General features: G+C 38.7%; 2 protein-coding genes and 1 long non-coding RNA gene across 5 annotated transcripts; 2 read left to right on the top strand and 1 right to left on the bottom strand.

Moving 5' to 3' along the window:
- Window positions 1-43,592: 43,592 nt before the first annotated feature.
- Window positions 43,593-104,005, top strand: STX18 (syntaxin 18). Of its 2 annotated transcripts, XM_066548614.1 has the most exons (11): window positions 43,593-43,773; window positions 77,350-77,417; window positions 86,956-87,071; window positions 88,226-88,303; window positions 88,406-88,472; window positions 91,818-91,933; window positions 96,328-96,416; window positions 99,523-99,581; window positions 100,313-100,382; window positions 100,964-101,044; window positions 102,286-104,005. In XM_066548614.1, the coding sequence occupies exons 1-11, from the start codon at window positions 43,609-43,611 to the stop codon at window positions 102,379-102,381; spliced, it is 1,005 nt and encodes a 334-aa protein (XP_066404711.1). In that variant the 5' UTR covers window positions 43,593-43,608; the 3' UTR covers window positions 102,382-104,005. The 2 variants fall into 2 exon arrangements, with proteins under 2 accessions (XP_066404711.1, XP_066404712.1); XM_066548615.1 differs by lacking the exons at window positions 43,593-43,773; window positions 77,350-77,417 and adding an exon at window positions 83,272-83,357.
- Window positions 100,841-125,824, bottom strand: NSG1 (neuronal vesicle trafficking associated 1). 2 transcript variants are annotated; one of them, XM_066548618.1, is made up of 5 exons: window positions 125,651-125,824; window positions 125,118-125,272; window positions 121,318-121,434; window positions 110,643-110,753; window positions 100,841-105,400 (listed from the first exon to the last, which is right to left on the bottom strand). In XM_066548618.1, exons 2-5 carry the CDS (start codon window positions 125,244-125,246, stop codon window positions 105,200-105,202), a joined length of 558 nt encoding a protein of 185 aa, XP_066404715.1. In that variant the 5' UTR covers window positions 125,247-125,272; window positions 125,651-125,824; the 3' UTR covers window positions 100,841-105,199. The 2 variants fall into 2 exon arrangements, with proteins under 2 accessions (XP_066404715.1, XP_066404714.1); XM_066548617.1 differs by having other exon boundaries at window positions 125,118-125,269; window positions 125,651-125,823.
- Window positions 125,825-126,139: 315 nt separating this feature from the next.
- On the top strand, window positions 126,140-126,836 carry LOC136555701 (uncharacterized). The gene is made up of 2 exons (XR_010783529.1): window positions 126,140-126,467; window positions 126,555-126,836. It is a non-coding gene; the product is annotated as an uncharacterized lncRNA (long non-coding RNA).
- Window positions 126,837-144,179: the final 17,343 nt, after the last annotated feature.

The following is a 144,179-nucleotide window of genomic DNA, read 5'->3' as shown; positions in this document are numbered from 1 at the left end:
ATCCTAACCACATACTCTGCCCACTCAGGTCACTGGGATTTCACTCCATTCACTGCATTTGGCTCTTCTCAGACCTCCCACAGTTCCTTGTTCAATAGTTCTCTCAACACATCTCTCTCTCTCTCTAACTGGTCCAAACATTTATCACAGGGATTTCTTCTCAAAGATCTGTGATTTTTTTTTCTTTTTTAGTAGATTGCCTCGTTTTCTGTCCACATCTCCCAGCAGTTACATGCATTGGCAGCCTGGTCCTTCTCCACAATCGCCTCAAGCTAAACATTATCTTCAGAGAAAAGCAACAACTGTTTAACTCTGTACTGACTGAACATTTTCCATCATCAAAATGTTGCTGAGTATTCTTGGAATTTGTAGGTGAAATGCTTGATTTGGTAACTATCTTTAGAAATTATGAGTTCAGTGGTTTTGATTAAACCACTGTATTTATGAGGTTTTACTAATGTCTCATTAATATCTATTAAATGTTTTTATGACTGTTTTATTTTTCTCTGTCACCTAAACAATAAAGTTTCCAAATGCAATTTCTGACTTTGTTCCAAGTATCTAGCATGAATTACATATGCATTACCATGTGTACTTATCTTCCCACAGCTATTGTTGTTTTTCCTGTTGCTGACCACCAAGTTACACAATTCTAATATTGCATATTTATTGCAGATTAGCATGGAGTTTTCCCATACAAACAATAATTTTATGACATTTTACCCATATTTACATTTTTTGGAAATCAAATCCTCTAGTATTTGATTCCATGGCAGAGAGGGAACATAATATGCTATAAAATTAGCCTTAAATCATGTAAATATCCCCTAATTCCTTTACCTCCAGGCAAAAGATGGTATCTCTGAGAGAAGAGATTTTTAAAGCTTAAGGACTCCTATTTTGCATCCAAGCAATAAAAGCCCCTGAAGTATTGCTGTTACCTTTGTATCACTATTTGTAAAGAACAAAGGCCTTTTTAAGCAGTGAAAAGCATATTGGTGCAATTAAAGTCTGCTAATAACAACTGAAATTATTTTCATAAGTCAGTGCAAACTGGGGTTTTAATCTTCGGTGAAAAGTTTAAATCAGGAATTTCTATAACACTGTAATTACTGTAAAAACTGCCAACTGGTAAGGAGTTAGAAAGAGATTTTATCTTGTGTTCCTCTGTCCATATTTTTTCTATTTTATATTGCCTTGTAAGCTCCCTCTTTATCCATAGCTTTAATTTCATTCTCACACTGCTTTTAGTCTTTGGCAGAATGGAGTACGAGCACAACTTCTGTCAAGTTTTAAAACTAATTGGGCTATAAGGAAATGCTGTTTGGAAGTGCATTGCATTTTAAATGAAAGTGCAAAACAAAAGCATGAATCCAGAAAGAAACAAAATGAGATACAGAGTATAACGCAATGAGAGCGCAGGGAGGCTGGATATCACTTCAGCAGGGTTTTGTGGAAGCTGACGGGGGAGGAAGTTATTCTCTCTGCTATACATTTTGCCAATGGAACAGTCCCTGGCATTTGGGAAAGAGCCAGCAGCATGCAATAATGCCAACAGACTCAGTTAAAATAATTTATAAATACTGGTATTAAGGAACTGCTTTTCTTGCAGATGTTTGAATGACTGCAAAGCCCTCATATTGCAGCTTGCTGGGGAGGTATCACACAGACTTCTTTCTTTACATAGGCAGCCAGAGGCTTGCCCACAGAAAGCTTGGTCTTGCAGAAAGTGCTTCCCGTGCCATTCTGGCCTAGTTTAATGTTGCTAAACTGCCCTTCACACCAGCAGCCATGCTGAATTCATATAGGCCATGAAGCCAAAGGACACCGGGAAGCACTGGGGCAGAGGAATCCTGGAGGCTTCCCTGCATGAAGGGCTGATGGGAATTGAAATAAATAGGGCAAGATATCTTTCTCCTTTTTAATGCCTTTATTAAAAATCAGCTCGGGTGGGAAGAACCAACGGGTCACGCTCACGCCACCACTGCTCCCGGGAGTGACTCAGAGGAGGAGGAGGAGTGCAGCTTTGTCCACTGGTCTGTGAGCAGAACTGGGGGTTCTGTCATCAGGAGAGCATCAGGAGATCCCCAGTTTATCAGTTTGACATTCGGGGTCCTCTGTCCACCCATCTTTTAGGTTAGGGTGAGGGGTAAAAAGGGTCTTAGCGGATACTGGATTCTTTTCCTCATGTCTAGACATCACTTTGATCCCTTAATCCATGTTGGCTTGTTGTTTTTAGGGGTTTTTGCTAGGTTTGGTGAGGGGTTTCCTCATTTGAATGCCAACTTCGTTGTCCCGTTCTCTTCACCGTCTGGGAGCCATCCTCCAGGAAGCAGCAGGGTGTTACTCGACAAAAAGGGGAATTTCTAACCATCAACAACAGGTAGTTAACGAAAAACTATTAACAACAGGTGATTACAACAACAAACAGTTAGAACTCCACCCTCAGCAACCAGCCCGTGAACTCTTCAATCTTTTAAAAAATGGGCAACTTTTCTATTCATAACAGGAATCCTCCCTTTACCCTGCATTTTTTTAGTTATTCTGTGTAGAACATACGACCTCTAGACAAAGGAGTGTCTCTGCTCACAGGCCTAGCCTAGAGTCCCTGAAGCAGGCAGAGACATTTTGGTGATCCTCAGCTCCCTGCATTCCCCCTGTGTGTGTCCATGTGCAGGAGCTCAGCCAGGCTGATGCTGTTTCCCCTGCAGAGGAGTTACCTGTGCCTCTGCCACAAGGGCTCGGTTACTGTGAGCACAAAGCAGAGAGAGGATTATCCAGCAAATCCACCCTGTACTTACAGAACAATTCTGGAGCACAAGGTCAGACTTTTTAAGCCTTCTGGTGAATCCATTTTCTTAATTTAGACGTAATTTGTTTAAAACTGGTTGGTCCTCCAAGAAATTTAGTATCGGTGTCAGTGTTTTCTTTGAGTCTGGTTACACATAATGGTAATCCAAACATATTAAGATTAGGGCAGTCTGGCACCTAACTTTAACTCTGCCCTTCCCTGATACCACAAGTAGTAAAAACATAGGATTGGAGAATCTCATCTCCTTTTAAAAATTAATTATAAATATGAAACACTTTCATTATATTAATATAATTACCACAGAGTTAAAAATGTGTGAGAGCCTTAATCTCTGTCGAGCACCTTAATGAGTGTATATCTTTTAAGTTTAATCATGCTTTCCAACTTTGAATTTGATGCAATTGAAACAAATCTGAAAAATATTTTTCCTTGAATTAATTGTTTTCTTGGGTCTAATGCCATCTTAATTTAGTTTTTTATGAGGGTATACCAAGTAATTAATTTATAAAATTAGTAGCTATCAGCCTACATCAATGGAAAAACTCATTTATCAAGAGATTTATACAGCATGTCGAAAAATACTTTGCTTTAATTGAATTTAATACACTGGCAGTAGGAAACACAAGGAAATTTATTAACTTTATAGCTCAGTAGTTATATCTTCATGTATAATATGAATATTTGCTTTTAAATAAAAATCTCAACAGTTTTTCACATTATTTAATTTTTGTACACGTTTCCTAGTATTGCAATGTTATTGGAATTTGATAACAGGGTGTATTTCACTAGGCACAGTTCTTAAAGCAGAACACAAAAGCGTTATAGCAGAACACAAAAAGTAAGTTCTAGTAGGCAACATTGCACTTTATATGTCTTTATCTTGGAATTACCTTGTCTCTGGTGTAAATAGGTTCGTTTTCCATATGTTGCTACAAATTGGTCTGTCAATAAATTCCTTTGATCAATATCTAGGGAGAAGCACCACCCTTTGATTGTGATATCTATTTCTTCAAGCCACTCAGTAGTAAATGCTGATAAGAACAGAGATAAAAGTTACCAACAGCCTGAGGTTTGGAATGTGGTTGAAAGCTAAGATACCCACAAATCAGTGGGGTGCTGTTTAAAGAATGGGATCACCCACAAGAAACACTAAGAGTGAGTGTTTTGCATGTTACAATCATGAATGCTATCCTTGCTTGCTATTGATGCTGAATGACCAAGCACTGCACTTTGAAAAGGCAGAAATTAAAGGTGGAAATTTTAGGAGAAATCATTTATGCATAAAACTGTTGTAGATAAACTTTTGTTTTCGTACCAAAACCTGGCAATCTAGACATGTTGGGCAGCGGCAATACCTGCATTTGTGGAGTCACAGTCAATGCAGGAAAACACGAAAACCTAAGGTTTAACTCACTCAGTGCCCCAGGTCATGCTGCAGCCAAGAGGGGTGATGGCAGCCCTGCAGTCAGACCTGCGAGGTGAGCTGTGGTAGCAGTTGATACAACAGAACACTGCCTCCCTTTGAAGAAAATGAAGATGAAAATGACAACCACTAGCAAGAACATTTATACAGGTTTCCTTTTTGTCATAATCTCTTTCAATGCAGTTGGCAATGCAGTATGGTTCAGTCCGTGCCACCTGGTGATAATGGCACCTTACTCTCTGTGCTCCCATTGCTTGGAAAGGTGAAATTCAACCTCAATCCATTGAAATTTAGACAAATGGCACCATCTACATCCTGATATGAAGTTGATTGTGATGCCTGCTTTAATGCTTTGCTGAATGAGGACTAAACAAAAAAGAAAGCCAAGCAGGATCTCAGTATTATAGGGGGGATGGGAAAAATCAGTCAAGCTCTAAATAAGGAAACACAGTTCACTGCACTATATAGGAAATACCTAATTTTGGCAGAAGCATGTTACAAGCAATTGCATAATATGAAGAGCAATGACTATATGAGTAACAATCTGCTCTGTTTGTGGTGCTCATTTTCTCTTCCCTTCAGCTCTTTTTGACAAATAAAAATATTTGAAACCTTTCTTTTCTGATTATGTAAACATAGTTTACATAAACTAGGATATGATCTACACCTGAAGTTTCTGCAAGTCTTCCATGATGTGTTTATTGCTTCCTCTGACAGGACACTGGGCATCAGTTTTTGGGGCATTTTTTATTGAATGCCCACAGAGGCACACAATATGGTTGAAAAAGTGATTATACCCAAAACCTGAACCTATTCAATACTCTATGCTGCAACAAAGCGCTGTCTGAGATCAAGATTGGCCCTGCCTTCTGGCAGTTTCTAGTCCATTCAGGATAATTATTCAGACATTCACAAAAGTGTACTAAAATTAATACTTTGTTTATAAATACATATTTTCCATGAAGCTCACAATTACTTCTAGTCACTGGGAAAGCTCTCAGAGTGATAGTAAAGCTGTATATCCCTAGAAGGCAAGAATATGCATATTAAAGTTAAGCTAAGAAGCAGACAGTAATACAATAACTTTTCTGAAGTGGTGGCTGAGCTTGTTTTACTTACTAGCTACATAGTTCTTAGCTATTTTACACATATAACTATCATTTAGTTACTATGCAGTACAGACTGAAGTAGTCATTGAATAATTATGTTTGTTTTATTTAGTTGAAGCTCATGGACTCAGCAGCTTTCCTTCTCACTTCAAAAGGGCTGAGTTTACCCCCAGCTTAGCAACCTCACTCAGCTCCCTGGAGGAAGTGAGGAACTGCAGATGGGATTTATCTTACCTAAATATAGCTGCCTTAAGGTGAGGAGTCTAGTCTGCCCCAATTACCCAGACTTCCTGCATGGCCAGAGAAAAACTACAGTCATTTTATGCAATACATTCCATCTGCCTTGGATGCTTTATTACAGTTCCAGCTGCACCACTATGAATCCATAGCTATGCTCTCCTAACACACCATGGAGGATGGGCTGTTCCTTCCAGCTTCTCTCAGCCTGCAGAACACTTCACTCCAGGGCGCTCCTGGAGTGCTGTGTCTGTGAGGTCAGCTCTGCATGGCCTGTCCTACCTGGCTTTTCTTTTCAACAAATGCTCTGACTTCAGAGCAACCCTGTTGATGTTCTTTGCTACCAGATGCAGGCTATGAGATGATTAAGCTAGAGACACAGAAAATGCTGAGGTGGGCAAGGACAGGCTGCAGGCAGAATGCTGATCTCATGAGGCTGCAGCAGCTCCAGTAGCAGTGGAGCAGAGCCATGGCCCAGGCGTTTGGGAGCCGAGATTTTGTGTAAGACCAAACTGCTGAGAGGTCACACACAAGAGTTTCCTTCTTCATCTCTCCACTGTAGCTAAGACTGTATGGATAATTTATCCTATTTCAAATAACAAATGGGTAAGTTTAAAGCTTCCTCCCTAGCAGAGACTTCAACTGACCTCTTGATTTGATTTTGTCTTAAACAGCCTGGTAGACACCACAGAACATGCTAAATTTCTCAGCTGAGCAGCTACTATCTGAAAATTGGCATCTCTTAAACCATTTTTTGTATGAAGATTGTGTTTTCAAAGCCAAGTCAAACTTGACAGGTTAAATTGCTCTTATAACTTAAGGTAATATCAGATTAAGCAAGTACTTTAAGAATATGTTCCTGTCTGCTTTCAGTAGTGAATTACCACTTCTCAGATAAGACTGAGCAACCAATACATATGTATATGAGGACTTACCTGGTGAACACCAAATGGGAAAACCAATGTGACAGATTAGCATAATCCAGTTTGGGGATTAGAATATAGTTGATTTTTTTAATACTAGTTAAAATCTTTCTCTTTATAAAGACATTATCCCTGATCGACTGAAGCTCTTCTGCAGAAAAATTCTTCCACAGAAAACTTTTCTTCCCCAAAGCATGCTGTTTTCATCTTCTGCTCCTTGTAGATTAGTAAATGGTTTGTAGTCTCTCTACCTCATGTAATGAGGACTCACAGCTTTTGCAAACATGTTTTGAGAAGAAGAAAAGACTTGAAAGACTGCAGTCTTAAGGGACCATATAATCTGCTGTTTTACTCAATCTTATCTTCATGGTAAACTCCATAAACTGCCTACTCATGCAGCATCTAGCCTGTTTCCTTGATTGGAGTTTCCAGTTGCTGTTGTAAAGAAAAGAAATCAGGAATTCTCAGTGGTAACAACTCTCATATTTAACAGTAATTACTGCAATATAAACCTAGGGATGGGTGGTAGAATCATCAGGGATTTATTTGAATGTGTTCTACTATTTCAACATTATCTGGAAGAAATAATTTGAGTAAGATGTTTGTCTAAATTGGCAGGAAGCAACTACATAAGGCTGAAATTAAAGGACATGTACTTATTCACTGTGAGTTGAAAGAGAGTTTGATTATTCTTGTGTAGTTTGAAGTTACATCTAATGTCATGAAATTGCACTTACAACCCTCAAATGGGGTTGGTTGTTCTAATCTTGCAGTGGTTCATTCATATGCTCCCTGCTGTGCCACTTGCTTGGACCTAACAACCAAGTGACCTATGTGTGAGTTAGCAGAGTGTTAGTTAAAATGCTGTTCCAGTGGAAAAGTAACCCACCAAAATAAAAAAAAAAATCCTCTTGTGTCAGTTCACTGGACCATTTTGTACTCTGCTAGAGTTGTCACAAAGAAGGGGAAAAAAGCAAACATTCAGGAAGGGAATGTAACCAGTCATTCCAGAGGATGCAGAGCTTTGAGTACAACAAACCTCAGATCTCAGTCTTGTAAATGCTTTCATTTCATCTGATAGGAGATGCTGCCAAAAAGCCCAGCAGCAATCTCCATGCTGCTGATAATATGTTCTCACATGGTCCCATGTGCTGACATTGCATTTAAGTATACCTGGGCCAGGCACCTCATGTACAGCAAAAGGATTTTGCAGCACCAGCAAAGCCAGCCACTGGACTACACCACTTCACTTTTTGGAATTCTTATAAGTAAATTGAAATTCAGGTGTGTCAGTTCCCTGGTCTAGATCATTGGATAGTTATCTAATTGCTGGACCTGGCACAGGAGGAAATGTCAAGTTCTGAGCAGAAAAAGTTCCCTTTGATAGTTTATTTCTACATCTTCTCAAAGCAAACATGTGAGACTACACCCAGGCCACAATGGATATCAGGTGTATTTCTGAAACACAAAGGATGAAACACCATCTGTACATGCAATACCATTTGCTGTAATTTTGTTACATCTTTTTGGGAATGTTGCCTTTTTATGCTTTTAGGGTTCATCCTCTCTGCAGCAGCTGCTTTGGCTGCCCCATCCCTGGCAGTGTTCAAGGCCAGGCTGGATGGGGCTCTGAGCAACCTGGGAAAATGGGAACTCTCCCTGCCCATGGCAGAAGGTTGGAACTATTTGATATTAAAGTCTCTTCCAACCCAAATGATTTTACAATTCAAGGATTCTGTTTTTCTAAGACCATCTTCATCAAATGTTTTCTATACTGCTATAGTCATTATTCTGAATATCAATAAATATTACACAACATTCTGAATATTATTTCTGGTTTTGATCTGTTGATTCAAATAAAATGTGTCTTTCATTAACTTCTGAAAGGAAATATTATATGTGTTGGGTAAAAAAATTACCATTTTTATCAACCTAGACAGACTCTGCTCTGCTAAAAAAATGCTGTGCATAAATCTACAGTATAACATAAATACTCAAGGGACTCAGCTGCACACAAAATATGGATTACAGGCCAACAGCTCCATTATATATTTTTGTGTTTATTTTGTATCATTGATTTTTACACCATGTATTTCTTCCTTCTTTCATGAGGCATAGGTATGGGAGCCCCTTAGTGTAAAAGTTTTATTTTTTCTTATTTTGCACCTTCTCAGGACTTTCCTGCTAGTCATCTATGTCATATCTTGCAACTTCCACCTCTCCAGGGGACAGAGAGACTTCACCTTCCAGTCTGTTACACCTTCCTCACTTCTGGTTGTTGCTTGCAGATAAAACAGATCTCTAATTTTCAGCCAAATATCTGCCTTCCACAACCTGAAACTTAAGTCCATCTAGTAAATATAATAATCATCATTTGGCATTTTAAAGGGGAATCCTTGCATACAGTTCTCTTAATACTTCTTTCTTTTTGCTTCCTGTGACAACCTGTTGTGAAAAAAAGCATATGGCAGTACTGAAAAAAAACCCTGCATTTTTTAAAAATATGAAAATGCTTTCCAAGGGTAAATAACAAGTACAGTAGTTGTTTCATTATATAATTGTTCAGAAAATAGAGCAGGAAATCATTAAATGTTGTGAACCAAAAAATAAGATAAAGAAATGTCTTAGTGGAAAAAAATGTCTAAGATGAAATCCTGACTCCTAAAGCATGTTTCCCATTGATTCCTACAAGGTGAGGATTTTATCACTAGCATTTTTACTAATTGTGCTTACTATTAACTCCTTCATCTTCCCCATGAGACAGAAATCTCTGATTTTCTTTTTTCTGTCTTAGAGCAACCTGGAATGTGCAGTGTTCACTCTCACAGCTTTCAGCAGAATCCAGGCCAGGGGTCAGCATCATGTCAGTGATGTGGTCACATTCTAAAAAATGCATGGTCTCAAGTTATTCTGTCTATTTTCTACAGCAGCTGGAGAGAAGGGTAAGATACAACACTTGGAGTTTACCTGCAGATTCTCTACTGCATAAGCCATGGAAAGGTACTTGATGCAATGAGCTACTTTTAGCTTCAAGTAGCTGAGCTTCCCATTTTTTACAAATGAAACAACAATGTTGAGGGTCTTTCATCTTCGTGAGCTTTCATGGTTTTCATTGTGAAACAGTTCTTGTGAAAACATGGAGCTTGAAAGTGGTTAACGAGGTTGCCCTGGTGCCATTAATTTAACAGAGAAGCACAGAAGATGACTGTCCATAGTAACCACAGAAAAGATGCAAGATACTACTCAGCCTCTTTCATCTTCTGAGAAAACACCTTAAAATAGATCTCAAATACAAAAAGTGGAGAAAAATTAGGAGCAACTTGGGTATTCATACCTCTTCATCTGCAGTGCAATGTAACACCCAGAGAATTAACATTATATTTCTTAATTTTTACATAGTTCTATTACTACTCTCCATTGACTCTGCTGAGTCCTCAGAGTACAGAGGATTGACAAATATTTGAGTATCCATTCTTTTTACAATGAAAACTACAGAATTATCGCTGTGTTGGTGAACCAAACTCAAGCCCAGGCTGCAGATCTATGTGATCATCCATGATGTTAAACTTTTAGCACAATCCATAGGACAATTTTAGTCTGTGCCAAAAAAAACCCCCTAATCTCCCAAACTGCATCTGGGGCAATGAAAATTATCAACACAGAGCCTGGATTTGGCTTCCTGATACCAAGAAACTTCAACCATGAAGATGTGAGCTGTGTTGCAACACTTAATTATGGGGCCTGTTTCATTTATTGCTATAGATATAATCTAAGTGTGTCAAAGAAGAGGAACTATATTTTCTGATGCAGCTAAAGAAACCAAGAAGACTGATACTACCACATTCTTACATATTGCAGCTACAATTACACACCATTCCATAAAAATTAAGTCATGTAAAAATACACTTTAATGTATCTTAATGTCATGTTGACATGTTTTATTATTTTCATTGTTAAAATCTCATCATAATATCATTGTTTTTGATAAAAATATATGCTGGATGTAGCTTAAAGAGCTAAAAATTTTATCTTCTGACTTGCATAATCAATAGAATCTTGTCTAGTATGTTCATCACACTCATCAAAAATTTAAATGTGGTTTGTTTAAAAATGTTTGTGATCAGCAAATTCTTGCCCTTGAGCATTAGCAGCATCCTACCTCAATGGAAATAAGAAGTCTGTGTAGATGTTCAGAAAGAGAACAAACCAGAGGATTCTGGTATTCACATCTCTTGTCATTTGGTATGATGTAAAAGCTACAGGTTATTCCAATACCAAAGTGGGAAGAAAATAAATCAAAAGTTATAAATTAGCCAAGATTTAGTAGCACTATAGAGAAATCAATGCAGTTACCAGACACTCTGTGTTTTACATGAATTCCAGCCTGTTAAAACTAATGTAATTTGCTTTTTTAAAATAAATAATAACATCCAAGCATCCATGTTTATCTCTTTTGAAAAGATAAGTGTTCCATCTGCCAGTAGTCTCTGCCTACAAGGCTGGGGTTTATCTTATTGTATATTTTCCATATCTAATGACCAACAGTGATCTCTGCCATGTGGAACTGCTTTGGCATTTGATCATTTTAATCTTATTTTCATTTAGCACTTTAACATATGATCCATAAAAAGCAAAATTACGTTGCCAGTGCCTGGGTCTTAACCATCATTTTTGTTATGTCTGCTTTCCTGCTTTCTAATAGTGCATATAAATCACTGGAATTTAATACCAGTAATTGCCTGAGCATTTCCCTCTTTTTACCCTTCAGCTCTCGTGATGGTGAGAATTATGCTGCATTCTTCATTGCAGAAGGTGAGAGAAATCTGGCAGTAAGTTTATGCAGTTATAATGCTGCTCAGACTGGAAGCACCAATGCATGATGTGCATATGTGATAACCCTTCTGAGAAGAAATATGATCAGAAAAATCATTATACAAGCTGTGGTTTCGTTTAACCTTTTTAGTCCATGAACATGTTTGATGTTTTCTTAGAGAAAATTTAATTATTTCAAACATCCTTAGACTTTCTGGCCACCACTGTCCTTTGCTGGCATGTAGATCTCTGAAACTTGAATATCTGGAGGTAACTTACACAGTCTGTTCATGCTACCTTTGCTACTTACACTTTAATCCAGTATAAAGCAAATAAACTTTCATCTTCTAAGCACTTAAGCTAATTACATTTAGACAGAATCTCAAGTACTGGAATCAGTTCTATATACAGCCATTAAAAAGACAAACATCATAAAATCCAGATGCAAAAAACATGGCAACTTAGTCTAACAAATTTTCTTTGGCGTGAAATATAAACAAAATTGTATCAGCCACTGCGGGCCTTCAGATGTTCAACTGTTAATCAGTGTTTTCAAATAAAAACTTCTTTTACTATGATGGTTATACACATGTACATTTTTACTAAAATGTACTTTGATTCAAATACCAGTGGATATTAGCTTAACTTGTAGAATCTTTGAAAGTATTTTTGAAGAATAGTAATCATGAGTTATAGAATAAATTTAATTTTAATTTGATACTGTCCATTATTTTTTCCATTTAAGCCCCAATTATTCTATGAAATTTATAGGTTCTATAGTGTACCATTTAAGATAGCTTGGGAGTTTTATATTTTATTAATTCATAGAAGCTTGTTTACCACTGGGTTAATTTAGTAGAAGGTACACTGTGAATGAGTGTGAAGTCCAGTTCCTTTTATGTTACAAAAGTAATTTAAAAAATTATCATCTGGCAACATCCTGAAGGCAGCCTATGAGCTAGTCTGCTTTTGAGTCATGAATCCTCAGTGCCTCTGAAGTAAAGGTGACAACTGCAGTTCATCAGGGATTTCCTGTCATGTAATTTTCATCAATGTCAATCAAAATGAAAACTTCTCAGTGGGATATTCACACCAGTTCTAATGAAGGTGGGATTCTTGTCCACAATAAGGAGGAGAGTAACCCACATCAGATTAGTCAGTATCAGGGATATGAGAGAAAAGAGTTCAGGATTTATATCTAGTAACTTTATTTTTTAAAGCAGCTCCTATAAAAAGGCTGAGAAGATGTACCTCAAAAGAAGCAGATGGAGCCATTCATGTGGGATTCAGGAGCCTGAGGCAGGCACAGTTACAGCAGGACATGCTGAACTCTTACTACTTCTTTTTGGCTGGAAATTACTTCCGCAGAGCTCTGCTGGAGGAAAGAATCATGTTCCTTTTACTTTAGAAAGAGTTAAGTTAAATTAAACTGTGAGTGTGGGTGTTTTGGTGTAGTTTGGTACAGGCTAAAGAGTGCTTTTGTTATTCTTCCCCCATCTTGCTGCTGGCAAAGAGAGATGAGATAATGCACAGTAGGTGTGGCTTGAGCTGGAGGAACCATCTCCACTGCCTCAGATTCCAGTCCTCTGCCTCTCACACCGTCCATGATGAAGGTTTCTCCTAACACAGGTTTAGGTCCTAACTGCTGTTTGTCTCATTTTCTTCTGCTGTGAGATAGGAAATGTTGTTCCTTATTGCTCTTCCTGGGAACCATTACATCCCAGAAGCTGGCAGTGAAAGGCTTGAAGAGCAGAAAGGTGCAATATTCCAGGCTTCAATCCTTCCCATGGCTGCTGCACTGCAAAATGCTTAAAATTTGACTAAAAGCTGCCTAAGTAAAACTTCTAAGCGTATTCCATTATTTGGCACCAAATACTGAACTAAATGGCAAGCCTAACTTGGTCAATCCTCTAAGCTCAATAAATTTCTGGAGCTCATTAAACTAACTAACTTTCACTGTAACACATTTGTTTACACCTTTAAAAAAGGACTGATCAGGATTTGTCATTGTTGCTGTCGTTATGTTACTGCTGGCATCCCCAGCAGTAAAAAACTGAAACATGATCATTTCAAAGGACAAAACCCTTTAAAAAGAGAACAATAATTCTTGTGCTTTGAAAGGAGCCAGTACTACACAGGTCACACTCCAACTTCTTCACAGGGGACTGCCAAATTTTTTTTAGTGCTTAGGGGCACTCCTTCCTTCACCTAAATAAGCAATAAACCAGCAATACAATGTTTATAACTCAGTTCTAACAACTCATGTTATTCCTTTTCCCCAGGAATGCTACAGCCCCTGAGCTTCCTCACAACCTTCCTGTGAGATCAACTTAAGGCATTTTGCACAGGGAAATGCTAAATATGCTTCATTTACACACTGCCTTGTTAGCACATCTCACACATTAGTCTACATTAAATCAAAATATTTTATTTTTTGACTCTCCTTATGCTCTAATTCATACACTGTGCCTCCACAGAGGTTATACTTGCAGGGAAGCTGTCCATATTATCCACATCAGAGCAAGCATGATTTATAAGCTTCTTCAGATATACCACCTATTTGTGTCTGACGAAATCCCAATTTAAGTGGATTTGAGTAAGGATAATGCCTTACCTATATCAGAAATTAACGAAATATTTTTTAATTAATGACAATATTTAAACATTTATGTAGTTGCATTGGTGCAAACCTTTACTAGAATAAACTTATTTATCATAAATAATTTAGGAGAGCAGGTCTGACATTTCTCAGGTCAATACAGACTTTTGCACAATGAGGGTTAGAATTAGATTAAGTATGTAGGGCAATCTCAGAGCAAATTTTAATAACTGATGACACCATAGATCTTCAAATGCATGGGTAGTGGGTAGCACTGGATTACTTTCCACCAAAAGCCAACATCAGTTGGATGAATAGTTTCCATGGAGTTCTCTCCCTGTGCAATTTATTTCTCATAGCCATTGTATTTACAAATACATTTTAAAGCAAAATAAAAGTCATTTTTCTTTCGCACATTGCTCATAGACTTACAGCTTGATTTCCCCCATGGAGAAAAGTGGTCTACAGGGAAAGATAAGGCCAGTGACCAGTGTGCAATCACTGTAGAATTAAGAATCTGGTCTAATCTAAGTATTTGATCATATCTGAAGTACAATGAGCCATTCAATGTTTTTATACAAAATGCTGTTGGAGCAATATACAGACACCTAGAAGGTTTTTTCTAGCCATATATTTTATTTTGGGATCAATTTGATGTTAGCATACATTTGCCATAATGCTTCAGTAGGGTTAAAATTCAGAGGCCTTTTTCTCCTGTGAAGTTGGATCCCTGATGTAGCAAGGTCACATCTCCTTTCTGGCTGCTGCGCAAGAGGGACTGTCTGACACAGGGCATTCAAGGACATTTATAATGGATGTTCAGCCAGTGAAGGAGTACCAGGCTTCAGTCACTCAAGCTACAATTCCCATGAGGCAGCTGAAGGATTCCTAGGGCAGCATGCCAAGGCTGGGCACTTGGGCTTGTGTCTGTAAAAATGCCTCAGCTTTAATTTTCTCGGCATTAGTGACATTGCATTCCAAAGAAAGACCTATTTCTTCAGATGCCTGCCCTAATAAATGTGTTGCTTGAAAATACATTTTCCAATACAAAGCTAAAGAGCAAAATTCTTAAGGTACTAATGAGCCAGCCATGTGCTTTGCTTCTTTAACCAGAATGACAGGAAAAGTAACTGTCAGCATTTTCTTAGACACTCACACATTCAGCTTTTCCAAATGACATGGATATCCCATTGCAATATTTGAACTCTGTTAAGAACAGCAGTTCCTTCTAAGGATGGGGGTGAACTTTCGTAACTACTTTTCCTTTTCTTTGTTTTTCCCCCCAAAATACATAGTTTTAGTGAGGGTCCAGTGGGCCATTAAGGACTGTCTTTATTTTGGCTTTCCTTTTGACTGAGCCCTTTATAAGAGATGTTGTGTGGTTTCCCTTTAGAAGAAGAGGAGTTTTGTGAGTAGTTAAGGGCAAAAAATTGAATTTGTTAGTGGTGCATTCCACACTTTTATGACTAAGCCCATAGCACATGTCTGTGTAACTGGTACATAACATGATACTAAATCAGCCTGCATAACTAAATTGCAACATACCATTGATTTTAGTCACTAATAAAACACATACATGTGTTTCAAGTGGTTTTAATTATCTGTTTATTATTAAAGCATGTTTGCTTTGCTGTGCTTTTATAAAGTTTTGATGTAAGAAAGAATTTTTCTTCCAAATTTAAGCTCGACTGTAATACTTGATACATTTTTGGACCAGGCAAACAGTGTCAAATGGCTGTTTACCAAACTATTGTTCTTTAACTTTGACCTCCTAAGGGTGGCACATGCCTGGGACTTGGTGTTCAGGGAAAGATAATTAAAGGTCTGATGGATTGCATTGATAGGACTTTGTCATTAACTGCACAGAAATAAACCACTTCTTGAGCTGAGGCCAGAACAATCTGTAAACCTGATTAGCAAACTCACAGCTCTCTGCTCACAGTTTGATCCCTTCTCTCTCTATCTGATAACTCCTGCCTCTGTTATTCCCTGTCTTCCACTCTTCATTTCGTTTTTATCCCTTCCCTGACAGCAGAACTCTAACTCACTCTCACTGCTCTTTCCCTCTCTTCCTGATTTTGCACAGCCCAGTGTGACTTGGGGCTTTGGAAGCTTTCCTGTGTCATAGATGTGTTTTCTCTCCCAGTTTTGCCTTTTTCCTAAGTAACACTGTTCAGAGCAAATCTACTTAATTACAGCAATTTTTTCCACATCTCTGACTTACTCCTTAAGCTCCCCATCTTCCTGTATCCACTTATCTCTCCACTCAGGTGGCATCTCATTAAAATCTTTGGAGAGGAAATCAGCAAAGGCTTCTGCTTTGTCTTGCTTTCTCTTCTCCACAACTTCCCTTTACTTTGAGGCAGAGATGCTGTAGCACTTCTCAGAGCTCTGCTTTCCTCAGCAGTCCCACCCCTTCATTTCACTCTTCCATTTTATCCTTTACTCTTCTTATGGCTTTTGGCACTTTCCCCTTTCAGTACAGTCCTGCTTCACTTTATCCCACAGTCACCTCCCTGCCCTTGTCTCTGCAGCCAGTGCCCTATTTACCTCCTGCTTTACAGGTTCACTGAATGAAAAATTGAGCTTCTCTCCTCTGGTTCCAGCCAAGGCCAAATTCTACCAAAACATTGATTGACAAGGTATTTTTAAACTTTTGGATGATTTATCCTCATCCTGCTTAGTATCTCTCCCTCAGTTTCCATTATTGGCTCACAGATATTAACAGAAACATAATGGTGCTCTCAGCAGCTTATACTCACTAATTCTAAAACAAGGATCTACATTCCTCTTCCAGCTTTGTTTGTTGTGTTTGGGAGGAGCTATTGACAAACATTGACAGGATGTTGTTTCTTTACAGTCAGAATCCTCTTTCCTTGATCTCTGGGGATGATTAGGCAAATGCTAAATTACTGGCCTGCAGAGACCTTTATCACCACTTTTGATAAAATAATTTGATATTGCCAAGTTTCCCTGAACTCATTTGTCTGTATCTGCTCCTTTGTCTTATCCTTAGATGATTTTTGAGGCAGGACTGTGGGGTTTGTCCAAAATTTGCAGAACTCTTCCCACAGTGGAGTTTCAGTCCATGACTAAGGCACCACTTGATTTTGTTAGTAACAGCCATCATTTAAAGGCTTAACTGAATTTTAGCTGTACCTAAAAGCACATAATTGTCAATAAACCAGCTCTTATTTTTATTGCAATTGTTTAAATTTAAGGCCTTTTTCAGTAATTTAGTCTTCTTTGTAATTAGCAATAGTGAGAAACATATGGTTACTCTTTTTGATCTGAGCAACTAACTATATTTTGAGATCTCATAGGTTAGTCCCAGGGGATTGAGAAATTGATGGGGTAAATATTCTTTGATGTTTATTTTTCTTTATTTCTGAAAAGGTTTATTTCTGAGAAATAAATTACTTTTTTCTTGAAAATATCAGGATTTAAGCTGCTAGAAATAATGCATTTCCAAGTCAGTACCCAAGCAATAATACACTCTGTGGACTTTTCCTAAGGCATACATGAGCATTAATTCTTTTTATGTCTTCAGTTATTACTGAGCTTTGCTCCACTTCTTAATTTGAAGTCTCTTCTACATACACGTATTTTCATGCATGTTCCAAGCTAAGCAAAACTGCTTCACTATTTTTATTTGGATTTCTGTTTTGAATCTGGAAACTCCTGCTTGCCTGCATGGAGGGCTTGAATAACCTCTTACAAATATTATAAATAAGCATCAAGTTCATCTCTATGAAAATAATGCATCAATTAAACTGAGGTTTCTTTCAATAATTACATGCAGATGCTTTTACGATGGATTTTTGCTTCATGGTCTGCAAAATCCCAACATATAATAAAACTAGGTTTGTATTTTGGCTTTGTAAATATCTAGAAAAACTGTTTCACTCAAAAACATAAAGGATTTTTCACAGATGACTGGAAATGCAACATTTACATTGAGACATTGAGCTATCTTCATTTTAAAGCTGTAAGAGAAATATTTTTTATGCAGTAAGAGGAGCAAAAGTAGTAGAAGTCTTTTACTAGCACTCACTGAGCTCCATTTCAGAACCTGTCAGAAACCCAGGCAGAACCTTTGCATGTAGCTTTAGGCTTTGCTGTTTGTGTGCATTTGGAAGAATCACTTGTGGCTATCTGGTTATGTCATGTGATTTTGTGGTGTTGTGAATAAAAGGCACGTCACAGAATTTATTATAAACTGTGAATAATGTAGTACAGCCCTTGCCAAACCATGTGTAAGAGCTCTGTTAGTTTCACTCACACATCCCATAATAGTATTTTGCTGTCACTTTTTTATTAGCACATTTTAACTAAAAGCTATCTTGTAAAGTCTAATATATTGTGATATGCTAAAGAATGCATAATGTATTTCTGTCAGGAAGAATCCTCTTCCATTGCCTTAGTTATTCCTTTGTCCTTTCAATTCTAAATTTGTATAATCTTCTGTACATACCCTGCATGCAATTAATGTCTCCCAGTAGCTGTGGGGTAAAAAAGCTAATTTGGGATTTGTATCAATACTTCGTGTAATTTCCTTAGATCTCAGTTCATGTTGAGACACCCTTTGCTGCGTTAAGAACCCTAATTAGCACTGTAATTTTGGCTTTTTTATTCATCTAAAAGTTTTACACCTCTGCTAGCTCTGACAAATAAGGGTCAGTTCTACCAATGCTGAGTTCCACTGGTACAGGAAGATAGGAATTTGCCTTCACAGACCCAACAGACAGGAGTGTGCCCTGCCCTGCTTCAGGGATGGGCTCCTCCAGGCCTGCTCTAGTCAGAGATGGTTTGTGTCAGCGCCTCGTGGTGTCTCAGCAGTCACAAGAGAGTTTTGGAGCAGGGGTCCCCAATGCAGTGGTGTGGCTCCCACTGGATTGTGCCCACCAAGCTCATGGCAGCTTGTCTAGGCAGAATCACAGTTAACATTTTGTGGTTTTTATTCTGTGTTCCTCACCTGGCAGTGTTCAGATCACTGGGGCATTGTCTCCATCCAGCCTTACACAGGGGCAAACACAGAAAGTTGGGTGACACCTGCTACAGCTCTATATATACATCCTCAAATTATATGTGCAAATTTCTACAGGCCCATGAAAAAGTTCTTTTTCAGCCTTATTTATAGTATAACAAAGTAGTTGTTATAAACTGTAACCTTTCAACACTGATCTTGATGAGTATGCAGCAAAAAGATAAGGGTTTTGAGAAAAGCAATTGCAATGATCTAACTATAATAATACCTAGCTCTTGTACTGTCCTTTTCATCAACTGATCTCAGAGCACATTAGAAAGGAGATCAGTATCATTATCCCCATTTTACTCATTGGCTTCATTTTCTTACAGTGCATTGTCCTGATTTGCAAAATGTATACAAAACTCTTTATATCCATCTTTCAGATCCAATGTGAAGTGGGAGTTATACTCACTCTGGCATGAGAGGGTGCTTTTTGCCTTTCACATCCTCCAACCCCTACGCACAGAGACCCTTCTATTTTTTCCTGAGTGGTTTTGCAGAGCAGAGATCAAAAGGAAATTTATCAGTATCTGTCTCCCTTCAGGCCATTGAAGCCAGACTTCTGACAACAGTGTAGCAGCCTTAAAGCTGAAAGAAGCATCAAGAACAGGGAAAGAAAAGAAAGAAAAAGTCCCATGGCTACACTGTCATTGTCAGATTATGGAGGAGGAAATTGCAGTGTGAGAGCACCACAGATGCTTTGAAGGTAGGGAGGCAGGGAATGGGGGACTCTGGCCTCCCTAGATTGTTGGCTTGTCCAACCCAAAAAACTCCAGACCCTCCAGTCCCCAAAGACTCCTGAGCCCTGAAGTTGAAACAGCATCCTTGTGCATTATACAGTTGTGGTTAATGGTGATCTAAACTGCTTCAAACACATAAAGTTCATCAGAAAGTACCAAGTGTGTCATTTAAACATAGTCCTTCCTTCATCTAGCTCCTAAAACTGGAGCAATAGGATTCAGAATTTCCTTTGCTAGAAAAACTCTTGTGTATAAATGCTGAAGCCTGGGGGAAAAACTTATTAGCCTGAACTTTTCAAGACTCCAAGGGATTCAGATGAGGGATTGTCTGAATCTCCTTGCCTAAATACTTGGCCAAGACTGCTGAGGTGATATTAGACAGCACAGACTGTTCAGCTAAACCAGAGGAAAAGCCAGTGGCTCCTTTTATGTCAGATGTGCTCAGAACCCCTTTAACAGTATCCTCTATCCACTGTATTCCAAGTGACTTCACTGAAGCACTGGGGAGTGTTCTGCTTCTGCATAACTTGAAATAATCATGTTAGTTATGTGATTCACTGATGAAAGAGGAGCAGATAAATCCCTGAGCTCTGAACTTGGATAGCAGAAAGAAATGATGGATGAACCTTCTGCATTGGCAATTCAATTGGGTTCAGATAATGAATCAAATGTTTAGCTGCTTACCCAGACCATATCCCCCCAAACTCTCCAAACAGTTCTATCTGACACTGGGATTTCATCCAGCTCCCTTTGAAATCAATTAGCAGATTCTCATGACTTCAGCTGGGAGGCCATCAGGCCCTGGGGCTCAAACAGGTTTGCTCTCGCGTGACTTACAGATTGTTTGGCATTGTGGCTGAGATGGGGACAAGGTTGACAGAACACTAGTCAAAAGACAAATCTCCAGTCAGGGAGAAATGGGACAAGTGAAAATTCAAAGGACTTTAAAAGTCCTCTAAGAAAACCTCTGGTGGCGAACCATTATCATGTATTTACTTTCTTTAGAAAATAGTTGATTCAGTTTGGCTTCGTGGAAAAAGAAAACCAAAATCTACACCAGACATTCTTATTTGGACTATTCTGGTCACCCACATCAGTAAAATGCATTACACCTTATTGTCAATAGATAATTATTTGGAACTTTATGACTGGGAGATGCAATTTAGTAATGAGTAGGACCTGAAAGAACCTTTTCAAAAAATATTCAGAATTACATTTGAATTAAATAACAGGAGCATATCTAGCAAATTCTCCACTCATGGTCAGGCAAGACTTTAGATGTTCTGTACGGCAACCTGCACCAAACAAAGGGAACCTGGCCAAAGAGGTAAATTAATTGGGACACATTATCTCAAAGTTTTGCACAGTGTCATTACTACCCAGAGATATTGAACAGGATGTGGTTGCATTTCATCTTCTTGGCATTTTAAAAATGTGTCAGAGCCTGCATTGTTGAACCATTTTCAGATTTAAGAGCTCTCAGCCCCAATACTTTTGTGCGACAGTGTAAATAAGAGAAGGATAAATGTTTATAGGGAGGTTGTCAACACAGTATTCATGTATTCACAGAGGAAAAAAATCTATACATTACTAGGCACTAGCCACAGAATTGTTTTTTCAAGAAATAACACTGGGTTTAATTTTTTTTTCCTAAAGAATATGTAAAACATTTCTAATTGAAATATAAAAAACTTTAAATCAACCATTTTCTCATTAAAAAATACCAGACTGATCAAAAAATGTCACTTTCTGATAAGAAGAAACTTTGTGGTAAGAAAATGAGCCAGTTCTATTAATAAATCCTTGTATCTTCATAACTATTTGACACATATTTCTAGACTCCATGGTTTTCCTTCCAAATTAACCTTCTTAATTTGGAGGGGAAAACACAGATGTGTTTTGTCTCTGTGCAGCCGTTGGGTCACAGTTGCAGATCCTTTTTATCAATCTCTTTGTCTGTAGACACCCAAAAAGGAGTTTGAAAGGCCTCAAAGAATTAAGGTTCCAGGTGTAAATGTGCTGGTATCGTTTTAGGCCACCTCTGTGAGAGCACTGAGCTCACAGGAGCAGCTGTAGGGACAACCTTCTACCCAGTGTGGCCATGCACACTAACGTGGAAAGATTCTAATGTAAAAGACTCTAATATAAAAAGGCTACATAGAGCTGAGACAAACCAGACCATACACACCCTAAAGTGCATATTTCTGACCCTAGTCTGCTGCCTGAGACTTGTTTCATGAGCTTCTGTAGGGCGGCTGTGGTCCGTGAAGATTTTGAGGAAGGTACAATTTAGTGTATGCCTGTACAAGGAGCCCAAATGCCAAAAGTGAGACCAAAATGTTTTTTAATCCAATTTTCTTATTATTATCTTCCACTTGAGTTAGAGGAAAATAGAAAACAGAGACATCCACATTACTTTTTTTTATAGCTGTTCTCTGGCTGATTCATAGTCTGGTTCTCAGGAACTCACAGAGGGTTAGCTGGGCTCACAGCACTGAAAGAGAATGTTCAAATGCAAAACATTTCCCTTTATAGTGAGCAGAGGTCATGGCAATATTTCTATTCCTATTGTCTTTCAAAAACCAACTTCATGAAATGTAATTTGAGGCCTCAAACTGCTTGACATAGTCCTGATAGAGATAAAAAAAATAATCTAAAAAAAAAAAAAGCTGTTTTGCCTACATGTTACTATTTCTGAAAGTTATCCCATATTTTTAATTTCCATTCAGTTGTGGATAATGAAAGTTCTTTTCTTGAGGAAAAAGACCTTATACTGGTTCTGATAAGCTGGCTTCACTGCAACTGATGCAGGAAAAAAAAATTAATCAGGACTTGAAGTATGTTTCTTATGACTCTTCTTCTGTCTTCTCTGAAAGTAATTTAATACTGGTCTTATCAGTAGCAGTTACCTCTCCTGTCTGGATCTGTCACTTGTGGTACAATGTACACAGGGCTGTAGAAGACAAAGCATGCCTGATGTGTCACAACAAGACCACAGGAATGTCATAAGATTTCTTCCTTAGTCTACCTCTGTCTGAAGGAATTGCCCATGAATCCCAGTGCCCTGAGTGTGCTCATCCAAACATGGGCACTGTGAGGTGCAGGCTGGCAGATTCTGTATCACACTGGTGTCCAAAGGCTGTTCCAGAAACATCTCCCAAAAGTGAGCACAAAGATTAAATGTTTTCTTCAGGGAGATAAACAGTGAGAACCTGAGGAAAAGGAATCCTAATTCACAGGAAAGACTGAGTTGTTTGCACTGTCAGTAACATAACAACACAAGGCAAAGATGATAGTCTGTTTAGAACAGTTTATTATGAATGTCCAGATTCAAAAATCACCAAAAAATTCTTCATTCTCTTGTGGTGTTTGTTGCAACATAATGAAAGTCTCTTTAAAACTGTTTTGGGCAAGATGTGCTCGTAGAAAACCCTTTTGTGTTGTGGGTAAACTCACGACAGAATATGTTCTTCCACTGAAAGTATTGGAAGAGTAACTTCAGATATACATCATCCTGCTGGAGATCAGGTTATTTGGGAAGACTGTGTGGACATTGTACTTTCAAACCTGATGTCACCAATTCTCAGAAACATTTACTTTTTTTTGTCTAGTATGTGTATATGAACAAATTACAGTGCAATTTTGCTGATGGAGATTGTTTTCTGAACTTCTCACACATGTATTTCTGAAGAAATTCAAATGTAGCATAGAAACTCTGTTCTTTAGAGCAATTAATTAATTTGTTATAGAAAAATGTTGTTTTACAAGACAGTAAACAGTAACTAGAACCACTGGGACATTTCTTTGTCCTGAATGTCTCAAGTGATATAATTCCTAATTGTCAGGTCAAATCACACATTTGTAAGTTTAACTGCTCCCTGAAAATGCATCCATGACTGAGTAGCAATTGAATTGAAAACTGGAAAAGCAAAACTGGATAGAAGAATGGCAAAATTATGTATAAGGTTCTTCTATGTACTGCCTTTAGCAAGCCATATGCTGAAGTCCTTACTCAATCCTTACTATCCTAGCTAAGCAAAAATGTCATTCAAGTCAAAAAGTAATAATTAAATTATTAATCAGCAAAGGAGGTGGATTTGGGGATGGAGGGAATAAATAGTAAGATTGATATTTTCACTATTGCATGCATTAGAACTGCCACATTTTTAAGGACATGACAAAGCAAACCAAATTTTTGAAAACTGGAATCCACACAGGAAATCGTCTTTTCTCAGTTGGAAAAATTCCTTTTTCTTTTCTCTTATTGTCTGCAGAACTCTTCTCTCTTCTCCTTTCTTCTTTGGCATTCTTTGCTTATTACTATATTCATCATGATTGTGGTGTGTTTGAAGAAAGAGTATGTGTTGATAAACCTCCTCATTCATTATGGACCCAAAATACAATTACAGCAATTACATATAATAGTGGCAATATATTTTTTAAAAGCCTTGCTGAGACAGCTTTGAGACAATAATGAACACCCGTGATTTAAATCACTTGTGCCTGAGATTAGCTCTTTTGTCTTACTTATTTCCTAGAAAGGTTATGGAAAGTACTTAAAACAGAACAGCACAGAGTTGTCATTAAAGTTTTGTGGTAAAACATGCAAAAAGAATACATAAAAACAGAGATGACAGTCACTGACTGCATTGCTCTAATTTCTTAAGAGCTTATTCCCTTATGCAGAATTGAGGCTCTTAGGAAGTGTTTTAGGAAGACATGAATTCTTTCTGTGCCAAAATAAGTGCCTGATCTTCAAGGATTCAGCACCACTTAACAGAAAATCCCTCCCCATAAGCTCTACTCTGGGATCTGCTGTGTGCCAAGAACATTTGAAATGTAAGTCTCACTTACCTGGTAGGTAAACATTCCTTCTAGGTGGGTGCTGAGTTTATCTGAAATGCTGGTTCACTGCTATTCCAATGATGAACTCTAGGAAAATGAAAAAGTTACAAATGTCTGTTTCCTGTGGTTTAGACTACAGCATACTTTCAGGAAAAAATCCTGGTGTTTATCTCCTAAAAACACATTTAACTCTTACTTGGGCTAAAGAACTATCTGCTCACTCCTTACTAATGTCCATCAATCAAATAAGTTTTCATCTTCCTTCATGTCAATTGATGGACATTTTATCAGACAGATTTTTCTGCAGAGTGGGAGCATACAATCAGCATAGAGACACAGTCTCTGCATTTCTCTGGGCCCATATTGCCTGACTAACTATATTTTTAGTGATCATCGCCTCATATTTTTAGAAATTTTATAATTAGCACTTTACAATGCCTGGAGAAGTCTGGAAAACTTGGATGATACTAGGCTATCACAATCTGACAAAGTTTGCACATCCTTTACTCTGCCCAACCCAGTGTCATGGCAGAAGGCATGTGCTCTAGGCATGTATTGATTTGTATATTGATTTGTGTACAGTTACAATGACGGCAGCATATGCTGATGGGGAGGCTTTTTCCATAAATAGGGAATTTTACTCCATAAGTGGCACTCAGGTAGAATTAGCAACATTCTATCTCACCCATTCTTAACCTGTAATCACCAGATAATAAACTGCATCTTTCTTCCCCTCTCATTGGGTTTTTCTCTTTTAAACCCCATTTTAAGTTATTTAACTTTTGCATTGCACGGGAAGCTTTGCAGTATTAAGTTCTCCAGGTTATTTCAGAAGACAGATAACAAAATGTTAGCAGTACTTAGCATTATGACTACAGTTCTTATGAGACACAGCTCCTGAAGTTTGGTAGGGGAAGCTTTCAGAGGAAGAGCAGGTAAAGCCAGATAAAAGAACACAGTTGAACAGTAGTGTTTAAACCACAAAATTTTAGTCATGAAAAATACATTAGCATGTAACAGGTGATTTATATTCCCATGTAATTCAAATGCATTTGCACATGAGGAGGAGGGCATTGGAGATCAAGCTGGGATCAGTAAGTATCTTGCAAGATTAGACTCATGTGATGTTTTCCTTAGGATTACTTTTTTACTCACCACTAATCACATCTACTGCCTTTTCTTTCCTAGTCACTTTATTTGTTTCAAGGGGACTGGTAAGGCCCTTAAGGCAGTCCCATAATGATACTAATTAATTAATAATTGGTAGCAATTTGGGTGTGTTGAAGAGCTGACCTCAGATAATTCATGCATTGTGACATGATGTACTTGACAGTGCCAGCAGCAGAAACAGCAGGAGTGCCATCCTCCAGCTGCCAGAACTAATTATAAGCAGTTTGTCTTTTCCCTTAATGGCAGATTCTGTTTGTTTCACAACAGCCAATTTAAAAGTCACTTTTAATATCATCATCAACAAAAGAATACCTGGAAAAAAATGTGTTCACTTTTGACCGAGAAACTGCAGAATGAGTTGGATTTCTATGGTCACTTTTGCTAATTCAAACACTGAACAGAAGATAAAAAGCAGATGGAAAGTTTCTCACAGGAAAACATAAGAAGTGCTCTTTCTTTTGCGTAGTTGATGTGGTGTTGATGAGTTAATACAGCAACTTAAACAACATGGAGCCCCCTCCTGAAGCTCTTATATTATGTGATCAAGCTTATGACAAAGGACCATGGGTTACATTTTCCATGAAAACTAATTCTATGTAAGTCTTAGCAGGGATAAGGTGCTGAGAAAGTCATGTAGTCTTATAGATCTATCCACTGTCAGTTGAAGGTAATTCACTGTTATGAATTCTCATCCTTCCTATTACTTTGTAGGCTCACACCATTAAAATCCTGTCTTAAAATTTCATCCTTCTTCTATAGTAAGGTGAAAAGGTTAATTCCCAAGGGACTAATCCTGTGAGGTGCTGGGCTCTCTCAGCTCCCACTGACTTCAAAGCTAAATATTTGCTTCACATGAAAGCCTCTTTAATTCCCCATTACTGTAAGGTATACTTGTATACAACAGTGGGAGCAGTTGTCATTATAAATCAGACAGTTTATCAGGGGAGCTATTCTCCAGGGCAGAGCAGATTCTAACGCACCACGACATACTTTATTTGTTAGCCTTAGTTCCACAGGAATTTTATTCAGGCAGACACCTCAAGGCATGCATCTTTTCAAAGTGTTTAGGCAGGAAGCGAGATTCAAATTAGATACACTTACGATGCAAATGCATTATTATTTAGCTCAAAACGACTGAGGCTGGGGGTTGTAAATCCTGCCATAAAGAGATCTTTCAATTACCTTCTGTTCAGTGAATCAGAGAAGAGGAACCCTTTCCCTGGCTTTTTCATGCAGAACAAATTTGACTCCCAAACAAATATCAATCACCATAATACTCTATATTTTAGCCTATATAGAGACCTAACTCCTAGCTGTTTTATATGGGCTTTTCTTTTAAGATGGTATCAAACCAAAACCTTGTATCTTTAGTGTGACTGAATCTGAATCCAGTCTTTAATGGCTCCTCCCTTTGTAAGCTCAGCAAAACTCCAGAGGATGTGTGAAACCTGGAGCCAGATCTAGATCTGATTTAGGAATTTTTTCTTTCCTTTGGAATTTCATTTCTTCCTCAGCTCATCCCTGTCCTTTGTTCCAAAATTCCAAACTACAGATAAGATATATTACTGCTTGACCTGTAATAGTTCCACAGCGTGACTTTTTCTGATGGCTCAGATTTCCTTTCACCTCCTCCTTATGTTTGACTTTTCTAACTTTCAGTTGATTCTCTTCTCTTCCTTTCCTGTCCCCATCTTTTAAACCTGCCTGTTTTAAACATGACTGTTATAGTCTTTACCTTACATAGAATTTATTTTTTAGATTCTCTCATTCCACTGCACTGCATTCACACCTTATTCCCCTCAGAATACCTTAAACTTTTCCTTGCCTCTCTGCTTTTGTGTTATATTGATATAACACAATATATTGATATAACAATTTGCTGCTCCCCAGCAGCCAAATTTCACCTTTCCATCCCTGAGTTTTGTGGCACAAAACATTGGGAAAGTTTTACTTTTGCTTCTGCTTTGATCTTCTGAGGAGGCAAAAGAGCAGACAAGCACAACATCACTTTTCATAGATCTTTAAATACCGTGTAAACACCTGTGTCCACACACAGTGCCTTGCCACAGACTGTTCACTGGCAGGCAGCATAAGGCTTCAATAGTTCTAGGCATGTATAGCCTCTCTTTAGATTGTCTGTAGGTAAATTCAGCTTTCTCATTGCACAGTGATAATTGCAGAAGTGGTGGTTTAAAGCTTCTGTATGACACAAACTAAAGGAAAGAAACAATTCCTCAGATACACAAAGCCATCCCAATAAAACTTTACAAAAAGCCTATTTCTCTGATGTGGAGAACCTGCAGGCTCAAGTTTGAAGTTGCTCATATTTTTAAAAAAAAATCCTTAGATCCATATTAAAATATCATTTGAGGACATATTTATAACAAAACATATATTCCAGCAACACTTTTTGCAAATACATATTGTATATATGTTAGAACAACATTCAAATACATCTTAGCAAAACCTGCTAGTGAAGCTCATATTCAGCAAACTAAATATTTGTTTCTTTCATCTAGTTAAATAATTGGTTGTATTCTAACTGTATATATGTATTGTCTCACAGAATAAATGAATAATTACAGTTTTCAATGTATTTTAAATGAGACCATGGTTTCCCAAAGCGAGACTGACTGCAGTGCAGGTGAAAAGTGCCAAAGAAATGTCTGCAGAGCCTGCAGTTTCCCGTGGGTTTCATCTAGAGACTATTACTTGCCATGACAATTGCAGAAGGTACAGGTCCTGTGCTTAGGGCATAGAGGCTGTGTCAGGAGGTCAGGGTTCCATTCCCCACCCTGCAGGACCTGCTGCTTCACCTCAGGCCACTCACCTGAGCTCTTTGGAACTCAGTTTGCCCATCCATGAGGGGAGCTTAATCTTTCCTGCCTACTCCACAGGGCAGTTATGAAGCTTATTTTGCTAATGTTCATGAAGTGCTTTGAAATATTTGATTCAAAAGAAAGTAAAGCTTTTTTCCTATGGTCTTGGTTTTTTCCATAGAATTGCTACTACATTTATAGTCATAGCACCAGCTTTCCAACACCACTAATAAAACTGAGTCCCAATGAGAAGAGTGGTTTTTATACTGTAACGTTTTGGGGGATTTTTTCTTTCTGTTTCCTCTTGTCCTGTCAGTTTAGGTGACGATTTCTATGGTTCTTTTAGGGGGGGCGAGGGGGGGAGTCATTGGTCCTTTTGCTTTGCTTTTTCCAAACTAAAGCCACAAAGACTCAAAAGCAAATAATAAATCTTTCTCTCTACCAAAAGAAAAAAAAAAGTTTGGACTGTGTACATTTCCAATTATTTTTAAATTAGCCTTCATGAGCAAGTAAGTGCAACCACAGTGCCACAGCTTCAAAGATAATATCACTGCTTCTTGAGTTTATGCAGGCCTGCTTAGGTCTTTATCTGTGATCCCACTATCTAAACAAAAGCTTAGCTTTCTTTTTCTGTCCTTATCTTGTTCGTCAGTTGATTGTTTGCTAAGTATCTCAGTGAACAAGACCCGAATGAAAATGACTGTTCCTGTTCGTGTATAATTTGTTTGGATCAGATTAAATTGGAAAGAAGGTAAAAGTGAGAGAGAAAGTAGAACGCACTAACAAATGAGTAGTGAAGGTCAAAATGAATTGCCAAACATCATGCTTGAAGCTTTCTCTTCCTCTTGTCTGATTTTTCTGTGCACTTTGTGGAAAAGGGTAGCTAAAACAGCATGTCCAAAGGAAATTCCTTAGATTATGTGAAATTTGAAATGTCTCAGTATTGTAATAAGAAAATATCTTGTGAAGAATAAAATAATCTAACACAATTAAAGCTAACATAGTCAGTTCCTTTGTCACGCTGTTGCCTGCTGACAATTCTTCTGCCTGCTATTACTTTCAGTTCTACTCTGCATTTCTCAGCTGATTAATTTTAATTGCTGTAGCAGTGCAAGTCTTTCAAATTGATCCTAAATTTTTTGCAAGAAGACTCAGAAACGTGACTGGCATGTGATTTGGAAGTGAGACACTAACCACGTTAAAGTTCTCTGGATTTGTTCTCTTTTTGTATTGCAATAAAACCTGTTTGTGAGAGTTCAACTGTTTATTTCAGAAGCAGCACTCTTACGACTTCATTTCAAGTAGATAAGATAATCACAGGATGCCTGGGGAATTAAAATCCTTGCAAGACATCATGACTTGCCAAAGGCACAGCAGGCCAGCAGCATCAGGGCCAGGATTCCAGAGATCTGTCGTGCTTCAGCAGAATCTGCAAGCTGCTATAAATGCATCTTTCCAGTTCTCACTCCCTCCTCAGCTCCTAGTTACTTCATTCACATAAAAAATAAATGCTGAGGGGAAAACAGTTATCTAGTCAATGCCCCTTCATCATCCTACAAGCTGGATAATTTTATAGTGGCACCCTTCTACCATTCCCTCTGGCCTATTTCTTAATTATTATAGACTTGTTGATTTAAAACCAAAACCCAAGACACATCACCCCTATGTAACCTTGCACTCTTGTGCAATGTCTTTCAATGGTACATTTTTTAAAATGTATGATTTTTTTTTTCTGGATTTGGACGCTTTCAGTTTCCAGATGTTGATTCTTGTTAAGTATTTGTCTGAGATATTAAAATATCTCAACTAAATTGATGACTTTGAATGGTATTAAGCTTCTTTTAGATAAATAATTAGGATTTTTTGTCATTCACACATCTTTATAGCTGTTTTGTATAGCTGGCTACCAGCTATTTTCCTTTGGCAAAGGGAGTATCCAAACTTAGTACAATATTCTCTTCCTGCAGCAGTTTCAGAAAGACGATGTACAGTTGCAATATTTTGCTCGTGTTTGCCTAATCCTCTGCTGACACATCTAGAGATCTTCCAGCCATACCATATTCAGCTCATTATTTACCATGATGACAAAAAGTAGATAACCTGTACATGCCTCTGTCCACACAGATTGCTTGTCTCCCACTGCCACAAGTTACAGATGCTGCTTGAAGATTTGACCACCCCATTCAACTGAATCCTCCATCAAGTTACCTTCCCTCCCATGCCCAACCTCACAACTCCCTATGTCCTAATCCTTTCCTTGCCTGGGCCTTCCCTGAACCCTACAAACTCCACAGATATTTTTTCTTCCCTGCTGTGAGCATGTCCAACAAGATATGATCAGTGCTATCTGTTGGGAAATCATTCACATCAGAGACAGCCCAAATGAGAAGCCCCGGCTATCATTGCTATGTGTCCCCAAAGCCTTACTCTGTAGAAAGGAAAGGTCAATGGGAAGTTAACAGAAGACAAGAGGAAAGAAAAACATGTAGCAGTGTTCTTTCAACAAGCTACTTCATCTTCATTTATATGCTGTATATGCATATACCTTTTAAAATCTGTGGGGCTGTCATGTTTCCTTTTTTTGCCCATCTCATGGAGACATTCTTAGGCTTATTTAGTCTGACATATCCTTTGTGGTTCTCAGTTGACAAAAAACCATAAAGCATTACTTATGCATTGACAATTTATACAGTATTAAAACAGAAGTCCCCATACTCGCAGGGTGATGAAATCACAAGTAATATTACATAGCCTTCAGTCCAAAAATTGCCACCCTAAAGACTGAAAGGATCTACTCTGGCATTTCCAACACCATGATCGTCTCAATACCTACCACAGGGCTCGTTTCAGTAATTGCTCTCTCCTTAACACCTCCAGGCGGAAAGCGACAGAGTATATCCTTTTCCAAAACAATATGGGTCAAACTCAAACATAAATTGGACATTTTCTTCCTTGTTGACTGTGATCCTCATGCAGAAGATTTCAAAATGATGCCAGAACATTGCATGGTGGGAGAGTGAATTCATGGAGAATAGTTTATTGTGTTGCACCAGAGGACCAGTGATTCAGACCCTAGATTGCCTTGGTGGTAATCAACAGAAGGCTTGTTCTGACAGGTTTGTGCCACTGTGTAAACAGGAATGTTTATAACTGTGCTGGAAAAGTGAAGAGTTTGTTAGTGGGACAACATGACACATGAATGCCAGCCAGGGTGAATCAAGGTTTGCCAATACAATTCTTCATGCAGTCCAGGCTCTGGCCCTTTTGTGCCAGTCTGACTTTCCCAGCAGTGGTTTCGTTAATCTGATTTATGTCCCACAGCCCCGGCCCCAGTTCCATCCTCAGCTCCATCCCCAGCCCCAGCTCCAGCACTTCCTCAGCCCCACCTCAGCCCCAGCTCCATCCCCAGCTCCATCCCCAGCTCAGCCCCAGCTCAGTCCCAGCTCCATCCCCAGCTCCATCCCCAGCTCAGCCCCAGCTCCATCCCCAGCTCCATCCCCAGCTCCATCCCCAGCTCAGCCCCAGCTCAGCCCCAGCTCCACCTCCAGCCCCAGCCCCGCGCACTGGCCCCGGGAATCTGGAGATCCAAAACGGCAAAGCTTCCCCTGACCCCTAAACAGATCATTATTCACTTGAAAGGCAGGCTTGCACAAACAAATATTTTGTGTAGCTGTTATGATTATTGTCAGTATCTGTCCCCATTGTTCGGGCGCAGGAATTCCTTTGGTCTCATAAATACTGAGCCCGGCCCTCCCCTCCCCCCTTTAACTGTCAGATAATTACACAGTTGGCTTTAGAGTTTAACTTGTCAAAGGAGTTTCATTACTTTGTTCCTTTTGGGCAGCTTCCACTATTGTGCTTTCTGAACACTAAACAGAACCTATATTAACTGTCAGTTAATTACACACCGTTTTTCTTCAGTATTTACCAGTCAAAGGGGCAGGTAGGCTGCAATCCTATCATCTCAATCACTGTCTCTGCTCACAAAAGAATCAATAAAGATGAGTCACTTAGTGTCACCCAGTGTCTGATACTCAAAGCCACCCATTCCTAATTGCCTTTAGAGATGGATGATAATACAAACTTTGAAGTGATAATCAGCCTAATGAGTGGCCTTGCTGAGAGGGTAGATCATGTGTCAGAACAGTTTGCAGATGCTTACAGGCAAACAAAGCCAGCTTTCCTTTTAGACCTGAGAGGACCATGGCGAGTCTGGTACCCAGAGCCCCGCACAATGGCAGAGACTGGAGCGCAGCAGGACGCTGCAGCCTGCTGATCACAACTGACTCCATCCATCTTGCTCTTTGCCTTTAATCAGCGCAGTCAGAACAAGTCCTCCAGATCGCTGCATGTTTATGCTGGATGTTTAGGCAATAACTGTGTAAAAGATAAATTCTCTGATTCTGAGTCATTGGATTTAAATAATAGCGATTGGACTTGATAGGTAATGGCCGGGGATCCCGGCTAAAACTACTGAGTAAATGTAATTAAATACAATCGGGTGCAGTCAGCCAGGCAGAGCCAGAGACCATAAAAGGCTCATTCAGACAGCAATGAAAACAAACAACGTCAGCAACAAAAACAAAACCAGTGTTTGGTTTGCTAATAAGAGCATGATCTGAGGCCTGATCTACAGCATTTTTTGCACCCAACAATTTGACCAAATCAATAATTTGTAAAAGGCCAGCAACAAACAAATAAACAAACAAAAAGACAAATTAAATTGCTATAATCCCTTAATCTGGATGCTGTTATGTTATCATAAAGACATTTTCTTTTTAAAATAGTTCAGCTGTCATAAATTCAGTCAAGTGTTAACAAATAGTCTATGGCCATGTTTGTGCTAATATGACTGTCTCGATGTTAAAGGGTTGCGTTGATTTGACAGTCCTTTAGGAATTTAGCTAAATTTTGACAAGAGCTGACCAATGACATTGCTTCAAAATCAACTCACAAAGACTGGGAATCTGCAGGATTACACCAATTTGACTTCTAAGTATAAAGGAAATATATGTGAAATCACACGTATGAATGGGTTAGCGTGCTTAACAATTTGGATGTGACAATCTAAAATTCTTTTGGGGGCAAATCTGTAGTCACTTGGGGAAAGGTGGTGAAAAAGCTGAACAAGTGGGTTCAAGATTTACACTGTTTTAATTAGAAGCTGTCAAGTTTTAACATTTTGTAGTCAACAATTTCACTTGTAAAACCTGTCATGCAAATAAGGAAGTAATGCAGTAAAGCAAACGAGAAACAGAAATTTTCATAAAAGTAAACCTACCCTTTGAAACTAAGAGCAAGATTATTGCTGTCATTTCAAAAACTACAGGATGAGGCATCTTTCAGATAAAACCAATCATATTTTTGTATTTTTCCTAGGCTTGTATCTGCCTGGCACCCTTTCTTCAAGTCAGTGAGAAAAGTGTAGTCTTTTGGATCTGAAAGTACAGAAAAAAAACAGTATTTTATTTTGTGTAGTTTGTGTATGAATATAACACACGTGCCTGTGGAAAGGCTTTAGAGTTTTCTGATTTGAAGTTTTGTTTAGAGATAGCATTCTCCAGCAAGTGATGTCTGATAATACTTGCTGCATGCTGACATGAAAACCTATGCCTTTAAGCTCTCTGCTATAACTAATATCAGCAATTAGCCCAACCTAACACTATTTGAAACTGAATGCAGCTGAAGAATTTAATTTCTTTTACTAGAGAGCATGAGAAAGAAAATACTTCATGGAATTAGTAAGTGGGCTTTAGAGGCATGTGTCCATCAGCACTCACAAGTTGCCCATGATCACACAGGTTATCTAAAGTTCCTGAATTCACAAAGCTGGAAACACACATGAGTGTCTGCCAGTGCCCTGCTCTCACTCCTGGGGCAGTAAAACAAACTCAGCTCTGCTCAGCTTCCTCAGTGGCAGCTGTGAATAACACAAGAGTTTTCCATGCATTGAAGCTGCGGGCTTGTTCCCTACAGCCCCTTCATCTCTGCTCACAAAGCACCACAGAGAACCAGACTTCTCTAACAATGCTACATCAGAACTTTTGGGAAGTGGTTTTGAGGTTCTGTGTGAGGAACTTCATGTTCCTTCTCACCTGGTGAATCAGCCAGGAAAGACCAACCCGTCCACGCTTAAGTAATATCCTTCTCCACAGTTATATTTCTCCTACAGGAAATACTCCTTTTAAATTCTCATCACTTACATATTTATAGTTCATATGATTCAAGTTAATCGTTAAGCAATAAATTTGCTAAAAATGTTTTTTAAAATCACTGTACAATTACATAGTCATATGCATTGGACTATATGTACACCATATATGGTTTCATAGTAATTTAGTTCTCCACAAATGCATTCACAAGCATGGAAGGCTAAAAATACCCTTTCCAGCACAAAATATTGCTATCATTACATATATTATCACTTGTAACCATATTCAAAATCTCAATTTGAGCTCTAAAGTGTGTTGGACTAAAAGAAAACTTACCAGTAGTCAGACCTATAGAACTGAAGCTGATAATTTGTGATTAGTTAATGGAAATGTGTTGACAAATGAATTACAGTTGCAAGTTTAAGCATGTATGTTGGAAGCAATTATGAATTGGAAAGGAGACAATGAATTGAATAAATGGGTTTGGTGATGCATGATGGCTGATAGCCACTGAACCTCGATTCAAAATTTGGATTATAGACAGAGATGTTGAAATTCACATGACATGGTACACTGCAAGGTATATCTTTCTAAATATTCTTCTCTAACTTTTCTTTTAAAACTTTTCTAACTTTTAGAAAAGTTTCTAAATTTTTTTTAGGACAAAACAAATGGGACTTTTAATGTATCTTTGAAATCCACTCATTTGATACTAACCTTAGCATACGAATTTAGTGTTATTTTGTTATCTCATATTTGTATTATAGCATCACATAGTCATAAAGAAGAGTGTTTTGATGCTCAGCTCCATACAGGTAACAACCAAATAATCCATGTCTGAAAGATTTCCCTAGAGATAAAGCCCTAAGAAAAATAATTGTAACCAAGATTTTGAGAAATTGTGTGTGTGTGTGTGTGAGCTAAATTCGAGAACCATAAAGGTATCTGATTATCAGAGGATTTTTAACTTCACATGCTCTAAACATATTTTAAATTAGACACCCAGAAACAAGGGCAGCCATAATCAGCAGTCATTCCACAGGTACAGATTCTCACTTCCCTGCCCCCTTGCATGGGGTCACTGCTGGAAAAGGGAGTCCCAACCTCCCGGTCGCCTCTGGTTATGCACCCTCGCTGCATTAAATATGCTGGCACTCGTGAGCAAGCCAATCCGATGGAAACATAAACCTCCAGGAGATGCAGGGCGATCCGCCCTGGGTCTGGGCAGCCTCACAGAGGCAATGGGAGCCCGGGGCACAGGCGGCGGGGCCGGCTCTGTCAGCGCCCGCCCCGGAGCCGACGGAACCGCATCCCGCGCCCCGCTCCTCCCGCCCTGCCAGCAATCTGCTGGGGCTCTGCCAACGAGCAGCCAAAGAAATAGAAACAGCACGATAAATAGTAATGTAATAAAGCAGAGTGAGGGGAAATGTGAAAAAAGAAACTGTGTTTTTGCTTTAATCTTTTGATTTACATATTGGGATTCCCAGTGATTATGAATTTAAGCTAGCATCTCCAAGGTCTTTTTCAAACAAGTAGCTCTAAGTGTTTCACAGATACGTACAAAATTCCAGAAATCTTTCCATGAGGCAGCAAAACATACCAGGAGCCAGTCAGTCACCTGTTAGTGGAAGGCAAGTACATTTTGAGGAAAATGCAGTACATAGTAAAATCTAGCACCACTATAAATAATGGAAACCACAGGATGAAATGAAGGTAGTTAAACTGCTACTGGAGATGAAATTTAGCCAAGACTTGATGGTCTACAATCCTTTTCCCAGTCTCAATCCTGTTAAAAACAGCCATGAAACTGGTAATGACAAAAAGGAATGGCGCACTTCTTTTGTCTCATCGGAGATGTATCTCTGGAGTAAGAAGCTTGCTTTTAAAATTGTTTGCTTTGTATTTATTCCCTCTGAGCCAGTGTCAGCTTTACCCATTATTTTAATTGGACCAGATTCTTAAGGTGTTACCGAATAAATTACCAAACCCACTTCCTACTTTTCTTGGAAATGTCTCCATACCCCATATTCATTCAGTTCAGCTCTTCCCTGAGCTGCAACTCTGTCCAATCTTACAAACTACTAGGACAGAAAAGAACTGTAACTCTGGAACTCTGCAACACATTTTGAACATTTTTATTGAACACATGCTGCATGGCAGTATGGCAGGATTTTGAGCAGATAAACTCTATAGCAAAAGTCATGCACAGAAAACCAAACGCGGCTTTTGCAAAGTATTTTCTTATTTTCTAAAAACCCCACTATATGATTGCTGTTATGCTAAAATGCAGCCTGATTCAGCACTGGGCTGTATTGCCTTCCCTCCCATTGACTTCAAAATGAATAAGCTCAGCCTGGGTATTTGAGAATTCATTGCTGTGAAGACATATTCTGGCAGGTCAACACAAGCATTATTCATAGGCCTCAATTCAGTCTGTCATCTGAAATGAAAGAGAGCCTTTCTTTAAAAAGCTAAAATCCATCTTTAATTTGTTATCCTAGGAACTGTATCAAAAACTGTTATAAAACAAATATTAAAAATGAGACCAAGCTGATGAGCAATGAAACACAGTAAAATAGATCTGGAAGTGCTACAGAGCCGCCAAATCCTTGCTCCAGCTATTTCAGACAATCACTTTATATAATTTTTTTCATTAATATATCAAGATCTCTCTTAAAACCAGCTAGTTTTATTTCTTAATTTACTGCTATGGTACAGTTATTTGTAGTTCTTACAGTTTGAGTTACAGATTCATAGATTATATGCCAGAGTGGACCACTGTGATCATCATATTTGACCTCCATAATTTGCAAGATTGCCCTGAATTCATTTAGGAAGCCAGTGATTTTGTAACCAGGAGTCTATTAGGGAAAGGGCACAAGAGCCGCGGTATCAGTGTTGACTGATGGGATTAATCAGCTCATGTTAACACACTGATTATCATATAGTAAAGGGAAATGTTTCAAAAGAATACTCCAGTCTGAAACATAAAGCAAAATCATTTGGACTTCCAGAGAGGTCATGGTTGAAATATCACAAAACTCTCTTTACTCAAAGCAGATGTTTATTAAGATTAATTTAGTGTGAAAAATGAACCAGAATGCATATAAAAGACAATGCCTCCTCAATTATGTAATAGGACACCTCCTCATTATATTGTGTTCACTGAAGATGATGGTATTTTCCTAGGGGATGTATAACTACAGTCTGCCAAAGTTGCTCTCCCTCATTTTAGATTAAAACTCAGACTGCAGAGCATGAAGCCAAGTGAACAGAAACAAGAGAACTCAAATAAACATAATTTAAATGAAAAAGAAAAGGTCTCTTAAGCATGTTTTCTGAGTAAATGTGTTCAAAATAGAAAGTTACAATGATGCCAGGGTACAAATACAGAGAAAAATCACCAGAATTTAATATAAGCAAAAATACCTCTTTCCTACATTTGCACATGTATTGAAATGAAATGCAATCTGTGAGTGTAAATATTGACTGAACTTTTCACAGAACTGAAACAACTTCTCTTTCTTGCCACCTTTTCTCTTTTTCTTTCCTGTCTCTTTCTGTGAGCTCCCTCCAGTGTTCTCAAGGAAGTATTGAATCATTTCATTTTGGTATGTTATATTTTTATCACAGGAATCATCATTATACGAAAAATTATACTAATCTAATCTCCAAGGATGCCCAGTCTGGGCTAAAGGTCTGATCTAAATCTGTTTGTGAAACCAGGCACTGGAAGAATAAGATTCCTCTCACCCACCACAGATGTCCCTTAGAATGAATGGCACATGTACCAAAAGGGCTGCTGGCTGCAGAGGTGACTAGACAATGATCTGAGACTGTGTACCAACTCGGAGATTGTTTAGAGTTAAGGAATATAAATTATTTCCTTACTTTCCTCTAGGGACTAACAAAAATGATTTCTCCTCTAAACAGAAGGTTCATCAGCTGGAAAAGACAAAATGACCAGGAAAACCAGGTCACTGACTCAGTCATCAACATGAAAAGACCCTGTCAGGTAAGGTACATTCCATATTGCAATAATAATGCCTTTGTATAAATCTAAGCTGAAAAGGGATATGATTACACTTTGGCAGAAGCCAGCCAGGGCATTGAATCCAGTATGCTGTGGACATGCCAGTCTGCTTGGAGCCAGCTCAGGATCTCTATACAGAGCTGTTACGCAGGCTACAAACCTGCCAAAAGTGCTCTAACACATATTTACATCCAGTTCAACTCCTGCTTCTACCAAGATAAACAAAAATAGAGTCAAACTCTTTATATCTATGCCTCTTCCACTGGCTTTGTGGAGTTACTAAAGAAACGAGAATAAAATTATTCTCTGTAAGGCTTCTGTGCCTGGTTTATTTTTGCTGGTTTGTGTTTTAATGTTTGTTCACTGACAGAATAAACCAGTCTGAGCTGAAGCTGTTGCAGAGCCTTCCTACACTTTCTTCTACAAGCTATTTGTTCCCATCCCTTCCCTTGTACTACCCACAGCAGTGCTTTGGGCAACTGAGCCATGAAAAGGGTCAGGGAGCTTTGCTGTAACAAAACCAGGGAAATATCTGGAGAACATACAGAAGCTTAAAGTTATAAGTAATAGAACTAAGGATAACTTAATTCTGAGTACTGCAATGTCAATTAATTTGGTGTCTTTACTGGTGTAAAGTGGTGCTGCCTTCAGCTACTCTAAAGGTGACTGTGACAAGCCACTCCTGCTAATCTGCATGATATCCAGCAGATAGTGAGCCATTGCCTAACCTCAGAAATGTCCAAATGGAGCTATGGAATCACTCCAGTCCTTTGTGGGTTTGGCAAAGACCTTGTAGGATTTCTAGTGACGTATGCTGGGCCTGACTCAAATCCCAGCACTGGAAATTTCTTTGATTTGGCTTATTGTTATTTCTGACCCTGTAAATGTGGGAAGCACTCAGGCATTAAGACATTGTTTCCCTGACATATCAGTTGGTCACTGCTGTTTACATCAATTGAAACAGAATTAAAATTCCAATTTGATTTTTCCTCTTTCAAAGCACATAAAATAACATCAATTCAATGCCCATCCAACCATCATGTTGGATGGTTTGTTATGTACACAGCAGGATTTGAGTTTCTTATGAGAAAATTGAAAAAAAAAATGGTCCAGATCTCATAACATCCTTTCCCCTATCATTGTCTGTAAATAACTTCAGAGAAGCTTTCCATTTTCTCCCCTGTTCTCCTTTAAAAGAATTCTTTAAATAGGTTCTTTCTACATTTTAATTTTTCTACCCCTTTTGCATTTTTGTTTTACCCATCCTTTGGTAAGGGCCACCCTACCTCACTTTTGCATGTTATTAACACGGAATCAATGGAAGATCACTCTCCTGCCAGTTGAACTGGTTTCTAGCAGCCAATATTTGTGGCCACAGACAGCACAAGTTGCAGCCCATATCCATTCTTTCCACAAAATTTTGTTTCAATGAAGTGATCATACTTCCCTTGTACATGTTGTACTGTCTTCCAGCCCCACTTTTAAACACTGAAGATTTCTCTGCACATCCACAAAGTTGTATTTACTTCGAGTGTAAGCCAGTAAGTATGCACACTACTGGCTCAAAAGTTCAAACTGTCATCAAATGGAGTTTCTCCCTTTCTGATTTGTCTTGGTTACAAATGTGCTCTGTGAACAAATTGCCTTCCTCTTGATATTCTCTTCAGTTTGCAACACTGCCATCTAATAAAGAAAGTTACTGGGTTTATGCCAGAAAAAAAAAATAAAATGGACCACATGTAGTTTTCTATTGCCTGTGCCAAATTAGGACCTTTGTAACATTGGGAGGAAGTTCAGGAGCTTTTGTCTGTTTTTCACACCAAAGAAAATTACAATTTGATGGAGTTACCCATCTCTGAGACAACCCCACCAGCCCCTCTTTAATGGGCACATTGATTGATAATCACAGGGAAACATGAACTCCTTTTCACTGGCAGATTTTCCTAGGACCGCCTATTAAGCAGGCAGGTACACCAAGACCTGATAATCAGTTTGCTGTCCTCACACTGAACACAAAACTGTTGTAGTTTGCAATGTCCTCATTTCTTCTCTTCCAGACATGCTCCTGCTGGGGCACAACAGAGTGCACAGTGCATGTGGTCTCACCAATTTACCTGCATTGCTCCAGGTGGGACTGTAGTGCTTTGTGAGTGTTTCTGGAATTTTACTCCAACCTTAAAATCTTAAATTTCAAGGTGAGTGTTTTTAGCAATTACAGGAAGCTCCAGCATGTACTATTGAAACATATCTGCTCCAAAGTAAGCTCTAAGCTTTTAAAAGAAGGTGGCTGTGGAAGTGCAAATGACTAGTGAGGAGATGCAGTTACTGTATACAGGAAGCTGGGATCAAGTTCAAATGAAAGCTCTGGGCACCAGTTCTTACCAACTGATTTTAAAGCAGTTGTAATCTCCAAACCTATCTATCTCTACAGCAGAGGCCCTGGGTATTATATACCTAATGAGTTAGACCATTTGAGCAACCTTCTTTCACATTAAAAAGGCACTTAAAGTTTTTCTTTTGCCAGATTAACTGTTCAGTCTATTTCTGACAGATGAGATCAGCTATATGGAATTTTAATACTGTGTTTCTTCTAAAATATGTCTCTGTTTATTTCCTTGGGCTGGAATGGAAGTTTGAAGACTGTTGAGGTTCAAAATTGGTTGTGTAATATTACTCTTACTGTTTTGGGGTGTTTTTCAGTAACTACTGGTCGCATTCATAAAGCATAAATAAATAAGTAAAAGTAGAAATAAAGACATGATCTTGTTCCCAAAGAATTTCCAGCTAGGGTCCTGATCTAGTAAAAGAGTTATGTGTGTGCTTTGTGAGGTTCCACTGACCTCAGTGGAAGTATTCAAAGTAGTTTAATATGTGTATAAACCTTTGCAAAATTAGGAGGTAAAATATAGTATGTCTGTTAAAATTTACTCTGCTTTAATGAATGGTAGATTCCTTTTTTTGGTAAAAATATCTATAGAGTGTTCCAGTTATTTTAAAGAATCTAAATCTCATTAGAAAATAATTAAATTATTGCTTGACACAGGCACCAACACATTGTTTTTTTTCTAAAAGCAGGAAAGGAACGTGAAGTTCAAAATTTCAAAATAGCTTTCATATTTCTACAGTTTAAATGCAATAAAAACAGCACTCTAATAGAAAAACTCTGCAGATTCTTATCCAATGGCCACTTCAATGAGAATACCTTAAGGGAGTGTAAATCTTTGCTTCATTAAATATTGGAACAAACCATATAGTTGAATGTGCACAAAACCACTGGTTAATGTTATCACCTACACTTTCAGCAGCATACTACCATGGGCCAAGATGTGCCCTTCTTATTTCTACTGACAAAACCTGACCTGTGCAAGTGTCTGTAAAAGAATGTGCACGTGGAATGAGTTATTAATTATGATAAGGATGGCAGAACCACAGCACATGAAAACTGCTTTAACACGTAGCTTTCACGAACATGTCTCAGAAGTGTTTTCAAGACGTTGAAGACTGAGGATGTCAGCATGATCAAGTTATTCCTGAAAGTTTATTAAATGTGACTGCTCAGGTTTTGGCAATGCAAGGAAAAGAAAATCCAACAATATTGGGAACATACCTGAAAGGATCTGATTTACTACGTGTGTGTTTCACATAGCTTTATTAAACATATCCTTTGCTGAAGTATCATTATACTGAATTTCTTAATCTTAAAAGAGAAAGCATTTGGCTCAGGGTTCAATCAAGTACTGCTGGCATTCCTGGAATGACAACTTTAATCTCCTTCATTGTCCACTTATTTAATGCTTTAAATATATTCTCATGGTAAATCCAGCACCGAGGACAGAGACTGAAAACATTTATTCCTTTAATTAGAAATATGTATCCATACCACAATAAAAACACAATTTAAAATAGAACAATAATAACAAAGTATGCATGAATGCTAATTACAATATAACTGTGAGGGAGCCACTAATATGCAGCTAAGGCTGAATTGATGGGAACTGAACTGAAAGCAGAGTAGTAATCAACATGAGAAGAAAGCCTGATACCCTGGAGTAGATGGGAAAAATAGTTCTGGTTGATTAAGTTTCAGTCTGATGGGGTGAGGCAGGATTTTGAAATTCTGCTCTTTGGAGACTGTGTCAGGGAATAAATGTGCTTCTGGTCAGTGAAACGACAGTTAAAAACTACATGGTGTCTGCTGGATCCCAAAGCATTGGGTGGCACATATGTATGCATAAGCACATTTATGTAAACACCACCACTAGTTATTTGATCAAAAGCTTTCCCCATGGTGCCACGTAATCTCACATAGCTAGGGCACTGTACAGAACAATATAATAAAGTTATAGCATCTATAACAAAGCTTATTTCACAAAGTTTATTCTGGAATCAGATTGCAAACATTGTGCTACATCTTGCAGGTACTGATGTGACACTGTCCCAGTGCAGGATGGCAGCAGATCGGGGGACCTGGGAAGTCAGCTTTCTCTTCTGCAGAAGGGTGTCTGATCACACCGATGGCATTGCCTAGGGGAGTCTCACACCAGCGCCTACCCCAGATCGCAGTGCAGATCTCGTTAATATGTATTAATCAGCTCTAATTAACCTGCCTTGCACCAGCACTGCTCGGCTACACCTGGCAGGGCGTCCTGGAGGGGAGTCGTTACACAGTACGTGTTCCATTTTCCGTACAGCGCTGGTTACACGTTCAGGCTGTGTCGGGACACGGCTCCGGTCCCATCCCGTTCTCTCCCGTCCCTCACAGGGCGCTGTTATCCCGGGCGGACCCCGGCCTGGCGCGGCCGGAGCCGCTCCCGCGCCGCCGCGGCCTCCCCGCCCCTCAGCCGGAACGCGCCGCGCGGGGCCGCGTTGCGCGGGGAAGGGCGCTCGGCGGCACCGGCGGCCGCCATGGCGGTGGACATCACCCTGCTCTTCAAGGCCAGCGTGAAGACCGTGAAGACCCGCAACAAGGCGCTGGGGGTGGCGGCGGCGGGGGACAGCGCCAGGGACGAGCTGCTCAAGCGGGGCACCGCCCGCTCCAAAAGCGACTTCACCAGCAGGGCGCGGGAGGTGGTGAGTACGGCCCCGGGGGGAGGGCGAGGGGCGGCCGGGGCCGCCGGCAGCGGCTCCTCCCGGGCGGGCAGCCCGGCCCTCACCGCCGCCTCGGAGCGTCCAGCGCTCCCCGGGGACAGCGAGCGGGCCCCGGAGTCGCCCGCAAAGAGCCGCGGGGCGGCACTTTCCCACACGGGTGTGGGCTGGGAGCGCGGCGTGAGAGCGGGGGCCCGGCGCTGCCGGGGCCGGCTCCGAGCCCGCCTGTCGCCCGCGTTCCCCGCGGCGCGGCCCCTCCCGGGGCCTCCTGCCGGGGCTGCGGCTGTGTCCGTGCGGATCCGCCGCCCCTCCGGCCCGTGCCTACGGGCTGAGCACGGCTGATTCCTCCTGCCGGCTGCCACGTAACAGCGCGCTGCCATGGCACACGCGTTCGTCTGCGTCTGCAGGGCTGCTCCCTTTACTGCCTTTGGCGTGCTGGCTTCCGCTGTCACCCAGTGTGGCACTTAAGTGCCAGCCCTAGGCAGATTACATGTACAAAGGTCATCGGAAAGTTTTAAGACTTACAAAGACAAACACTGAAAAGTTAGGGAGTAAAAGAGGTGAAAGATGATCGGCATTAACAGCAGTCCTCAGTCCATAGTCGTTTTCTGTAAAAACAGTTTTGTTGCATATTGTTTTCCTCCATTCTGAGTCAAAGGCAGGGTTTGAATAACATGTCTTTGATAAAGCACTGGACTGTATTTTAGAAAACTAAGGAACTCTGAGGAGACAGACTTACAGAAGGGATTTGCAAGTTTGGGACTAAATGAGAAATGCACAAGTGGTTTATGGTAGCAGAGGAAGCACAAGGAAATATGAGGTTTTTAGGTTCCATTCTAGACACTCTTATAGCCACAGATTTGTTTGTTACCTCTGAACAAGCCTTTTGTCCCATTGCCACTAGTATTTTTTTCTGTCTGCATTTTGATTCCTCCTGCTCAGTTTCTGTGTCTGTATTTCAAAGTATTTACAGTCTCAGACTAGGTTCATGCCAACCTCTTCCTCCCCTCTAGTCTTTGCTCCCCCTTACCTTCCTGCTACCAGGGCTTCTTTGCTTTTGCCTATTCCCAAGTTTGGTTTTGTTTTTTAAAGTTCTATTCATAATCAAGCCTACCCTCACCTCCATCTTCTCCTTCCCCTGCTGTGGTCCTGTGCAGTGATAGCATGCTATAGCCATGGCCTTTTTTTCTGCCCTGGTTCTTTGGCTTACCCCTGTTCACAGCTGCTGTTTCCTGATGATCCCAGTTTTTTCTCTGAACTCCTCACCCTTTCTGAGTTTCCTCAGTGCACTGTCCAGACAACAGAAAGAAGGACAAAGGCATGGAGAAGAATGTCTTGTTTAATTTGTAAGAGTATCAGATGAAGTAAACAGCTAGTGCCAAAGGGGATGAGCTGAACTATCTGAGGGAGGCAATGGTTTTAATTAATGGTACTTATATAAACATGACTTTGGAGAAGAAGCAAAAGCTGCAGTGTGTTGCTGTGTGAACATGTGGTGCCTCTTGACAGCTGGTCAGTGAGAAGGAGCAAGGTGGGCTGGCCTTGCTCTCTAAGTCCTGTACCTTTGTGGCAGTGAGCCAACAGCCCACCAGACCACAGAACGTCATTTTAATGTGTGAATAAAACATTGAAACGTAACTTGAAATTAAGATTTATAGTAAAATAAATGATGATTTCATCTTTTTATTTCAGCCAAATACAGTTCAGTTTGATCATGTATGTGTCAAACTCTCTAACAGTAAAGACCCTGAATAAGCTACACTTAGTCACCAGTTTCTTTATGCCTTACTTGGTTGCAGAATAGAATATTTCAGTTGGAAAGGACCTACAGCCATCATCTACTCCAACTGCCTGACCCCTTCAGGGTTGAGCAAAAGTTAAAGCAAATTATTAAGGGAATTGTCCAAATGCTCCTTGAACACTGACAGACACCACCACCTCCCTGGGAAGCCTCTTCTGATGTTTAACCACCTGCTCATTATAAAATGCTTCCTAATGTCCAGTCTAAGCCTCCCCTGGCACAGCTTTGAACCATTCCCAGTCATCCTCACTCTGGACACCAGAGGGAAAAGATTGGCACTTCCTTCTTCATGTCCTTTCCTCAGGAAAATGTAGCAATGAGGTTTCCACTCAGCTTCCTTTCTTCCAAACTAGGGAAGCCCAAAGTCCTTAGTGCAAGTTTTCCATCTGACATTCAAATGTGGAAGTAGTGAAATAATAGTCTACACAAAGAACTACTCCTTTCAACATTCTATTCTGTGTGGGTTTGCATAGCATCTTGCAGGTAGAGCTGTGCTGATGCTGCTTGTGCTCCAAGCTCCAGGAGGAGCAGCCAGTTGCTCACAGCTGCAACACAGCTGGAGTGTGGGACTGGGCAGGCATTCAGCTGTAGGATCAGAGATCTCTTTAGCCCATCCCACAGAGGTTTTGTATCACGTAATTAAGGTGTTTGAGCACTTTGCTGAACTGTATTGAGTGATATAACTATCATACATTGAATGTTCTTTCTCCTTTCTGCCCCTGAAGGACTGTGACTTTTGCTGTAGGATCCAAGGACTGTGGAAACTGCTTTGGGTTTTAACTTCTTTTTATACAGTCTCTAAGTGATGTTTAGGAGGGAAAATTGAAGGTGCTTAGTGTTTGGAGGAGAAGCTGTAACAGATTGTAACCAGTAATTGTAACTAGTAATCCTACAATATTGTAACCAGTAATCCTTCACAGCTTCTGTGTGTGTGATAAAGGTTCATTGCACCTGGGAGATAGAGTTATAGATTCCTATTTTATGTTCTCAAACTTAACATGGTTCTTTTAGGTGGATTGAAGGAGGCACAGAGAATGTAGAATATAAGAGTTTTGACTTGAATCGATATTGTGTGGGGAAGCTGGTTTAGAGACGTGTGCTCTTGGTGTTTTGTGTTACTCACAAGAAAATATTTCAGCATTCTGTATTAATTAGTATTTTTTTGAAGCTGGCTATTTTATGCTCAGGTATACTGTATTGCTGCAGTCTCTGGGGAGCTGATGAAGGTTTTTGTATTTGAGACTAGGTTCTTAACACAAGGATATTACGAGCTCATCTATAACCATGGTAAAGTTAGTTGCAGAGACTGGTGTTGTTGGTGATGTTATTAAATTGTGGTAAAATAGTTCCATTCATATAAATCAAAGATGACTGTTATGGCTCTGAGATGTTGAAAGGACTTTCTTTGCCCTGGCATTGACCCGTCACTGTTTATTTGGTTTGGGTTTTTTTGGTCTGTCAGCTGCCATTGTACAACCATTGGGCTGTCTGATATGTAATGTGACTTATGTTTTTTTGTGGTGAAAATTTTTGACACCTCTCAATCTCTTCACCATAATGTCAAGGACCATTAGGTAAGAAATTATTGTTAAGGATCAACAGGATCCTGTAGCTACAGGAAAGCTACAGTTCCAGTGACAGACTTTCCATTACTTGCAATTTATAAAAGACTTATAATTCGTTATGTGTATGTTAGTGCTTTTTAGTGAATGAAAAAAAAAAATTTTCTTTCTCTTAGACTTTATGGTGACATGGCTGTTTAAAATGCAGTATCCAGGGTTACTAAAGTTTGCATTTCTTCATACTTTTATATAGGCTTATGTAGTTGTTTGATCCTGACTGGATGCCAGGTACCCACAAGAGCTGCTCTATCGCTGCCCTCCTCATCTGGGCAGGAGAGAGGAAATAGAATGAAAGGCTCATGGGTCAAGGTAAAGACAGGGAGTGATCTCTCAGCAACTGGGTCATGGGCAAGACCAACTTGAGTTGGGGAAAATGAGTTTAATTTATTACCAGTCAAATCAGAGGAGGATAATAAGAAATAAACCAAAATCTTAATAACATTTTTCCCCCACTCCTCCCATCTTCCCAGGCTGAGCTTCATTCCCAGTTCTCTACTTTGTTCCCACCAGTGGCACAGGGGGACAGGGAGTGGAGGCTGAGGTCAGTTCCTCACACATTGTCTCTGCTGCTCCTTCCTGTGCAAGGGAGGACTGCTCACACTGTTCCCCTGACCCAGAGAAGGGTCTCTTCCATAGGAGACAGTCCCCCATGAGCTGCCCCAGTGTGGGTCCTCCCTGGGGTCCTGCCAGCAAAACTGCTCCAGTGTGGGCTCCTCTCTCCACAGGTCCTGCCAGGAGGCTGTGCAAGCTTCCCCTGGGGTCACAGCTGCCTGTGGGCATCCACCTGCTCCACCATGGAGTCTCCATGGGCTGCAGGGACACAGCTGCCTTTGCCATGGTTTGCACCAGGGGCTGCCGGGGAACCTCTGCTCTGGCACCTGAAGCACCTCCTGCCCCTTCTTCTGCACTGACCTTGGTGTGTGCAGAGCTGTTCCTCTCACATGTTCTCTTTCCTCTCTCCTGCTGCAGTTCCTGATGTGCAGTAGCACTTTTTCACCCCTTTGTTAACTCTGTTATCCCAGAGGCACAGCCACTGTTGCTGCTGGGCTCATCCTTGCCCAGTCTGTCCTGGAGCCAGCTGGCATTGCCTCTTCTGGACTTGGGGGAAGATTCTGGCAGCTTCTCACAGAAACCACCCCTGTAGCCCCCCACTACCAAAACTTTGCCACACGAATCCAATACATTTTTTCCTTGGTATGGTGTCAGGTTTGGGATTAAGCTAAGTGATAGAAGAATTTTAAAGATTCAAGCAGAAATATTTTAGTTAAAAAAATGGGCTCACAGTAAGTGCTCAGTGACAAACATAAGCAGTTCACAGCCCAATTTATGTGACATTGGTTCGCAGCTTTACAATGCCTTAAATCTGTTGTTTTGTATGTTTTAAAAGATTGTCAGTTTTGCAAAGTATTTGTCATTTGAGCTGCTGTTTTAGGACAGTATTAGGAAATGTGACTCCTAAAGGTCTTCCCTTTTACTTTTTTATGGCACATGAGAGCAATTGGGAATATCGTCTGTCAAATATACTTAGATATTTGAAAATATAGAAGGAACAAGAACTTTTTATGATTGGTGACTGTTCAATTTGTGTTGGAGAAATGGAATCAAGGCTGATACAGCCAATAAACAGAAATAAATATAAATGAACGATCAAGCAGGATTTCATGGTGGATTTAATTGCAGTCTTGAATAAAATCTGTTTTGCTTTGGGAAATCATCTTATTTAAGGTTTTGTGAAAAGCTAAAAACTGAAGAGTTGGAACACTAATTATTCAAAAACAATATCAGGCATATGTGAATAAATATCCTTGAGAATGGAAAATTTGAAAGGTTAAATGCTTCTAAATCTTTAAGTGCAAAATTTCAAAATGATCAAATATCCATGTTTGAAGCTGTTGAACACATAAGGATGCCAGATTCATGAGGCTTCAACATCTGTTATTCATATAAGTTCTGTGTATGGATTCTGTAGGATGATTAACTGATTCTTCAAAAAAAGCATGGTACAATAGGCCAATACTCACACAAAAATTATGTTCAGCTGCTCTGTACAAATGTGTAATGAGGGGGAAAAATCCCCACATAAAACTTGTCTCCAAAACTAGTTCTTGTGAAAGTCAAAACAAATGACATTGAATATAAATTTTAAGCAAACCTTTTAATTACAAGGCCTTGACTTCTGTAATACATTGCTTTGGCTACATATAGGGCAGTGGTGACTTTATAATTTTATTTTTTTTATTTTTAATTTTTATATGTAAAACAGCTATTCATGTGTACCTGTGAAAGTCCAACTTATTTCATTGTTTGGAGTGCAACCTATGGGATAATTTAAAATAGCAGTGCTATTAGAAGAAATGGAGAGCTGGTTTTTTGTCCTTGGTGCTAGATTTGAGATATTCCCGCAGATCTTTGTACAGACTGGTATTTAGAGCATTCTCCTAGGACAGAAAAAGGTAGGAGTGTTTGTGTATGAAGTTCCAGTTTATTCTTTGCCACTGTCACTGCATTAAATAAAGCCTAAAAAAGGCAAGGGGAATGCCCAAACCAGGAGCTGGTCCCCCAGACTGACTATAGAGGAGCACCTTGAATACCATGATGTCATTGCTGACATAGGACAACTAAAAGGGAGTGGTTTTAAACATATATACTTTCTGATCCCTTTCAGAGTGTTCAGGATTGTTTGAAGAGGTACCTAGAATAAAATTGAGCCACTGAAATAGTGTAATGTACAGAGTGCTAGTAGGGAAAGACAAGACACTCACTGGAAAATTTCTAGGTGTTTACAAATAGAAAGTTTGAAAAATATTAGTAGATCAAATCTAGAGATCTAGATTTCAGAGGATTCCTTGTGCTTAATACAATTCTAATATGATAAGGAAAAAGTTGACTTTCAGACTGGGAGATCCACAGGCTTTTCCACTGCCTACTGGTTTCAGAAATCTCATGACTTCAGTGAGTGGCAGGTACCAATGTACTGATGCTGGAAGTAACACCATCCCTGTTCTAAAAATGAAAGGTATAGAAAAATAAAAAAGCCAAATATTAAATGTTTTATTGGCATATACTGTAATTATTATGATGCTGGTTCTGAGTCAAGTTCAGGTTGGTGACTCCAGAACAAGTGAGGTTATATATGAGCTTTAAAAAAAACTGGGGAATATCCAAAATAATGAAATAGTCAGTTTGCTGTATTAACTTTTACGAGATGGGACATGTATTCTCCAGGTCTAAAACAGAACTGAAAGGGACTTAATCCTTAAAACTTCCATATCCAAGAGTGAATTTAGCATTGTGGGCTAACACAGGCAGAGCACCAAAGACTGCATGGTCATGTAGTGAACTGCTTCTATTGTAATTGGATAGCTGATACTTACCAGTGCTATGAAGGAAATGGCCAAAAATGGCTAAAGTTGTGTGCTTTAATGGTTTTGGTTTTATACTCCAACTAAAAAATTATAACCTGATTTAATAAGGCTGTTTAATAAGATTTTTTTAAACTCTGCTGATTGCATAAGAATAACTCCCATGAGAGAATATTTGAATGCAGGGGAAATATATACTGTTTGTGGTGTAGCCAAATTAGAGTCTTTATTAGAAATGAATGACTGTGCCAAATTTTGGACAGTGAGTGATTTCAGTTCACTTGACTTTTAATGAGAGTTAAGTTCTATTAAATTTGGCCCATTGCTGAGGTCATTAGGATTAATTCCTTCTTCTCTCATGAACAGTTAATGAACAGTTGCTCTTTCCCCCAAAGTTCACCGATGATGTTGCATTTTGTACTTATTTACATGCACGTGGGTTTCCCTCCCCCATGTTGTAGGCAGAAAATATATTTTGAAATTGTACTTTTTCAAATAGGGAGTTACAGCATACTGCTGCCTAGTATCTCAGATTTATCTCTTCCCCTGTGCAAATTACAGTTAATGTTAGTTTTTTATTATGAGCATTTATTGGTTTTACTTCTCATTTCCTTCATCCTTGTTAGAGAAGTTTAGTCTGAGAGATGGAAGGGAAAGACGATAATTTTAATTAGTAGATGAGAAACATATAAAAAGCTGGTTAAGGAAATAGCAAAATAAAGATTGGGAAAAAACCCAACAAACTGGGAGAAGAATGAAATGCTGACCTTGTTCAGTACATTAGGACTAAATGCCAAATCATTAATGTTCCCCATGTGATGCTTCTGGTTTTAGCAAAAGTCACTTCAAAAACAGTGAGGAGGGTATTGGCTGGCCTTGGGGAAAAGTTATGAACTCCTGCATTTTGGGAAATGTCTGTGCAAATGTCTGTCATTGTTTCCCCCTGCTTTGTTTGTTTGTTTTAAAGTACATTCTCAACTCCATGGGAATTATTTTTTGAATTTAACAGAACAGCAGGATTGAAAGTTGGCTCAGGAAACAACTTTCCTTAGTTGCCTGTCAATTTTGTTTTGACTAACTGGACCTCATGTGGTGCTGAGGAGTCCAAAAGTATCTAACACTGCAGTTTCCATTTTGAGGATGTTGCCTTCGTCCTCACCTCACCTCCTTCCAGGCTGCTTGTGGGAGGTTCTTTTCTGGCTTCGAGTTGGAGGAATTGTATCCTGCAGCTGGTAACTATGAACTCTTTCCTGATTGTGGTGTTCTGTTAAGCTGACACCTTTTGCAAGTTCTTGCTTTTTCATCCTCCCACAAATAAGGATAACATTTGTGAAAGTGGAAGAAAGCTGAGGTTTATCATGGGTAGCCTCCTTCTTTTCTTAAACATAATTTACGTTAGCATAGCCTCTGCAAGAGAAAGATGGGCTAGGGGGAAGGTGGTGGACCTTGAGGTGTCTGAAAAGCTGGAGAGGAAAAGAGAGACAACAGAAAGTGTGCAGGCATAGCTGGAAGAAAATGCAATGGTCGAGGTTGTAGAAGATACAGTCTAATATTAGAGGTAGAAATATGAGGAAAAAAAAAGATTGAATATCAGGAAGTTATATGTGGTTGTGATATAGTTCATCTAAACAGGGAAGAGAGGAAGGGAAGAAGGGAGAAAAAAGCTGAAACTTAATATTTTCAGGTTACTGAATTTAACTGACTCATTTATACATTTTGTTGTTTCACTGAGTTCTTTATCAAAGATTTTGGAGCAAGAACAGCTCATTATTTTGAGTACTTTGATGCACTGCCATTGCTACAAGCCTTGGGCTCTATATTTATGTATGTTGAAATATAATCTCTTGTTTGGGACAGAAATGAACATAAAAATAAGCAAACACAAAAGAATATCAGTGTGATTTGTTAAGTGATGCCACTGTGGGGTTTATTTTTCCAGCTATTAATACTGAGGCCAAAATAAAGCTAATTTCCTTGAAAGTTGGTAACTTTAAGGTGTCTGATTATTCTCCTCCTCTTCCTTTTTGAAAATAGTTTGGTGGATAGCAGCCCAGAGAAGGTCTTAGCTGTGACACTTCCAGCATCCTGCAGTTCTTTCTGTGCATGCTGCATCCTGCTTCTTCACTTAGGTAGAGACAGGTGTTCTTGGGCACTGGAAAAGTAACTTCTTTTGTTATCTTCTGCTAAATCGAGTCTGGGCTAAGGAGTTTTCTCATCTGTGACAATTATCAAACAGAATTTCTGAGTCATCACATATGTTAATTGGTTTAAACTCTGAAATACTAATAAAATGGGGAGATACTGTTATTTAGGATGCAAATTACGCTTCACAAAAAAGGTTTCATCTCAGAGAACAGCTATTTCAAAACATAAGGGTGTTTGAACTTCTCACAAAAATTGGTTACATATCATTGCTTTCAATGAGTAGTACTCACATTTGTGTTTTTGCTAATTGAGACTCATTTTGGTCATCAGGTTTAGTTATTGCTGTAATGCTGAGCTGATAGCTTGTGATTTTTTGGTAATGAGTCGATTAAGTTTTTGTGTGTTTCACCACAGATAAAAGGATACAATTTTTCAGTGAAAGGTTATGTAATTATATTCTCTGTCTTTGAAACTTCAGTCCATTGTACTTGAAAATATTTTTCAGACTGGCAGATATTAAAACCTGGCATGATAGCTTCAGCAGTGAGAGCAATTAAGGGGTGAAAATTGGAGGTATGAATAATTTCCAGTAATTCGAGGAAAATGTTCTTTAGTGTTAAAATATTACACTGTGGTATAATTGCATAGAATGTTAAATGATGGATACTTTTTTGAAAATGCAAGTTTCCTGGCTTCAGGGTGGTTTGTCAAAACTTTCTGTCTGGCAAAAAATTACATTTTATAGTGATCAGGTGTTTCCTGTCCCTTTTTACCCTTTCATTCTGACTCTGCCTTCTCTTTTGATGGAGGTTGGTGGGACCTGTAGAAAAGTGCATGTGCTGCATCGACTCAAATTTGCATCTATTCAATTTCTGCAGGTATTGTCCAGCATTTGAAAAGCAAACAAAACGAAAAACAGATACAATTTAATGTAATCCAGCTTTCTTTCACTCTTTGATTTTCCACTATTAATGGATTGCTTGTCATTTCACACTGGATATTTTTTTTTGTGGACTTTTAAGCAGTTTTGAATATGGAGGTAATCTCACCAGTTCTAAATTGAATATTTCATTTCTGTATAGAAATTTCTATAGATGCAATTGACAGGTGTTACCCACCTCTCCAATTTTTCATCTGTGTAGGAAGAGTGAAGTGGGTTTCAACTGAATGTTGATGGAGGTTCTGTGGGGATATCCATAAACTCTCAAATGTTATGTTGATTAATGATGGAAAATAAGAGAAGGGGTCTTGGTTTTACTCCTAAATTTATTTGACCTCTAATATGAAGTATTATTCTAATATTCTAACTAGAATAACTATAATTTTAATAAGGTCATTCCGTAATTTTTAAAATTTTTCTTATGGAAAAAGAACCTAAGGCCTCCAGTGTTTAGTCAAGGTGAAAATAAAATATCACTTTATTTAGAAGACCAGAAATAATCTTGCTGCAGGACTTGTGGGGATTCCTGGAATAAAATACACACCTGAGACATGTCAGGTAGAAGAGGAGGTGTGAAGGGAGCCTCAGGTTGTAGGGGAGCCCCCCATGGGTGCCCTGGGGGCTTCTCCCTTTCTCTGTGGCAGCTGCGTGCCTGTGAGTGCCAGAGTCACCAGCCTCCAGAAAAGGGGTGAGTTGATTAAATGGGTAGGAAAACAGGAGTTTGTCAGTTATGGGTTGAAACCAAGATGTTTGGTGTTTTGGGGAGGAAAACAGACTCTTGGAGTTTTGAGTTGTAAAAGTCTTGTCTCATCTGCTGGTTTTCAGACTGATGTGTAAAATCTGGACGTAATTGCATGATGGAATTTTTTTCTTGACTATTTTCAGATGATTTGTATGTTTTGAAAAACAAATTTGAATTCCCAGGACTTCTGAGATTTCTCCCTCTTAAAAATTTCTAGCCTTCCTTTGAGAGTTTTTGGGTGAGGTAGTGGTCTCACTTTTCCCCCATCTCCAATTTAACAAGTTTTGTTTCCTGCTTTTACTCTAGTTCTTTCCTGGAAAAGAAGGAAAACATTGTGTGAGCTGTAGAAGAACATTCTGCCCTTAGGACACTTTGTGTGTAACATGCAGCATGTTATACATGGTATCTGCCTTTTTTTATGACTTGTTCACTTACATTAAAATAAACACTGATAGCAAGCAGGCGTGAAAGACAAACATGTAGTGGTGATGAAAACCATTTAATGATTAGTAGAGAAACATATTTATTGAAAATAAAAACCATGTCTAATGGTGACTTCTTGAAACACTACCATATTGTGGTATATGCAGTGCTGTATGTCCTCTACAATAGATATTGTTTAAAATTGCTTGGGAACTGGAGCTTGCAATAGTGAGCTTGGAATGTCCTGCAGATAATTAAGTTGTGGTCAGGCCTTACAAAAATAAAAAGTTCTCGAACTATGATTTTATAAACATGCTACAATAACATTTCTTTATATTTAACAGTTTCTTATAGAAAGCTGATACTCTCACAAGGCATTGACTAAAGGTAAAACATCAAGAAAGAAAAAATATTAAATTAAAACTTCAGTTAGGATGTTGACAGTTGGCTTGTAATATTAAACAGATGTGTGTGTTCTTGGGATATTCTTCTTTCAGAACCTTGTTGCATCCTAGTTTTCAAGTGACAGCTACAAATTTTTGATTAATTCAAAATTCTTCTTTCTTCAGTTATCTTTGTTATATGTTATTTTCTTTGGGTCTATTCAGCTGGACAGTGGTGCCAGCTGCAGTTTCTGCTGTGATATTCAAGGGAAAGTGTTCCTTTGTGTAGGCTTAAATTGAGGCATTCCTCATTCAACTATATAGAAAAATTAATACATATATGCAAATGTACATGTATGAAATACATCTATGTATTTCTTGGGCATGATATTACCTTTGCATGTGTAAGGCTGGCAATTATTGGTTCTGGTTGTGGCTGTGGTAGGGCAGAATTTGGCAGTTTTGGCTCTAGTAAATATTGCACATAGAAGCCAACATCAAAATAATGGAACTTAAGTTTTTATAAGATGTAAGTTTAATGAAACATAGTGGGAATGGTCACTTAAAGGAAAAGCGTATAGCGCTATTAAATTGGCAACATGTTGTGTCCAGTTCTGATGTCAATCTTTTTCAGAAGTGTGGTAGTGGTGGGATGTTGCTTTGTTGGGTTTTGGGCTTTTCTTTCAACAGAAAGATCCACAAGAATGATATAAAGTCTGAAAAATCTACCTTGTAGTGAGAAATCCTTTAACCTTATTTTGTTAAGACACATCATCACAAGTTAAAAAGTCTGATTTCTTCATGGATCCTCTGAGCAGCAAAATAAGATACAGTGCTGCAAGTAGGATGCATTATTTGAGGTGTGATTCAGCTGATCCTTGATTTGGGAAATTCTGCATCACTTGAAATCTCTTAAGTCAAGTGCATGTATTTCAAAATACACATGGTACTCTACAAGTGATGCAGCAGTTAATGCACAGAGATGGCTCTGGAATTCCTTATGGGACACTGCTTCATACCAAAGCAAGGAATTAGATACTGGTTTTCCAGATCCCAGATTGCTGCTCCAGGTACCTGTGACTCTGATAAGTCTAACCTTGGACTGTGCAACTGTATGAATGTTCTCTCTTAATTTTTAATAATTAATGAATTTAGAGGAAACAAATTGTGCTAGAGTATTTCTAAAATAGAACAGCTGTATTTGACTTCACAGGGTGCTTAATCTACCACAGAAATTTGTTGCTGTGAAGTAACCAATCACTTTTTAATGCTTGGGTTTTTTTTTTATGTTCAGATTTCTTCCCCACAGATTTCAGGAGATGAGTGATGTATAAAGATGGTTAAATTATATAGCTATAGATATAGATACGTAGATATATATATATAGATATATAGATGTAATTTTTTTTTTTAGGACTGAAGGAATCAATATGAGGTGATTGTTGATTAAATAGTGCCACATTGCTGTAGTCTGCATACTGACTGTTTAATATGCATGAATAGGATATCTTTTTTTTTTAAGGATTGTCTAAAGACACAATTATACAACATAATGTGAGTTGAGACTAGCTTGTAAGAATACACTTTATTTTTCTTGATGATGTTGCTTTCAGTTCACAAAATTTTTAGCTCATTGTGGAATCTGTTCAAGTATAGATGGGAAATGCTTATGAGAGCTCAGATACAGTTTCTTATGGGTTTTAATATGATGTAAAGGACTGTACAGCAAGTACTTTCTACAGATAGTGAAAATGTGAAGGAGAAGAAAAAGAAAAAAATATAAAAAATATCAGAGCTAATTAGTTGGTCTAAAATGTGACCTGGTATAACTTCTTATATTCGATTTATTTTCTGACATGTTACACCTTACAGAATGTGTGGTGCTATGGCATGGCCATTTCACTCACTTGACTATTTCTTCACAATTTATTGTCTAAAAAATTACAATAGTTTCAGGAATAGTATGTAGATTTCCACAATACACTTGAAATACTTACAGGGTTTTTTTTTAGGGGAAATAAGGCATGTGTATTTTTTGAAGGAAACTTTGTTGCTTACAAGGAAGGAGAAGAAGCCTTTTCTATATAGCTCTTAAGATTGAGACTTAACTGAATTATGCACCTCATGCAAATTCTATATATGAGTATTATTTAAATTTTAAAGAAATACTTTCAAAACATCCATTAGAGATGTTGAGGAAGAAGATAATACAAATATTAATGGATTTTACCTTTTGAGTGAAATTGCATGCTCATTTCAAGGACTGCTTTTATTTGCTTATAACATGGTTGCTACTGATGCTCTTACATTTAAAAAAGAGCTACCACTGCAGAAACCCATAGTCTGCTTGCAGGCATTTTATAGATTGAAATGTTTTGAACAAACTGATTTGTATCAATCAGTTCTTAAAATGCAGCAGAACAAGTTTCTTTTTTTGGTGAGACTTGTAAGTTGTGGTGGGAATTCTGTGCAGCCTGATGATGATGGACAGGATCTTCTGTCTGAGCAGGCACACAGATAATTCAGCTATTAGAATGTGTCTTTCTGCTGGGGCTTTGTGGTGGTTGGGTCTGTCTTCAGGTTTTGTCCCTCTTGTGGACGACTTTGAAATAATAGGAATAAAATATTAATAATGGAAATTACATGAGATAACATGTTTTTTCATTAGCCCACTCAGAGACAAAGGATATTATATTAACATAGCTCCAATTATCCTTATTGCCAGTGCTTGAATACTAAGGCTCTGGCAGAACAACTCTATAGATATATGCCTATATATAGATACTACAAAGATAACTTGTTTGACTCAGACTGTTGTCAGTGAGATATTGTTGTTTTAAACACAAATGTATGTTTTAACAAAAAATATTTTCTTATTGGAATTTTATAAGGAAGAAGATTGTTGTAATACAAAGAAACTGAAACTCTTGAATAGTAAGTTTGGAATTAAGTTTCCTACCTCTTTTAAGACTATGAACTGAACTATTATGTTGCCTTCTGATTGCATGGTGTGTTTTCTGCTTTAAATTGCTATTACAGTATCTCTGAGAGTCCCTAACTGAGAGCAGAGCTAGATTCTCTTTGCAGAGCGCTTGAACTGTTAACTGAGCAAGACATTGAATGATGCAAGATGAAATCCTGGTTGTACTGGAACAGGCTGCAGAGTTATGGTTGATTTAATTGAAGAAAATACTGCAAAAAATTCTTAGCTGAGTGAAAGTTCAATGCTTACATATTGTTTGTTCCACATTTTATCTTGACTAAGAATGAGGATGAAGGCTCAAATAAGAGATTGTGGAAAAAGACGTCTTCTCAAGTGTTTTTAAGTATTTTTTATTAAGACATATTTATCTTTTTTTTTTTTTTTTTTTTTTTGCACTCATTTAGTTGAGACTATTCAAATATTGTTCACTTTGGTCCTAAGAGAGCATTCCCCAAATGGGGAGGCATTATGAGTACGGACATTTCTAATTTGTGTTACTTATTTGTATTTTCAAAGATATGCTGTATCCTAAGTCAAAATAATTCTGAAAATATTTATTCATAACAGTTGTTGGGTAAAACTAGCAATTTTCTGAAAAAATGTAGTTTTGAAACTCTCTCTGAGTTGTAGCAATTAACCTACATGCACATTTATAATTCTAGAAAATGGACAGCGTATTACATTCAAAGACTGGATCTGATAGACTCAAATTGCTTAAAACATCAGTTATTGAAGATGTCCCCCTGGGACTTTGAGAAACTATTTAACAGATGAAAGTACATTTTGAAAAGTCTGACCTTACAGGCAATCATAAAATGAATCAAAACAGTTCTTTCCTCCCCTGAAATGTACAGAGCCCATCTGTATCTAATCCAGTAATTATAGACTGAGTTCAATTACCTTTTCAAACTTGGAGCAGACTGGAGACTAGGCAGTGAACAAACATAGGGTTTTGTCTAGACCTCAATTGACCACAGTCTAAAACTTGAATTTATATCTAATTTTATTTTTAGTGTAGCTTGATAGTTTTTAAAGGATTTATTTTGCTACCTAGTTGCTAGATCATGAAGGTTTTTATTGTTGACTTAGTGTTTATGGTGACATTTTTTGTTCCAGTGAAGTTTATAAAATGGCACGAAGTCCTAAAAGTTTACTGTATAAATAATTTTAAATTTTAAAAAAGTAGATTTAACAGCTCTTTTGAGTCTTTAATATTGCCACAAACAAATTATGAAAGAATCTGAACAAAATAATGTAATTTAATGTCTGTACTCATATCCATGTATTTAATATTCAGATTGAAACATCCGCCTGTGATGTTTTTGGCTCTTTTAGAAATATGGACCCCGACTACCTGACTGCAATATTACCAGTAGTTGACACAGATTAGAAACTGTGCTGAAAATAAATTTTCAACTATTTTTTAAAACTTATTTCAGTTAAAGCAAGTAAACTATCTGTTCAGCTGCAGGCATTGTTAGAGAATACATACACAGCTACAAGTTGTAGCAGTTAATGTAAGTTATCACTTTGAGCACCAAGTTGAAGCCTAGGCATCTTTTGATATTATCCCACAAGCAGAACAAACCACACAATATATAATATAATATAATATACATCTTCATGAGAGGAATCTGATGCTGCATTCACTGTCTGACATAATGTTTACAACATGGTGTTGTTACTCCACATAGGGCGGCTCTGAGCAGCCTTCTCTTGGCAGGCATTCTTCACAACAAAGCTGTGTAGTTCACAGAACCCAGTGCAGTGCACAGGACTGGGGTGGTTACAGGAGAACGTTTCCTATCTCTGGGGTAGCAGTGGAGAGCAATGATTAAGGACAGAATAAATGCTTTATTTTTAACTTTTAATTGTGCAGTGTGCTTTTGACAGAATGGTGTTTCTTGGCAAGTGAAGCCTATGATAATTAGTGCATTTAGTTTAACTTACTTATTCTTAATAATAATCAGTATTTGTAGCAGTTGCTGTAATTAGTTAAGAATGTGGCTCATGGTGACTTCCAAGTCAACACGTATTTGATGAATAAGGCACTCTGTTCCAGTAAGTAGTAAATTTGACATGACAAGCCGGAGTCTTTTGATGTTTAATTGGCTTTCCTTGTAACACTTGAGGAAAAAAATGATCTAATGAATGTTGCATTGACCATAAAGCTGAAGCCCAAGAGATTGCATGGATTGTATTTTGTGTCCATATTTTGTAAGCATGGGAAAAGCTTTCTAATATTTCTGTTTTGGCATGGTTTTTTGGGTGGGAGGTGTTTGGTTGGTTTGTTTGGTTGGTTTGGTTTTTTACTGTATAGTAGTTTTCTGGATGAACAATACTGTTCTGAAGAGGCAATATGGAAATATATAAAATTATATTCATAATCATAACCTTAAAGCAAAATTTGTAGTAGTATATTATTAGGAAATGTAATTGTATATAACATCAGTCTGGTTTGTTGTTTTAGTTTTTTCCCCTCTCAAAAAGGAAGGACTGTCATGCACTCAGAAGTCACGAAATCCAATTTAAAATTTCAGTCCTTCATCAAAATCCGATTTACAAAACCATGGGAAGTTATTTATTTCTCTCTGCCTTAACTCCACATCAGGAGCCAAGAAGGCCTTTCAGCTGTTGCTAGTAGCAAATGTCATCATCTGTTGCACAATCATATTTGTATTACTAGATTTATCATAGAAGATATGACCATAATCTGCTTCCAGTAAGTCCCCTAGCACTCTCTTTTCTTCCTCCTTACCATTATGACCATAAGAAATAAAATTCACCTAGAAATTCTATTTAAGTTTATGCTGCCATAGAATGTGCCACCAGCCTGCAATGCAAAGTAGGGATGGTTGATGTAAGTTTCTGAATTTTTAATAATTCCGTGTTACAGCTTCATAGGAAAAATCTGCTATGACCAGGATGCTATAGCCTGTAGCCTGCAGGTTACCTGAAATGAGAAGTCTAGATTTAGCACTGTGTTTATTTGGATCTGGATAATTTTAATTCTAAGGGGTAGTGACACTACTGACCCCAAATTCTAAGGCTGCTAACAGTAACTTAAGAATTAGGCTGGCTGCAATAGACAGAATTTGTGTTGCAGGAAAAAAGACTATTTTGTAGTCTCAAGATATTTCATGACCACATCAAGTGTTTTTCCCAAGTAATGGTTGGTTGGTTCAGTTGCATCTCTTTGCTCATTAGAAAAGGGACTTTGTTTTGTGACTGTTGCAAGAGACTGCTGTTGATTTTCAGTTGCATTCTGAAGACTGCCTGGCAGATTTTCTGTTGTATGCATTGCGTACATTATACTTGCAGTGTAAGATTAAAACAGTGTTAAAAAAACAGTTGTGTTTTTAGTTTAATGGAAAGAGAAATTTGAAAAGTGAAAGCATTTCTCCTTTGTGCTTCAGTGGCTATTTGTGTGTTGGCTGTTTTCAAACCAGATCACTTGAGTCAGCTCCTGTAATTGTACAGCAACCTCGGAGCAGGCGCCCCAAACCCGCAGAGAGCACGCATCTCTTAGCTGCCTCTGTTCAAGGAAATGCATTGAATTTGCCTTGTAAGATCATTTTTAAATCTGAAGGGAATATTAACTTTATTTTAATCCCTGGTATTGACTTTGAAGAAAAATTGAGGTTCTTCAGGAGTCACCCTATTTTCTCCTGTTTCGCTTATTTAAAAGAAGTAACTTCCTTTTGCCTTCATTTGTTCCTTCCAACTCTTTCATTTTTGATGTGTATTTTTCTTTCTGGTTCTCTGTATTGTATTTTGTTAGGTTTCTGTTGAAATCTCTCACAATTTTAGTGTCATTGTTTTCTTATTGTTGGTATTCTTAATTTGCACTCCATTTTATTCCTTTGTTACTATATTTATTTTCTGATTTTTGGTTGATTTTCTATACATTACAGAATTAGTAGATGCTTGTTTATTTAAGTGGCAAGGAACTGTTGTTAACTACAAGAAGGAAAATTTGGTTGCCCACGAATACCTAGTCAGTTGTTTCACTTTCTGCAGTAGAAGGGAGGCTTTTTCCTCTTGTTGCTGTCTGATTTGTTGTATAAGACAAAGGAACTCAAAGTGCCTTCCATGTGAAGCTAATCTTTATAAGTAATTTTTCCTTTGTCTTTTTTTTCCTGTCTTGTCCAGCAATTGCTTTTTGGACTTTTTTCTTTTCTTGACTCCATTTGTCACATTAACTAGTGTTAATAATGGCTACTAATGAAGCAATAAAAAGATGCTTGCAGTCATTAAAGTTATGCTTTTAAAAAAATTTCTGAAGTGGAAAGTCCTCAAATCATTTTAAATAAAAGAAAAACTATGTTGTGTTACTTAAGCTATGTAAGAAGTCACAATACAGCTAATTTGATACAGTGTGATGAGATAGAACTAAACAAAGTTGTGTGAGTAAAACTTTCTACTTCAACATGGGTTTATTTTCCTTGTCTTTATTTTTCTATCCTTACTCATTTTGGTCTCTTCCATGCTTATTGATGCTATAGTCAGACAGACACTTGAGTTGCTTATGCAGGAACCACATTTGAATTGCTTTGTAGGGGACTGAAGAATATTCAGGACAAAAAAGAAGAAATATCTTCAAACTAGTTTAGATATCCTGACTTTAAGTATACACTGCTGCTATACACTCTGTTCAACAAAATGCTTTTCCATTGGTATGACATTAGAGCTACAGGCATTTGAAATTGTTTTGTGTTTCTGTGGGGAAAATTGTAGTTTTGGAATGCTCTGGTTCTAATGCTAATGTGCCAAGGAGTAGAACATGTTATTAAAATATGAGGTCAGGTTAACTCTCTCCTTGCTAGCACATATGTAGCATAAAGTGTTTTGTTTAGGCTATTTTGAACACTTTCAAGAACAATATTTACATCCTAGGAGATTTAATAATTGATTTGGGAGTTTGTTTCTTTCCCCTTTAAGTGTGGAGTTTGGGATTTTTTGCTTTTGTTTTGGTTTATTATCCTAAATAAATGTCCTGATCTTCTATTCTAATACGTGCTAGGCTCTTGTGCTCTGATATCCGTCTCTCATTTGCATTGTAATTATATTTACTGCTTTAGCATGGGTGTACCTTACTTCTCATGTTTTTTCACTCTTTACTTCAAACCATGACCTTCTGCTTCTGTTTCTTTTCCCCCTTCCATCTGCAATTCTTCCCTTCCTTCACTTCTCAGCGTTTCTCTTATTTTTCCACATTTGTGCCATAACGAGCTTTACCAGCTCCTGTTGCATTTATTCATACAGTCAGATATCTGCTTGACATTTACCACTTACTCTTGACCAATCTCTGTATGATAAATTCTCTTTCTAGTATTAAGTTCTCCTGTTCTAATTGTGATTCATAGCCATAACATTTTCATCTTAAAGTTGTTAGTGAGATGGGTCCTCAGCAGGGAGGTACTTCATGTTTACCTTTCTCTCTTCCTAAGGTCATGCCATGCATGAGCAGACTACTGAAATACTGATGAAATGTATTTCAGTAATACTGACTCATCTGTAATGCAGAGCAGAGCTGTGGAGCAGTGGCATGACATTTGTTAAATCAGGTGTTCATAACCCAAATAGAAATGAAAATGTAGATCATTTCTGTCCTTGACCTGAGAGACTAATTCATGTAAGAGCTGTGAACTATTTTGGCAAATTGCAGTAACATTTTAGCCTAACCTTGAGTGAAAACTGTACACAAACCAGTATTCATCTTACAAGAGATACTCCAATTTCTCCCTATGCTTGTCTGCTGAAATACAAGTATTTTTCATCCAGTTGTTCTGTTATTTGCCCACACAATGCAGTAGCATTTAGCTACTGCAACCCAACCTGGGAAATCTGTTTATTATGGCAAAAGACAGAGGTAACACTGATTTTTTCACTATGTATGGGTTGTGAGATACAATGAAACTGTTTGATAGACGCTGAATATTAACAAAGCATCTTATAAAGTTTTACAGCTTGGTCTGTAAGCTCCTGGACACTTTGTGTGTGTTTACTTCTTGACATGGTGGTGGTTTAGTTACTTGATGGTTCCTTCCTGCTCTACATGCTACAGCAATGGCCTTATGAATATCAGCAGAAGGTTGTGAAAGGAAGGTCTCTATGAAAATGGTATCATCTCTGAAATGTGTGTGTCCCATGCTGTTGAAAAACAATGATGTTGCCTATGAAATAAAAAGTCAGACAAGGGAAAGTGGTCCCTGTTTTAGTCTCTCTAATGGAGTGTTTCAAGTAAAATAAGAACTCAAATTCATTTTGCAGAGTAAATATTTTAATAGATTTTTTTCTTCTGAAGCTCTTCTGATTCATCAGAATTTACAGAGTAAGCACTATCTTTTTCATTGCACTGGTGGTTTCTGTGATCTTATCTCAGTCTCCTTCTCAGTGCTGGATAGCCAATGCAGCTCTCACTGCAAAGTCCTTGTGAGCAGGAATCTGTCAATAAATACATGTCAGTGTCTCTGCCACCATCTTGTTTCCTAAGATTGTCTCACAGCTGGCTGGGCACTTAGGAATTTCAGAATGGAGATCGTGTTCCTTTCCTGAGCGGCCATGGGGATAATGTTTACAGCCTTCTCTTCTTGGAGACCCTTTGGAGTTGACTTCTGGTTGGAACCTCAGACTTAATGCAGCAGTATACAGTGGTGGTATGTCTCAGTACAGAGGCTATTTCACTTTATTTCAGCCAGCCCTTTTGTTTCCTTTTCTTGTGTGTCTCGGTTTTGCCTTAGTTTTTGTTTGTTTGTTTCTGTTTCTCTCCCTACTTATGTACTCTGTGTTTTCTTTTCTGTGGATATGTACTATCAAAAATCTGCCTATTATGTGAAGTTATGGGTTCCTATGAATTTGAGACTTTCTAGAGATAGATAAAACGCTTTCAGAAATTAGTAAAATGTTGCAGGGAATGGTAGCCAGTTACAGGATACAGGTCAGTTAACTCAGAAACAGGAACAGATTGTTGTATTTTGAGGTGTCTTGCATGATCTTGCAAAGTTCACTTCAGTGAGTCTCTTCTGGCATTTATGTTACAAGCCAAGCTTTTTTATGCCCACATGAGCCTTGATTTGGCTGAGTCTCCTAAATCAGTCTCTCCTACAGACTGAATTAAGAGAAGGAGACCAGAAGCTCATATCTCCTAAGGTTTTCGGAGTTTGTACTCTGGCTTATGAATAGTTACTAGACACTTTATGAATAGTTACTAGAAACTGTGTTTAAGCAGCCTAATTTTCTTTCTCTTGTTTGGTTAAGTGTTTGTCATTGTATAACAGATAGAATAATTGAGTTCACAGTTTAGTTGTAAATAAGGCTGAACTTTATTCGTTTTTTCATTACTTTCCTGATATAATCTGATTATTTCCTATTGATATGGTCAAGGAAGGCTTACGTGGTGACTTACATACAGGTTATATAACCACCACAAGTGCCATAGAATAGTATACTGTAAAACATACAGGAATTAGAGAAATTACCTGTTAAATTGTATTTTTTTTTTATAGTTTTCTTCTACTTGTACTTCAGTATTTTTCACAACTTTACATGGCTATGACAGATGTTCCCACAGGAAACTATTTCAATCTATTGTGATGTGAAATTTTTTCTAGGTTTTGGGCTATGTTTTTGTTTTGATTTTACATTGTAAAGTACATCAGTGTTTCCTCATGTGGACTTCAAGTTCTTTTCCTTGCTTTTTGAAAATACAAAACATGCTGTTGCTCTTTTAACTCTTACTTAACTGACCTATAAATCCTGAATTAGTTTAACCTTGAATTTCTTTATGTAGTGCAATTGTTGTTGAGGGTCAGCATGCTGGAATGTTTCAGACAAACTTCTAAATACCTAGTCTGTAGGAACCACTATTTCTAAACATTTTTTTTAGCTATGCTGATATATGAAAAGCTTTCCAGTTTATGCATTTTTATTCTTCTCTGCTACTCCCAAACTTTTTATATGAGAAACGCATAAAAAATTTTGTGCTGTGTTCCTGTTGGCCTTGCAATGTCAAAGCAGTTTCTCGTGATTGCTCTCATCATTGAAGATGTTTAATATATTTATTTTAGCTTTTTAAATCTGAAAATCCTTAGCTTCTTTTTTTTTTAGTGATTGGCATTTATATCAAGTGAAATTAAAACTCAGATATCTGAATGCTTTGTTCAAATTGGTTAAATGAGTATGATTAAGTTGTAAGAAGTAGGCCATCAAGTAAAATCTTACAGTTGCATACAAAGCTGTCTGTTGAATTAAAAAAAACAGAAACCAACTTTCATTTGCAATAGCACTGTTCTGATTTTCATTAAATAAATTATGTTTTACTCTATTTTGTTTAAACTCTAGATTAATTTCTATGGTTACAGCGGATATAAATCTCTAGATTGCCTTTAAAAGGGATTGTTTATTCAAAACAGGACTGACAGTCTCTCTTCAAGAGAAGATATTACTTAATTTTATTTTTCTAAGTTTAAATGCTTAAAAAATATTTGTAATGATACCCCAAAGGCATCATAAAAATGTAAAAATAATTATACTCTAAAATTACCAAAATTACAGGAAGTGGACATTTAAAAAATCTTACTGAGATTCATGGCTGAGAAAAAGTGAGGCAGGAAAAGTGCCTTACTTCACAACTTGAAATCTTGTCAGGGATTTCACTTTTGGTGATTAAAAATAAGTGTTTGAATTGTCAGTAGTACTCAGATGTGAGAGAATAGCATTGATTTCCCTTTTAATTACAGCTAAAACTTTCTCATCAGCAAATTCTGCAAGTGCTTTCTAGAGAGAAAATTTTATGTGACTATTTTTTTCAGGTAGAAATTATTTTCCCCATAGTGGGGGCATCTTTTTTATAGGCAAAACAGCTGGCAAATACCCATAGGCAGATGAAAACCAGCATAAAAAGCATTTTGCAATGAGCAAATCCTGGGGTTCAGAGATGCTTCTTTTGGACACTTCATGTCTTATCTTGGGAGTGTAATGGTCATTTGGTACTTAATGGAAATATGGAAGGGCAACATGCTCTAAACGAAGAGGTTCTTTCTTCTCTTGGACTTTGGTCATGTCAGAAGATTCTCGAGTGGGACCAAGATAAGATGTCTTTCTTCTGTGATGCTTTTATTCCCACTTGAGCTCTGATAAACTTCTAGCCCTTGCTGTAGAGTTGAGAATCTGTCATGGTTTGCCTTGATAACAATTTATAAGACATTCAGAAAGGGACAGGATGAAGGGAATTGTATAATTGGATTTCAGATTGACTGTTAGTATTCTTCTCTTTCCTCTCTGGTCCAAGAGTTATTAAAAGGATCATCCTTTTTTTTTTAAGGCTATATTTTTACTCCCCTCATTTTGCTGTTATAAGGACTAGTGGAGAAGAGTTGTTTTCCCCAGGGATGGAGGAGGGTTTTTTTTGTATGGTTCTACTTCCTAGGTGCTGTAACAAAGGAGTAGTGGCCTGCTCAGAAAAGGCAGTGAAGCAGAGCATTTGAAGTGGGGCAGAGGAGGAGATGTGTGTGCCCGATGGAGAAGCTCTGTCTGGGTTTCCTGAGGATGTGAATGCCTCTCTCAGTGCATCACTCACTCTGCATCAACCACGGAAGGACTTACGGCTACCAGGGCCCAGAAAGTTCTGCCATGTAGGGCAGAGGATCCAGCTCTTAGGGTTTCCTGTTGCGTGAGAAAAGGGGGCAAAAAGGGACCTTTGTATTCATTTTTATGCTGATACCATAAAGCACTTGGATTAAAATCTTAACGTGTACTGAATTGGCTTATTCCAGTATATTTATTTATTGTTTTTGTGCCTGATCTATAAATGGTCTTTACATAAGGATTCATAAACATCTAATTTCTGACTGGGTGTTTTTCTTGGTGTTTTAGTGGGGGAGAAACTTACTTGGTACAAATGCTAGAGCAACCACTGAAGTAATGTTCAGTCTGTATAATACAAATGAAGGTGTTGAAACATAGAAGTATTTTTGTACTAAGAACGTTATTGTACAAAAAATGAAAATCCAGGAAAATACTTGCCCCTCTGAATAATATTTGACAAGAGTTGTAGGATTTTGAGACAGAATGGATGTGTCGGTTCGTGCTCTATATGACTATGGGCTTATGAGTGTAAGTACACCGAAAATGCGGAGCTCTGAGTGGGAAGGACCTGGCAGAGGGGCTGCGGAGCCTGAGCAAGGCTCGGCTCTGGCCGCGGCTTCAGGGAGCGCGGCCGCCGCGGCGGCTCGGCCCTGGGTTCGGCGCCAGCCCTGGGCTAGGCCCCTGTCCCGGCCCCTGTCCCGAGCTCGGCCCCGGCTTCGGCCCCTGTCATGGACTCAGCCCCGGCCCCTGTCCTGAGCTCGGCCCCGGCCCCGGGTTCGGCCCCGGGTTCGGCCCCGGCCCCTGTCCCGAGCTCGGCCTCGGCACTGGCCCCTGTCCCGAGCTCGGCCCCGTCCCGGCCCCTGTCCCGGGCTCAGGCCCTGTCCCGGCCCCGGCCCCAGCCCCTGTCCCGGCCCCGGCTCCTGTCCCGAGATCGGCCCCTGTCCCCGGGTTCAGCCCCTGCCCCGGGTTCAGCTCCTGCGGTGCCCTGCAGTGTATTACGGTGAAGCAGATTTCAGTCCCAAAGTGAAGCACATGCACATGGAACTCTCTGAATTTCACTGCAAAATCATTTCAGAAAATCAGAAGATTTCATAATAATGGTCGGAAAGAGTAACCATTTATTGCTGAGTATCTGTTAAATGAGACTGGACTTCTCTCTTTATATCGTAAAACATCTTTCAGTCAAGAAAACGTAGTACTAAAATGAGCTCAGACTGAGAACAAGAGGCAAGGAAAATATCTCTTACAGAAAGACTCAAGCAATGTTGAATGCAGTTACTGAAAGGTTATAAATGGAGCATTTTCAACAGCAGTGGTAAAGGCCAATTATTGCAAATACGTATTTTGACCAATTTCCTTGTATCTCTCAACCAAAACATTCCCCACAATTGTTGTGGGATATGTATTTTAGTCAATGAGGTTTTGGATGATTGTGTAAAAATACAAGTTAAAGAAAGTTAAGATTAGAGTTTGACAATAAACAAGAAAAAGGGAAATAGTAAGTTTTATTAAAATCAGATGTTGTGCTCTTTCTTTTTTTGTTGCTGCTGATAATAAATGAAAACTAGTTACTAAAACCATTTAGCATGATGATACATTGTAGGAAGCCTACTAGTAATTTTTTTCAGGTCATTTCATGTTCCTATTGACTGTCGACAGAGCATTTTCAGAATATCTAGATGTGCTTCTATATGTGATGGTGTCAAACCAGTGTGTTCCACAAGAGCTAAGAAAACAGTGGCAAAATTAACACAGACCTCTATCTTAAAGTCTATGTGTGTTGCATTTCTCTGGTTTAGAGCTGAAATTCAGTATTTGTAAGTAATTACCCTAAAAAATAGAACTTTTTTTCCCCTTCTGTTTACAAATGTCCAAAGCACAAAGCATTAAAAACAGTTTTAAGGATATACCATATATTCATGGATAATTTCCTTAAAAAACAAAAATTAAAAAAAAATCAGTGACTTCAAAGTAATTTTTCTATACAGGTGGAGTTTGCTGTCAATACCATACACATTTTTAAAATACTTATCAGCCTTATGCCCGGATAGCACTCCAGTGAAACCTTCATGCAATGATCATACTGGGTGTTGTGGTCAGTGGGGAACAGGAGTTTTTGAGCTCTTGGATCTTAATTTTGTTTGACTCTTATTAGAAGAATCTTGAATAACAGAAGTTAGCAGTTGTGTCACAAAATTACAAGAATAGTTTTTTCTTGATATATTTGACTGAATCTTACACTAACTCTGGATTGTTTTTATGAAAGGCATAGTAAGATGAAATGTGAGACTTTTAGGCTGATAGTGAGTTATTGACTACCAAATCTACCATTGCAGGTAATTAACTATGAATAAAAAATAAAAATAATGAAATGCAGATCCAAAGTGCACTTTAGAGGCAAAGTATTTAAATGTAAACTGACAGTAGTATAAATCAATGAGACAGTTTTTGAACCACAAATAGTACATATAAAAATATGTTAAGCAAGAACTAAAAAACCCCAAAATTTAAAAAAATTATTTAGAGCTAACTGGGTTTTGTTTGTTTGTTTTAATGTACAAGACAGTGCTTTTTTACTTTTTCCTTTTTGACGGTTTGATATTAAACAAAATGAAGTGTTTTCTACTCCAGACCAAGTGTCAGGAAATTGGCTTTGCTTCTTACAGCAGTTTAAAGATTTCTTAATCGCTTTGTTAATGTGCACCAAATACTGCCTGTGGTATTCTGCAGACAGGTTTTAACTTCCAATATTCCACAATGACTAATGAAATCTCCTGCAATGATTCCTACAATTTTGCTTTCATTTTATATTAAAAAATGTGTTGTTTTAAATTAGAAAAATACTAATAATATTTAACATTTAAAAAAATATTTTAAAAATTTTGTTCCATCTTTACCTTGAAGTTTCACTCTTCCTTTTCATGGCTTTTAATTCAATTAATTCAGTTTTGAATGTTCTTACCATATATATTATACATTTTGTTAACATGACCCCCCATTCTTGGTTAATTCCTTTGCTTCAAATGCAAGACTGCTAATAAAATGCAATGAGAAATGTTTCTGTGCCCGTTGCTGTTGCTGTAACATGTATGCTGATGTAAAGCAGAAACTGAACAAAGTCACAATTTTCCTGAGATTAGAGGTAGCCAGGCTGGCTGTCTCCCCGCTTCCAGCTCCGGGCCACCCCCTCGCCACAGTTTAGATATTATTTGCTCTTTTGGGTCTCAGATTACGAGAGCAATTGATCTGCGTGACCTATTTTAGAAACTTTCACGTTTGCTGGGGAAACCTAAACCAAATGTATCCCCTCAAGAGACAAATCAGCTGCCCAGCGGCCGGGCTGACGCGTGGAGGCAGCCGGCGAGTCCCGGCGTCAATCCTGGGGGCACAGCTCCACCTCATGGCGCGCTGCGAGCTCGCACCAAGTCCCTTAAAGAGCAATCCTCACACGAGTGAATATCATTTCATTGGTTTTAGCTCTGTTACAGTTATTTCACTGTACCAGCGAATTATTTAATTTCCTCTTTCGAAGATTCCAGTGAAATGTAGAATACCAGTAACAGTACTTTAAAAACAAAAATCTTGTCAGTTCTTAGCAACATCCATCCTAGAGTCTGTGTTGATTCAATGGGCTGACAGTGCTTAAAATATAACTTAGGTAAAATATAACCAGTGTGGAATCTAGTCCATCTGTGTTGGGTTTTAAAAAGTTCATCTGTCTAGCCAAAGGTCGTTTGTACTGAAAAAGTTCTCTACAGGAGTAATTTCCGCATCAAAACATTTCTAGCTAGTTTTCAACTGTAATAGTTTAGATAAAAGCTGAAGCTCTTATTTTAAAAATTATTTAATATAAATTTTGCTTCCATTTATAGTATCTATTCTGTTTGGGTTTTCACTCCAGACTTCTGAAAACACTTACCTTCATTACATGCACTAACCATGGAAAATTTCCTTTCTCTCTCTTTCTTTTTTTTTTTATATGACTTAGACATTGGAAAAACAAGTGTATGTTCTTACTCCAATTACTTATCTCCTCCTAGTACTGAAACTGTATTTCTTTTTGGTCAGAAACATGCAGTTCCTGTTCATAAGCTGATGCTTTACTGAAATTCAGAATTTCTCTTGAAATAGGCAATGGGTTTGTTTGGCTTAACTATATGTCTGGAACTGAAAACAGGATAGGTGCCTAGATACTAATATTATACCAATCTTAAATTTTACACTTCTTGCCAAGGGGCTTTTAGGATATAGTCACCTTTTTATGAATCTGTAAACGGAATCTATTTAGGTAAGACACTGGAGATAATGTTTTTCAAACATATCAGAAAATTAAATGTAAAATTTTCTTCAAAGTTTTTTCCCCCCCTGTTTTAAGGGATAGTAGGGCACTATAGTCAGCAGTGCTTGTTAGTGCTGCTGAATCAACAGTAAATACCACTCTCACAACTTCTGCAAAAGCCTTTCTATTATGTTTTGGTTTTAAGTAATTTTTAAAGTTTCTTTTAACAAAGTACACCTTTTAAAAAATTCAGAATGGCAATACAGCGCGAAGTGTAACCGTCAGTTTTATATGGTAGGAAATAGTTGGGCATTGTTCTGATGGAAGAGTAAATTTGATAAAGCGCTATATTTGTTCAATGAAAATGACCATTCAGCATGCTTGAATTCTCTCTACAATATGTCACGGGAACCTACTCCAATCATTTTAATCGTAAACAATGCTGCTGCTTCTTGCAGTGGGTTAAACGCATGCAAATTGGACCCTACTGTTTCGTGAGTGATCAATTCTTTGTTGGGAGTGGAAAGCAATGCTGTATGTATTGCTAAGAGACTGAAGGAAGTGTAGTCAGCGTCTTGTTCTAAAGCCTCTGCCTCTCATCAAGATGCTGTTTTGGAGGCAATGCTTTCCTGTTTCTTATCGTTTTAAATAACTTAGCCTGCTCTGAAGTCATTAGAAAAATCTCTAAACAGAGGAACATCTACCATTTCTAGTGCAGGCCCCAAGTATAAATAGAGCTATGCATGCCACCTGTGGTAGCAGATGGCAGCCATTCACAGCTTCCTTTTGTGTCAGACCTACATTAGATGCAATAATTGCTTTTATGCTTTAATAAGAATTGTTTAAAAAATCTGTATTGCAAACAAAACACAGATATATATGTTAAAGATATAGTTTACTGTGGGGATCAAGTGCAAACTGGAACTTAAAGGAACTTTTAAAAAGTTATGTTACAGGCTTTAATGAGAATTTATAGTGTTTTTCACTTGCATGATGTTGATGCTTTTGTTTGTCACTTAGTGGCAAACTGCTGCTGCTTCACTGTAGAGAATCAATTGGGTTTTCATGATTAGAACTACAGTTTGGAGTTTTTAAATAACACCTGGAGTCTCTAGATTCAGTAACTGAGCTTAGGAGGTTATCATGTTTTTTAGGTTGTTATTATATATACCTTATCCATTCATGGCAGATGCATCTTGTAGGAAGTTCCCTACTGGTACTCTTCAGCTCCTGCCCTCCCTTGTGCTGGTACAGGTATTTGTGGAACTGAAATGATAAAAACAGTTCTTTCCAGAAGAGTAATTAAAAAAAAAAAGTAATTTCAGTGTTTTGGGATGTGATATTGACCCTCAAGGGAGTGTTAGTGGGAATGGGAAGAGAAGAGGGAGAGCCTGGAGTTTCCTAAGTAGTCTTCATTGTTAGAAGGAACATAACCCACCGTATTCTGGTAGTGCACAGAAGCTCAAGAAGATGCTGTTGCTCTAATGATATAACTGGTGCTCACAATATTGTGAGGAAAGGTATTTTATTCCCTGATTCCCTTAGAAATGTCAGTTATCTGGAAAATCAGCAGTGTTCTTCCCTATAAGATACATTTAGTTGTTATGTAGTGCAAGAGTGCTACAACTATGAAGGGCTTTTTTCTAAGCCCTCCTCTCTCTGTGGGGTGGGGGGAAAGGAAGGAAATAATTTCTTTATTTTGGGGTTGAAGGAAAGGCTTATTTCTTTGCTCCAGACTTTGGGAGGAAAAGGAAGTAAATTTCCAGATGCAAAGAATGAGAGCCATGACGAGAGGCCAATACTCAGATGTGTTTGTGCTTCTTCAAATTGCTCTCATCTATCCTTTTGACACCTGTGTCAAGTGGTGGTAAAATGTTTTGAAAACAGGCATGTAGAGCAAATTGGAAGTTGCAGTTATGATGGATGGGTAAATGGAGTGGAAAAATGGGTGTGATGAAATGCAAGTGGGATTTAAAATTCTACTACATCTACTTGAAAGATTAATTAAGAGAAGATATAAAAATTTATGCCAGAAGGAGTGGAAAGCAGGGTGAAAAAGACTGGCCAAGAAAACTGTTGCAAGTAGGGAAGACTTTTTTTACAGAGATAAAGATAGGTTTGGCCAAGTTCACAATGAGTTGCTACTGGTATTAAAACCCTCCTGAAGTTAAAATATTCTCAGCTGTTTCAATAAAAAGAAAATTAGCAAAAAGTGTGGATTTGTCATGCAATTGGAATATGAATGAGGAATGGTTTAGTCATGGACTCTAGGCTAAATTAATAAGGAAAAAGCCATAGACCAATGGAGCAAAAGCAAGATACATACTGAGATATAGAAAAATTAGTAGAAAAAAAAGGTGTTTCCAGCAGAAATAGTTAGAAAATAACCAACACCAGTGAATTCCTTTCTAGTCATTTGCATTGGAAATGGATGGATACAAATTGGAACAAATGCAGAGGGAAGCTGTGGGTTCTACAACTTCAGAACTGTTTTGTGAGAAGGAAATAAAAGCTTGGGGTTATTTTTCTGGGCTACAAAAGCTAGGATAGATAGATAGATAGATAGATAGATAGATAGATAGATAGATAGATAGATAGATAGATAGATAGATAGATAGATAGATAGATAGATAGAATTACTGACAGTAAAATCAAACACACATGCAGGGAAACAGAACTTTTAAGGGAAAGGACCATTCTGAAGCAACAAGAGATGTATAGAAGTTGGTAATCAGTAAACCTGGAAATTAGACAATAATTTGACAGTAATAAGAGCAATAGGATTCTAATAAAGCCATTCAGTTGTAATAGGGAGAAGCTTTAGTTCCTTTAGGCTGAAGCTTGCCAACTTTGTAAAGAGTGTATGGTGGGCCTCTGATAACACCAGAATAATTGCAAGTTGATGACCCTGGAGACATCTTCAGGATTTCTCTTTGTACAATGCAGGATATTTTGTATCTACAAATATTCGAGCATCATACAGAAAACCAATCAATTTTGTAAAATACAATTAGCATTCCCTCCCTTTAATACCAGTGAGACCTTGTTTTTAATAAAAAAAGTTCATTTTGTTCCTATGGTTATGACAAATTGAATTCAAAGCTATGCCAGTAGTACATGGTAACAAAAGGAGAAATAAATATCTGCAGTGCAGGATTGCAGAAGATGCTGTTAGAATTTGAGGGAAACTAAAACAAGAAGTCTCACTTCTGATGCAAATCTTGGGAACTAAGAGCTTGATGTGAGTATGGGCATAATGGTGTCATTCTAAATTCTTGAAAATAGCTTTACAAATGAAGGAGAGGCAAAGTGGGGTCAGTGCAATTCAAACACATGATGACAATTTTAGCCTAAATAGAATGCTCTTTGTGACTAGATGAATTAATTACTGTAAGACAGTGCTCTTGCTTGTCATTCTGATTCTTTCTGCTTGTTAATCACTCCTAAATTGTAACTATTGCAGTAATATGAAGATTTATTGCTTACAAAATTTTGCTTATCTGTATTCTAGTTTAGTGTTTTCTCGTGCGTTAATGTAAGTGTTTTGGAGCGTTTCTTATTTTACATTTGTTTTGTCCTCTGTAGTACTTTCTTTCTGCCTATTAAGTATTATTGTTCCACTAGAACACTGTATAACTGTTAGATGTTTTGCTTTCATAGTCAAGCTTGATTTATCCATTCAGCAAATTTGATCACATACCAAGTCTGAACTGAGAAAGAGATCACTGTACAAATAATAAGTTCAAGTGGTGATGAGAAGGAAGATCTGTAGAATGGTTTATTTTATTCTTTGTGCCTCATTGGTTTTGTAGCAATTGCAGTATTTCCCTTCTTGCTGTGTATAATAGTGCTAACACACTTTGGGAAACTCCTGAAGGTACTGACAGAACTCAGTTTGCTATGAATGGGATGAAATTTCCTGTGATAATCAAACAAAAAACTTGAGACATGAAAACTAGGAAAATCCTTTTCCATTATGATGAATTATAGTAAAACTGAAACAGAGCAAATAATAATAATAGGGAAATGGAGGCTTATTTATTTGCACAAGGAAAACTTATCTTGAGTTGTACAAATTACTGTGGTTTTACTAAGTATATTTTTTCCTTGCACTTTGTTTCAAAGAGATGCTTTTGAAAAAAAAAATAATTGGGGGAATTAATCCTTTATTTATCAAACTATTCTGTGTTCTTTCTCTGTGGTTTTTCTGTTTGTTTAATTGCAAAGATCATTTGCATGAAAATGGGATTTTAAGACTAGACCAGTTTCTGACACTTTTTCCCAGATACATGGAGTACACTGTATTTATTGTAAATGAAAAAAACTTTTGTTTTGTAAAATGCCTTGCATGCTTTGTTTACACTGAATTATTAATTAATATTTGAGAATATAGTTTTAAAAGTTGCCTCAGAAAGGATATACTGCTAATGTATAGAATTCTCTTCCCTTTTCCCACTCCCCATCATGTCTTCTCATTTCTCTGGTGAATTAAGCTACACTTCTGTAGTTCCTTCATTCTCTAAAATAAGCAGCCTCTTTTGCTGCACCAAATTTTTTAAATTAGACTGAAGTTTTCAAAAGTTGTTACAGATGTTTTTTTGGCTTTCCAAAAGATCTTTGTAAAGATTTCTTAAAAAAGAAAATGAAGTGATTTATAGTAAAAGTTATCCAGAGTGAGGGTGGAAATTCAGAAATGGAAATTAGATTGGTATGTATGATCTGGCAAAGCATACTAATGATTGTCAGAGAGTAGAGACAATACTTTAGTTTGGGCACAAACTGGTCACTGTATTTGGGCAAAAGTAGAAGGGGAGGGTCAGTACCTTGCCATACAAGTTTTGATAGCTGGACTTGAATATGTATATCTGATCAGTAAAGACTTGAAAAATTTCCTGTGTGGTCTCCAGGATGAATTTATTTCCAAAGTGTACATTAAATTCTGGAATCATTAAATTCTGGATTGAAAATTTAGATGATGTTTTGTGTTACCATGTTTAGTATTTTTAATGTTTAGTATTGTAGTTATATTTACTGTTTAGTTTATGTTCTTTGGGAAGAAGACATGTATTTTTACTGCTGGTCTCCAAGCTAGACCTTCATACAACAGATTCTTTTTAGTTATTTTTGTGTATTGACGGCTTGGAAAATGTGAAAATTCTAGTAAAAAAGAGTAAATTTCATTATTCTATTTAGTTGTAGAATAAGGAATTTATGAATTCATGTCTGAAGTGTGGAATACTGAACTTCAAACATAAAATAATCTGAAATTTAATTATGATTTCTGTTCATTTAGATTTCTCATATTGGAAAGCTGAAAGATTTTCTTCTACAACACAGAAAGGATTACATTAATGCTTATAGGTAAGTGTGCACTGTGCTTAAATGGGTTTATCTAATATTTATTTATTTATCTTAATTCTTATAAAGTGAACAGATTTGAAACCTATAGGCATAATGACTAAAACCAAACCAGAGATTGTTATTAATTGGCTTGCTGTACTACAAAATGGAAGAATAGTGCTGTCACAAGAAAACAGGGCACCTGAATAAAATGAGGCTCAGAATTTGAAGATGATTCAAAACTGCTATATCTGTTTACTTATTGGTAACTTTAGTAGTAGGATTTTTAGAAAATTAAAATACAAATTTACAAGCTTGTAAGAAAAACATAGTATCTTCTGGTCTGCAGATGCTAAGTCAAATTATCATAAGATCTAAATATTAGTGCAGCCTGTATTTTGGTTAACTGAGTACAAATCATTGTAGCATTTGAGAAATGTAAAGTTTGCTTTGTAGTGATACTTTGTTACATGCAAACTGAGTGAATCAGCCCTGACTGTATTCCAGTTCAGACTAAAGCTGAGCTGTTGCTTCAATCAAGGTAGATAAAATGCAGCCTAAAATCATTTTGGGTTAAAAGCTTCCAAGATACCAAGTAGAATTGCTATCTATTCCAGACAGATATCCTTTCCCAGGAAAAGACAATAAGAACAGATGAGCCATCTGCTATTCCTTAGGCTCAGTCCATACAGGAGGGACAGTTTTTCTGAGAAACAACTCTAGTCCTGAAAGGGTCTGTCACAGTAACAGCCATACCACCTCACCAGTGGAGTCAAAGTGTGTTCTGAGTAAGTTATCAGAAGACTTCTGGCGCCCTTTTTTGTCTCCACAAGAGTTTAAAAGCTGTATTTTATTATTTTAAGAACAAAACAAAAAAGGAGATCCCGTCTTTTATAAGTGAGAGGCTGTGGGAGCTGTTCAGTCAGTGCTGGTGAAAATGCTGCTCAGGGTGTGCACAGTTCTGTGTGTGAGGTGGGTCAGGGATGCTCTTTCCAAGGAGCAAGCAGAAGTAGTGCTCAGCTCCATGTTATGACTGGCTCTCTGCTTTTCAATGCCTGTAGGAATAGGGCATGAGCAACACTAGGTGGAGCCAGCAATTTAATACTGACAAAACTGAATGTGCATGCAGTGGTTGAGAAACTGCAAATAATTCCAGTAAGAGCAGTCAGTAGTGGTTAAATTTTGGGTTGTGTTTGTATTTTATTAACAATAGTGTGCATAAAATAGAAGTGGTTAGAGTAAAAATGTGTCCAGGTTATTTTGATTTCCAGAAGTTTTTAATGTTCTTTTTGTAAACAAGTTGCAACAAGTTATCATGGTAATTCTCAGTGCTTTCCACGTTCCTCTCCCCCCACCCCAGTCTTCATTAAGGAGAGGAAATAAGTGTCATTTACTTTATTAAACCATAAAATAATACTGCAGATCTCATCTGTGATTGCAGTTGATTCTGTTCTTAATGGTCAAACTTAGATCTGCTTATGTTTAATTTGACATAAAGATGTCAAATTCCACACTAGATTACTTGTGCTGTTCTACTTCATGGATACAAAGGGCATCATAGCATCCATGCTGTCAGTCTTGCAGTCTTAGCAAATGCCTCACTCAGTCAAGACAGCAGTTTTAACAGCTCTTCAATACTCAAGTAATGGGGACAGTTTTGGAACAATTTAATACTGAAAGGCTGTGCTGAAATTCATGTAGGAGATGTCAAATTTCAAGAAGAAAATTATTACTTTGTAATTTGTCAGTCCTGCTGTTTGTTTTCCTAACTATAGCACAATGTGTTGGTGAAATTGAGCTTTTGAGTTACCAGGTTGTATTATTGTGTGCCTTTTAAAACTTCATTAGTGCATTAGTGTTACAATCAGGTTCTTGATTGCCTCTTAGACCTTACTTTTGAAGACTATGAATTCTTCAATAATGGAGTTTTTATTTTTGGCGTGCATGAAATATTCTGCTACAGAGGATATGTCTTTAATTCATTTTTAGAGGAAAATTTTTAGCAATGAGAAAGTTAGTTGGAAGAGTGGTTATTTGAAACTAAGGCCCTGGCCTATTTTATCAAACTTTAACTACTTAACAGAAATACCTAAAGTGACTTAGTAATTGCTTTTTCATTTTCTTTCTTCTTGATTTGGCTATTACCTACAAAATATCTAAGTGGCAAAATACAAGAAATTCTTGATGTAGTGATCTAAGCTTGCTGGCTTACAGGCCACTGCACCTTCTTCCTCTCCTGTTTATTAGGATTTATTTCCTTTCTCTTACATGTAGGGTTTTTGCCTTCTGTGATAAGGAATTTTTTGTCATTTTAACCCCAGCTGGCAGCTCAGCCCTACAGAGCCACTCGCTCAGTGCCACCATAGTGGGACTGGGGAGAGAATCAGAAGAGTAAAAGTGAGAAAACTCATGAGTTGAGATAAAGGCAGTTTAATAGTGAAAGAAAAAGCCACTTACCCAAGCAAAGCAAGGAATTTATTCACCATGGGCAGGCAGGTGTTCAGCCATCCCCAGGAAAGCAGGGCTCCATCACACGTAACAGTGACTTGGGAAGACAAATGCCATCACTCCCAATGTCAACCCCCCCTTCCTCTTTTCTTTCCCCAGCTGTATGTGCTGAGCATGAAGCCATATGATCTGGAATACCATAGGATCTGGAATATCCCTGTGGTCAGTTGGGCTCAGCTGCCCTGGCTGTGTCCCCTCCCAGTTCCTTGTGCATCCACAGCCTCCTCACTGGGGGGATGGGATGCAGAGCAGGAAAGGCCTTGGCTCTGTGTAAGCACTGCCCAGCAATAACAAAAACATCCCTGAGTTATCAGCACTGCTGTTTCTATCACAAATCCAAGATGCAAACCCTGTACTTGTTGCTGGGAAGAAAATTAATTCTATCCCAAGCAAAACCAGTGCACACAAATTGAACACTTCCTGGAAAGGAGAAGACAGGGGCTCTTGAGTCCTGAAGCTGTTAACAAGATGTGGGCACTTTTTCATTTTTTTTTGTTAAGCAATAACTCCTTTCAGATGAGGATTTCAGATGAGGTCCCATTTTTAGTATATTGACTGCTGTACATTCTGCATTGTTCCTCTCAGTCCATTTGCTATAACACTTTCCTACATTGCTTTTTACACTGTGCTAGGAGAGATCCCATCTTCAGTCTTTGGTAACTTGTCTGATGTCTCATCTCTGAACATCTTGTGCCTTTGCTTTTCATCATGAGCTCCTTCATGTTTTCAATCACTGAACCAGCAAGACAATTCATATGTTTGTGTTAAATATACTTCAAGGAACTAACTGTAATGCCCTAACCCCTGGAAATTTGAAATAATCCTCTTGGGATTCCTTCACAGCCTTCAGTTTTTCTGAAGCATCTTTCAAGGTTTAGGCAGTTTAAGGACCAGTCATTATTCCTAGTGTTTTAATGAGACACTGGAAAGGAATTGAGAGAATTCTAGATTTACTTTTTTTTTTTCACAGAACACCTCATACTTAAAAGAAAAATACTTGAGAGAAGAGCTTTCCATCTGGGATTATTAGGCATCTAATTAATTGTGTTTTGCAACTGCAGAGATACTTATGTAGTTGATCAGTGTAGTGTAGATGACTTCTGAATAGAAATGTCATTTTTTCCACCAGAAAGGCTGCATGGGTGGCTTTTGATGTACCTTCATTACAGGCTTCTATAGTCCTTCTGTGCAGTTAAGTGTTTGAACATTTGTTAATTGCAAATAATACACCTGGAAAAATTATTAACAAATTATTAAAAAATAATGTTAGTGTCCAGTAATTTTGCCTCCTGCCCTAGCATTTATCTGTCTTAAGCATTTCTGTGGCTTAAGGCAATAAATCAGTTACATCATTTGCCACTTAATAGAAAATCATTAATGCTTACACAGTGTTTTGTGGGGAGTATTTCCTTGTATTTAACAATAAAAGAAGCAGCCATTAAAGGACTCTAAAAATAGTGTTTTACCAACTCCTGTACAATGCCAGGCTGCATTCTTTTCTTGACTTAGTCACATTTTTACAAGAACTAAGGCTTGTTTTGTTGTATTGAGGTAGCAAAACATGTAGATGATCTGTAAATACTTTATTCCTGGAGGAGCATATTTTTCTGTTCTGTGGGGTATTATTTTCAAATTATCTTTTTTTTTAATTACACTAAATTCATATATCACATTTCAGAAATAGTAATTTTTCATAGTAGCACGCTGGAATATCCCAGCAGTATTTTACAAAACTGAAGGTGCTAATTCAGGTATGTCTGTATTGCCTATTCTGGTAGCTGAGGCTTCCACACAGAATTAAAAAACCTATGTAAAAAATGTCGTGGAATGTTTTGTCATTTGAATCAAGGACCTTTTAGGTTGGATTTATGTCAAACAGCATTTGGATGGAAAAAGGCAGTAAATGAAAATGCATAAAACTTAATTAAGTAAGAAATCAAACAGTTTAAAATATACTAGATGCCCAAAGGGAAGGAGGTGACTGCTGCATTTGCAGCTAAGCTTATCCATACTCGTATGGGCACTTACCATCTGCAGATACTGGCTAGCAAATCCATACAGAAATGCCAGCCATGTGCTAAGTTGGGCAAATCTCTACTATTTTACAACTGATTTGTTTCTGCTTGTTGCTTCTCTCTTTTTTGTCACACACTGTTGGAGGAAAATCAAATTTTTCTTCTTGATATGTTACCTTTATTGGATTAGCAAGCAGAAGATCTTTTATGTAGCAGTAGAATTACTAATTCCAAAAGCTGATGTAACATCAGCTTTGCTTCCTTGTGCTTTGCCAGCAAAATAGAATCACAGAAATGTTAGGCTGGAAGTACTATAGCTGAAACATCTAAAAAGAGAATGACTAGTGTTTTGCTTGCTTTAAAATATTTATTGCAGTGAAGATTTCATATTCTCATTCTGCTTTTTCCTGTTTCCATATCCGTGTTACTAGAATAATGTGTCCCATTGTAATGATGACTTTTTATGCAACAGTATGTTGTTGTTGTGTTTGGTTTCTGATCCAGTATGATCCCAGATGACTTTCTGAAGAACTGTTCCCTAATCAGTTGTTCCCCATTCTCTGTGGGTTCAGGTAATTGTTCTTGCTGCAGCAAAGAGCTTCTGACCATTCCTTATTCAAATTCTTTGTGTCGTTTCTTTGGGCAATAATGTTTTGAATTGAAGTCTTGTCCTCTTGATACAGTTTTAATTTGCTTAACTTTATGCCTCTGAAAGTTTACTAAATATATATTCCATTCTGCTGAGTTACTAATGAAAGTATTAAATAGCATCAGATTTAGGACAAAATCCTGTGAAGCACAGCTCAGTGTTTTCTTCTGTTTTGGTGTATAACTACCCCCAAGTTCAACTTTGCAGTTTCATATTCATATGGTGCTTATTTCTTCTAACTCATCTATTCTTCTAACTCATTTGTTTACTGGTGAGAATGTTATGTGACATGATAACAAGAGCCACACCAAAATATACCAGTGATTGTTTTTCATCCATCCCTAAGACCTGTTACTGCATCCCAGCAGTAAATTACACTGCTTATGACGTACTACTGATACATCTTGGGTACTGGTAATCTTTTTGTTCTTTCCTAAGTGCCTAAATATTACTTAGTTATTCCTGTACTTTTCTAGACTGAGTGCTCTACAAGTCTTCTGTACTTCTTTTTTGTCCCTTTAACCCTATTTTCAAAGATAGTTGCTGACCTTTGTCTTTTTATCAATGTGTCATTTGCTCATTCTCTCCTAGTTCTTGGCAGTGAGGATCCATCTTGTCATTTGATGCATTTCCCGTTTTGTTCCAGGGTTGGCTGTCCTGTCTCTGCACACTGCATGAATGTGCACACACCCTGGGCTTTTTTGGAAGTTGGTTAGTTTGTTCCAGAGCACAGCTTTGTCACACAGATAGGATGGATATGCACTTCACCAGGAACCACTGCACCTTCAGGTACACTTTTGCTATGACCTGGTTCATGTAGCTCTCTCTCACACAGTTCACTCAGCAGCCTGTTCACTAATACATTATCTGACACTTGCTATTGCAGATGATAATATCAGCAAAGAATTAGGATCTTTTTAAAATGACAGAGGTACTAAATTTGGCCCAGATGCAGTAAGGTAAAAGGAGTAGTAACTACAGCTTTCAAGTGACATTCATGATGAAAGTTAGTGCCAAAAAAACCCCCAAAACAAAGCAATAAACATCTAGAATTAATTCATGCTCTGCATATAATTTTATTTCTCTATTGAGTAACAAGCCAAGACCACATTCTTAAGTGTTTCTTATAGTAATGTTTGCAGAGTAATCTCTTGTTATCACTGGCATCCCTCCCCAGTTGTGTCTCATCCTGCAGTTGATCCTTTTCTCTGTGTGTGCCTGCATGCTGTGTCCCTTAGAGTTGTCAATAGAAATCAGAACTCATTTGCACTTTGTATTCTGATCTTTCTGTTTAAGCTCAAGAAAGCTCAGTTGATCTCTCACTGATTTGCCTACTCTTCCTTTTCATCAAGGACAGAATTGCAAATTATAATGTAATTTCTATATGAAAACTTCATCTGAATTCTTTTCTTTGCCTTTTTAAGTTTGCATTTTCTCTGCAATTTGACCTACTCATTTTTCTAGACTCATGAAATCTGCCTGCTTGCTGGTCACTGTCTTCATTGTACTCTTCACCCACTGTTAAAAATCACAAATAAACCGAGTTGCCTTCTAGCCCAAGTTTCTTATGAAGTTTTCTCATGTTGACAAGGATGAAAATCCATAGGAACTTCTTTTCCTCCTTTATCTGTTCATTTTCTGTGCATATCTTGCTAATTATTCTGATTGCCTCTAAAAAGCCTGATTTGCTTGGCCCTTCTTGATTTAGTGATGGAGCAGTCCACTGCTGTGATACTGCCAGTGCACTTCTCAGCATGCATTTGTGTCTCTGACCTACAAGACACAGCTGGATTTTTTTTCTGTTCTGTTGGTTTTTGTTTGATGTTTTTCTGTGGTTTTGGTTTTCTTTGGCCTGTTTTATTTTAATGAGCAGTTCCTCTTCCAGTAGAAGATGGTGATTAAATGGATTTTCAGTATAATCTCTGTGTGCAGATTTACTGGGGAGTGCAGTGGGGACTTCAGTACCCTGTTATAGTACTAGTGGATGCCATATGTGTTCTGACATAATGGGATGTGATTGTATGACTCCATTCTTGCCTTCCCAAGGAGGTTGTGTTTCAGGTATCCTTCTCTCTGAGTGCCTTGACCAGCTCATGTTCAAAAGCACTGGTACCAGACACTATGTAAGCTGTAAGCAGTTATAAAAGGAAAAGTATTCTGTTTCTTGTTTACTGGATTAAGTTGCATTTTACTAGCTTTGAAGCTGTGAAACTACTATTTAAGGATTTAATCTGCCCTGTTTTTTTGTCAGCAACTAGGAAAAGTAACTTCACAACTTGCCAAAGTTGAAAAGCTGTTGCAATTATCCTCAGTGTATCACCACACTACTATTAGTTAAACTGTTAGTAAAAAATGAAGTGTGCCTAAGGCAAGTTTTTTCTTATTTAGTTCTAAGTCTGATTTAAAATAAAATTCTGGTTTGCATTTTGTAATCTTTATTTTACCTTCTTATGTTAAAAAGTGCATGGGAAATGTGAGCTCTACAAAGACTACAAGGCTGGGAGGGGCACAAGAAGCTAGATATATATATATATATATATATATATATTATATATATATATATATATATATATATATATTCCTAAACATAGGAACTTTATATCCTGTTCAATAGCAGACCAGCCAGAATTTATTATTGTAATCTAAAATAGAAGAGTGGCATTTTTTTGTCAAGAAGCTGTCATACAGCTGTTACTCCATCCTTATTTCCCACCTAAGTCTGTGTGCCCTAAAATAATACTGTGCTCAAGTAACTCTCTAGGCTGAGCTCACTGAATGATATTATGAATTATGCCACACCAGATGGTTTTAATGGTCCCTTTCTGTCTTGGCCTTTGTGGAGATGGATGTAGGAATGGATTTCCTGGCTTTACACATGCTTAGAATTACAAATGGAAACACTACTAAGGAATAAAGAATAATTTTATGACATAGAATAGTTTTAAACAGGGGGAGGGAAAAAAGCCCTGATATTTAGATGTCAAATACATGGCAGTTTTGGAAACAAACACATAAAATATAGAATATTACTTCTAATTAGTTTGTTTTACTGTTTGCTTGCTAATCTATGCTTGTGTACTAGCTGACCAATAAGCAGATACTGATTTTCAAGTCAGGTGAACAATATGCTGATTTTTTTATGTAAAACCAGTAATGTGGGATGCGAACAAGGAGATTGTGATGTAATACTCAAAGAGTATTATAGAGTATTATTATTTAGAGTATACTTAAAGCTTTGTGGAGGGGATCTGGACCCATGCTTGCAGTACATTGATGATGCAAGAGGGAGCTGTGGGTTTGTATGGGATGAGCTGATGAGACAGGGTTGTGTGAACTGGCTGTGGGCTTCCCTGTGCCTGGGATTGCAGCAGACACAGGGGAGCTTTGGCATTATTGCAGTGAAGTGTGTAAGAGATCTCTAAGGATATCAGGCTAAATATTGAAGATCTTCTCTTCTCTTTTTACTTGTATACTGTAGTAATGTAGTTGCATTACACATGAGGAAATTTTCACATATTAAAAAAATAATTTCCAATGCAGGTATGAGTTAAGGTTTTCTTTCCTTTTTTAAAGAGCAGATATAAAAGGCTGTGATCACTACATCACCAGGAAACACAAGATGAACTTTTTTTTGCTGTAGCAGAGTTTTATCCTGTCACCTATGGCTGTGGAAACACTGTTAAATACCTTCATACCATGTGCTTTTCTGCTGGTTACCTACAGTGAGTTAATATTTTAAGAACAGGCCTCCATTTTTATTAATTTAGCAACAAAAAGATATTTAATAGCATTAGAAAATACTAAATGCATAATGTACAATCTAAAATTGAAATAAACAATAGGAACAGGTTTTAATAAATACTGTAATCAATTTGATATTATAATTGTGCATTATTTTCCAGTATTCTTCCTCTGGTTTGAATTCACAATATCATAGAACAGCTTCTTTAAAAATGAAGTACTGTATTTAGGATAATGAAAATTCCTGGTTTTTTGTACTTCTTTCAGTATTTGAGCTATTCCTTTGTCTGAACTGGTTTTGTGGTTTTAGGACACTTTATTGGAATAAATACCAAGGGCAATGGTATATTTTCTAGCTGTATTTTCTCCTTATCTGGTCTGTGTTTGGTTATGTACAAGATGATACGAGATACTCTTTTTTCTACATACTTTACTAGTAAAAGTGTTCTTAAAAAAAGCCTCCCAACTTTATAGGAGTAGCATTTTTATCAGTGGTAGTTACTGTACTTCTTATTATTTTTTCTGCGAAAATCAGTGTTGCAGAAAAGTTCTCGCGAAGATGGTGGGTCACAAGAAGGTGTAAGGTGTGTGCTTGTGGATTTTATGTTGAGGATTTTTTAAGTGACCAGTTTGTCTTGTTTCTCAGCCATATTATGTCCGAGTATGTGAGGATGACGGATACAGAGCGTGACCAGATAGATCAAGATGCCCAGGTGTTTATGAGAACGTGTGCTGATGCCATTCATCAGCTCAGAACAGAAGGTAAACTAAGCAGCTCTTACATGTATTTTTTTAGCTCTTGATAAAGGCTAAGGTAATGCTGAATATTGGTGCATATTGGTGAATCTTAAATGCTTTAGGAAAAAGATGGGGGAAGTCTCATTGCCTTTTTATTTGAATTGGTGTAATCCCATTGGCTGGTTAGTACTGTAATTCCATTTTCTTTATTGATAGTTGAAAAAGAAGCCACAGCATATAATTTTGTTTACGTGTTCAAATACACCAGTATTTGAACTTCAGACTTTGAGTAAAAGCACAGAAACACTCAAGGTTAACAAGTATAAAAAAGAGTCTTAAATATTTGCTACTTGAGTAGTAATTCAGCCCTGTGGCACAGAGGCCTAAACCAAAGCTCTCTAAATTTGATGGTTGTCTTTTACTAGCTTGTCTACCTGTAAGGTATTACAGGTATAGTACTTCCAAGTTTGAGATAATTAAATAACTTTAACAGATTAAAAGATTTTGACAACTTTAATAGATTAAAAGTGTTTTTGACAACTTGAATATGGGAGTCATACCTTTACTACACTATCTTGTGAAAGTCGTAGAGAGTTTGTGTTACTATTTTCAAGTTGTCTTGCTGCATCTCTGTATTTTATTGATACACAAAAGATTTTCATCAGATTTAAAATGCCATCTAAACATAGTTGGAGCATTTTTCAGAATCCTTGAATGTCAGTCATGCATGGGAACTGCATAGTATAAAAATGAAAAATATCTATATATGTGAATTAAAAAGATTTGACACAATAAATCCCAAAAATTTCCGCATAGTCTATACACCAGAAAATTCAGGTTCAATAGTTTAAGTTAAATCTCTAGATTTATTCTGCTGTTCTTAGCTAGATATCACTTATTCCTGTTTAGAGTTTATTTGACATAATAGAACTCTGTGGCATATATAAAAATACTATAGGACACTAGTTATTTTCACTTTTTGGTTTGTTGTAATGACTTGCTCTTTTAGAGAATCTATATTTAAATATAGCTATGTTTAAAAGAAATATTAATATATAACATATATAAAATGTGACTAGGCTTTTGAATATAACTTGCATATCAACTGAAAGTGCAAACTGTTGTGGAATTGTTGTAAAAAGTTAAAAGATTGTTTTATATTTTCTTTTGTATTTCAGCACACAAGGGTGTCCAGTCTGCTCAGGTGAAGGAGCACAGAACAGCTGTCTTGGACTTCATTGAAGATTACTTAAAAAGTACTTAGTATTTACTAATAGTTACAAATGGATGACTGCATTTTCCAAGAAAGGAATCTTGCTCTTTTAACCTGAAATTTTGTTTACTGCTGTCTTGAACAGGAGTGTGCAAGCTGTATTCCGAACAAAGAGCCATCCGAGTTAAGCGAGTGATAGATAAGAAGAGACTGTGAGTAGTGTCAAAAATAGTTTAACTGTGCCTTTCACTTGTAGGACATTCAGCAAAACTATTGTTCATGTTTAGATGCTAAGGAGATTGTTTTAATGGAAGTTTGTGGTTGGATGAGCAACTTCTGCAGTCAACAGGTGCTTTCCAGGGCTCTTTACACTTTAGGCATGTGAAGTCAAGTCTGAGAGTGGCAGAATGCCATTATAGTGTTGTAGTTCTCATTTAGGTAAAGGATAAAAGCACCAAATCAGTAAAATGTGAGTTAATAAACCTGTTTGACTTCTACAAATTCACCAATTTTTTTTTGCTTTTTTTTAAAGGTCCTATCTTTCTGCTAATCAAGTGACTGTGTTGTTAATAAATACTACTTGAGATGGCAGGTGTTCATGGCAAGCAGAAACATGATGAAAATAAAAAACTAGAATGTAACTTCTGAACTGAAACAAGAGCTTCCACTGCTTATAGTGGCACTTGTTAAGGCTACTCATGTAGAGCTGAACATGTCTAGGAGACATTAAAGGTGTTTGCTTGCTGCCTTTTTGGTCTGGTGGGATTTTTTTTCAGTCAAGTTTCAAACCCCGTACTTCTTCACTTTCTTTTTCTGCATACTCCCAATTGTGAGAATGATAGGGAAAGTGAGCAGGTTTGCAATTTATTCAATACCTGAGAGGCTTTCCCTGTCTTCTCACTCTGCATTATTTGGATTATAACCTCAAGGTCCATTATCTATATTTTAATTTAAAAAAATATAGTTCTAGAATGTGCACATAAATAAATTCTTGAGCATTTTTCCAAGACTTGATGCTGGTTTATCAGTTTGGTGTTTGGGTTGATCTGCTACAGTTATATTGAACCCAGAGAGATTTTTTTCAAAAGTTCATAAGTGTATTTTATTCAGAATGATTCAGCCTGATTAGGCACAATTAGATTCACTCAAATGTATCCTTATGAGACATAAATGGTAGTACATGTGGAGGATCAGACCAAAACCAAGAAAACAAAATATCCCAAACCACTTTTGAAATTTGGTAAGAAGTAACGAGAGAAAAGTAAAGCATTGGTGTAGCTCCCATAACTTTTCAGAAAAAAAGCTATGCAGAAATAAACTGTGTGATATTTTTAATGTGTAAAAATACAGAATCTTATCAGTATTCTTCATGTGAAAGAGCTTCAAAGAAAGAGAGCATTGTTCCTGCAGTTGAAGCAGTAGCTAATGAGTATCAGCTCTTCTGTTAGTTAATACTCTTACATTACTCTTCCCATGTGAAATCCCAGGTTCAGGATTTCTCAGATGAATAAACAGAGAAAAAACCTCATTTTGATGCATTATTTCAGAAGTTAGAGTACCACTTAACTAAAGAGTGATAAGGCATTCAGAATTAACCCAAAAGATACATTCTTTTTATTGGAGGGTCCCTCTATGTCTCTCTTTGTGGATGTAAGAATTAGAAAACAGATGTTGACCAGGTGGAGTCTGTATGCATTGCAGATGTGATGTAATGGCTAAATTGTCATTTAAATTAAAATTCAATTCAAATAAATCACAGGGCATAACCCAATCTTTATTATGACTTAAAGAAAAATACTGTAATTGATTTGTAACTTCCCTGAGGATTTCAGCAGGTGCTTTATGTGATAGAACGTGTACCTTAAAAGAACCAGGCATCTTTTAAACAGTGCATCCAGACACTTTGTTCATTTTAAATTGAAGGTTTCCTGTATTCCTATACTGTGCACAATAAGGACAACAAACAATAAAGGAATATGTTTCTTTAGAAATAAATTAATCCTAGTGCAGCTATTCTTTCCTGCAGTTTAGTCAATTTAAAATATGTGCATATCAGACAATACTGAAAAGTTTGCCATAGAAATATATTTCATCATGTTTCCTTTTATATTGATAACTATCCAAAGCTCTTCAACAAATTGTCTGAGTGTTATAATTTCCTTACAGAGGTTGCCTTTATGTATTCACTCACATATTTTGATTTAAAAGTTCTGCTGGCTGGGACTAGTTTCACAGAAAGAAAATATGAGAAATAGAAACACAAGCATTTCTTTCTGTAAAGGTACTTGGTTGTGATTGTGATTTTCAATTTTAGTGTTTATTGATATTCAAGATTATATTTAATTTCAATTTTAAACTTCTTTTTCTATTAGAAGATTTTGTGAATTATGTATGGAGTTATTCAAATCAAGCTGACATTTTTGTTACCCGGGGAACTGGTGTTTTAGTAGTATTAAAACTATTATTTGAGCTGTGCAGATATGTAGATAAGTTTGTTTTTTTATTATTATTAGGTAAATTTGAGAGGGAGGAGATGAGAGGAGAATTCTTCTCTGTAAAATTACCAAAAGCCCAGTACTTGCAGAGGTTTCATCACTAAAAAAGGTTCCCTGCTACTGTTAAATAGCAATCACTCAGTGATGACAATTGCATTATATTCTGGTTTTCACAGAAGTTTCTAATTATGGGTTAGAATTTAGGCACAATGCAAAGAAGGAACACAAAAACCTTCTGTTAGGCACAGGGGAGAATTGCAAATCATAATGACATTAACTGCTGATTATATTTGAGGGGGTAGGAAGTGATAAAGGGTAGGGTGGAATCACCTGGCACAGCAGGTGATTCCATCCATTGGTTTTTGGTTCTTTACCTTCTCCAACAGCATTACTAAACATTTAACTGCTTGCTATTTAGCAGTTTCAGAATTCATTGTAGACAACAATAAACCACAGAAATTCACTGGAAAAAAATACTTTACCACTAATTTCAACATTTTTTGATGCCACACTGGAACATACTTAATATATAATTACTGAATAAGCTTCTCATGTTTTGCATTGGCTTTGTATTAAAATTACCTAATAGGGACTTAGAAGTAGTATAAAAAAGCTAATTCTATTGTACTTCCTTTATGACAATTAAAAATATAAAGTAAAATTGTCATTATTTTTTGAAAAAAATCAAGAAGTAGTGCTTGGCCATTGCTACTAAAAATTTTTCATATGACCTAAATGTTGGCTTAAAAAAAAATAAAATTATTACACTGGATGTTTGAAAGGAAGTTTAATAAAGTGTCAGTATTTTTATACTGTAGCCTTCAATATTCTCAGCTCTGAGCATGTGGTGCATTTTGTCCAGGAATAATATTCACACTTTCTTTGCCTTTGTAGCAATATTTCAGTGACAGTTGCTAAGTACATTTTGTATCTCGACTGGAAAATCTTTAATATGAAGTTCACAAGAGCTGAAGTATTGAATTTAGTAATCTGTGTTTTTTCTCATTTTAGAGAAATACATCTGTGTAGTATTAGTTAAGTAATTGGCTCTTGTACTTCTAGGTCCAAACTTGAACCTGAGCAGAGCAATGTGTCCAAATCACCTCTTTCTGCTGAAAAATCTTCACAGAGTCCTTTAGAGGATTCTGAAGAAAAACTTTCTGCTGAGGAAAGCAAAGGTAGGAATAAAATGTAGTTACATTTTACTTTTTGTGGCAAGACCTGTCCAGTTGATAGTACCTCACTTTAGAAGGGCCAGTTCCTATGACTGGCAGGTTTTCCATTTTCATCTTGCTTGAGCTGATCAGGCTTCTGTGAAGCATACTGTGAGACTGAGGAAGCAAAATCTTAAACTTTTTGAGATGCCAGCTAAAGAAGTCATATGATTTGCTGAATTCTTCATCCTCTTAATAGCCTCTTTATGTACTCTTTCCTTTTCATTTATTTTTATCAATATTGTATCTTCTGAAGTTTGTCTGATTTTTCCATATTCCTTTCACTGAATGCAAGGAATTAGCAATTAGGTCAGTGACTCTCTTGAAACATTCTGTAGTTTTTAAGCACAGAGACCTTGAGTTGGAGACTCCTACAGTAGGAACTCGAAGGTGGAACATGCTCACAGAGGAGGTTATTGGCTGGTCAGATCCAGTAGTTTTGGAGCTTTCTTCTTGACAGCTTTGAGTTGCCTTGCTGGGAAATTTCATTTCATCTTTCAGGGGGCAGGAGATAGGCAGAAGTCCAAAGCAGTATCTCTGACCTTGGGGTCATTTCAGATGGTGCAGGTCTTGATGGGGTTTGTGAGCATTGGTGCTCATTCCTGGTTGCCTGCTTCTCAGGCTGAGGGATAGAAGCCATTTCAATTCTCTCAGTCATTTCAGCCTGTCCTGGGATGTGGATGCTGGCAGAGCTTTGGAGCTAAGTGCCTTTTGGAGTACTATGCAGATAATTTCAGGTTCCATGCCTAAAGAGATCTTTCTGTGATTCTGAAATTGTTTCCCTGGCTTGTGGTCTCCCACTCTTTGTCTAAAGGAGACCAAGGTACCCTGTGATTTACAGCAGGAATTTTTTTCCTTCTAATTGCATTACATTGTGATAATACTTTGTCAGGATAGAATAAATCCAGTGGTTGGCCATATTATTCTGATAAATAGTTGTTGTTTCTTTAGTGATTTTATTAAGAGTAAAGTTCCTCTGTTAGGTGACTCCAGGGCCATACAGAGCATGGATTCATGTGAAGTGGGTGCTCCACTTCTGGATGAAGTCCCTTAACACTGAATTACCTCACAATGTATGAACAACTTCATTTTCTGATAATGGCTTTGCTTATTGTACTTCTGCAGCCCTATCAGTGTGCCTTTTTTTCCCCTCTAACACTGAATTTCTCGTAAGACCTACAGGTTTTGATTATGTGCCATTTCTAGTGCTTACCTTTTTATAGTATGTCATAAGTGATGCAGCACACAGGCACACAGATGAGTTTCACCTTAACCTGTTATCAGTGTTTTGCAGCTGTGAGCTGCTGCCACTGGAGAAGCAGCAGCATAGTAACATCTTCATTGCCCTGTGCTCTTTCCTTGTTACCAAATGTCCCTGCATTCTCCCACCACATAGTGTGATTGCAATTTTTAGCTCCAAAAATCTGTGCCACACCATGGAAAATACTGTTCCTTGGTTGCCTTGGACACAGCAAACCACTGCAGTAAATAGAAATGCAGCTGTTTTATTGCACATTAATTTTGATTACTCCAGTTCTCACTTGCATGAGTTCTTGCTTTAATTTTTATGAGAAAGTAGGGGTCCTGCCACACAAGTGGTGGTGCTACAGTAGTTATGAGGGGTTGCTGACTAGACTTTGAGAAAACTATGGGACTTGTATATCAAAATAAATCTGTCTGGAACAGTATGCAAATGCACACAGCCTGTGATTCCTCACATAAGGGTAAGTGCTGGTTGCTGCTGCTTATAGGAATCAGCCTTGTGACTTTGCTGGTAGGTGGCTGTCAAAGTGTGAAAATAACATGAACAAGATGACTAGGAAACAAGAAGCTCAGTTTAAATTTTACAGCCTTTGATTTATACTTTTTTTTTCAAGCAACTTTTCAAATTTTTAGGAAGCCAGAGAAATGCTTGCATTTTGAAATCAGCTCTTTCATCTTCAGGATGTTGGTGGTTTAGAGAATGGTGATCATTTGTTTTTATGAATTAGCCATCAGCACCATGCCTGAGTCCCTTGGGTTAAATCTCATCTGTAGAGATACTTTTGAGAGCAGCTTGTGGTTCTGTCCTTAATTTGAGCACTGTGATGAACAGCTGAATGTGCTACTTAATGTGCTGAAGCACAACTTGGGTTTTGTCTAGTTTTTTGGCAGAAACCAAAGCAAAATATGATTACCTTTGTTTTGAGGCAAAGCACTTGTTTACATTAGAATTATAGTGGACATGCCTCATGGTAGGAAAATAGTCTCTCTGGAGAGTGCTTTTATATATTGGCAGTATTTATTTGCATATTACAAATTTGACATTTAGTTCATGGAAATAAATGTAAATAATGAGTAGCTTTTGAACTAGTCCACAAGCTTAGCAGTTGTCTCCTTTCAGCATGGAAAAAGGTTTAGAGGATTTGATCATTATTTTATATCTCTGTCACAAGTTAACTACTTCTCTTTCTGAAATAAAAATGTAGTTTGGCTCTTGCTGGCTGAATTGCAGGAGAGCATTAATGTCAGCTCCATGAAAGCTGCAGAAAGCCCAAAACATCCCACAGTGACAGGAGGAACCCTGGGGAGATACATCTTGCTTACCTCTTACCATAAGTATATTTGCTTATTAGCCATCACATTGGATACAGGTGCTGTTTTTTAACAGTGCTGGCAGGGCCTGAAACTAATTAGTTCCTCTGGGTTTTCTCTTTTTTTTCTCCATAAACTAATTATCTTATTTTGTTTGAATATGGTAAATAATTTATTGTAATTTTGATATAATGTAAATACATTGATTACCTAAACAAGTAAGTTTTGCAATTCTGTGAAATAGATTTGAAATACTGATAATACCCCATGGAAAAAAATACTTGGATGCTTTCTAAACAATCTTTTAAGAGATTCTTGGGTTTATACTTTACTACTCTAAGAAAGAGCTGATCTATTTTTTGGTTTGGAGTTGTTTTTAAAATAAATTTATTATATTCCTTATCTGCATCCCCCATTTGTAACATTGCCATTGTTTATGCATCCTGGTTAGGTTGCTGGGAGGCAAAAAAAAGTTTATAAAGGAGACATACACAATACTCTTTTACAGTATTGATATTTTCAAGAGTTGCATAAATACTATCATGGAGAATAAAAAAGGAAAACTTCTCCTTTTATCTCTTTTCATGTATGTGTTTATAAATAAGACTGCTCCTTTCAGAGGCTTCTCAAGACAAGTCAGCCTCTGAATGATGATGCATTCGTGCTGCTTAAGCAATTAAAAAAAATATGTCTAGGAAGTTATAACAAAACAAATTGAAATACATATAAATGCTTAAAAGATTAACTGGAATAAATAGGGAGCCTGAAATGTATGAAAAACTAAAACCTAAATCTTTCTGTGTTTTAATTTGCAACATGCATCTGATGCCTCAAAGCAGGTTGAGGGTTGATCCATTGTGGGGTGGTACAGTTCTCTCTTGGGTTTTTAAGATTGTTACAGCCAGTGGGGAGAAGAGAGGCTCTCTCAAGGCTGCAGTCTTACAAGGTTTTTAAACACTCATGCTAGAACAGCTTCAGAAACAGTAGATTCCTGTAGCACAGTTTCTTTTCTCTCTTCTAACTTCTTCCTCTATAACCAGAAGTATATAATTAAGCCTAAAATTAAATCTTACAGAAGGGAATATCCCAGAAATAGCCCTTCAAGATCTTTTATGCCAGACTTATACAAAGATTTATGCAGATGAATAGCTTTAATCAAAGGGAAAATACTACTGAAATGACTGAAGCAGCTTTGATGTGTTATGGTTAATTTGTGGGGTTGGAGCTGATTCCTGTTATATGCTGGAAGACCCCTTGCACAGCGTGGTGTGGGATTTGCACTGTAATAGGAAGTTTAAAGAGCATGACAAAATCGAGTTCATCTGTGAGCTTTGCTCAAAACATCTTTGAGATTCTGTCTTTAGTTTCTGAAAGGAGGAGCTGCTGGTTCTGTCAAATCTTACTGGAAGATAATACTTTGCATATAGGCTGTCATTTTGAAAATTGTGTGGTTTTATCTGTTAAAAGACAACTGCTACAGTATTTTGTGCCCTAAAAGCTCTTTTAGTGCATTATGTGTTATTTTACATCTCTCTTAGTCAGTATGTTAATGGAACTCCCTTTAGTTTACAAAATTAAACTTACATGAAGACTTTTGGCCTAGTTTGGAAATTAAAGGTTATTGGTGCAATTTTGTGCTGTAAATACAGGGTGAATCTCAGTAACTGACAAAGGAGATACAACAATTTCATGATCAGTCTAACATGGATGAAAACTTATTTTTACTTTACTATTCAGTGCCCTGTGCTGTTGAGTATCTCAAGTGTTTGATGGTTCTTTTACAGACCGGAATCTTCCCGATGCCCAAAGTAACCTTGGATTATGGGGGGATGGCAGAGGTGAAGATGAGCTGTCACCTGAAGAAATACAAATGGTATGTTTATCCTGTGTCTAGTTGTCCATTTTATTGTATTTTCTGTTGTATTCACGTGTGATTAAAAAAAAGAAGTGCAGATTCACCTAAATTAACTTTTAACATTTTATGCAGAATAATGCTGTAAAAGGATTTATTTTTTGCTTGTGACTTCCTGTTTCTTCTGGTAGCAGCTAGTATTTAAAATGCTACAAAATTTACATGAAGACATTAAATTAATAAAAGCTATCTTTCAACAATCAAAATTAAAATTGTTTTCTACCATTACAATCATAAATTACTTTGTTTAGTCAGTAAACAATAGAAGTCAAGGCAACATCAGAAGAATCATTATGAAACTTCTGAAAGAATAAATTGTTTGTGCTTTGTTCTTGGGCAGTTTCTAGAACACAAATAGTTGTACTATTTAACTATTACTGTGAAGTTATTCTTAATTTTATTTCTTTTTATTTTTTATTATCAAAATCAGATTGGTTTCCTAGAAAGAATAGCCACAAGATGTCTGTCACAACAGAATTTCATTACTTTTAACATTTTTGCATTTCTCTGCTATCAGCATGTTTATAGATTGATCCAATTCTGCTTACATTTGAATAGGAAATTTCTGACATAGGTATATTTGCTGACAGCCTGTCAGATTTTTTGATACTCCTAAAATTTATCATTTTGAGCATAGTTCAAATTTTTTAGAAAACCTCTCTACATTAACACACACTGCCTTGGGTTTATATAGAGAAAGAGAAAAATTGATTTAAATCAGTAGCTGTGCAGCTATCAGAAGAATAAGCTTTATAGGGCAAAGGGCTGCAGCAGTATGACTTTGTGAAGCTTCCTTGGCAGTGATTCGAGGTGTTCCCAGACACAGTGCACATCATTCTTCCAGTCAGAGATGAGTAAGTTGCACACAATTATGGTATGGCCTGTTAAAGAGAAAATATTCTTCAAAGGCTGCTCTCTATGCTCTCATGTTGTTCCTGAGTGCCAGTCTAAAATCTAGAGGCTTACTCCTGCTTTGTGTTTTCTTTTAAAAGATATTTCTTCACATATTTTCATTCTCCTTTCTTTAGGCACAATACTCTTAGGCCCCTTGCTGTCAGCTTCCAGTGAAACAGGGAAATGAGAGTTGGGCTCTGACAGGGCCTTCTGACTGCAAGCTAATGCAGGTTGTGTTTTATAGGCCTGGGATCATAGGAGAAACCTCCCCTTTGGAAGGGTTTTTGAGCTTTGGAACAGACTGCCCAGGGAAGTGGTGGAGTCACCATCCCTGGTGGTGTTTAAAAGACATGTAGATGTGGCACTTAGGGACATGGTGTAGTGGTGGCCTTGGGTTGTTATCTTGATCTGTAAGATCTTTTCTATCCTAAACAATTCTATGAAGAGGATAGCTTGCAATCCGTAAACTGCTGTGTTGGCTTTAAATTGGGATGGTTTGTGTCATATCATACTTAGCAAATCCTCAGTCATGGTTCCATGATCCTTCATGTAGATAAAATAATGAATTAAAGCTCTATCATTGCTAAAGCACCAATTCCTATCACTAGTTTACCCTCAGGAGAGAGCTTGATGTTGTTCAAAATATTTGCAGGCCTACTGCATGATTTACACAATAAATTTCAGTTTATAACTATGATTACAGGTATATTCATGTTTTTTACAGTTATTGTGAGCAGATGTCTTGTGATTGCATTGAGTGGGAAAAATCTCTCTGCTGTTTGGAGTCATGAAAATATCTACTTTTCTCTGACTTCATCTTCTTTTTGGTTGGTTGGTTTTGTCTTAAATTCAGGGACAGCACATCTAATGACTTCTCTTGTGGAATAACTAAAAGGAGTGGTGATTATTTCTTTTATATCTTGAATTTTTTAGCCATACATTAAGCAGTTTGTCACTTTATGCCATACTTTGGTAACAGAATATTTCACTGTCATAAAATAGGCTCCTTCAATAAGCCATAAATCACTGAGCTATACTGGTTGCTAGAGCTTGTTTTATGTTCCCATCATGTAAATCCCTTTGTGACGCACTGGTGTATGATGTGTTCAGAGCTCAAAGCCTTTGTTCAATTGCCTGTTGTAGCATATCTTAACAGCTGTCTGTGCAAGTGCTCCATCAGCCATGACTTCAAGTTGCAAAGATCATTTAGCAGTTTAAAAGGCAATCTGTGCCAGTGGAAGGTTTTAAATATCAAAGAGACTTTTTCAAGAATACTTTCTCAAGTGGATTTGTGCTATTTGTAAAGGATTAAAGTCATTCACTGTTTCTTTACTGAAAATTTATCTTCTCAATTAGTTACCATCTGTTTATTAAGGCAGTAAAATAGGGGATTTCTAATGTTGAGTATTTGTACAGATATCCTTAGAGAAGCCAGAAAAAACAATTGCAGCATGGTGGCCCCACTTAGTCGCTTAAGGACCAATCACAGCACTAAATCTCGTGGCTCTATTTCATTGCCCCATGCCTTGGCTTTGCTGTGAGGTGTCTCCACCAGAACCAGACATACAATAGTCATGAATGTAGAGCAGTGCAGTGATGAAGCACAGCATCTGCTGTTGTGAATTAAATATAAAATAAATATATTTTAGATTATTATAATTTCAAAAATGCTCTGCTCTGTAGGTTGTGTCACTACATACAGCAGTGACAATGACACTTTAATGTATTGCAACACTGGTATTATTTCATTTGACAAAACCATTGGACCTTTAGAGTGGAAATCAATGGAACTGTGCAGTATGTTGCTCTCTGTTCCCCTTCAATTCATAGAGCTGGGCACCTTCCCTGAGACTTCTACCCCACTGTGAAGGTGGCAGTGCCCATTAACCTTCCACTTAGACTCTGTGGAATCCTTTAACCCAGGAGAGAAGGCTGTTCTTTACCAATGAGGTAGGCAGTGAGCCTCTAGTACAAAAAGAAATCTGGATGTTCAAAGAAATAAAAATTTTTTCTTCGTTCTTTATGATAGAAATTGCCCATGTCAGAAGACTAAACTTTTCTCTGCGAGAAACACTATTACCCTTCTTCAAACACATACCTGTCATTTCAGACTCACTTCTGGGAAGTTCAACCTATAAATTTCATGTATCATTTCCTTCTCCCCTTTTTCCAGTTTGAACAGGAGAACCAGAGACTTGTTGGTGAGATGAACAATCTCTTCGATGAAGTCAGGTACAGTTTTCTGTCACTTGACAGACAGTGGCCCGTGCTGGTCCCATGCCCCAGTCAGTCCCCATGTGCAGGGCATTGGCTGCAGGACACCTGCACTGGACACCAGTGCCCAGGAAAGGGACCATGTGCTGTCCCACAGTGTAAAGAATGGTAGCACTGGTTACATTTGCAAGGCATTCTTACATTCTCCCTTATCCACATTTTAAAGTACTAAATTTTCCATTTCTGTCCTGTTGTCTGCTGGATATCCAGATGGCAGCAGGGGAGGTGCCACTGCTGACCACATGCAGAGGCAGGCAGTGGTGCCATCACTCTCCCCAGATGTGCAGAACACCCAAACAGCTGCTTGAGCTAGAAATTGACTTTTGGGTATCAGTCCTAGGCAAGGTGAACTGCACACACCAGAGTAGCATATGAAAAGGGTGTGTCAAAGTCAACTGCTTAAAGGCCAGCGTGGATGTTACTATATGAAATGAAAGAAGGGAGACAGGTGAAATACCTGGCAGTGAAAGCTGCTCACTGAGCATTTCTGGGGGTGCCTTTCCTAGGGCTTCACTGTGGGCTGGTTGTTTTCCAACCAGGCACTGTCCAAGCCCTAGTCCCTGCCTCATAGACAACTGACAGAACAGTGACCTCCTGAGCAGCCACTTACTGGGCTGGAGGGACTGAATCTGCAGCAGCAAGATGTGTTTGCACTAGTTTCTAATGGAGTGTTTCTGTTCTTTGCAAAGACAAATTGAAGGAAAAGTGGTGGAAATCTCCAGATTGCAAGAGATATTCACTGAGAAAGTCTTGCAACAGGTTAGTATAATTTAATACTACAGCAGCAAATACAACTTGAAGATTTTCTTGGGGGCATTTTGGTCTTGATTGCCAACTTGTGAATATGTAGTTAATGAATCTTTAATACAAATGTGAAGGAAAATACTTTGGTTTTTCAAATTCAAAATCAAGATATTTACTGTTGTTACTTACTAGAATGTACCAGGAATGGAAAATGAGAGATATGTGTTAGAAGGATCCCTCTGCCTCAGAACTGGTGTCCTGATAAACATGTTATGTAACAGCATCCTTTCTGGAAATGTTGGCACCTCTTCCAAAAGAGCTGGGAAAAATCAGACAGGTTAGATTTGACTGTAGATAAATGGGAGACTTCCTGCAGGTCTTGGTGGTTTCCATTCAGGTTCATAAAATCACCGATAAAGAAATTACAACTGTAATGTAATACTCTCTGCCTTTGCATCAATGAAACAAAGATGTTAGTAATACCAGATTTTATTTTACTTTTGAGTTCTGCTTGTTCCCCAAGTCCTTGAAAGTGGTTTTTATTTTTTTTTGTAACATTCATTACTATTTCTCAATTTTATTTCTTTTTTAAACAGGAGACTGATATTGACAATATCCATCAATTAGTTGTGGGTGCAACAGAGAATATAAAAGAAGGCAATGAAGACATAAGAGAGGTAATATCTTGAAGTTGTGTTTTAGACTCATTTCTTTTAACTTTCAGGTTTTTCCAGGTGTTGCTTTAAAACAGCATGTGCAAGCTCACCCATGGGACTGGTGCAGTGGGTGTTGGGTGTCAGGACAGGGCTTTGGGAAAACTGTTCAAGGTAGCTGAGCTTCTCAATAGTTCACACTTGCTAAGCATGATCTGAATAGCTCACAGGACTGCAGAAATCTACTTGGCCTCAGCAGTTTTTAAACATGAAGGTCACCTGGCTTGCATTTAAGCACCTGTGAAGTTTTTTTAAAACAAAGAAGTGGGGGGCAGAAATTGCAGACTACCACTATAAGACAGTGTTGAAATGGTTGAAACAGAATGCTGAGTGTTAGCAGAAGAGACTCTGAACACCTCTTGCATGCTCTTCCACTTTTACTAAGTAGAAGGAAAGGATGTTTTATTTTGGGAACTGAGATTTCAATAAAAATGGAGTTCCTAAATTAGGCTACTGAGTAAATGCTTCACTTCTTCCTCTCTCCTGAGAGCACACAGAAAAGGTATCTCAAGGATGAGTTGTCCACTGCTCTGCTCTTCTGAAAAGTGCACCAAACTGAAGCTATATTTTATTTCACTTTTCACATTTTTAGGTAGAACTAAGTTTCCTAAACCATCCTGAGAAACAGTCATGAAAGGTGGTAAAATAAACTTTGTTACTCACATTAGTATTTGTATCATATAAAAAAAATTCCTTATGTAAATCTAAAAAATGAGAACAAAAAATAAGTCCCCTGCTGGTCTCAATTTTGGAAGGAGAAGCCAAGAAAAATACTGGCTCTGAGACTGAAATAAGTGACTGAGTTATGTCCAGAGGTGTCAGGGATTTTTTATTTGTTTGTTTGTTGTTTGGTTTTGTTGTTTTTCATTTGTTTCAAGTCAGATCTTTATTAGAAAGATGAAGGCCTGATTCCTTTTAATCAAGGAATTTCACTTTTGAAACTTAGAACTAACTTTGAAGCATGTACTTTGCAATATAGCTCCTGGAGTTTGATTTGTGCAATTTTAAGATTTTAAGTGTGACTTCAGTGTGATAAATCTAAAGAGGTACCAGCCAACCTGATTTGTATTCTCCTGAAATTAAGGTCAAATTTTGTTGTTTCTCTTCTGGGAGGGAAGGGTGATGCCACAAACAGGCATTCTGAGTTGCCACTGTTGAAAGTGTATTTACTGGTAATGGTAACAGGGATAACCTTTCCCTCACAGGCCATCAAAAACAATGCTGGATTTAGAGTATGGATCCTCTTCTTCCTTGTGATGTGTTCATTCTCCTTGCTTTTCCTGGACTGGTATGATAATTAATTAAACATATACTGGCTCCATGCTTTGTTTGTAAATGTTCTGACATTTTTTTAGTGGAGCAGGGTATAAGAGCACACCTATGTATTTTATGCATTTTCTCATACCTCTATGATGGAAATGTTTTCCAGTAAATAAATTGTGCATATATCCATTAGTACATTCATTTTAAATCCCTGTATCAAACATAAAACCACGCTTATCCTCTGGAGAGCATAAAAGTCTTTGAAAGAACTGTGAAGAAAGCTACAAGCTGGAGCAGATCTAACAGAAGAAAAAGCAACAATACTGGTTTTGTCACAGTCACCCACCTGTGCTGTGGAAAGTCCAGCTCCCATCCCAGAGCAAGAGAAAACTGTTAGTGTGCAGAAGCATCTACGCTGTCTCAGGCGTTTATTTCATCACACCACTTCAGTACACAGTGATCACTTTGCACATAAATGACCTTCACTTCTTATCCTTTGAAACGACTTGTCTCAGAAATCAGCTTGATCTAATGGTACTAATAATGATAAGGAGTCAAGGAAGTGCTTTACTTCTAAGTGAAAAGAGAGAATACAACACAAACAAACAGATTGTGCAATGAAACAGATGTTCTGGGATGCTGGAATAAAGCCAAAGGATAGACAATTAAAGTCAAACTCCTCAAAGTACTGAACCTGGGAGCTATTTGTTAACTAAAAGAAGTCTCAAAACCAAGTGTAGATAAGACTCAATAAACTCCCTCCTGATAAATCAGATGGAAAATGTTTTTGACTTCAAGAAGCATAAACAATCTGTTTCTCCTACATCGTACGGCTTACTAATTTTTATTGTTCCGAGGAGAAAAAGAAGTTGTTTCTCATCAGTATTTACTTTTGCATTAAAGTTTTTATTGTCCTAAATTTAAGGGGAGGAGATGTATCATGAATCATTTCTATTTAGAACAGTCTTGGGAAACAGACCTTTCCATCCTGTAAAATCTGAATGTTCTCTATAAGTATGCTGATATGAAATGTGTGTGTTTTCCTATCTCTCTTCTGAAATGTATATGTCTATACATTTTATGCAACAGGTAGCATCATTCTTAATTCTTTACTATGCACAGAGTGAAAATGTCAAAAGTTACATGTGAATCAATTATATTCAATAAAACAGATACCTGTTAGAAAATGCAAACATGGTATGTTTTAAAGATCTTCACATAAGCTTGATATCTTTAATTGCAAAGAAAAATTTGGCACATAGTTTATTGCTTCTTAGGCATTCCACATACCATGATGACTTAATAAAAAGCCTTTCACAGCTGCACTGCGTAATGCACATTTCCTATCAAATTTAGAGCACTGAGTCATAATGGTTATTTTTACTGTATTGGGATGACAGGCTTCTGCTGGAGAAAAACAGACGTAGATCTGACCACATTTGTTCTACTACAAATCTTGAGAAACAGCTTTTACTGATGTTTTCCCCTTAAAAAAAAAGGAACTTTTGACATGTCCACTCTACCTTGTCCCATTCAAGTTACATGAATAAAAAGGCAACTTGCTTGCCCAGATGCTTCACACATTTTTGTATGTTAAATTAATAAGATGTCTTTTTATAATGTATATTTAAGATTTATAATAAAAATGAAAACATTATTTCACACAAAGAATAGGTAAGTTTGTAATTACAATGGAACTTTAACGTGCATCCACAATACTATGTTCTTCTACATCTTTTCCCCTCCCAAGCCATACACAAACAGTTCTGCTCTTCACTCTCTTTCACATGGAGCTTTAACAGCCAGTTGTGGTATCTAACATGCTACTGTTTCACTTGTGATGCTCCATGTTTTAAAAAGTATCAAACTGCAAACCATACATAAACAGAATGCTCTTTCTAACTAATAAAAAGGGAAAATGGGATGTAATACATGAGAAAATTTAGACATATTACTCCTTCAGCTTTATCCAACAAATGACATAGTGGACTACATGTACTGTGAATAGGCTTTCTGCCTCTTTAGTATGATCAAAAGATGTCATTTCTCATTAGAACGTCCTGAACTGTATATTTTTTACACTATCCTCAGCACCCACCACTAAAACTGCCTGTGTTTTTCCATAAGTCTATCTAGTTTGTGTTTCAGTGCACATCCTTACCAAGATGCTAAAGCCACAGTGGAAATGCAGTTAAATCCTGCTGACAGCAATAAGAAAACATTGAGCATGCCTTGTTGCAGAGAACTTCATTATCACTTACAAAAACAGGAAAGGAAGTGTAAGGAAAAATGCGACCTGACAGTTTCTTTCTCCATACAAGTCATTACATTATGCCCCGATGGTAGTGCTGACTATCATTCTTGCTTGAGCCCAAACTACACATTACTTACAGCTTTCAGCTAAACAAGAGATCACTCTAGTTATGGCTGGGGTGTTTCAGTTTGCAAAATGACAAAGAATTCAAAAACTTAATAAATTAAGTATCTGTTCAGACAACAGAACACATGATTTATCTAAGGTCCAAGCCCTGAAAATTCAGTGACAAAATCTATCAGTATCCAATAAACTGCAAGAACATATCTAACATTGGATTTTTTTAACATTGAAAATGGTGTCAAAGCTCTACAGCAATGCTGATATGCACCTGGGGTTATGCCCATGAATGTTCTGCAGCAAGTTTTTGTTTTCACTTTTTTTCTTTTTTTTTTTTTTGCAAAGCAGTATCAGCAAACAGAAGCAGTTACACCATAAACATGAGTAACCTCTAAATTATCCATAATTATATTTAATGAAAAGTTCCTTGAAGTCCCTTAGTTACCTTCAAATGACATAGTTTTTATAATTAGCTTATCATACTAAGCTGATTTCTCAGCAGCTTCAGTCTCCTGTTCAGAGAGTTTCTCTTCCGACAGTACCGTCATCCAGGGGGACACGGAGCGCGTGATGGTTTGTTTGGCCAGGTTGTAGTGGTTTATGACCGTGTAAAATTTCCCTCGAGCGCTGGAGTCTTGTTCAGAGTAGTAGTTTTCCAACCCAGCTGGAATGCACTGATTATTCTGAAAAGAAAATCCATTGCTTAGGTTTCAGATACAGCCCCCCACACAAATGAAGTCGATTAGGGTTTTTTTTCTCCTTTTCCTTTTAGTCTAAGCCAAGAGTCACTCTCTGTGAGTCAAGATGCAACACACATCAATTAACTACAGTATTGTCCTACTGTGCTCAAAATGTTCTTCCCTGCAATCCTTAAATTAATTACTCATGCATTTGCCAGGAAGACCAATCTGGGTTTATATATCATAATAACTAACATACAAGAAATGTGCTTGCTGAAAATCATTTTGAAAAAGTATTCAGTCTCCAGTCCCAGCCACATTTTGCTGTTTATTCCTGCCCACCAAATTCCAACTGTTTGGTTTACAATTACAGCTGTCTGTATTGCACTGTTAGATTAACTTCAGGCAATTTGCCCTGGTGTTTGCATTCTGAGGGACAGAAATTAATACAGATATATTGCTGCCAATGTATGAACAGTTCTACAGCCCAGTAGCTCACACATTATAGGGAAAACTCTGTGGGTGGCCAAGCATATGTGGAAGTGTGTACACACATATAAAATACTTCACTCCTTATTGTCAGAAGATGTAGTCAACAGCAGGCTTTTAAAAAGCTCTCTGGAGCTGTGAGACTACATTATTTCATTTCCCAAGACTGTAGGAGCACTAAATAGAACCTGCTAGATGCTCAGAGCTTTGGAAAGTGAAAGAGATAATTTAGAGAGTAAAATAAAAGTCAAATCCACTTTGCTGTCATCTTAAAAGCCAAAGTGAATGTGGCTGTGCAGTGCGTTTGTCACAGGGATCATCCAGGAACTCTTCCAGTCACTGCAGGAAGAGCCTACAGAGCAGCTCGTTGCACTGGAGAAAAAAGTTATTTAGGCATATACTGTGACCCCCAAGTTCTGGCCCAGAAGGTCTTGGGGTCTCTCTGCAGCAGGTCCTCTTGCCACACTGGCCGGTCCAGGCAGTCGTGCCTGATACTTCAACATGTTAGGGCAGTCACCTGAGCAATTGAATTGACTATTGTAAGCTAGAAGTAGCTGCAGCTTGAGGAAAAAATCATTTAGTAATTTCTACTCTGGCTGTTTTGAAAGAAATAGGGTATTCGGTCTTCTTGCTTCCAGCACCAGAGGACTAAAATTTATAATACTACAGCACAGCAGCTTTGAACTGCTACTGTTCTCCTACTCAGCAAACAACATTTTATATTGGGAATTTCTCAGCAGAAAAACACAGGCAAAAATTCCATGGGTTTCAGGACCAGATTCTACCTTAAAAGTGTCCACATTTACTTCTGAGTTGACTTTTGTCCATGTCAAAAAAAAAAAAGGCATAAATAAGCACAAGTAACAACTCTTTCAAATGGTTTTAAATCATAAAGCAAAAGATGGGTGAAGACCCAGCAGACAGTCTTGGCTTAATACAAATTTTGCCTCCTAAAAAGGAAAAAAATCATCAAAAGGTATGAAAGAAGAAAGGAATACTTGTCAAAATAAGAGGCCCACAGGTAGTCTTAGAACCTGTCTGCCCCTGACAAACTCATCACGTGACACATGGGATGGCTCAGAGATGCTTGGCTGTCACAGGACTGGCAGCCTCCCACAGGCAGCACCTCACTGGCTCGAACAGAAGCCTCAAAGCCTGTCAGACTCACAGGAGTGCCCAGAGTTTCCACTGCCACCCTGGTTCCCTTTATCTGTAACCTTCTGTCAAGGCAGCAGCTGGGACAAGTCTCCCTCCCAGTTTTGTTGAAGTAGCACCAGAAAGCAGATGGGATTTAACCCTGGCTAAACAGCACCTGTGGCAGTTCAGCACTGTAACTCAACAGAGGCTTTCCTGTGCTCAGAGTCAATGTCTGTGCCAGCTGCAAGACTGAGACCTAGATTTATAAAAACATAATCCAGGAATATGGACTGGAGCTATTTGAGATGCATATTCATATACATCAACCATGTCATCTTCTGGAAGTATTATCCATGTTTTATCTGGGATAACTGACACTACTTCTGATGTGATAAAATGACTAAGAAGCACATAGACACAGACATATGTGTAGTGATTATTTCATTAAAGTCATGGGATGTAATCACAATTCTAAATATTTAAAGTGGGGAAAGGAACACAATCCATTGAACTAATGAAATCTGCCAAGGAAATTCAAGCAAATATAATTATTAGAGCTGAAGACAAGCCAAGATTAATGACAGTCTGAAAAAAAGCTACAGAATCTTCTGTTGATTTCAGAAGCAATTTGCTTTGTAGCAGGCAAAAATGACTCAGTGATGTTTTTTGGTTTCTTTTTTCTGGGGTGGAGGGGGGGGGGGTTGTAGTTACAAACATGCAAGACATCTGACAGAAGTGCCTTAAGAAACAGACATCAGTTTCCCTCTTGACTGCATTTTTGCTCCTGGGATTTCATGCTTCTAGAAGAGATGGGAAAACAACCTCTCCTTTCACTCACTCCCCTTGTGTACTGCCTAAGGACAGCCCCTTGGATTAGTTCCCAGTCAAACCAAGCCATGCAGCACTCAGTGACTGAGTGATGGCAAGATGGGAACTGCTGCTGATTCTTACCCTGCCACTTCCAGCTATGTAGAACATTTATTTCCATCCTTTTTATTTGTTGCCATGGTTCCCAGGTGAGAGAAGAAGGAAGGCCATGAGGAGAAACTGGGATGCTCCAGAGTGACTTGCCAGTCTTTTTTCTTTTTTTCCCAACCCTTCTATTTTGGAAATTACTTACAGGTTATGGCCTTTGATGCCAGAGAAAACCCTGGTTGCCAGTCTATATCTGGCTGAATTAAGATGATTCCTTTTGTTCCTTTGACATGAAGACCCCAGTGGACTTCACTTATAAATAGTATCTTCAGTCACGTTAACTTGCTGGGTCAATAATTTCCCAGTTTAACAGATGATGGTGTGGTCCTCAATGCACTGAAGTGACTTTGTTGTACTGCCCACAAGTCTGTGAGAATGCAGGGGCTTTGGCAGCAAACACTAAAGGGTAACAGACACAGTACAGAACATACTGAAACCCTGGGGAAATTCTTCCAGATGTAAGTGCACTCAGGTTTTTGTGGTGAGTCTCACCAGGAGGTTCTGATGAGTGCTCCAGAGAAGCAATGTGCACAGCAGCAGTACTGAGGCTGTCTCAGGAAGCTTAAGCAAGCACAGAAATAAGACTGCTGTACAAAGGAAAATGAGCACCTTTTTAAGCACACCTTCATGCCCTGGAGGCGTAGTACAGCAGAAAGCTTTGGAACTGCTCCATGTATGAGAGCATCAAAGCAGAGAAGAGAGGCTGACTCAGAGCTGTGGTTAGCTCAGCCTTTATGCAGAGATTCCTGCAGCACCAGGCTTCCTGAGGCAGGTACACCTTTGCCCTTAACCAGGAAATCACATCAGCATCTAAAGCCTGGGAACATCCAGGCCAGGTAATGTTGAGTCCACCTGAAACATGAAACCAGTCCACAGAGACATTGGTTACAAGGTGACAGACTTCATGTGTCCTAGGACAGCTGTGCCAAGCTATGCCATCACATATCATGGACTCTCCCAAAAAAAAGACACAAATAAATACAAAGTCATCTTAACAGCAGTAGATTTCAGGCCTTGTGTCATTTGCCAACATCCTTATCCTGTAGATCTCTTTCTTAAAAGAGGTACATGACCAAAGATGCTCTGTCTCCTGACATTATGCCATCAAGCAGCTGGAAACAAAACACCAGCTCCAAGAAAACCATCAGGAAAGTAACCATGATGCAGCCCTGTGCATGTGCTGCACCTTATGAACAGAGTGTGAGCTATGGGACATTCTGCCTAACTTCTGTCCCAAACACAGGACCCAAAAGAGAGAAACACAACCAGACTCTGGTCACTGGGTAGCTGAAATGTAGCTGAGAAAGTGTTCTTTCCTTAAATATTTATGACACTGGCAAGACAAACCACAAGAAGCCAGAAAGCTGCAACTCAAAGGAGAGGACAACTTTGTGTGAAAGGAGGCAGAAGCAGGAGGCTGTTGCTGGACTCACACAGGAACACACAACTGGCTGTTCCTGTCGAGTCAGGATCACATCAAGACAGGCTTGAAAGGAACATAACAGTCCATATTCCAGACTGTGCAATGCCAAAAGAAAGCTTAGGGAAAAAAAAGGTCTATTGTCCCCTGACATGAACACAGAGGGGTTTCAGTGTCTGAGGCAACACCAAAAGCCAACAGCAGAACCAAAAGCTGGATCTCCTGAGTTACAGCCAAGTATTCCAACCACAGTATCTTTTGCCCTTGAACAAAGGGGAAGCAGTAACCAACTGAATGCTTGAACCTAAATTAATCCAGAAGGGCATCACTGATTATAATTTTGAACTAGATTCTTGTAAGATATTTATGTGCTTGAAGTGACAGATAAAATCCTGAACATGATGGTTGAGGAGTGCTGAGGCAGCCATCTCTTCTTGAATCCTTTTGAAGTTCGTACGGGGCACCCTTTTAATTTATTATGTGACTAAATATTATTTTAAAAAAATAAGGGGAATAATGCCATTATCACTGCTACTTTTCTTACCTAATTACAGCCAAGTTCAACTCTGTTAAATTTACAACTGGGAAGTCAATTCTACTTTCCTGACTTTCAGCCCAGGTCATAGCAAAGGAGCCAGCACCATCATCTCACACAAATAAAGTGAGCCTAGCCTCCTTTTGGTTAGAACCAGTATTTTTTAGAATAAATGTGTTTTCCCTTTTTTGGCACCACTTTTGGCAGTAGGGCTCAGAGGTCACTATTCTAGAACAAGAAGTTCTTAGTACAAAAATAACCCTGAAGTAACTCTACTACTCTTAATGAGAACATCACTCTACTTTTTCTTTGACACGTATTCCAGATTTTTTTTTCTCCACATTTTATCATTTTCTCATTTCCTAACACACAGTAATTTGGAGGAACGTGCATCATTAAACCATATGACCCATAAATGAGGGCTTTCTCCAGACAACTGCAGTTTGAGAGACACCAAGTGTTTAGACTTTTGCTATATTTTCAATGTTTAAAGCGTTAGCAAAATAACATTGTGCAATAGTACAACTTCAATTATAAATTACAAAGCAAAAGCATAGCAGGAGGCACACTAACCTGTGTAAAGAAACACCAAACCTATGCAATACAGCATGCCTTAATCAAGGTTATGCCTAAAACAACACAGAATATTCCATACTCTACTGTTTTTCTAGAATGGGTATGCAATTTACCTTGAAAACAAATCCTTCTGGACAGGTATGATCATACTTGTAAACCTTGTAGACTACCAGAAATACAACACACGTTAAGAATGCAAGGGCAAAAAGGACCAGCACAGTTACCTGTAAAGAAAAATAAAACACACTTATGTTAGTAATGCACTGCTTGTTCTATTGCTGCTGGTTACTGCAGGGTGCAGAAGTCAGCTGTGAATGCACTGTACAGTAAAATCAAGCAAAGGATAAAACCAGCTGCTTAATTATTGAGGGAGAACAGGGAAGCAGCACCTAAGTGCTTTTACCCTGCCCTTCTCAGAAGAAAGAGGATCATCTGGGCAGTACACATTGCCTGTGTACTGCAAGGCTTTTTTTAGTGCATTTTGTTCAAGGCACATGAGGCCAAGACACACCAAGGTAGCTTGTGTCTGCTGTTTTTTCAGTATGTGGATGATGTAAGTCTAAGTCTAGTCTATGTCAGCTGTTAAGCATGTTTGTTTTCCCTATGCCTGTCCAGGAATGGAGTCAGGTGACAATAAGTTAGCACAGTGTCATCCAGAGGTGACTTTCAGGAGATGGACAAAGTAATGTCTGCCCTCCCTTGTTAGGCTTGGAGGTCATTGCACCTGCTCTGAACTTAGGGGTAGTTACACCAGTAGTCTGCGTTCTTGGTTGCTCAATACTCCTTAATTTATAGGTTGCAACAGTATTCCTTCATCACACAGAGCCTGTACAGGAGCAGTTGACTGCCAGATCCGTGAGGAAATACCCCCTGTTGAACTGGGCTGGCCTCCAGGAGTTGTGCTCACAGAGAAGCCTTCCACACAGCCTGACATGGCTTTTCTCCATGTCCTTCAGTACCTCTCTGCCCCTGAGCTTGGGCTGCAGAGAAGTCCAAGACACACCTTAAGACAAAGCTGAAATCAGTGTCAGGATCAAGCTAACCTTTCCCAGGTACAAACTCTGAGCAGCTGGAGACCAGCAGCCTTCTGCTGTGTCACAAGACAGAATTACATCACCCACTGATGAGAGAAAGCACAAAATTTTGTCTAGCAGTTGCAGTACAAAGCTCTCTAAATCAGACCCATTTTTGTGGAAGGTGTGAGTGAGCAAATAGCATTCTTTACCTGGGAAAGTATCCCAGATGTGTGTTTTGATTATTCTAAAACTTCTACTGATAGACAAAATAGTAGGTCATGGAGACTACACAGTAAGAGTGATTGAGATTAATTTTCTTTTGGCAAGTTAGAAAGAAGCAGGCATGTGCTACAGCATAAGAAACAGTAATAAATAGAAACAAACAAGATTATATTATTCATTTTTTAAAACAAAGCATAATATGATCTAAATTTGAAGTAAGATGAGTAAACCAGCTATATACACCTCCTGAAAAATGAATTCAGGCATATCAGGGTCAATTAATTGAAACAAGAATAATCTGGTATTTGAAAAAGCCAAAACAAAAAATTGTAGCTTTGCCTCTTGGTAAAAACAACCACCATACACCCCCGTTTTGATAAACCTCTGAACTAACAGTTTGCAACACTGCAAGCTGTGTGTGGCAGTGGTGTTAGGACATTTCAGGACAACAATAAACTTAAGGGACTTCTCATCCTGTGAAAGCAAATCTCATCATGGGCAGACAACAGCAAGTGCTGTATTTCCTGGCTGAATCAAGGTTGAGTATTGTGTGTTGCTGAAGCCAAGGATTTAATAAGGATTTTTGATAGAAAAAAAATAAGCAAAAAAAGGGAAGGCTGGAGCAGAGGCAAGGAGAACTGCCGATCAAAAAGTAATTTAGCAGCAGAAGTGTAGATATTAATGTAACAATTGAAATGAGACATGGAGCAACATGTTTAGTTTCTCAGCAGTCACTGGAGTACAAAAAGGAAAAAAAATCTTAATTAACCTCTGAAAACATCACACTGACAACAATTTTCATATCTAATTAGCCTTTCTCCAAGTTTATTACTTGTTTGCATACACAAAAATTAACATGGATAGCTCACTCTGTCTTGTCAACATTGTATGTTCTCCTTACATCTCCCATGCCTCAGTGTGTCCTGCATGAATCCAAGAGACAAAGTACATTTTCACCTTTCTTTCTGGTCATTCTCTGTGGCCCAGTTTAATAACAGCCAATGCAGCACTCCCAGCAATCCCCATTCCTGGCCCAGCTGTGCCCTGGCTCAGCCCTTCCAATAGGTTTTTTATCAGGGTTTTTTTATCAGGCTCCTGGCTCCACAGAGCCTTCAGCAAAGGCTGCTCCCTTCAGGAACACAGGCCTGTGACATGGGACACAGGCATCAGGCACAACTGCTGTGGCACAGATCAGCTCAACTCATGTTTGTCTCCACCACAGATAGGAGCTAAGAGTTTTAAATGTTTTGAAAAATACTCTTGAAAAATATATTTGAAAAATATTCTATAAAAGTATTTTAACCTTGTTTCCTGGCCCTTCTACTACCAGCCAGTAGTAGAATTGTAATATTATTTCCATACTGTAACCATTCAGTCATACAGATTAGGTCTCAGAAACATAGTGAGGTAACATAGTAACAAGCTGTTTTGTAATTGAGACTAAATGTTAAGATAGTAAGAAAAAACTCTATTTCCACAGTCATTGCAGGATCATTCTTCAAAGCTTCAAAACTGCTCTGAGAAGTCACTGCTTTTTAAAAGAAGATAAAAGCCCAGTGTTGTGTTGATTGCTGGAGGCTGGCAAGTTGCAGAGCCATGGTCTCAGGTGATTTGCTGAGATCTGTTTTCAGTGGCAGTGTGGAGCCTGCAAAAATTCTTCTCACTGCTTGTACAAATTCTTCCATTGCCACACAGTCAGCCATGGGAAGAGTTCTCAGGGGTCCTGCTTCAAAAATATCACAGAATTTTCTCTCTCACTTACTGTATTTCCTAATGTTACTAATTTTGGTATTAACATGTAAATTTTTACTCTCATTATCTCCAGTGATTTGCAATCACACTCCATTTGCAAATCCCTAATCAAGTAAGCTCTTGTCTCCATCCTATTAGGAGAGAAGCTCCCTTCTCTTACCACCCTTCAGGATACAAGGAACTTCTATTTAAAGACAGTTGCAGATGAAAATGGCACAGATGGAATCCAGCAATGGATTTCTTTCCAAGGTGATTGCCATCACCTTTTAAACCCAATCCACTTCTCCCTTTTAAATTGAAAATCCTTTTCTTTCTTCTAATAGCCATTTTTCTTCATTCTCATAATAACCCATCCTAGTGGCCCACATGGACCACTTCTGAACCTGAGGCACTCAGCTTCTCTCCCTGCACTAACACAGTGCAATCCTACCTCTGTGCCTCACCTTCTGAGGCCTCTCTTTCCAGATGCTTTTCAGAGATAAAAGCATAAAAAAGAGAAGGCAACAAGCAGCTCTTCAGACCACAAGCAATCCCAAAGCTGTCATAGTATTGCTTTCTTCCACAGCAAGTTTGCACCCTCACTATAAACTAAAGTTATTTTCTTCTTCTTACCCACACTACTCACAACTTGCCCTCCTCCTCAAGCAGGAGCAGCTGCCATGCATGCAAAAGCACCACTTCCCTTATTCTGGAAGGAAATCTTGAATCTCCTTTTTTGTGGTAGCCAGCTGGCAATGCAGGACCCCACACAGTACATTCACAAGCAGAACTCTTGTGAATTACTCTGATCATTCACTGCATGTATATCCTGCAGAACTAACTCCAAGGTGACTGTCACACCTCCAGAGTGATGGGCTTTTAAAATACTTTTCTTGAAGTAACTATAAGATAGGACAAACAACCATTTCTTTTAACTAGGAATTCAAAGTGTGATTTTGCTTTCATCTGAGTGTGACATTTGAAGTTAGTTTTAAGGGGATCTGGCAGCAAAACGAAGCAAACAGAGAAGATGACAAGATATTATGTATGTGGCAGATTTTTGAATAGATTGTGAGTGAAGAGCAGAAGAAGGACAACGTCTAGCCAGAAGCCATTAGAGTAATCAAAATGAGAGATGACTAATGAATGAACTAAGCATACCCAGAGCAAAAAACCTGTCTTCAGACTCTGTAAGCAGTTAGCTGAACAAATGAAACTCACCATATCTGACAACTACACTATCATGTAAACAGCTTGTGATATGGCCTTTACCATAAGATCTAGCAGATCTTCCCCATCAGTCCATGCTACTTTGCCTCAAGACTACAAGACTATAGACTACAGACTACAAACCATATTTTCTCTGCCTGGCTACTGCAGTCTCTTTCTTCCTCACTCCACTAATGTTTATTTGGACTCCCTTTTCAGCCAAGCTGGAACACTACAGCAAAACTGTACCAACAATGTACCAACAATGCCTGCTTCTCTTCACGCCCTTCCCTGGTTGTATTTCAAGTCATGCACAAGTCTACCCATTTTACTCCTCTCAGCTCCATCCTTTTGCTGTTTATTTTATGCCACTGTCCCATTAAAGCCTGGGTACAACTCATTTCTCCCCTGCCTTCACTGCTACTTGTCTAATCCTTCCTCCTGCCTGAGATTCTTTCATTAAGCCACTCATACTGTGCTGTTCTGCACCACGCCTTCCTTCATGCTTTTTCTTCTCTCAGCACACAAACTCATGTAGAAGCATTCCTATTATTAGAAGAACTAACAAGATATGCAATGATTTTCACTGCTCAATCACTGGCTCTTGGTCACATCTCCTCTCTGCTCCACATCTATGCATTATCTATTTCAACTCCAGCCTCCTGGGAACACAACTTTCATTTCTGATAGGTTTGTGAAGTGCAAGGCACAGACTTGCTGCCAGCCCTGAACAAGAAGAGTGAAAACATACACAGCACCTTTCATGGGAAATGATTTAGAGCCAATTAATGCTTTGCTCACCAGTAAAATGCAGAGACCTTTGGGGTAAAATACAGCAACTCTGTACAACTACTTAGGACAGGAAATTAAGATTATTTCTATCCAATTTAAACTACAAGAGAATTTTAGGCAGACAGCCTGTAATTACAATAGATTGTGTCTGGACAAAAATTCGTAAAACATTGCATTGACTTTCTTGCTAATGGCCATGACCTCCATTTCACCTCTCTTCACTAAAATCCTGCATCTCCAGCTACACAATGCCCTCTACCAGCACATTAGAGAACACAAAAATCAGCTTTCCACTTATCACTGCTTCTGCAAAATTATGTCCTTGTTTGCTATTACCTCAGCCTGTCCCTTTTAACTGAAAAACATGTCTGAAACAACACACTCAAGGATTAAGAAATGTTAAGAAATGGGAAATGGCAATGTGAAAGAAAAAAGGAACGTTTACATCTATACATGCACCATTTGACTCATATTCATTTACAGAGCAATGAAAATTAAATAGAACACCCTGGTGCAGTGCCCTGTACTTGCTGTGGGAATGTACGGGATGACCTGTGATTCCAGATGACAACCAGGTGCCTTGTTTCAGAAGAGTATTTCTAACATTGCATGTCATGTTTAGCTCTATGTTTGGTATCCATCCATTGAACTCAACTGCTTCCTCACATCATTCCCATCAAAACTTTGTGCTCAAAGAGGATGATGGTTCGGGGGCACATTGTACAGAAAAAACAGCAGAAATCAAAACACTGTCCCTCTCAAACAGAAATGACAAAGAGGAGAAAACTGTCTTGGATGTTTACCTGGAGATGACTGGGAGTTAGCAGCAAAAGATGTAAAAAAGGCAGGCAGATTCTTGAGAACAGGAAGAAAAAAGAAGCTACAGAACCAGAGCTTATTAACAGCAACAGTGCAAGACAACAGGACCAGTCTGCAAGGGAATTGATTAATGAAACCTGAGGGACACACTGTTACACAAAAACAGGTTAACAAGGCACTGGCCTCGAGATCCTAGAACTGCAGCTTAACTCTGCTGTTCATGGCAATGTTCCTGTCATCTTCTATCACACAGCACCACATCTTGTATTTCTTAACAGGGATCTGAGGAAGCAGTTCAAGAAACCCTGTGGCACCAAGATAAGAATCTTACTACCTTCTCATACAAACCCAGAAGATACTATTGAGGCCAGGAAAAAGGCTGCATAATGTTATTACAGCACAGGAAAGGTTATTTAAGTGATGCATCTGGAGACATCCAAAACATCATCTGTGTCACCTGTGTGAGACTGGTTCTGTTCCAGTAAATGGATTTCTAATGGAAACAGTGGCACAGGACAACTGACTTATAGCAGGGGAGCTGTGTTAAGCATCCACTCTACTTAAATCTTCCAGCTCTGACTATAAAATTCCTTTCAACCAAAAATTTAGCAGGAGGATTGTCAATGTCATATCAAAGAATATCAAACATTAAAAAAAGGAAAAGTGACAGTTGACATGCAGTGCCTTTACTTGCATCAATTATTTTAAAGTAATTGTTACATTGAAAGAACTACCTCCTTTATTTTTCTTATTTGAAGTAGTCATGAAAAAATGTAAAGCCTGCCAAACACTTATACTTGTGAGAAACTTCAATCCTGTGAGCAGTTCCACTGGAGAAACAGAACTACTAATGACAGTAAGTACCTGTCACTCTTCCAGCACTAAGTGACAGACACAGAATCTACTTAAGGAAGTGATACCTGTACAGGAATCAGTTGGCATCTCCTGCTCTTAAAAGACTTTTAAAGTGGAAGCAAAGAGCTACTCAACACACAAAGTAATTACATAGCAGCAAAGAGAGAACTGTTTTCCTTGCTTCTGATTATTTTTGCAGCAATAGTAATCACTGGCATTGCTAAGAAGAGGTAAAAAATTGTTGAGGCAGAAACATGTTTGAAGGATGCCCCTTTTAAGACAGAAAAAAGCCCTGAACAGTTCAATATATGGCGCTTACATTTTTGCAGTCTTGAAGCGACCAGGTAAAACTGCAAGAACTTATCTTGAAGTTTCAATTCCTCTTCCATAACTTCATGCAGACATTTCATCAGCTGACTGCTACTTGATAGTACACACTTTGCATGGTCTTAGCACAGAGATAAGCTTGAGGCTTTGGCTCTGCAGTTAGATGTATGTAGAGATGTCAAAGATAAAGTCAGAAGAACTGAACTGCCTTTGAACAGAAACCAAAGGCTGAAGGCATATCACAGCTTGGGTTGATTTAAGGGCTTGAAATTTATTATGAAAAATCAGTGTTTGTTTTAAAAATACCTCTAAATGTTCTTTATTGATGTTTTCTCAAAGACAGAAAAAAAAAGTCATGCTTTGCTACAACAGATTTTTTAAAATTGTTGTGTTTGTACACAACTGCCAGCTGTAGCCCAATCAGTGGGTGCCAGAGTAGACATCCCACTACAAAATCCAACTGGAGGTTGTAAAAACACTGTTCTGTCAATGGGGGAGGCAAAGGTTTGGCTTTGGGTAACTCAGACCACCAATTTTCTTCTGCCCTGACTTCCTCCTATGTCCTGGTTCACAAGGATCCTCTGTTACTCTGTAGAGTGGACAATTTACAAGAGAAAAAAATCCGCCTTGTTCAAAGTCACTTTCCAGATGTTTTCCAGAACCAACTCCCTACATCAGCCTACACTGTTCAAAGAACAAAAGCAAGACATCTGTTTCTCAATGGGAAATAATGTTAAGTGAAAAAAGTCACATCTTCCTTGGTGTGGTTACTGCCATAAAAATAAATTAAGACAACAGGGTTCTCAGAGTCAGGAAATCTTCACATTCTTTTGAGAGATTCCGATCTGAATTCAGAATGTGGCTTCATAGAGGAAAATGATACTTGCAGTTTTCTTTGAAAACATTCTCAGCTCTGTTATAACTGTGGTAATGTGAATTGAATGCAGAAAAATACATTTTATAATTGATTATTCACCAGGTGCTAAAACACCAAATGATCTACATGACATATGCAATGCTGGAGTTACTTCATTTGTTATAATGTGTAACTTCTCAAGAAGAACAGCTTTAGATGATCTGCACTGCTGAATCCCAAAAATGCAATCTGCTTTGTCATTATTTAAGGAGTACATCCTAGAATACACATGTGAATTATTTGTAAATATGACTGACTCACTTGCTTTATTTTTAGCACAACACTTGGGCTGTGTCTTGTGGCAAGCTTGTGCATTGGTGATGCACCATACTGAAGTCATTAAAATGGCATCTGAAAGTTTTTTCATGAACACAAGCCAAAGTCAATATCTCACCAGTTAAATAATGCATTTCATAATTACAACAAATATTTAATTTTCAAACAAATATCTTTTTGCTCTCTCAGAATCAACAGCAGAAGTTAACATGATGGTTCACAATTAATAAGGACCCAGGAGAAAACCTCACACAATCAGTACTTTTCATCTACATATTTATGAAATGTTATCAACTATTCATGTAATATTTATTACTGGGAGTGGTGAATACGACAATCATCCCCACTGGAGAGATAGTTAGTTTTCTTTAAAATGTTGCAACCAGCATAATTCAATTCTAAAATTGTTATATAGAGATTAAGGGACATTTTTAGGACCCAAATGTTCTGCATGAACATTGTTTTCAATTAACTGAACCAAAATTTTCCTAACTGATCAATTCCCACACTCTTCTCTGGAAACCTAGACTTACAGCCACAATGTGAATCACCCTGCAATTCCCAAGAGATAGCAAATCCTACAGAAACCTCTCTGATGCAGCAGTTACCTAGCAGCAAAACCTAGCAACCCTGTAGTATGAGATTAATCCCAGAGCGATCATCATAAAGTAACATCTAAAGGACATTTTATTTAAGTATGCCATCCAAAGGTATATAAAAATGCAATGCAAAAATCCTCAGGCTTTTAGCTGTTCAGCTACACAAATTAGAAGAGACTACCCAACAGCACAACAAGCTATTTATTTGTTTTCAGCAAGGCCTCATTTGCTCAGCTCTCCCAACAAAGACAGAGAAACCCCCCCCAGTTTTACAAAAGGATGCACAAGCCTTTTAAATGTGACTAAGATATTCAAAACCTTGCCTTAGCTAGAATTTAATGTTCCAGCAATTAAATCCCTTAGGCCCTGCTACTAAACCATAAGTGCAAAGTTCTTCAGGTATAGGCTCTGCTCAGCTGCTTGGAACCAAAGTCCTGTCAGGGCATTCAAACTAAAAACTGCCTCTCCTTTCTCTTCTGCAACACAGTAAGCATTTTCCAATCACCTCAGTGTGACCAGGACACGCACAAAGACAGCCAGACATAATCTCTCCTTGTTCTGAGCTGCCCATTTGCATTTACCCTACTCTCCTCACCTGAGAGGAAGGGGATTGCTCTCAAGGACTGGTACCATGGTGCCAGGAGGACAAAGAGAGAATGTGAGTCAGAATGTAGCATTTTCCCTGAGGAATGGGATGTCTTTGCCCCAAAGCAAGGAACAGGAAAAGCTGGAACTAGGATTCTTACTTCCTTGGTAAAACCCTACCACACCCCATCACATCTCTTCTTGGCTGTCTGGGGTTCCCCACACAGCTAACTGGAACCCACATGCTTCACTCTATGGCTGGAGACCACCAGGTGAATGGCACTTAAAACATTTGTCGCAGCAACACTCTGCAAAGTTCCTTTCCAAATATAGTCTAATCCCTCCTTGAGCCTTCACTTTGTTTGTTTAGCATGCTCTGATTCCACTGAGAGCTGCATATACACTTCTGAAGGTCAGCTTGGGCCTGGGCAGCTTTTAGAGCACAACAGTACCAAAATGTGTGTGTGTGCTCTCCTATCATGCAGACAAAGTTTAGAACTGTGCAGTAGAAAGAGAATCCACACCTTTACTGAAACTCTGTATTTTCCCCTCATACTAAATATTAGGCTTTCCAAAGGTATTTGCACTTGTGCACTGCAGAGTGTGGATGCCTACTGCTTAAAAACACTTTGGTATCCTTGGGTAAGATGCCAAATTAGAAGCACTGGAAACCTGCAGACTTATTGTTAAAAGGACAGGGGAGCACAAGCTGAAGTGCCAACTTTCCTGCTTTGCTTTAATTACCCAGAACAAGAAAAACTATCCTCTAGTGGGAAGGGGAAAGGATATTCAAGCCTTGCGTCAGATAAGCCCTCAGGTTCCCTGTGGGACTGATGAAGGGAGTAGTAAGGGTGTAGACACAATCTGAGTCAGATTCTTTCTGAACTGCCATGTGACAGTAACAGGCATCACCAAACCATAAGATTATATGGGACCAGGAAAACTGATAGGAAAGAGCTCTGATCTATATCCCTGGGTTGCCAAGTCATATATTTAACTATAAAAAATACATAATGGACTATGACAGTGCTTTTAAGAGAATGGTTTGGCCACAGTAATAAATAAGAAGCCAAAAAGAAAAGAAATGTTCTGGTGGCTCTTGTCCTTCAACACAAACAGGAGCTTTGCCCATGCCATGAGTACTCCCCTGTGCAGCCCACACACACCCTGGCCAGGCAATTCTGGAGCCCACACACTGACAGAAATGCCTTTGGAATTCATCTGCCAGTGAGGGATTACAAGCAATAAAGCTGCAAGATTTGATTTTGTTTCTAATTGTTCAATTTTGAACTATTATAACATTGAATTAATTTTTCTCATGTCCAGCTATATCCACAACAGGCACTCTGTTATAGCCAGTTCTGACTACAACCAGCAATTGATTTTAAGCACTTGTGCAAACACAACTGAGACATTAACAACTTTATATGGCACTGCTTACCTTAAATCTTTCTGAAACCCCTTCAGTGATGCTGATTGTGAATTCAGCTATCTTAGGAGTACGGAACTTTCCCTTCTTGCGGTCAGGTTCATATTCTGTTTTTGTTTTGACCACAACCTTTAAGAAGAAGAATCAATCACAAAACTGTCCACTAAAGCTGGCCACAAAAACCTTAATTATTCTTTAACTCTTCTTTTATCTGCTTACAAGCACATCTAGCACCATATCTTTCCCCTCCCCACTTTGTGTAATTCTTCTTTGAAAGTGCTAAATTATTAATTATTTTTTCCAGTATATCAATCATCAACTAACTTACCTCTCAAAGTGGTTCTGATGGACCTACAGCAAGACTTGTTATGCAACAGTTTGACAAAGGTTCAATTTTTTCATCTGTGGTGATACTGTGTTCTTATATTAGGCAAGGATAGGTCAAATCCAAATCATGGACCTTCCCACTATGGATGGTTTGGAAATGGCTACTTGCATTTGGTTCAGGAAATCCCATTAATGGGATTTCAAATTGGACGCCAACAGAAGATTATTGAAGAGTACCCATAAAAATCTTGCAGATGATGATGCCATGTTCTTTGATGGGAGGATTTTAAGTTTAAACCAAAATGAAATAACCCATGTAGTCTAGTTGCTATTCACCATATGATAGACTATGGCCCTTGGCACTCTTATTTTTAACATCTAATTTCTGAATTATCAGCTGCAAGCAGCAAGATGCACACGAACCCTTGTGTTAATGAGATTTCTTCAAACACCCAAGGCTCTTCAGTTTATTCCTTGCTATGAACTACTGCCCCAAGCTACACAATTTAGCACCTTACCCCTATTCCCAAAATACTCACTACGTCAGTCGTATCTCTAGTGTTCTCCTCGGCATTCTAATCATAAAAATTTTCACATACCTAACCTATTTGCCTCATTTTTGTCTTCTGCATTTTTCAGGAACTTTTTCCAAGTATTATTCTCAAGCTAGGGTACAGTTTATGGTAGTGATGGTGCTATTACAATTTGCTCAGTTACCTCTCTTTTTCCAAGGAATAAGTATCTACTCTTTTAGATTTCTGAAAATCAAATTCTATCTTTATCCCAGCCCACGGTACTAATAGCAAATACATTAATCACAGAAAGGCCTGGGTTGGAAGGGATTGTGAAGATTATCTTGTTCCAGCCCCATGGCCCAAGGTAGAGACCCCTCCCACTAGACCAGGCTGCTCAGAGCTCCATCCAGCCTGGCCTTGAACACCTGCAGGGATGGGGCATCCTCAGCTTCTGTGGGCCCTGTGCCAGGGCCTCAGCACCCTCACACCAAACCTTCTCTCTGTTTAAAGCCATCTCCCCTTGTCCTGTCACTACAGCCCCTTGTAAACAGGCTCTCCCCATCTTTCTGAAATTAAGATGGTGACACTTCAGGCAGCCAGACACTGAAATGACAAACCTTGGGCTCCCTTCTTCTCACTGCCCTGAGTGGTACCTGGAATGTGTAACTGTACCTAGACTCAGCACTAAAAGTTTATTAGACACTTTCACAGCATTACACATACTTGTTCAGGACATAAGTTTAAAACCTACTTACCTATTTTCAGTTATAATTAGTAAGATACTAGTTATTACCTATTTTATTTTATAGCTGCCCAACAGCATCATGGAAGCTAACCACCTGATGATTTCTGGAATGCTTTTTAACATCTTAGTTCCCTTCCTCCCCCCTTTATGTTACATAATCTCAGGCAACTCAAATCACATTCAGCTGACACTGAATGTACAGTTCTAACTGCTTGGTTATGTAATGTCTTCTTTTGTTTAACATATCTAAATATGAATTTAAATCACTTCATCCCTTTAATTTAGAAACTGTCAAAATCATCAAATCCTTAGCACTGTAGTCTCTACTGTTCAAGAAGTTATGCTTCACTGCCATGCTGGAGCCTTGCAAGTGGATAATAACCATAGGCATATGAAGAATGTACTTCTATTCATTATACATGAGGGTCTGCATACTTCAGAATTTGATCTGTGTGTCAATCTTTTCTTAATACAGTTTCTTTTTTTCATGTCAGTTGCTCTGCTCCTGCCTTTGAATCTCTAACAACCAGTAAAGAGACACTGACATGACTAACCAGTTACAGAAGGACACCAGCAGGACCAATAAATTTAATTTTCCCCCTCTATGTTTGCCAAAGGAAAAGAAAGCTAATATACAATTGGACAGTGGCAAGTAGAAGAGCCAATCAAATATTCCTTTATTTAAGTTTCCAGCTTAGCTGGACATTTGCTTTCATTCAAGGCAAATGCCAAACAGGTGGGAGGTGTTCTGCCCATTTTAGTAGGAGCAAAGGGGCTGGCACAGAGCCCCCTGGGCTCACAACAGAGGCTCTGCTCAGGTTAAAGCTATTACCATGCAGATCCCTCATTCAGACTTCTGCTTAGCAGTGCAGGAACAGAACAAATCCCTTTGGTCACTGGTCCCTGGTAATCGGTTCTATCCAGTCACCAGTTGGCAGATGTATCAGACACGGTCAGACTTAGCTTGTCCTAAAGCCTCAGGGTGTGATTTTGTTCTCAGTTACAAGATTTACACCCATGTAACTGAGGGCATAAAATGGACCCTCAGGCTCCTGAACAGCTGTTATGGCTTATTGCATTTATGCCTGCCAACTGGTCACCACACACAACACAGAGTGGTGTTGATAGCAATTAAAATGGAGGTCACACATTTATTTGTATTGCCTACAAGCAACACTCCACCGAGAAAAAATTTACAAGCTAAAACTCTTTACCCTAAGTTCAGATTATGTGAATTTTTTGAGGTTTGAGGCATGTATAGCTATCAGCTTATCTACAAGTAGAATTCAGCTTGTGGAAGACACAAGGCCAAAAATGAAAAACTGTATGAAGACCACAAAGCTTTTTATTAGCAGATGCATGTGGGAAATTACAAGTAAGAATCCTATTAAAACAGGATACTGAAAACCGTGAAAAAATCCTACTCCTATGTGCCTCACATGTAGTGGCACTTACTGAATTCTTTATTGTGAGGACAATAAACATATTTACAGGCCATCACATCACTTTTCTAAATCTTTAAAATTAAATCCTTAATAATCAAGGGATTTAATGAGGAATACAGGAAGCACACTTCCCCTCCAGCCTGTAAGCAGCTCACTGGACTGGCCCCTTCCAGCTACAGAGGATATCTGAATCACCTATTCGGAGGTTTCTGAACAAAATAAATTGCCAAGGAGAAAACTCAGTGGCCTGTTCTCATCTCATTATTTCAGCCTGTCTGGGGTTAGCATTAGTTTCTTACTGAAGCACAGAAGGAAAATGGAAGTGCTCTCTGTTGCTAGTATGCCCAAGCCCATCTTACAGAGAAATAAGGCAGGGCTCTATTCCCTCATCAGGGGGGCACTTTCTAGACAGAGAAAATTCATATTATCCACAGAGAATACACAGGACCTTCCAGATGGAAGAAAGACATAGAATAGGAAAGACTATCACAATACAGTCTAGAGAAGCTTCCATTTGTATAGTATATGTTTCATATAGCAGCACTAAAATCTCGACATGCTTATTGCTAACATTTCACACTGATTTTTAATGAAAATCACCATTAGTGGTTTTTCATGAGCTTAGCTGTTGGGGTTTTTCCCTAGAGGTAACTAGCATGCCTTGAAACACCCCATATTTCTTGTCGTTCCTAAGCTGCTCTCTACCCATAACCTCTTCTTTTGTTGTTTGCCAGAGATTTGGGTGTGATTCTCCAGGGTGGAAACTAAAGCCTACTGTACCTTATCGGGAGGTGGGAACTGGAGCTGATTGACATCCAGGGGTGTGATCAGGGGGATGGTGTCAAATCCATCCTCCAAAAGGGGCTGCTTTGTGCTCTTCTCGCTGAAATTATTCCCCAGTTTCACCATTCTTCCAGGATAGAGGGATTTTTCTGCTGGCACACACAGGCACACACGCAAAGAAATACAAAATATCAGAAACCAGACCTTTTCCCAGCCCTCGGGGGGACCCGAAATACCTTCTAGAAAAAAAAAAATTAAAATAAATTAAAAAAAAAATCCGTGTTGGTCGCTATGACTCGGTTAGCTACTGGCGTTCTGGGAAGTACGAACGACGACCAGAGCATCTACTATCAAAATTAACAAAACCCCAGCGCTCCACGCACACAAAGCGGCACCCAAATCCCCGACGCGTCAGCGCGGTGCGAGCGATGCCGCCGGCGCGGCCCGGTGCGGCACCGCCCGCAGCCCGCGGAGGGCTCGGAGCCCCATGCCCATCCCCGGCGCTGCCCTCGCCCATCCCCGGCACTCACCGCCGCGGCTGCCGGCCCTGGCTCGGGGCGCAGCGATGGCGGAGCGGGGGGCGAGGCGCGGCTCTCGCTCCGGGGGTGGCTCGGGGCGGCCGCAGCGCCGGGGCCGTGACGCAGCCGCCGCCTGGCTGAGGCAGCTCCGGAGCAGCAGCAGCAGCAGCACAAAGGGGCCCGCGGGGACGAGCGGGCGGCGGCTCCCCCAGCCGGCGATGGCGCAGCGGCAGCAGGTGGAGGGGGCGGCGCGTCCCGCCCGGCCCCCCGCGCCCCTCCCCGGGCGGGGCCGCGCCGGGGCCTGCGCCAGCGGGGTGGGAACCGGGAGCCGCCGCCCTGCCCCGCTCGGTGCTGCTGGGGCCCGGCACGGAGAGCCCCGGCCGGGGCAGCGGCGGTGGTTGGGGCGGGGAAGCCGCGCTACATGAGGAGGAGGAGGAGGCGGCGGCGGCGAGGGGCCCCGGCCCCGGCTGCTGAGGGAGGCGAGCTCCGCTCCGCCGGCTCCGCTCCCTCGGCCGTTCCTGCGGGGAAGGGACGGGACGGGACGGGACGGTGTGCGGTCAGCACGGGGGGAGCCCGGCCCGGGTCCGCTCTGCCAAGCGGGGGATGCGAGCCCTGGGGCCGGGCTCGCGTCACTCCCGGGCAAAGGCACTGCGGAGCCTTGCAGCCAGGAGACAGAGGACATCTTGCAGGCTCGGGGCGGAAAAAACCCAGTGATTCGTATTCACTGCGCTGTCTCCTGTAAGCCAAGGCAGCCAGCATGCTCCTCTTGGCGTCTTGCAGGTGCATTGCTGCCCAGCCGGCGCAGGGAAAGCAACAAGTGCCTGGCATGGTAGGCAGCTCTGAGAGAGGAGAGGCAGACAGGTGCTCAGCCTAGAGCCAGTTTCATGCTTCAAAACCAACCAACCTCTTCTCGCAGATGCCAGCATGAGCAGCCTCTCTGCGTGGTTTGTTCCAGTTGCTCAATCCAACACGCATCCCGTTTTCCTGAGATCAATGGTCTGTAATGCTAAAGGCCCTTTCTGGCTGTGGCACAAAGCAAGTCGTGTCTCCAGCTATGGATCATCCTGTCTATCTCATTTATTTCTCCCATCAGTGTTCTGTCCTGAGTAAATAAAGTGTAAAATAAGCTTGTCTTACCCGAGTAACGTTTCATAAATCATGCTTGCATGTGTTAAGTACAAGAAAAGGGGTTTCATTTTATATAGAAAATTGCACCTGTGAGTGGAAATGAAGCGGTTTCTCAGAAAACAAGAAACACTTGAATTATTTAATTTTTTCAAAGCCCTTGTCTTACAAGTGTTCTTGAACAAAACAGATTAATAACCCACAGAAGGATGAGTGCAATCCATTCATTTGTCTGTGAAGCAAAGTCATTCAGAACCCAAATGACATCAAAAGTCCAAGTGATGATCTGAAGTGTATTTGACAGTATACTACAGGGAGCCCAAATAACACAGCAAATGGTTTAACAAATTGACTGACTAGGTTCTTTCATCTCTAGCTTTTGTGATTTTATATTTGAGCCCTATTGGCTGAAGATTGTCAAAAGCTTAGGGCAATTGTGTATTAAGTGTGTGCCTGAGGCAGTATTGGATTAAGATGAATGGATTTAAATTCCCCAGTTGGCTGGTGAGGTATTTTTTTTTGTTATGTGAGCATGTGCACAGGTTACTCTGTTTAATGTCTGTTGCAGAGAAAAGGAGAAATTTGGATAGCCTGTTTGCAGAGAGTTATTCTCTTTGCCACTGTGCATTTCTTTAATGGTATCTGCTTTTGGTCTTACCTGGTTTTCTAGTCTTTCAGAAAAAAACCTTTTTGTTAAGCAACTGAACACTCCACTTGTTGTCACTCATGCTTGCACTCAGTGGCTTACATCGTTTTCATTTAAGTGCACGTCACCCCATTACTATGAGGTAAAAGAAGAAAAGCTCTGTGTTTTTTGTGCATGTGCATGCACACAAAAAATACCTGTGACTAATAAAGACTAACTGTATTTGCCAGCTGTGTAAAATGAGCCATTAAAAGGCTTTAATTTCTGATATCAAGTAGCCAACTCTAGCTTGCTACTGATGGTTTTAGAAGAAAAAATGAAGTAACTTAGTTATAAAAGCTTCCTAGTCAGAAGTTGCTGCCTTAACAAGGCAAAAAGGTGTGTATTAGTATAAACATTATTTGAAAATAAATTGATTTGTCGAAACTAGCACACCTCTTTTCTCCAGGGCTCCTGTTGTAGGTCATTTTGCTGTGGTTATTCAGGGAATTTTAAATTTGGGGAAGAAACTGTCCTCTATCTTCTACAAAGTAACTCAGATTCCAGGTGTTTAACAAACAAGCCACATCCTTGCTGAGCCACTGAAGTGTCATGGCCAGCAATCCTTATCTCATGTTAGTTATCTCTGAGGAAACATTGCAGCTCCTTGTGGGTATGTGGGCAACAGGAAAAGCAGCCCACTCAGAATTGATGACCTGGGGGGTACTCTCATTAGGTCAGATTGTACCCTGATTTACTTACTCTGAAACCTTAATGGTCTCAGTGAGTTTAGAATTCCCCCTGTGTGCCATCAGCCTGACTATGAAAGCTGAAAATTTGCACTTCACCATCAAGCAGGTGTAGCACTTCCCAATGAAGTAACTACCAGAGGAAATAGAAAAAAGGAAGTAATGTGGAGCTTGTGTTTGCTGGCAGTTGGTTAGGAAAAGATGCAGAAGTCTTTTTCAAATAAGAATAGGCCCATGTCTCACAAAAGCTGGAGAAAGAGCAATTGCAGGGACAGCCTACATTTTCACCACTTACCAAGCCCTCGTTTTGAAGCACAAACATGAAGAATAAAGTCACACAGTGTCTACATATGGAAATTAAGGAAATGTTGTAAATTGCTACATTCCATAGGGCTGGACTTCTGATTCATCATGGGCAAAACATCTAGAAATTACAGGATTTTTTTTCCTGCAGAATAGTTTTTTCTAAAAATGAGGCTCAAATTGTGACAATCTATTATTTGTGATTTGATGATGCTTTATTCAGGTTGGGCACATGTCTTTTTTTTGTGGGTTGTAGTTTACTGACACAATCAATTGAAATGGCTCTTCTGGAGCCATCACAATTTGTTGTGTGAGTGCAGCTGAAAACACTTCAACGTGCCATGTGTCACGCTTTGTCAAGCTAACAGTTGATGTTTCCAAATCAGGATTAGGAACAGTGCTGATGCAGTGAAATGCTGCAATTGCTTGTGCAACATAAGCATTCATGAAAGGGAACAAACTCTGCTGAAGAAGAGCAGCAATACCTATTGCTGTTTGTCAGGTGTCCCAGCAGTTTTTTCCCCCTAAAGCATCCAGTCCCTTTGGTATCTGAGCTACTTACAAATACCAAAGATGAAGAGCATTCCCACCAATCTATTTTAGGAAGCTAATAAACTTCAGAAATTATATTAAAATCTTGGGCAGCAATAGGGAAACTTGGATGAAGTGATGTACCAAAGGAGGTGCAGGAAATGCAGCCAGGTAGAGGCAGCTGCATGGCTGCCAGCACATGATGCAGCCAAGAGTTCACCTCAGCAGGCAGGGCTCAGGTTATACAGCCCCTTTAGTCCCTCCCTCTGCCCAGCAAATCCACACTGGAGAGCAGGGAACCTAAAACTTAACTTTTTCTTTAGGATTTTATGCTTGGATTTCTATATGTGAGAGGCTTATGTGTGAACAACTCTAAAATTGTGGCATTCATACTGAAATGGGTAATGGATAAATGAATAGTGAACCTGTGCATGAACAGAAGTGATACCTTTGTGACAGAAAATAGCAGTATGAAAAATAGTGGTTTTCACTTACTGTCAGATTCATAGAACTGTCAGATGGAAATGAAAGTATTGTTACTGAAGAATGCACATCTGTTATTTCCAAAATTACTGAAAAGGATGGGTTTGAATTCTTCTTTGGGGAAAACTGAGAAATGGTCACTGGAAAGCTGTGAAATTCTTTAAAACACTGAACCTTTTTCCAAGTCTGGCATCCTTAGGCTAATCATACTGAATTCATACATATCTAAATAAGATTTTTCAGAAAGAATGTAGTCCACACATTGGAATAATGCTGAGACAGAACAAGTTCTAAGCACTCAGATTCTCAAGAGCAGTGTTTCTCAAATGGTGACAAAATCATCAGTGATACACCCACATAAAAACAGGGCAGTAAAAGGCAGAAGGGTTGCTCTGAGAATCAGTGCTCTGAGCTTGCAGGTGCAGCAGAAGGGATAAATTGTGCTGCAAGGCAGATTATGTCCTGTGCCTCCTCACACCATCTGTAGGCCTGCAGGTTCATCTCCCGGTGAGGAGAAGGTGCCAAAATACAGCAGGGAGATGACAGCTCTGGGTCTGGGGAGAAAGGGAGGGGAGAATCAGTACAGGCAGATGCTTTGTTCTCCAGGCCTCCTGATATTCCCAAATATCAGCCCCACCCCCTGGCTAAGCTGGGGCACAGAAGTGACAGTCCTGTGACGAGGAGGCAAAGCTCTGTCTGGCACAGGGATCTGGGGAGACAGCAGTGATGGGATATACCTAAATACAAGGAAGCACAGCTTTAGGGGTAAAGTGAGGTTGATCTTTTACTGATCTCTTCCCAGGTTAATCCTGCTTATGATTTAAACAGTCATTTAAATGGCTAAAGTTACCTGATTTAGAGAGGCAAAATAACATTTTGGCTATTATACAAATGGATTTCAAACGGCATCTAAGTAACACAAGGTCATGTAGTTCAAAACAATCCCCTTTTAATTTAGAGTATTACATGAATTTAAAGGATAAGATCAATTCCAACAGAAGCTGGACTTAACCACTAAACCATTTATTTTTTTTTTAAAGGTGCATAAACAAACCTTTCACCAGGAATGCTAAAATGTGATCCTAAACTTCTCTTTGGCCTTGAACCACTTCAAATTAATTGGTTTGCAGCCAAAGGAGGTGCATAATATAACATCACAATTTATATTTAGGAAACCTCATTAGAAATGAAAAAGTTATGTAACTCCTCAGAGAAAGCAAAAGAAATATAGGACAAATTATACTCAAAAACTGCAGTTAAATTATTTTAACAGCAGGGTAGCTTTTAAAAAAAACCTGTTAGGAAAAAATCCTACATAGCATGAGGAAAAAAGCTCTTATATCTTACTGTAATTAGAAACTCATCAGGTTAATGGGACAATTTTTCAAAAGCTGTCATTTAAGTTTTTGCACGTGGCATTGATCTTGCTTTATTTCAGCTTGCAAATAGAACTTGGCCAGAGGGAAAAAAAAAAAAAGCAATCAGACATTTTCTAATGTATGTGTAAATTCAAAGTCCTGTATCTTTTGTGTCTGTGCTCTTTCATTCAGTTTGTACTTGTGATGGAGTTCTAGGATCTCACTTTCACTTCAATATTCACTGACTGAAATTGCTCAAAGCACCAAGGGATTTTGTGGTATCTCAATCTTTAGCAGGGAATCTAACAGGCTTCAAGGGAAAAAAGCCAGCTCATCAAGATTCACTCTTTATTTGGGCACTTAAAAGCTGAGGCATAGGAAATTAAAGATCACTTTTGATAATTAAGGTCAGCATTTTAAAAAGACATTTGATATTTAAAGATATGATAAGAAGAAATGCTGGAAAGAATGGAAAGAGGTGTAGGATTATGGGAAAAGTTGTCCAAAACAGCCAAATGACAGAGGAGCCCAAATTTGTAGGGAATTCTGTTACTGACTATGGCAGGTTTTGGGGATTCCTAAATATGTTTATTTACACAGATATCTAAATGTCAAAAGAGGGGGATGTACAAAACATCTGCTCACTCCAGATGACTAACAAGTGAAAAATAAGAGGGAGTCTGCAAAGCAACTCATGAAAGAGCCAGCCACCTTTACTGAAAGGATGAATTATTCCATTTAGAAAGTAATGAATTATTAGAATTAGGTGCCCAGAATGCAGCAGCTGTCCACTGATGTATTTTTTTTAGAAAGCTTTCAATATGGTACATTGAAAAACAAATCTGCAAACAGTGATGTTACTAACAAACGAGGTACAGTGCTTACTATTATATTCATATTTTTCAGGGTGGGTAGAGCAAGGTAATTATGGGAATGGAATAATGGTATAGGACAATATGGAATAGAGTATTTCAGCTGGAATGGACCTAAACTGATCTTCCGGTTTAACTGGCTGACCTATTCAGAGCTGAGCAAAAGTTAAAGCAAGTTATTAAGGGCAGTGTCCAAATGCCTCTTAAACACTGGCTAGCTTGGGGCATCAACCATCTCCCTGGGAAGCCTCTTCTGGTGTTTGGCCACACTCTTGGTAGGGAAATGCCTCCTAATATCCAGTTGGAACCTCTCCTGGTGCACCTTTCAACTATTCCCATGTGAAATAAAGTAACTCAATGAATGAAGCAGAACTGTGAAGCTAATTAACTAATATCAGAAGGGTACTCTTGGATTAAAAAAGTACTGCTATTTACATATAATATCCTTAGGTTTATATTCTAAATGGAAAGGGTTTTACACTTGCCTGTTATTAAGAACTGTAAAAGTGAAAATCTGTGATGTGCAGTGCAGCTTATTTGCACACCCATCTGTAAGATTAGAGCTTTAAAACAGCAGAGTTTTTCCTATCCGAGTAACCCATTTTGCATTCCTTTAAACTGACAATCCATGCAACAGGAGATACTTTGAAAAACAACGACAAAAGGATGTAGCAAACAATTTCAGTAGTAACTTCAAAGAAATTGTATTAACCCTGCAGGATCTGGTTGCCACAGGAATAATTCTTTCCCTGCTGGCTGAAAAAAATTAAACCCAAGACCAACTACATCCAGACAGCACAGATGTTGACTACCACAGGATTACTGGTACTTCACAGCAAGAGATCTAAGAACTTAAACCTCCCTATTTGTATTCTGTAAAATGCACAACATTTTGTACTTGAATTACTTATGTTACTTTAGGAAACTGCAGCTGAGGGCATTAAGCACCCTACATGCTAAGAAATCTAAATCCAGTACTCATGAATTTTAAATCAATCAAATCTCTGAACATGGTGCATATTTGAAAAAGAATTAGTTGAAATGAAAACACTGTGAAAAATAGAAAATAAGAATGACAAATGAGGAATAGTTCCAGAAAGACAGAATTCCCACTAAATGTTAAAGTACATCAGCTGGAGAAATCCACCAAACACATTCAAGACTCCCCATAAATTGGGTTCTTGAATCAGTGACTTCAATCAGAGCTGGCAGTAAAGACATTAGTTGCCTTCTGTGGACACAAGGGAAGAGAGATCTCCTTGAATGCACCACTAAGGGCTGTGGAGAGCAAATGTTGTTTTAGTTTCCCCGAGGAGAATATGGGCAATTGTACCAAGCAGCTTCCAAAAAATATTTTACATTTTCAAAGCACTGGACAAAGATGAAATAACAATTCCCTGTTCCATTTCCCATTTCAGACAAAGATAAATTCCAAAAGAAAAGCAAATCAGGCCTCAGGCTTGAGAGACAGAAAAGGACAATTCTTCAAGAGTGTTGGGATGGCCAAGCTAGCTAATAGTAGTAGTTTAGTGAGAATCTCCAGGTGATAATTCCTATAGAAAAGTCCAAAATGGTATATTTTAATACACTCCCAGCTGCCTAACTGCATTTTGCTTGGCTGAACTCAATCCAACTGGCTCATACCAGCAAAAGAACCTGCAGATAGTCATAGGATCATAAAGCAACAGCTCAGTGGACATGGAGAGGAGCAGGTGGATGATTTTGTTTTTTTCCAGTAGTCTGGTCTTCTTTTCACCATTCTCCAGTTATCATATGTAAATGCCGACTCCTAGAAAATCAAAAAGGAGTGTAAGGAAATATTTGGCAATGACAAGGAAGAATCTATCACCTCTCCTAAGGAGGACATCAGCCATTCAAGAGCTATCCTGTCTGTTCTGCCAGTCTAGTCCTACTGGGCAGCTCAGGATATCAGAGAGCATTCTAGAAGGAGCAGCAGCAAGGACTGAGTGCCTTCTTCCCACTGCAAGGGAAGAACTTTTAGCCCATATAGACATTTTTTCTTAAACTAGATCGCATTGAGCTTCAGTAAGTCTAAGTCTCCAATATTTTCTTCTGGTGAAAACTTATGATCTTAATGCATAGAGGCTTTTAATGACTTTCTTAAGACATTTTTCTGGAGGATCAGCATATTAACTCATGGAATTTCAGCAAAATTTAGCCTGTTCAACACTTGATTTTTGCTAAGGCTACAGCTATATGAGTTTGGGACATGGTTTAGTTGTTAAAAAAGTTTTAATTAAAAAAAGAGTGTCACACAGAACACAACACACAATGGCAGTTCCATTTCTGTAGAGGCATTTCATCCTCATTGAGCTTATTCTTCCTCTCTTTTGGGAAAAATTACATTTCTGTATGTCAAGTGTAAATAATGTGACTAAATAACAGTGACTACAAATAGACAACAAATATGGACCCTACATTCATCCAGTAGTGTAACTAACCCAACATGCATTGTATACACAAACTCTAAAGAAAACCAGTGACCAGCTCTGCTGGAAACTCAAAGCCAACTTTTAGAGACATTTTTACATATTTCCATGGTTATAGGTAGGTATAGGAAGGTGTATTTTTGAGACACCTCAATGCTTTCACAAGTCTAACAAAGAGCCTGAATATTCTTTACATCCAATGTACATAACTCATTTAGATTACTTAAAGAAAACCCAGTTAATGAGAAAAATACTATTTCCAAAATATTTAAAATATTTGGAAAGTAATTGTTTTCTTGAAAATAATTGTTTCAAGTTGTTTTAGAAGGGTTTTATGGAAGAGTATTTGAAGAGATCTGTATTACAAAACTGCCAACTAACAGTGCAATTGACAGTTCTGGTAGAGCTGGGTACTTACAATATGATAAACAAGCAGTGGCTTTCATAACTTGTGGTTATCAGCTGCTGTGCACTATGAAAACTTTTGAAAATTGTTACTCTGTGAAAGCACAGTGCTTTCAAAGAGTAATAATGTACAAATAAAACCAGGGACATTTACTCAAGATTTCCTTGGAAAAATTCAACTGATCAGAGCTGAAAATGTTACAGCAGTCAAAGCCCTGTTGGAGCAAGAGGGAGGGGCACATCCTGTATCAATTTGGCAATCTGCTGTGGCACAGGTACTAACAACAGGGCAGTCCAGTTACAGCCAGCACCCACCACAAGTGCTACAGCAATGAAATGTAGCTGGGCTGTCAAACTAGTGCATTGACAAAGTCATTCTGTTTGACTCACAACACCTTATAAATATCCGTTTTGCTTCCAGATGTGTAAATAGATTTAAAACTAATTATAGTGTTTGATCTGTATCTATTACCAAGATGTACAGCCAAAATCACAAAGCCTAATATTGAAACTCCACATCAGGACATCCTTGGAAATTACATGTAGGGAACAAAATCCATATTTTTCACTTTACTATTAGAGTTTAGGTTTTGTAAATTTTAAAAGAGATTTTATGCTTACTCTTACAGGAAATACTTTCAGATTTATTATTATTATTATTGACCTATTCTCCTCTTGTTTTGGAGAAGACATTGCTGAACAATTTCAGTTTGGCATTTTCCACTCATACTGCAATTATTCTGAACACAGACTTCTCACTGTTTAGGCTTTGTCTGGCTTCTGTGATCTGTGCCCTTTCAGCCTGAAGACATGCAGCTGGGCAATATTTTTATATCCTTGCCAGAAGTAGAAAGCCAAAACACTTTTCTATAGGGGGATTTAGTGGGGAGTGACTTCCTAAGTTGGCAGGGGGGCATCCTGCAGTCGAAGAATGGCAGGGGTGGCTACCAGTAAGATCAAAATAGAGCTGTGTTGCTGTGCTGAGCACTTTCACTTCATGTGAAGGAAATGGTTAATGGTTTGTGTAAAACATAGCATCAGGAAATGTAAGAGGTCCAGAGAGCCCCAGAGCTCTGCCAGGGGGTCAGTGTTTCCCAGCGGGCCTCTGCAGGAATGCCAGGGAGCTGGCTTACCTTGTGTGGCAACCTGCAGAGAGAGAAACAGCTGGGAAGGGCTCAGGCGTAGGGCGGGAGCGCGCAAAGCACAGAGACAAACCCACCCCACAATTAAAGGCTTTTAAATAAAACCCCCCAGAACCAACGGTGTTCAGATAAAACCCATTCCAGAACTGACGGTGTTCGTGTCACACGCCCCAGAACTGACCGTGTTTGTGTCACACGCCCCAGAACTGACCGTGCTTGTGTCACACATCACAATATCCAGGAGACCGAGGCACAGCCGCGCTCTGCTGTCGTCGGCAGTGCAATCTCCAGCTCTGCTCGGCAGGAACGCCCAAGGGCAAGAAATTATGTCCTCGCAGTCTGTTAAAAATGCGGATAACAAAGCACATGATCGCTTCCTAACAAAGAGGAAGGAGGTTTATCACTGCTGATAACGCCGCAGCCCGATTGCCGCGGATGCGCGGGAGGCTGGCGGAGCGGAGCGGAGCGGCGCAGCCCAGCTCAGCCCAGTTTAGCCCAGCCCAGCTCATCCCAGTTTAGCCCAGTTTAGCCCAGCCCAGCCCAGCCCAGCCCAGCTCAGCCCAGCTCATCTCATCTCATCTCATCTCATCTCATCTCATCTCATCTCATCTCATCTCATCTCAGCTCAGCCCAGCCCAGCCCAGCCCAGCCCAGCCCAGCCCAGCTCAGCCCAGTTTAGCCCAGCCCAGCCCAGCCCAGCCCAGCTCAGCCCAGTTTAGCCCAGCCCAGCCCAGCCCAGCCCAGCTCAGCTCAGCTCAGCTCAGCTCAGCTCAGCTCAGCTCAGCTCAGCTCAGCTCAGCCCAGCTCAGCCCAGCCCAGCTCAGTTTAGCTCAGCTCAGCCCAGCCCAGTTTAGCTCAGCCCAGCCCAGCCCAGCCCAGCCCAGCCCAGCCCAGCCCAGCCCAGCCCAGCCCAGCCCAGCCCAGCCCAGCTCAGCTCAGCGCAGCGCAGCCCAGCCCAGCCCGTTTATCTCTCGGGCTTTCACTGCCCCCCGGCGGGCAGAGGCTCTGCAGCCGCTGGCCGGAGCGGCGCATCAGGTGTGCGGGATCTGGGGATTCGCGGGATAAAATCAGCTCAGCAGCACTCATGGAGATGTTTTGAAATGCTTTTTGTCTTCCGATTTCTAGGCGCTTAAAGTGTGTTAAGCTTTTCTTGCAATGACAAGGGCTACCCCCTTAGAGGTAGGTTTTATTTAATCCTCTTTTCAAAAGGAAGGGTTTTTGAGAACAGCAAATAGCACAAATCATATAATTAAGCTTCTGAATAGTGGTGATATGATTGGTGGTGGCTGACAAAGTTTCCTTGTTTAAAGCAAAGCTTTCAAACGTGCTAAAGTTTTGATGATTCCACTACAGCCAGGCTTGCCAGAAAGATGAAATGATATATGCAGCACAGTCAGAGTGCTCAGTGCTCGTCCATATCACAGTCCACATATGACAGCACTCCCTATCAGAATTACTTTAGATAGTTTCCAGACTTCAAGTATTATTTAGTGTTTTGTCACAGAAGGGTTCTTCTAAGCACTTAAAAATACAACGGGATGTGACATCAAAGCACCAAGAAAGTTCCAGATGCAAACATGAAGTGGAAGTATGTGGCTCATAGTTTGTACGACACTTTCATTAGGACTTCAGACAAAAGCATCCTTTAGGGTTACTGCTTCTAGTCTTTGCAAAAGTAAACATAACTTGGTCCTGAGTATTTAAAGGCCACATTTTACTTGGGAAAAGAAAGTCCTTTCCAGCTGGGCATAGTCAGGATTCCTGTTTTGCCCATGCGCCAATGTAATAATTTAGATCTGGAGCTGGAGCTCAAAAACTTGTATTCCTGACAAGTATTAAAGTTACCAGAAGAGTCACTCACTAGCCAGTGGCAGAAGAACAAGATTTTCTTCCTCTTTGACTTATTACTGGATGGTTCCAAAGGCCTGCCAGGCACTTAGCAAATATCCTTGGTGCCCTAAGGCCCCAGTGGGCATCCTTCTGTCAAAGAATAGATGAGAAAAACAGAGGAGCTTTTAAGATCAAAACCTTTTTGGTCAATGTAATTTTTCTGGGAGCTCTGAAACTCAGGATTACAAGGAAAATGATTTATCAGCTCCATGATTATGTTCTCCATTTCAGGCTGTAAAGTAGCTGCTCTGAAGCAAACATGGCATAATCTAATCTACTTTACTGAAACAGCAGCTGAACTAAGCTTTGACAGTGATTTCCTTTTTGTCTGCTTAATTCCTAAACTCTAAGTGAAGTTTGAGCTTGAGAGGGTGCAGAATACAATGGGCGAAACCAAAGGCAACATTTATATGAATCTTAATGAAGTTGAATTCTCAAGCTTCAGGTCTTCTGCAAGTCAGACAATATCTGCATTACATGAGAATTTTATGTAACATTATGATACTCTCACAAGTACAAAAGGTTGTATTTTCCAGTACCTGATTCCCCTGTGACCCAGCTTTTAAAGTCATGATTATGAAAGGTTTGGGCAAGTGAAGGAAGTGTATGGAAAAACAGTGGAAATTGTTTGCTTAACAGCATTTGCTTTTAGAGCACGTCTAGAAGTGTTAAAAATATGCTTCAGATGACGGGAGTGATTCATGACTAGACAGCTGCTGAGAGAGACATCACTGACAGGAGAGAGGGGGGGAGAGCATGTGAGAGAGAGGGAGAGAGATTTGACATGCAAATTACTTGGAGAAAAATAAATTAAATATCATTTCTTTGGAGCTTTAGAAATTAGGAATTATTTTAATGACTTTTGAATTGAAATGAAGTTGCATTTCCCGGAGCTGTCGGAATTTCAGTGCCCCTCAGATCTGCCCCACAGGCTACAGTTGTTATCCAGCTGATGCTATGACTGCCATCACTTTCTGGGTAGGAAAAGGTAATATCCTTTTGCCCATTTGGCATTTTGCAATATTAAGAGACTGACTGCTGCATTTCCTGGCAAGTCCTAACTTCATAAATAATGCAATTTGGACACTGGTATCCATCTTTGGTAAAAAAATTTATTAGAATTGGCTGGAATCAAGTCCCTACTCAACAAGTAGAAGGGATAATTTCCACTATCTGCATCCACAGAACAAATCCAGAAAGTGATTGATTGATTGAAATCCAAATCCAAAAGCAATGACTAAATAATTTAACAACTGAATTTGAACTTTGATATTCTAGTGATATACTTTGTGTATACTATAGTGATATACTTTGATATTCTAGTGAAACACAGCATTCCCCATCTAGAAAATATCCTGGCAGAAGTTCCCACCTCTGGTCTGTACCTGCAGTCCCACTGCTTTTCCCCATCCATTTAGCATGGATCTGCTAGCACAGCCCTCAGCCCCTGGGCACAGGACTTTACTGTGGCAGCAGACCAACAAAGAGCAATCTTCATTGATTTTCTGCTTTGATATTGCTAATTTCATAGATGTTTACAGGAATATGACGTTCCCTGAAGGCCCAAACTTAGAATTTGGGTATTTGTCAAAACTAGTCAGCCTTAACCTGGGCCTTTTCACAACTCCACATATGCATGCCTTCTGGATGATTTAATGTTTATGATTGTTCTGTTGGCTTTTTTTCCTTCCTGAAATACTATGTCTTACTTTTTGTACATAGCAAGTGAATATGTGGAGGGCATTTATTCTGAAGTGGAAGTAAACCACAGTAAAATCAGCTAGAACTCTCTGCACCTAAATTTTACAAATTTTCAAACACTTCTAAAATAAGCATGTTAAACATTCATATATTTGCATTGAAAAAGCTAAGCTGATTTTAGAAAACCAAAATGATTAAATCATAGGCAATTTGTGCTGACCACCTCCCTTTTAGAAAGGGTTTTTTTCCACGTTCTTTGTTTCACCAGAATACAGATTATCTATTTGAAATACATGAACTGAATGGACTTCCCATTGAGGTTAGTGTATTCTAGCATTGTAATAAAGGTTATGAAAAGATGTCCGAGCACCAGCTGGCCTTCCTTTGATCCTCTCCATTCTTGTGATGATACATTTTCACACTTAAGATGATTCCCTTCTACCTCAAAGGCTGAGAGCTGCTTTGGTCCTTACAAATATTAACTGCAATCACAATGACCTATCTTTCTGGTTCCAGTCATCTGTTTAATATAGAGTGGAAGGTCAGAACTACATTAAAAGGGTCTGAAAGGCTTTATTTCAGTATACTGCCCCATGCAGAGCTTCACAAAAAGCTGGCAGACTTGTAGTTCATGCATGCACGCTCCTCAGCACTGCATTGTGTGCTTCTGTTAATGGGCTTTTGTAACCTTCCAGGAAAAATTCCCTCACCAAGTGAACAAAACTGTTGTCAGATCTGAACACACATGTGAATATCAACTACAAAAAAGAAGAAAAAATTATATTTAAACAGTAGGGGTACTGTCTTCAGAAAAAAAAAGGATGTCTGAGTTGCTAGCTTGTGTCTTCACTAGGCTGTGTTTTACAGGTAGTTTTTATCTGTTTTCTAGGATGGAGATTTAATAGCAGAGGTGGAAACCAACTGTTTAGAGAAGGCAAATTCAATAATAGATGTCAGTAAGGATTAATGAATAAGGCTATGGACCAGAAAGCACAAGTCTGTGTGTACCAATACAAAGAAATTTATTTGCAGCACAGTGGAGCACAGGTCACTTTGAAGTCATTAGCATACTGAATTACCAAATAGCTGCATCTGAGGCACTTCCTTAGAACACATTTCCCAAGCTATCACATTCTTCCCTTTGAATCTGTCTATAAAGCTCATGTTTATTTGCTTTCTATTAAGTCTTCTTCTCTCAAGCAGCTACTTGTCTTGCCATGTTTATCTAACATACTACTTCTCGAGCAAGCTCTTTAGCTAAAGAAAGCTAAATATCCAAAAATATCCCAGCACACACTCCAAAACATGGAGCCTGGAGACTTTATAAAGTTTTACAGCTCTGTTCACCTATATGCCTCAACACTTTTCCTTCCTGAGCTTGAATATGTTAACCTCTGGGCTGGATTATGAGGGGTGGGTAAGGGGCATGAAGTGAGCAGCAAGAATTGAATGCAGCTGTCCACGTATGAATGGAGCTACCCACAGTGGGGAAGACAATGCAAGGAAAGAAAAAAGTGGATTCCAGAAGCAAATGGCCTATGGGGCCAGTTCCACTTGCTTCACACTGATTTTGTCTTAGATTTGGCTTGCTCTTGTATATGCCTCTTCGATGTTTTGGGAATACTTCATGTGTAGCAATTACTTCCCTGTAAAATTATCAACAGGAGTTTAAGTGTATTTGAATTTGCTGAAGAAGCCATGGAAACAAAGCACAAGTGCTCTGTTCTAAAGCCTGACCTCTGAATTTGAGAAACATCTAGTAGGCCAGGTTTAAAAAGAGTGTGAGAGAATGCAGATGAAATGTTAGACCACAAAAACACTCTGTGCTCAATGGCAAGCAGTAAGTCCTGCCTAGTAAATTTCTTCTTCCTTACACAACTTTTTCAGTTCTAACTAAACTACAAAATAAGTCTCAAGCAGAGGATTTTTTTTTGGGGAGTTATTTGAACTTAGATTATATATCATTGTGGTGATGTTCGCAGGGGTCCCAGGACGAGAGAAGATACGAGGATCTGACTCCATGTTTAAGAATGCTTGATTTTTATTTTATGATATATATATATATATTATTAAAACTATACTAAAAGAATAGAAGAAAGGATTTCATCAGAAGGCTAGCTAAGAATAGGAAAGAATGGAATGATAACAAAATCCTGTGACTAACCAGTGAGTCTGAAACAGCTGGACTGTGATTGGCCATTAATTAGAAACAATCACACGATACCAATCACAGATCCACCTGTTGCCTTCCACAGCAGCAGATAACCATTGTATACATTTTGTTTCTGAGGCCTCTCAGCTTCTCAGGAGAAAAAATCCTAAGGAAAGAATTTTTCATAAAACATGTCTGTGACATGTCATTATATGATGCCTCCTTTTCTTGTGTATACACAGTAACCATCCTCCCATAAAAATGGCAGGTTATGTTTTGTACAGATTTAATGCTCTTTAATCAAAATAAATAAAAAAGCCAATCAAAATAAATAAAAAATTTAAATCAAAATAACCACAGTAATGCCTTCCAAAGTAAAGCACTAATTTTATTTTTTTTAATATGGTTCAGGAGTAAAATGACAGATATGTCTGCCCTGAACAAATCCAAACAAAGCCCTGAGTGGTCACCTGCACCTTCTGTAAAAAAAAGTGATTCTGGTTTGCAAGACCAAGACCAGCTCTGAGCTGCAGGATAATTATTGCAAGAAATAACAATTAATAGTCTTCCAATTTCACTAGGCTGGGTTGGTTAACATCCTCTTCCCAAAATATATATATATTTTTTTTTTTTAATAGCATATAATTTACATGAAGTAGAATGGTACCACTGCACTGTCTGGTACTGGCCAAGGGACCAATGCTTACCCATCCCCTCAGCACCCTGGCTATGGTATTTGTGAGCAGTAGCTATGGATGGGTGTCTGCTGCTTGTAGAATATCCTTGGCTCAGCACTGGTGTCACAGTTTCCACCTGCTCCTCAAAGCCACAGGGGTTCCTGCTCCTCTCCAGCTCTGCCAGGTTTATGGCAGCATTAGGACTGTCAAACCTTATTTGCTATTCCCCCTCAAACACCCACTTCATTAAACACCTACAGGTTGGCATAGGTAATTATGATGATACAGGAAAGAACCTCTTTCAAGGTTATTTTCTGTTGATGTCTCCCTGACAAAAGCTCAGGAAATACTAAATTGACATGACAGACTATATTTGATTTTGGAAACACAACAGCAAAATACATTTTTTCCACTCAGGCAGTGATATTCTCACTGCAGAGTGGCTGCAGGGATGGGGCTTTTTATACTCCTTACATAAAAATTCATTCTCTTCCATCTGACTCCATCCACCTACTAATCTTTTGAATTTTCTCTCTTGCTCAGCTTTTCCTTCAAGCCAGTTAGAAACAGCAGTTCTTAGTGCTCCTTCCCAGTGCTGTAACTCCTCCTTTTTTCTGGTTCCAGCTGCACAAACTCAGATGGAACAGTTTCCTCCTACCAGTGTTTGCTCCACTTCCTTCTCAAATATGCCACATTGCAACGTGGTGTTTTAACAAACCCTCCAAACTGCAGACAGCACTCCCAGTCTGGTGGCAGCTTTGAGAACTGTCATGTTTCTGGTGTGAAACAACTCTCACAGAAATACTGCCAAGCAAGGGGAATAATCCTTAATGCAACAGAGCTGTCCTCATGGCATAAAGCACTGGTACTAATCCATGATCTGATCTAATCTAGGTGTTTAGAAGTATCTCAAGCTGCCACTTTCCCTTTATGCAGTCTTACACATTCCTCCAGACCTCCAACACACTGTTAGAAGAGCACAAAGGTTGCAACACAGTTTGATTTAAATTTACCCTATAGTGACTCCTCAAAAATGCAACAGAGAAAGCAAAATCACTGTGGAATCAGAGACAATGAAAAGTTAGGAGGTTTAAATTGCAGATGTATCCGTTCCAAGCAACAAAATCCTTGTGGCAACAGAGTCAAATTTCTATTTTCTCTTGGGATAAGTAAATTTAAAAATAGTTTCTGACAAGAGGAAACCTACAGAGCTAGTGACTGGCACATACCCACATTTTGCCTCAGGCAGCAGTGCAAGGAAAGCAGAGTGAGAGTGAGCATGAGCACACGTGGTCAGAACTGTAATACCTGGACTGTAGAATGGTACATGGGCAATTCCCACAGGGAACTGCAGTGTTCCAAAGCAAACAATGCAAAAGGCAAAGAATGAGGGGAGAGCTCAGGGTCAACCTGTAGAAAATGCTCCCTGCTTAATCCATGTGGGACTGTGTTCAGCTAGACTAATGCTATTTTTAACACACACACACACACCCACACACACACACACACACACACACACACCCTGCATAAACTTTGTTGTTTTGATTTCACTGGCTGGAAAAATAGTGTTTTTAAGTCTTCTAGTATATGTGCACTACAAGAAAAGAAAGGTGAAAAAAATCCCAACTTGCTCTCCAGTGCAGCTCATTTTTTTTAAACTGGTTGGTTAAGGTAGTAAAAAAGTTTTCTGTAACATTAAATGACTATTGAGAGAAACGTGTATCTTTTGAGACTCACACAGACACTGTAATGGGCTGCCCCTTTTGTTTGAAGGGGGGCTGTACTCTGGCCAGAAACACTCTGTCATTTGAACTCAGGTTGAAAGCAGTTCAGGAAGGTGCAGGGACTAAGTAAAGGAAGCCAGCTAGTGAAGCCCCAAATTGTAGTGTATGGTGGTTAACACAATAAGAGATGTAACAACTAGTTTTGAATTCTTGGGGGGGAAAAAACACCTTAAAAAGACAGAAGAATACTATATTTTCCAAACTTTAAATTTCCACAGAATGTCACGTATCTGTAGCAAGCAGTTTGAAATGCCACAACTATTCAAAGCACCAACGCAGAAACAGGCCACTCTA

This window comes from Molothrus aeneus, chromosome 4 (genome assembly GCF_037042795.1).
Source record: "Molothrus aeneus isolate 106 chromosome 4, BPBGC_Maene_1.0, whole genome shotgun sequence".
In the NCBI taxonomy this organism is placed as follows: domain Eukaryota; kingdom Metazoa; phylum Chordata; class Aves; order Passeriformes; family Icteridae; genus Molothrus; species Molothrus aeneus.
This window is presented reverse-complemented; position numbering and strand designations above follow the sequence as displayed.

What these genes read in the sequence shown, in the direction of transcription:
- STX18 (XM_066548614.1), top strand. Translation starts at nt 43,609, where the DNA reads ATGGCGGTGGACATCACCCTGCTCTTCAAGGCCAGCGTGAAGACCGTG. An exon ending in GTGATAGATAAGAAGAGACT is followed by an intron (nt 88,473 to 91,817) that starts GTGAGTAGTGTC and finishes TTGTACTTCTAG; the next exon opens with GTCCAAACTTGAACCTGAGC. An exon ending in CTGAGAAAGTCTTGCAACAG is followed by an intron (nt 100,383 to 100,963) that starts GTTAGTATAATT and finishes TTTTTTAAACAG; the next exon opens with GAGACTGATATTGACAATAT.
- NSG1 (XM_066548618.1), bottom strand. Translation starts at nt 125,246, where the DNA reads ATGGTGAAACTGGGGAATAATTTCAGCGAGAAGAGCACAAAGCAGCCC. An exon ending in GGGTTTCAGAAAGATTTAAG is followed by an intron (nt 110,754 to 121,317) that starts GTAAGCAGTGCC and finishes TTTTCTTTACAG; the next exon opens with GTAACTGTGCTGGTCCTTTT. An exon ending in CAGAAGGATTTGTTTTCAAG is followed by an intron (nt 105,401 to 110,642) that starts GTAAATTGCATA and finishes TTTTCTTTTCAG; the next exon opens with AATAATCAGTGCATTCCAGC.